The sequence below is a fragment of the Manihot esculenta genome, chromosome 9, assembly GCF_001659605.2.
Source record: "Manihot esculenta cultivar AM560-2 chromosome 9, M.esculenta_v8, whole genome shotgun sequence".
Classification (NCBI taxonomy): Eukaryota; Viridiplantae; Streptophyta; class Magnoliopsida; order Malpighiales; family Euphorbiaceae; genus Manihot; species Manihot esculenta.
Window position 1 is genome coordinate 8,936,115 of NC_035169.2, and position 141,326 is coordinate 9,077,440.

The 141,326-nt window shown below is 35.7% G+C and overlaps 14 protein-coding genes, 1 long non-coding RNA gene and 1 other non-coding gene across 27 annotated transcripts in view; 7 read left to right on the forward strand and 9 right to left on the reverse strand.

Moving 5' to 3' along the window:
* Positions 1-9,336: 9,336 nt before the first annotated feature.
* Positions 9,337-11,818, reverse strand: LOC110623433 (alpha carbonic anhydrase 1, chloroplastic). Its single transcript, XM_043959643.1, has 6 exons — positions 11,559-11,818; positions 11,253-11,464; positions 10,212-10,318; positions 10,025-10,127; positions 9,764-9,946; positions 9,337-9,677 (listed from the first exon to the last, which is right to left on the reverse strand). Exons 1-6 carry the CDS (start codon positions 11,641-11,643, stop codon positions 9,537-9,539), a joined length of 831 nt encoding a protein of 276 aa, XP_043815578.1. The 5' UTR covers positions 11,644-11,818; the 3' UTR covers positions 9,337-9,536.
* Positions 11,819-14,603: 2,785 nt separating this feature from the next.
* On the reverse strand, positions 14,604-28,427 carry LOC122724495. 2 transcript variants are annotated; one of them, XR_006351921.1, is made up of 2 exons: positions 28,103-28,427; positions 14,604-14,995 (listed from the first exon to the last, which is right to left on the reverse strand). It is a non-coding gene; the product is annotated as an uncharacterized LOC122724495 (long non-coding RNA). The 2 variants fall into 2 exon arrangements; XR_006351922.1 differs by having other exon boundaries at positions 28,077-28,427.
* Positions 28,428-33,971: 5,544 nt separating this feature from the next.
* On the forward strand, positions 33,972-34,636 carry LOC110622471. Its single transcript, XM_021766972.2, has one exon. The coding sequence runs from the start codon at positions 34,044-34,046 to the stop codon at positions 34,503-34,505; it is 462 nt and encodes a 153-aa protein (XP_021622664.1). The 5' UTR covers positions 33,972-34,043; the 3' UTR covers positions 34,506-34,636.
* Positions 34,637-39,646: 5,010 nt separating this feature from the next.
* On the forward strand, positions 39,647-41,703 carry LOC110622062 (pentatricopeptide repeat-containing protein At2g36240). 2 transcript variants are annotated; one of them, XM_021766427.2, is made up of 2 exons: positions 39,647-41,316; positions 41,404-41,703. In XM_021766427.2, exon 1 carries the CDS (start codon positions 39,647-39,649, stop codon positions 41,117-41,119), a length of 1,473 nt encoding a protein of 490 aa, XP_021622119.2. In that variant the 3' UTR covers positions 41,120-41,316; positions 41,404-41,703. The 2 variants fall into 2 exon arrangements, with proteins under 2 accessions (XP_021622119.2, XP_021622120.2); XM_021766428.2 differs by having other exon boundaries at positions 41,422-41,703.
* A 2,583-nt stretch (positions 41,704-44,286) lies between these two features.
* LOC110622228 lies at positions 44,287-49,333 on the reverse strand. Its single transcript, XM_043960439.1, has 5 exons — positions 48,885-49,333; positions 47,666-47,801; positions 46,869-47,582; positions 46,541-46,733; positions 44,287-44,567 (listed from the first exon to the last, which is right to left on the reverse strand). The coding sequence occupies exons 1-5, from the start codon at positions 48,959-48,961 to the stop codon at positions 44,542-44,544; spliced, it is 1,146 nt and encodes a 381-aa protein (XP_043816374.1). The 5' UTR covers positions 48,962-49,333; the 3' UTR covers positions 44,287-44,541.
* Positions 49,334-51,204: 1,871 nt separating this feature from the next.
* LOC110622194 (large ribosomal RNA subunit accumulation protein YCED homolog 1, chloroplastic) lies at positions 51,205-53,871 on the reverse strand. Of its 4 annotated transcripts, none has more exons than XM_043959494.1 (3): positions 53,755-53,871; positions 52,409-53,247; positions 51,205-51,746 (listed from the first exon to the last, which is right to left on the reverse strand). In XM_043959494.1, exons 2-3 carry the CDS (start codon positions 52,966-52,968, stop codon positions 51,329-51,331), a joined length of 978 nt encoding a protein of 325 aa, XP_043815429.1. In that variant the 5' UTR covers positions 52,969-53,247; positions 53,755-53,871; the 3' UTR covers positions 51,205-51,328. The 4 variants fall into 4 exon arrangements, with proteins under 4 accessions (XP_043815429.1, XP_043815428.1, XP_043815431.1 ...); XM_043959493.1 differs by having other exon boundaries at positions 52,409-53,260; positions 53,755-53,861; XM_043959496.1 differs by having other exon boundaries at positions 53,737-53,861.
* A 2,959-nt stretch (positions 53,872-56,830) lies between these two features.
* LOC110622125 (protein CIA1) lies at positions 56,831-62,788 on the forward strand. Its single transcript, XM_043959617.1, has 10 exons — positions 56,831-57,240; positions 58,161-58,307; positions 58,532-58,750; positions 58,847-58,908; positions 59,191-59,256; positions 59,365-59,436; positions 60,418-60,480; positions 61,279-61,348; positions 61,997-62,080; positions 62,485-62,788. The coding sequence occupies exons 1-10, from the start codon at positions 57,046-57,048 to the stop codon at positions 62,554-62,556; spliced, it is 1,050 nt and encodes a 349-aa protein (XP_043815552.1). The 5' UTR covers positions 56,831-57,045; the 3' UTR covers positions 62,557-62,788.
* Positions 62,789-63,526: 738 nt separating this feature from the next.
* LOC110622126 (protein BIC1) lies at positions 63,527-64,276 on the reverse strand. Its single transcript, XM_021766531.2, has one exon. It carries the CDS (start codon positions 64,102-64,104, stop codon positions 63,640-63,642), a length of 465 nt encoding a protein of 154 aa, XP_021622223.1. The 5' UTR covers positions 64,105-64,276; the 3' UTR covers positions 63,527-63,639.
* Positions 64,277-66,147: 1,871 nt separating this feature from the next.
* On the reverse strand, positions 66,148-71,735 carry LOC110622123 (cell division protein FtsZ homolog 2-2, chloroplastic). Its single transcript, XM_021766529.2, has 8 exons — positions 71,622-71,735; positions 70,460-71,195; positions 69,078-69,377; positions 68,548-68,638; positions 67,437-67,561; positions 66,851-66,943; positions 66,656-66,721; positions 66,148-66,558 (listed from the first exon to the last, which is right to left on the reverse strand). The coding sequence occupies exons 2-8, from the start codon at positions 71,108-71,110 to the stop codon at positions 66,427-66,429; spliced, it is 1,458 nt and encodes a 485-aa protein (XP_021622221.1). The 5' UTR covers positions 71,111-71,195; positions 71,622-71,735; the 3' UTR covers positions 66,148-66,426.
* Positions 71,736-73,903: 2,168 nt separating this feature from the next.
* LOC110623179 (iron-sulfur assembly protein IscA-like 1, mitochondrial) lies at positions 73,904-76,804 on the forward strand. 2 transcript variants are annotated; one of them, XM_043960273.1, is made up of 3 exons: positions 73,904-74,162; positions 75,268-75,385; positions 75,511-76,401. In XM_043960273.1, exons 1-3 carry the CDS (start codon positions 73,973-73,975, stop codon positions 75,548-75,550), a joined length of 348 nt encoding a protein of 115 aa, XP_043816208.1. In that variant the 5' UTR covers positions 73,904-73,972; the 3' UTR covers positions 75,551-76,401. The 2 variants fall into 2 exon arrangements, with proteins under 2 accessions (XP_043816208.1, XP_043816207.1); XM_043960272.1 differs by lacking the exon at positions 75,511-76,401 and adding an exon at positions 76,408-76,804 and having other exon boundaries at positions 73,916-74,162.
* Positions 74,486-74,600, forward strand: LOC122724731. Its single transcript, XR_006352184.1, has one exon. It is a non-coding gene; the product is annotated as a small nucleolar RNA U19 (small nucleolar RNA).
* Positions 76,805-77,234: 430 nt separating the features above from the next.
* On the forward strand, positions 77,235-80,453 carry LOC110622093 (F-box/LRR-repeat protein At1g67190). Of its 3 annotated transcripts, none has more exons than XM_021766474.2 (2): positions 77,235-78,411; positions 78,783-80,453. In XM_021766474.2, the coding sequence occupies exon 2, from the start codon at positions 78,876-78,878 to the stop codon at positions 80,133-80,135; it is 1,260 nt and encodes a 419-aa protein (XP_021622166.2). In that variant the 5' UTR covers positions 77,235-78,411; positions 78,783-78,875; the 3' UTR covers positions 80,136-80,453. The 3 variants fall into 3 exon arrangements, with proteins under 3 accessions (XP_021622166.2, XP_021622167.2, XP_021622165.2); XM_021766475.2 differs by having other exon boundaries at positions 77,236-78,411; positions 78,836-80,453; XM_021766473.2 differs by having other exon boundaries at positions 77,238-78,411; positions 78,831-80,453.
* Positions 80,454-80,917: 464 nt separating this feature from the next.
* LOC110623725 (protein ABSCISIC ACID-INSENSITIVE 5) lies at positions 80,918-84,895 on the reverse strand. Of its 2 annotated transcripts, XM_021768745.2 has the most exons (6): positions 84,594-84,895; positions 82,207-83,356; positions 82,022-82,093; positions 81,901-81,930; positions 81,698-81,805; positions 80,918-81,368 (listed from the first exon to the last, which is right to left on the reverse strand). In XM_021768745.2, the coding sequence occupies exons 2-5, from the start codon at positions 83,275-83,277 to the stop codon at positions 81,710-81,712; spliced, it is 1,269 nt and encodes a 422-aa protein (XP_021624437.1). In that variant the 5' UTR covers positions 83,278-83,356; positions 84,594-84,895; the 3' UTR covers positions 80,918-81,368; positions 81,698-81,709. The 2 variants fall into 2 exon arrangements, with proteins under 2 accessions (XP_021624437.1, XP_021624438.1); XM_021768746.2 differs by lacking the exon at positions 84,594-84,895 and having other exon boundaries at positions 82,207-83,483.
* Positions 84,896-86,023: 1,128 nt separating this feature from the next.
* Positions 86,024-94,112, reverse strand: LOC110622923. Of its 2 annotated transcripts, XM_021767663.2 has the most exons (6): positions 93,970-94,112; positions 93,764-93,866; positions 92,863-93,125; positions 92,542-92,753; positions 92,111-92,375; positions 86,024-86,484 (listed from the first exon to the last, which is right to left on the reverse strand). In XM_021767663.2, the coding sequence occupies exons 2-6, from the start codon at positions 93,855-93,857 to the stop codon at positions 86,191-86,193; spliced, it is 1,128 nt and encodes a 375-aa protein (XP_021623355.2). In that variant the 5' UTR covers positions 93,858-93,866; positions 93,970-94,112; the 3' UTR covers positions 86,024-86,190. The 2 variants fall into 2 exon arrangements, with proteins under 2 accessions (XP_021623355.2, XP_021623354.2); XM_021767662.2 differs by having other exon boundaries at positions 93,764-93,989.
* A 4,769-nt stretch (positions 94,113-98,881) lies between these two features.
* Positions 98,882-100,179, forward strand: LOC110623760 (protein TERMINAL FLOWER 1). Its single transcript, XM_021768781.2, has 4 exons — positions 98,882-99,255; positions 99,377-99,438; positions 99,714-99,754; positions 99,864-100,179. The coding sequence occupies exons 1-4, from the start codon at positions 99,058-99,060 to the stop codon at positions 100,079-100,081; spliced, it is 519 nt and encodes a 172-aa protein (XP_021624473.1). The 5' UTR covers positions 98,882-99,057; the 3' UTR covers positions 100,082-100,179.
* Positions 100,180-138,405: 38,226 nt separating this feature from the next.
* LOC122724583 (protein YIPF5 homolog) overlaps positions 138,406-141,326 on the reverse strand; it is a 4,385-nt gene continuing 1,464 nt past the window's right edge. The window contains exon 2 of one of the 2 annotated variants that reach the window (XM_043959974.1): positions 138,406-138,484. In XM_043959974.1, the coding sequence (XP_043815909.1) occupies positions 138,421-138,484 (64 nt within the window). In that variant the 3' untranslated portion in view covers positions 138,406-138,420. Of the gene's footprint in view, positions 138,485-141,112 lie in introns of those variants that run through there. The other variant, XM_043959975.1, reaches the window with a different exon arrangement.

The following is a 141,326-nucleotide window of genomic DNA, read 5'->3' on the forward strand; positions in this document are numbered from 1 at the left end:
ATCCTTAATGTGATATGGTTGTGATGTGATGCATTACATGATAGCATGTGTTTTAATTGTTTTTATTATTCTGCTCACTGGGCTCTTGTAGCTCACCCCTTTCCCCTTATCCCCCAGGTTTGCAGGTACAGGGTAGACCAGGAGGTCGGCAGGAATAAATTCTGTTTTTATGTAATAGTTAGAAGTTGTGGACATGATGAAATTGTAATGTAATGTTTTATGTAGTCATGATATGTAAAAATGATATTGAGGATTAGAGGTTGTGCTTGACCCTATGTGTATGGTATCCCTTTTTAATGCATGATCACTATTATTATTGATGAGATGAGTAATCAAGCTTAATGTATGTTATTGATACCCCATTGGAGCATGTGATGAGGGCTCCAGTGTGAGGTTTATGGTTATGTTAGTGTGCATGCACAGGTTAAGCTTGATTTATGAAAGAAAAAGTTTACATGTTTATGTATTTGTATGATCATGTATGGGATTACACAGGTTTACAGGTTGTATGTCAGGCTTGCTACGGGTCCCGGCGGCCTTAAGTCGATCTGGATCCTAGCGCCGGTAGCGGTCCGATTTTTGGGTCGTTACAGAATGGTATCAAAGCCCTAGGTTCATATGGTCGGACCTAGAGTGTCGGGCTCATAGATGTTATAGAAGGTCAAGCACAATAGGAAAGGTCATGTCCACTAGGATAGGATGTGGAGTCCTGTCTGGTATGATGATGTGAAATGCCATGATTATATACATGTGCATTAATGCTATGATATGAATGATATGTATGTGATGCGGGTTCATGTGTGCCCACATGAACCATATGATGCTAACATTTATGTGATGTGTACTGTTTTTCAGAAAACAGGATGAGAGGAACTCGTCGATCTGCACGATTGACTGGAGTGCCACCTGAGGATGAGGGCATGAGCGTCCATCCTCCTGCATTGCCTAGGGCAATGTCTAGTAGGGCTAGCAGAGAAAGAGCAGCAAGAGACCCTAGAAGGTCTCTGGATCTGGGTAGAAGCAGATCAGTGAGGGGAACAGTTCAGGGAGGAATATCAGAGGACATGGGGGATGATATGGATGTAGAGCAGAGGAGAGATGGCAGTCTGGGAGTAAGCATGTCAGAAGAGGGAATGGGAGAGTCCCAAGGAGGCACTCAGGCCTCGGGATTTGCTCAGCCACCCCACTACCCACACTTCTCACAAAATCCAGGGTATTCGATGGGAGGTATGTCGGATTACCCTAGCTTTACCCCTTATCCCACACACATGTCATACCCTCCCTACTACCCACCATACCCATAGCACCCAATGTATCCACCCCCACCCTACTATCCAAATCCAGCTAACCCTATCTCAGAAAATGTTGCACCTCCTCCACCATCAGCAGAACCCACAGTTCCAGCAACCCATATACCTAAGCCTAGCTCATCTGGTGGGAGCAAGGTCAAGATGACCGACTATATGAAGCTGGGTCCTCCCCAGTTTGAAACCGGTGATGACTCGTTTGTGTACCTTGAAAGGGTCAAAACAATTACAGATGAGATAGGAGCTGATGACAGCAGAGCCATTCAGATGGCTGGGTTCACACTCAAATGCAAAAAGGCCTGTGAGTGGTTTAAGAATTATGTGAGCCCGAAGGTGGAAAGCCTATCATGGGAGGAGTTTGCAAATGAATTTGCAGGATGGGCTTTTCCTGACAGTTCAAGAGAATTGAAGATGATTGAGTTTGAACAGTTAAGGCAGACAGAGAAAATGAGTGTAGACGAGTACACCGACAGATTCTTGGAGCTGTTGCCGTTTGCAGGGCAAACTCTTGACACAGACCAGAAGAAGTCAAGGAGGTATATCATGAAACTTCACTCCAGGTATTCCTCCTTGATCCAGTCAGCAGATAGGGAGAGCTTCCATGCCATAGTGGATATGGCTAGGAGGATGGAGGCTAGTGCTATCATCGAGGGGAAAGTCAAGCAGTCAGTGGCACAGCCTTCTGGTTCTAAGACCCCAGGCTCTTCTTCAATGAGTGCAGCGGCTTCAGGTAGTAAAAAGTGGGACAGAGGCCTCAGGAAGTCTAAGAAGAACAAGTTCTGGAACAAGGTTAAGTCCAGTCTGGGATTTGGAGGTGGCTCAAGCTCTGGTGCGGATAATGCAGTTTGTGCAAGGTGTGGTAAGCCACACAAGGGAGTATGTCGGTTTGGGACTACAGCCTGTTTCAGATGCGGTCAGGAGGGACATATGGCTCGAGAGTGTCCAAGAGCAGTTCCGATGGCTCAGTCCCAGCAGACAGCTTCAGGTAGTGTAGCGCAGCCAGCAGCTCCAGCCACGACTCAGGCCAGTGGCAGAGGTAGAGGGAGAGGGTCAGCCTCTTCTTCAGCGGGTTTCAGAGGTGAAGGTCCATCAGCTCCAGCACGGATCTTCACAATGACACAGCAGGAGGCAGATGCATCTAACACCGTGGTGGCAGGTAACTTAGTCATTGGTTGTTCAGATGTGTATGCCTTGATGGACCCTGGTGCATCTCATTCTTTTATTGCACCGAGAGCCGTTGAAAGGTTGGGGTTGATGATCTCTGGGTTAGAGTGTCCTCTCTGGGTCAGTGGACCCAAGTGTGATCCATCAGTGGCAGAGTCAGTCTGCCAGTGTAGTCTTGTGTTTGTTGAGGGAAGATGCTTGTCCGCCGACCTTGTGGTTCTAGACTTGACAGATTTTGACGTCATTCTAGGGATGGACTGGTTATCTACCCATGGTGCTGCAGTCCAAGGTAGTCAGGTTCAGAGGTCAAGATGGGTCAGAGGTTGTCTTCAGGGGAGACAGGAGGGGTACACCTAGAGGTCTGATATCAGGCCTTCAGGCTCGTAGGTTGCTTAGGAGGGGATGTCAGGGGTATTTGGCTCATGTGAGAGAGCTTAGCAGTCAGGTTAGAGAGCCCGCCTCGGTGCCAGTGGTTAGAGAGTTCTTAGATGTCTTCCCAGACGAGCTGCCAGGTTTACCACCTGCTAGGGAGATAGAGTTTGAGATAGAATTGATGCCTGGAACCCGACCGATCTCTATCCCTCCCTACAGGATGGCACCAGCAGAATTGAAAGAGTTGAAAGAGCAGTTACAGGAGCTGGTAGACAAGGGCTTCATCCGACCGAGTACCTCACCTTGGGGTGCTCCAGTTTTGTTGGTGAGAAAGAAGGATGGATCCCTCAGACTTTGTATCGACTACAGGCAGTTGAACAAAGTCACTACCAAGAATAGGTACCCTTTGCCAAGGATCGATGATCTATTCGACCAGCTAGAAGGAGCGGGTTGTTTCTCCAAAATAGATCTGAGGTCCGGGTACCATCAGCTGAGGATCAGAGAGGAAGATGTGCCAAAGACGGCTTTCAAAACCAGATATGGGCATTTTGAGTTCCTTGTAATGTCGTTCGGGTTAACCAACGCCCCTGCAGCATTCATGGATCTCATGAACAGAGTGTTTAGCCAGTACCTAGACCACTTTGTGATTGTCTTCATAGATGATATCTTAGTGTATTCCAGGAATGCAGAGGAGCATGCCCATCATCTGAGGTTGGTTTTGCAGACCTTGAGGGAACATGGCTTGTATGCCAAGTTCTCCAAGTGTGAGTTCTGGTTGAGGAGCATCTCATTCTTGGGGTATGTTGTATCAGAGAATGGAATAGAGGTGGACCCCAAGAAGATAGAAGCTGTGGCTAACTGGCCTAGACCCACTTCAGTGTCAGAGATCAGAAGTTTCTTGGATTTGGCAGGTTACTACAGGAGGTTCGTTCAGGACTTCTCAAAAATTGCAGCTCCTCTGACCAGACTAACCAGGAAGAATCAGAAGTTTGTGTGGACCGACCAGTGCGAAGAGAGTTTTGAAGAGCTTAAGAAGAGGTTAACGTCAGCACCAGTGTTAGCTTTGCCAACTAGCAATGAGGACTTCACAGTGTTTTGTGATGCATTCCGAGTGGGTTTGGATTGTGTGTTAATGCAGAATGAAAGGGTGATTGCTTATGCTTCTAGACAGCTGAAGAAGCATGAGTTGAATTACCCCACACATGACCTGGAGATGGCAACAGTAATCTTTGCACTCAAGATGTGGAGGCACTACCTCTATGGGGTTAAATGTGAGATCTTTACAGATCATAAGAGCCTGCAGTACATCCTGAGTCAAAGAGATTTGAACTTGAGACAGAGAAGATGGGTAGAGCTGCTGAGTGACTATGATTGCAAGATTCAGTACCATCCGGGTAAGGCGAATGTTGTGGCAGACGCCCTAAGCCGGAAGTCACTAGGCAGTCTATCCCACATATCGGCAGAGAGGAGACCAGTGGTGAAGGAGTTTTACAAGCTCGTTGGTGAAGGTCTTCAGTTGGAGTTATCTGGTACAGGTGCTTTAGTTGCCCAGATGAGAGTGACACCCGTGTTTCTGGAGCAGGTGGCTCAGAAACAGCATGAGGACCCAGAGTTAGTGAAGATTACCAGGACTGTTCAGTCAGGCAAGGATAGTGAGTTCAGATTCGACAACAAGGGGATCCTCCGCTATGGGAGTCGATTGTGTGTACCAGCTGACATAGGGCTAAAGGGAGACATTATGAGAGAGGCTCATAATGCAAGATACAGCGTTCACCCCGGAGCCACCAAGATGTATCAAGATCTGAAGAAAGTTTATTGGTGGCCAGCTATGAAGAGAGAAGTGGCACAGTTTGTGTCAGCCTGCGAAGTGTGTCAGAGGGTGAAGTTGGAACATCAGAAGCCGGCTGGAATGCTTAACTCGCTACCTATTCCAGAGTGGAAATGGGAAAATATAGCTATGGACTTCGTAGTGGGGTTACCGGTGACATCCAACAGATTGGACTCCATATGGGTGATTGTGGACAGACTCACCAAATCTGCTCACTTCATCCTTGTCAAGAGTGGCTATTCTGTGGACAAGTTGGCGCAGGTGTATGTCGATGAGATCGTCAGGCTGCATGGGGTTCCTGTTTCAATAGTGTTCGATAGAGGGCCCCAGTTCACCTCCAGGTTTTGGCGGAGTCTGCAGAATGCCATGGGTACCAGGTTGGATTTTAGCACTGCTTTCCATCCACAGACGGACGAACAATCAGAAAGGACCATCCAGACAATAGAGGATATGCTCAGAATGTGTGTGCTGGACTTTGGCGGTTCTTGGAGGCAGCATCTATCCTTGGTGGAGTTTGCCTACAATAACAGCCATCATGCTAGCATCGGGATGGCTCCATATGATGCTTTGTATGGGAGGAAGTGCAGATCACCTGTTTGCTGGGAAGAGGTTGGAGAAAAGGCCTTGGCAGGGCCTAAGCTAGTAGAGATCACCAGCAGGGTGGTACCCATAATCAGAGAAAGGATCAAGACTGCTGCAAGCAGACAGAAGAGTTATGCAGATATCCGCAGAAGACAAGTAGAGTTTCAGGAGGGGGATCTGGTATTGCTCAAGGTGTCTCCTATGAAAGGAGTGGTTCGCTTTGGGAAGAAAGGTAAACTAGCCCCACGATACATCGGACCCTTTGAAATCTTGCAAAGGATTGGGAATGTGTCGTACAAGCTGGATTTACCTGCTTCAATGGAAAGAATCCATCCAGTTTTCCATGTTTCAATGTTGAGGAAGTTTGTGTCAGATCCGGGCAAGGTTCTTAGTGAGCCTGATGTGGAGATCCAAGAGGATCTCACCTATATTGAACAGCCAGTACGGATCATAGACACCCAGATCAGAAAGCTAAGGAACAAGGAAATCCTGATGGTGAAAGTCCTTTGGAACCACCACAATATGGAAGAATGCGCCTGGGAGACACGGGAGTCTATGCTCCAGCAGTACCCTCATCTCTTTTAAGGTTAGATCTCTATGTGTTTATGTGCTATGTATGTATGTTATATGGATTGCTATGCTTGTGCTAGTTGAGGAAAATTCGGGGACGAATGTTCTTAAAGGGGAGAGAATGTAATACCCGGCTAGACTCCAGTATCGGAATTCCTACCGTCCGGTGGAATCTCGGATGTCGGAAGCCTCTAGTAGGGTAGAAACATGTTTTCATAAAATGTTTTAATGTATTTCATGGTTTTAAGTAAAAAGGAAATGAGTTTTTGCATGAAAATAATCTTGGAGGAAGACCCAGGTTCGGCCGCCGAACCTCAAGTTCGGCCACCGAACATGCATGCACTTCGGGAGAGCCTTAGGCCCCCGAAGGCATAAGTGAGGAAAGTCCAGGTTCGGCCGCCGAACCTTATGTTTGGCCGCCGAACATGGCATGCATGCGGAGGTACTTTCGGCTCCCGAATGTGGCCTGGCCAGCCACCTATAAAGGGGTCCCTTAGCCGAAATGGGCGAGCTTTTCTCCCCATTGTCGGCCAAGGTGAGCTCTCCGCCATCCCTCACCGATCTTGAGTTTCTTCCTTCAAATCTTTCACGATTTTCACAAGTTTTCACTTTGTTTTGAAGAATTTCAAGTATAAAGCAAGTTTTGGAGCTTTGAGGTTCAAGAAGCTCAATCTCTCTCATCTCCGAGCTAGGGTCGTTTTTCTCTCGATCTTCAAGAGGTAAGGCCGATCTTGAGCTCACTATATGTTTTAAACAAGTTTTAAGTTGATCTATGGGGTAGAGATGCATGTTTAGGTTATTGTTAGGTTTATGGGTTTATGTATGTTTATGAACAATGTGAGTTGTTTGATGTGTTGTAGTTGGGGTTTTTGATGGTTTGAAGCCCCTAGGAGCTTGTATGCCTGTTTGTGTATGATTGGGAGTGTTGTAGAATAGGTTTATGCATGTTTGAAAGGTTTGGGAGGCATTTGTGCATGTTGGAGCTGAGTTTCTGCCACTTTGGAGAAACTCAGGTTCGGCCGCCGAAGGGACTTTCGGCGGCCGAACCCGCTTGTGGAGGCAGCCTTCGGCTGCCGAAGCCTGCCCCCGAAAGAGGACTTTCGTCTCTGGAGGGCAGTTTCGGCCGCCGAAAGTGCCGCCGAACATGCATGAGTTTCGTCTCTGTCTGGGAGTTTCGGCCGCCGAAGGTGCCGCCGAGCCTGCCTGACTTTCGGCTCTGGAGGGACTTTCGGCCGCTGAACCTGCCGCCGAAAGTGCCCTGTTTAGCCTTCCTTTGCATGCTTTCCATGGATGTTTTGAGGTGTTTTAAGGGGTTTTTGGGGGATGTTTTAGAGTCATGTTCTAGTATGTTTGGTCCCTCATTTGAGTCCACCTTTGTAGGTTCGGACCCGAGGAACCGAGGACCCCAGCAGTGACAGCTGCTTCAGAGTCTTGTCAGAGTCAGCCAGAGGTGAGTAGAATAAACTCTTACGTTTTAAATAAATGAAAAACTTTAGCATGAATCATGCATCATGAATGCCATGTGATATCCTAGGTTGCTTGCATTAGAATTCACGAATGTGTTGCATTGCATATCTTGATGTTGATGTGGGTGGATATTGGATGACTCATTGGTCCTCAGTATGATGAGACACGATATGATATGATATGGAAGTCCAGGTGTGGCCTACACTACGCCCCTGGCACTATGTAAGTGAAAGTTGGGGTGTGGCCTGCACTACGCCCCCGGCACAGTTGGACATGTATGTTATGAGATATGTAAGAGAAAGACCAGGTGTGGCCTGCACTACGCCCCTGGCACAGTTGGATTATGTAGAGGACCCTTGGTGACAAGTCCATCCTTGATGTGATATGGTTGTGATGTGATGCATTACATGATAGCATGTGTTTTAATTGTTTTTATTATTCTGCTCACTGGGCTCTTGTAGCTCACTCCTTTCCCCTTATCCACCAAGTTTGCAGGTACAGGATAGACCAGGAGGTCGGCAAGAGTAAAGTCTATTTTTATGTAATAGTTAGAAGTTGTGGACATGATGAAATTATAATGTAATGTTTTATGTAGTCATGATATGTAAAAATGATATTGAGGATTAGAAGTTGTGCTTGACCCTATGTGTATGGTATCCCTTTTTAATGCATGATCACTATTATTATTGATGAGATGAGTAATCAAGCTTAATGTATGTTATTGATACCCCATTGGAGCATGTGATGAGGGCTCCAGTGTGAGGTTTATGGTTATGTTAGTGTGCATGCACAGGTTAAACTTGATTTATAAAAGAAAAAGTTTACATGTTTATGTATTTGTATGATCATGTATGGGATTACACAGGTTTACAGGTTGTATGTCAGGCTTGCTACGGGTCCCGGCGGCCTTAAGTCGATCTGGATCCTAGCGCCGGTAGCGGTCCGATTTTTGGGTCGTTACAGCTTTACATGTGCTTCGCTATCTTAAGGGCTCATTACATCAGGGTCTTTATTTTCCTATAATTACTGACCTGTCTTTGAATGTCTACTGTGAGTCTGATTGGGGAGCTTGTACCTATTACAGAAAGTCACTGTCTGGATATTGTATATACTTGGGACCTTGCTTTGTCTCCTGGAAAACAAAGAAACAGCTTACTGTTTCTAAGTCCTCAGTTGAGACTTAGTATTGTGCAATGGCTAACACTGTGTGTGAATTCCTCTGGATTAGCTATATTTTGCAGGACTTGCAAGTTCACATTCAATTGCCCATCCCACTGCATTGTGACAGCAAAGCAGCCATGCACATTGCTGCCATGCACATTGCTGCCAATCTGGTCTTCCATGAGTGCACGAAGCATATCGAGATAGGCTGCCACTTGGTCCGAGATCAACTTCAACAGGGATTCATATTATCTAACCATCTCACTATTGAAGAACAGACATATTCACTAAGTCCTTACCAGCCTCTCGCCATGGCAGTCTCATCCGCAAGTTAAATTTTTTGTCTTTACCAGTTTCAACTTGAGGAGGGGTATTAAAATTACTACGTCGTTTTTACTATTTACTGTTATTGATTTATAATTAGCATCTAAACTGTGTCGTTTTACTTGTATGAGCTAAATTCTCTGAGCACGTGTTGTGCATGTGATATTGTCTGATATAAGAGGAAGCGAGATGCTTCCAAAACGCTGTGTAACGTCATTTTCTTCTGTTTGAAATAAAAGCTCTCTAATTTTTCTCTTTCTCTTGTCTTTTGCACAATCATTATTCATAATTTAAAATAATAAAATAATTTAATATTTTTATAACTAATATTTTAAAAAGTTAAAAGTGAATAAAAATATAATAGCATATATATACATCACGTGCACGTAGCCCTATGTTGGGCCAACTATCACAGCAATATCAAATCTGTCTAAAATGATTGTTTTAATTCAAATTTGTTAATTTTTAGAAAGTATTTTTTTAAAAAAGTGACTTAATTAAGATGGGATAAATTATTTTTTCTCAAAAAAATTTTTGACTTTTCGAAAAATAAAAAAATACTAAATAAAAATAATTTTCACACTTCAAATTTCAACTTCTCTGATTGAGTTTTTCGACCAAACAAGGTATTAGACTACAACAGTTCAAGTAATACTCTGAGACAACTTAGAGCTTCAGATTTCAGACACAATTCACATAATGTGAAGAAGATACTCTTAACTAAACTACTTAACAGAATCACCATCGCAGCCGTACAACACTTATGGTTTTGGCACCCGAAATTCTTTGTAAAGCTCAACCTTTCTTCCATTAAGGGGCTGTAGAGGTCTTTCATTTACCTTGTAAGCTATACCCAATGGAGCTTTTAGAGCTTCAACCTGCTCCTTCGTTACTGTTCTCTCCTGCATATACATATATATATATGTTTACACGCCATGAACAATAAAACCCTAGCTGGTTATGCATCTGCATGTAAAAGATTACGTACCTTGCCAAGGATGTGCCAGACCACATTCTCAGTGCATGGAGGAGTTGTAAAAGAACCCATGTATCTGTAATATTTGCGAGTTCTTTTCCCTACAAGCTTAGTGTCTAGGATTCCTAAGGGGATGTGAGCGTCTTGTTCACCTGCTTTAACCTCGTTGGTGAGCTTGTCCAAACTGTCCTTGAGCTGCAATAACAGATTGTTAGATGAAGATTTGAGGTTTTTGGAGCATAAAATATTTGAAATTTTTTTTAGTAATTTTACCTTTGCAATGAAAGGATCAGGACTGCCATATTGGTAGAGGATTGCAACAACAGAGTAGGCGGTGTTTTCTCCCATATGGACTAGGTGAAGCTCCAGGGGATACCTGTTGTCAATTATTGTTTAATTGGCTTGGCCAATGGGCCAGACAGGAGCAAATGAGTTTGGATTTTTTTGAAAGAGAACTTACCGAACTCCATTAATACGATGCTCAGAAGGAGAATGCCAGTGCATTTTCTTGAGGGTGTAATTTTTAGAATCCATTGTTAACACTCCACAGTCTCCCTCATACTGCACCTGCATTTCGTATTTAAACATTTCACAATTCCAAAAATTATTATTATTTTTTTCATTTCATGTATAAAATTCAATCTCTGATACAAGACAGTGATAAGGACAACAGCAAATGAAAATATATGTTTATGAAATTGTTTCATTAACTGGGAATCTTTGGTTTAGCTCAAATTGGCAGTGGCTCATGTGAACTTCTCTGTTTTTTTGCTTTGCCATGTGCTCATGTGTTTGGATCCAATTTCTAGAGGTGTGCATTAGGTGGTTGGGCGAATAAATCAAAAATCAAAATTTTGATATTTATAAAATTGAATCAAATTGATTTTGATTAAAAACCGAATCGATCTGATTCGATTCGGTTCGATTTAATCAATTTAAACTTTTAATAAATTTTTTATTTTTTACACTTTATATTTTATATTTTAGTATTTTAAAATTTCATTGAAATATTTTAACTTTAATATGATATAATCTCTATAAATTATTGAAAATAATATATTATTATTGCTAATTGGATCGGTTCATTTTTTTTCAATTTTTTCATATTAAAATTAAACCGAATTAAAATAATTAAAAATTTTAAAATTAAAAATTAAACTAAATTGAAATAAATAAAAAATTAAACTAAAATTTCAAATTAATTCGATTGTATCAGATTTTTCGGTTTGAACGGAATACTGCTGCAATGCGAATTTCATTTCTATATTGATTCCATTCAACCAGCAATTTACTATTCTTAGGAATAAGGACAATATTTCCAATTCTGGATTGAACAATTCAACATATCAGTGATTTATTTATGGGATTTTAGAAGAAAAGAAGATGAAATAAAATAGGAAAAAATTTAATTCTTTTCAACTGAAAGAATTCAAACAAAGGATTGGACTAAGAGAAATATTTGATGAAAAGAGAAGGGAAAAGAAGAGAGAGGAAGACGAACCCCAATATTGCAGACACTAGTGACGAGAGTAGCATTTGCAGGTTTGTATTCTCTGATCAAGGGCTTCAAATTTTTATTATGAACAGTTTCATTCCTGTTGATATTTATAGGAGACTGAATCTTCCCTTTTGAGCAAGCTGAGTACTGTGGACTCAATCTTCCCCATCTGGGAGCTCCTCTGGGTCCATAGTAAGCGAATGGAGCTGGTGGACCTGTTCAGAAAATTTCCAAGAAAAATTACAGATGGTGTTGATCATCAAGAAACTCTATCATTCTCTGGGATATAAAAGGAGTTTAGATATTCACCTTTTGCAGGAGTGGCGATATCTGAAGAAGCGACAGCAAGAAACAATGTCAAAGCAAGAATGAAGAAGGAGATACGAGGAGACATTTTTAGCAGAAACTAATAAAGCGATCTTCAATTCATTGGATAAACAGAAACAAACTCTTGTTTGATTAAGTTGTTATGATTCTGCAGCTTCTCCCAAACTATTGCTATATTTTACTTACAACGTGAGACGCATAGACAGACCTCTGTTCTTTTTTTCTTTTTAATAATTTTTTTAACCTCTTCTACTTGTATTTATACTAATCTGCTGTGGATTGGATTAGGAATTTAAATGAATGAAATTTTCTGTGACTTATTTAAAATTCGACTTAATAAAAATTTAATTTTATATTTGATTTTATAAAATTTTGACTCGATATTTATATTAATTAATAGTGTTAAAAATACTGAAATTAAGTGAAAATAATACAATTTTAAATACATTAATTATATTTTTTAATTTATATGAAAATAGTTATAAATATATATATTTTTAACTCCATTAAATATCACAGCACAATGAGCACCACAACTCCCTAAGTTGCACAATGTTCAAGATTAGAAATGGATTTTTTTTCTGCCAGCAATCTCATTGCGCGAAAATTTCACGAGTTTATTTAAAATCCAATCAAATTAAATAAATTAATTAAAAATTAAAATTTTAATATTTATAAAAATTAAATTAAATTTATTTTAATTAAAAATTAAATTAAATTTGTCTGATTCGATTCGATTTGATTTAATTTGATTTAATCAATTTAAATTTTGAATATTTTTTATTTTTTTATTTTATTTTTAATATTTTAAAATTTAATTAGAATATTTTAATTTTAATATAATTTAATTTTTCTAATTAAAATCGAAGCGAATTGAAATAACTAAAATTTTTAAAATTAAAAATTAAACCAAATGGAAGCGAATAAAAAATAATTAAATCAAAATTTTAAATTAATTCGATTCGATCAGTTTTTTTTTATTTGAACGGAATACTGCTGACCTAAAAAGCCAAAATTTTCTTATGCCATAAAAATTTTCCCTTGTTAGATTTTAGTTAGATGCATGCTAAATCTATATAGGTATTTAAAGTTTAGTCTGAAATAGTTCCTTTGATAATGTATCTCAACTTATCTCATTTTTTTTCATTTCCATTAAATATTGAAACTTTAATTTTTTTTAAAATTTTATCTCTTTACTCTTTATAAATTACTCTTTCTTTTTTATCATTTTTATTTTTAATTATTCTAAAATTATTATCTATTTTTTTATACTATAATAACATATAAATTGATTATAATTCTATTTAATTTTATTTATTTTAAAAAAATTTAAAAAATATATATTAGTATTTAATAAATAAAATTTAATGTTTTAAAAAGAATATAATTAAAAAATTAATAAAAAAATTATTTTTAAAGAAAGTGAATAAAAATTGTGAAAAGAAAATATAAATTTAAAATATACAGCAATTAAATTTAGAACTAAGACTCGCTTTGTTTATGAAAAATAATTTATATATATATATAAATATTTTTCATATTGTTTAATTTTAATTTAAAAAATAATATATATATATATATGTATTAATAAAATAATTAAAAATATACGAAATAATTTCTTTTAAAAAAATTATTTTTTTTAAAGTAACTTAATTTATCTTTTAATTAAAAAAATATTTTTCATTATATAATTTTTCTAAATATTTCAAATGTGAAAAATATTTTTTTGAGAATAAACGAAGTTTAAATTTAAGTTTATCATTGAAAGATAAGAGAAATAAATTGCAAAAAAGAAAATTTTAGGCTGATTGAATAAATAAGTAGACGAGTAAGTTGGTTAACATAAAATTAATGAAGTTGAATGTAAAGAAAATAGAGAAATTTAGTTCTTGATATATTCTTAAAATTTAAAACGTTTAATAAGATTAATTCGTTTAATTTTAGCAAAATTTTTAAATTGAGTTAAATTAAATATTTTTTTATTAAATTTAAATAATTAATTATGGAGTTCAATTTATAATAAAATTTCTGAAATAAAAAGAAATTAAAATTCAACTAAACAAAACACACAAAATCAATTAAAAATTAATATTCAAATATAAATAAATTAAATTAAATCAGTTCAATTCAATTTTTATAACATAGTAGTGCAGCCTGATCAATTTTCAAAATCGAACCATCCGATTCTCAAACATACGTCAGGCCACTCACATGCTCACAGCTCACTTGTCTCCCCATTTTTTTTATTTATCATCTTTAAACTTTATGGTGCAAAAAGTAGAGTTACTTGTTCTTTTCCTTTGTGAGTACCTTAGCTTTGGCATCCAAAATCATTAACCATATGGAAGCTGGGGACCTTTCTTATGGTGATGAGAGTACCAATTGGATAATCATTCATGGAGACCTACAATGCGTGTAAGAAGGTGATTTGTTTTGTTGGACCAATGAACCCAAAAGGCAAGAACTAAAAAAGGACCAAAATGTTAAAAGCAACAATGACATGTTAGCATCAAAGGCTACGATTAAATGATGGGCAAGTGTGATTATACTCAAACCACACAAAATGGAGAAGGGAAGAAAACAAAATACCCAAAAGGCTCAAAAGTGCCAAGAATCTATACCACATTTCCACATCACAACCCACTATAAGAAGCTGTGAATGAAAGAGAATAAAGTAAAAGAATGTGCATCACTTAGAATGTGAGACTCTACCTGCCACAGAAAATAAACTGGCCACTGTATATGCTACATGTTTTGACAACTCTTTTCTTCACAACTCCAAAACAATACACATAAGAAATTGCACTAGAACTAGGTCAACTTTGATATGGCCTTTTTCACATTTGAAATGCTGCAAACAAATCTTCCACCAGCATTGTGTTCCACTGTAGGGTTTCAAAATGATAATAATAATAATAACAAGTGGCACCATCATTTCTAAGCATGAATTAGAAAGCCTATGCATGCAATTGAAAAAGAAAACACAAACATGATTGCCCATGTAATCCAACTGACCTACCTTGTCTAGGAAGCACCAAAATGAGATATTCCATTGATTATAAAATCAAAAAGATTGGACAATCCAAAAGGGAGAAATAGGGGAAAGGAGCAAAATATATATTTAACAAGTTTAAATTCAACATAATCCCATTTAAACTTTTAAATTTCAGGGAGACATCCCCATTGTATGTGTGTGTGCGCGCTTATATATCCTTGAAAGCTTGTTGCTAATGCTGGCCTTGCTTGTTGAGCATAAGTTGCTTTAGATATTCCACAATCTCAGCACTTTCAAACATCTGGACCCCATATGGTGCCTGGAAATAATTGTTGTAAAATTGATGACCTCTCACTTGTGAATACCATTGCAGCAATTTGCGTGTAGGAATGAGATAACACTGTAATTCATAAATATGAAGTACCTGAAAGTGTCCAGCTTTCTGATATAACAGCAAGAAACTGGAAAATAGTTTTGAAAATAATGACAATGGAACAACATGTTCAAGCAACAATTAAGACAAGCACTTGATTATAAGCTAATCATAATTAATGCAAATCACGGTGTCAATGATAGATGTCTAGATGATATTATAAGATGTTTTTTATTCCTGCATATCTAAGCATGATGATATTTATCCAACTTGATTTTCTATAAAGATTTCTGGATGTACAAGCAATAACTATGGATAGTTCTTCTCTTGATATACTTATTAAGAACATGGCAATATCATAATAGTTATTCAGTTAGCAGCTAAGATTAGGAGTGCGCATGGTTTGAGGGCCCCAAAAGGAATTAAAGAACCATATGGAACTGAAAAGGAACCATTACTGTCGATGCAAAAGCCGAACCAAACCAAACTTAGTTTCCTGCTTTGGATTCGGTTTAATACTATTTTTCTTTGAGACCTGAACTGAAATATTAGAGGACTGGTATCAAACTGAAGAACCAAGTTTATACATTTTACTAATGATATTTTAGATATATTATACATGGAATCAAAATTGTAATGTATGTATACATGTAACCTAATACTTTCTTTTATTAGCAGAGAAGAAACAGCTGTGATGGCAACTTATGGTGCGTCTGGCAATTGGATTTGGAGGATTGGCTGATCTGCAGCCAAGCTTCCAATGGCCACCAGGGGGGAGGATGAGACAAATAGGTCATCAGAGAAAGGTTACTTTAGATGGCACTAGCTGATAATGAAAAGTAAAAAATCTTTCATGAGATAGATTCTGATACCATGTAGAGAAAATTTTCTCTATAATGAATAATGAAAAAGGATACAATTTGTTCCTATAATCATGTGATCTAATTTCGGAATAAGTTATGCTAGCTAAATATATATGTATATACACCTAGTTGATTTCCTTAATAGATATATTAAATTACTTTTTTAGTTATAGAATATACTTTCTAATCCTTAATTATACATGTATCTTTTAGTTAACAACAATTAATTAAGAAATAGATAAAAGATAATATAATATACTTATTAAATAATCTCTCCATATAATATAATTTTCCTATTAGTATTGTTATTTAGTTGTTATATTATTATTTTTATTTGTGTTATAATGTTTTAAATTTAGAACTGCTTTCTTTTAAAAGGAACACAACAATGTTTTTGTAGTTTTTAGTATAGGAACTTAAACATGGAACTACAACCAAAATCAAACTAAAATTCCTTAGTGTCAAACTGAGATTATTTGATTCAAGTTCCAGTTTCCCAAAAAAAAAGAGAATTTTTAGTTTCATTTCTTAGGGAAATCAAACTGGAATCGAAACCGGAACCATACACCCCTAGCTAAGATCTTCCAAATCATAATTGAGGAATAATCGAAGAACAATTGTATAAACCAACAAACCATAACTATGACCAAATTATTAAAAAATAAAGAGTATCTATTTCCAAAACCACATGAAAGCCAATCATAAGAATAGAATAATTTGGCAATGCCTTCTGACAAATGGACAATTGAAGTTTGCAGCTGATCAATGAAAATCCACACATGAAGAAACAAAGCAGAAGCAAGTCTAATTCATCAAGATTGTGCACATAAAAGTCACATAAAAAGATTGAAAAGGCCTGTAAATTTCCTTTTTTTTGTTAATTACTGTCTAGACTTATTCTGCCAACATAGTAAATGCTTGGAAAAACAATGGACCTTTCAAACTCGTATATGTCAATTGGCTTCTCGGGGGCAAGGGCCTACTTTTGAGGTCTATTTCACTTCATAACCCATACAAATGCAAATACAAAATTATTACAATCAATAGAACAATTTATTTATATGTTTTTCACTTGAACAGGAATGCCACATGTACAAGAATGAAGCATCTCAAGGCGTCAAATTGATCATGCACTTTTTGCCTCTTTCAACTGAAAGACAATTTTGACCAGCCTTTTTAACACAATACAAAACCATGATAAATTGGGAAATATGACAGCTAGCGGCTAGTTCTAAAGCATATTGGTCCGGTGGAATCTCATTCTTGGAAACAAAAGGTATACAATACCTGCTACAGTACAATGCAAATGCAAGAAAATTCAGAAAACCTACAAGTGGTTGCTGTGATATTTAACAGTATGATAGAGATATGATGCTTGCAACAGTTTGTTAGGGTTCTGCCCTTACAGCATCAGGAAGGTTAAGGTTTAGAGAAGTAGGGAAGAAGAGATGAGAGAATTGGAGAAAGAGGAGAAGGAGAAGAAGAAGAAGAGAATTAGAAGTGAGGAAGAGAGCATTGACAGAGAGAATAGAGAGAGCTCTTATTTCATTATTGATCTTCTGAATGAATACAACAGATTCTCCCTTCTCTATTTATTAGTTGAGCTGATGAGCTCTTCTCATAATTGTTTAACCAACTGAGACAGCTGTCACACTATTCTCCTTCACCACTCAAGTGATTCTGCCTCTTATATCTCCTCCTTCTATATGTGACAATACCTCTTCCATCAGCACATTCTTGTCCCCAAGGATGTAAAAATTCTGGAAATTGAGCCAGAATAAAGTCCTTGTCCTCCCATGTGGCATCCTCTACTGACATATTAAGCCACTTAACGAGACCTTGCAGCATTGTCTCTTGCCCTCTAGTGATCTTCCTTGTAGCCAAGATTTTCTTTGGGTAATCAACATCTCAGCCTCTTGAGTTGCTGGCAGGTCTATCACTAGACTGATTCCTTCTCCCAGTTTCTTCTTCAACATGGACACATAAAAAACAGGATGGATTAAAGATCCCGCTGGTAATTGTGACTTGTAAGCCACTGCTCCTACCCAGCTTAGGACTTGAAAAGGCCCATAAAATCTCGCACTTAGCTTTAATTTCTGTCGAATAGCCACAGAGGTTTGCCTATACGACTGTAACTTCAAGTATACCCAGTCTCCCACCTGAAACTCTCTTTCACTTCTTTTATTATCTGCCAGCTGTTTCATTCTATGCTGAGCTAGCTGTAAGTTGGCTTTAAGCAGATTACTCAGCTGTTGTCTTTCTTGCAAGAATTTGCCTACTTCTTCCACAGCTGGGGCATCTTCTGAAATTAGAGGCAGAAATGGGGGACAGTACCCATATAAAGCCTGGAAAGGGGACATTTGAATAGAGCTGTGATGGCTAGAATTATACCACTACTCAGTCAAGGGCAACCATTTGCTCCAAGTAGTAGGGTGCAGATGACACATGCACCTTAAGTAAGCTTCTACACATTGGTTAGCCCTTTTAGTCTGACCATCTAATTGGGGGTGGTATGTTGAGTTGAAGGCCAATTGAACCCCGAGACATTTAAAAAGATCCTTCCAAAAGACACTAGTAAAGACTTTATCTCTGTTTGATACAATGGATTGAGGAACTCCATGTAATCTGAATACATTGTCTATAGTGCTTTTGCCACTACAGAAGCCGAAAAGGGTTGTTTGAGGATGATGAAGTGACTCTATTTAGTGAATCTACAAACTACTACTAAAATAGTATTCTTACCTCCTAACTTAGGCAGATGTTCTATGAAATCCATAGAAATATGCTGCCAAGCCTGATCAGGAATAGGTAGAGGTTGCAACAACCCAGGAGAAGAGTAATGTTCAGCCTTGCATCGAGCACATGTATCACACTCCCTTATATACTTCGGTAACTCTACTTGCATCCCAGGCCAAAAGAAATATTTCTTAATTCTTACATAGGTGCTGTTGACCTCTGAATGTCCTCCCATAGCGGATAAATGATACAATTCCAGTAATTTCTACCTTAGTGAAGTAGAGCAACCCACATACAGCCTGTCCCCATACCACAATATCCCTTGCTTCAATTGAAAATTTGGAATAGGTGTCTTGTCTAGGGATAGCTGCCTAATTAATTCATTTGCCTTATCATCATTCTCATAACTAGTAATCAGTTTATTCATCCACACAGGGGTGATAGCAGAGTAAGAAGAGTAAATTACACAAATAGTCTCCTCACCTCTGTCAGGCCTTCTTGATAATGTGTCTGCCACTTTATTCTCGACCCTTTTCCTGTACAAAATTTTATAATCCAGCTCTAGCAACTTGCAGATGCCTTTCTATCGTAGATTAGTGTGCAACCTTTGCTCTAACAAGTACTTTATACTCTCATGATCAGTTTTAATAAAGAACTGACCTTACTCTAAATAATGTCTCCATTTAGAAACTTCAAAGGTAATGGCCAACAACTCCTTCTCGTACAATGATAAGCCTTGATTTCTTGGCCCGAAAGCTCTAGAGATAAAGGCTATAGGATGATTCTCCTGCTGCAACATCGTTCCAATTCCCCACTGGCTAGTATCCGTTTCCACCACAAATGCTTTTGAAAAATCTGAAAGTCTGAGGACTGGTGCTTCTATCATCCTCTTTTTGAGAGTCTCACAGGCTTGCTAGGCTGCTAGTCCCTACTGGAATGCATATTTCTTCAATTGATCTGTTAATGGCTTGCTAATGGTGCCATAGTTTCTTATAAATTTCCTGTAATAGCTCGTGAGGCCTAGAAAATTTCCCAGTTCCTTCACAGACATTATTGGAGTGGGCCATGACAGCATTACTTGTACCTTTTTGGGGTCAGTAGAGACCCCTGTCCCTGAGATGATGTGGTCAAGATATTCTACAGCCGATTGACCAAAAGAACATTTGGAAATGTTGGCATAAAGCTACTGTTCTTGTGGGATCCTGAATACTGCTTCCAGATATTGAAAGTGAGTTTCCAAATCAGGGCTGTATATTAGGATATCATCAAAGAACACAAGAACAAACTTCCTTAAATGCTGCTCAAAGATTTGATTCATCAATACTTAAAAGGTAGCGGGTGCGTTGGTGAGTTCAAAAGGCATAACTTTAAACTCAAAGTGGCCATAGTGTGTCTTGAAGGCAGTTTTATGAATATCCTCATCTTTCATTCTGATTTGATGGTACCCTACCTTAAGGTCCAGTTTAGAAAAGATCTTTGCCCTCTGTAACTTATCCAAGAGATCATCAATAATAGGAATAGGAAACTTATCTTTAACGGTCTGATCATTCAACTTCCTATAGTCTACACAGAACCGCCATAAACCATCCTTCTTTTTAACTAACAACACTAGCGAAGAGTAAGGATTGGTGCTTGGTTGAATAATGGAGGATTGCAGCATTTCGGAAAGAAGTTTCTCTATTTCGGCCTTCTGAAAATGGGGATACCGGTAGGGTCTCACATTGATGGGCTTGGCAGCGGATGCTAGAAGAATGGAGTGATTGTGACTCCTAAAATGGGGCAATCCTTGGAGCTCTTCAAAAATACTGTGGTACTTTTTCAGAATAGTTTATAGTCCTTCCATCATCTCTTTAGAAACAACATTCATCCCTTCTTGTTGCAATTGAGTCTCCTACATGCTTACACAGAATAGAAGAGTTTGAAAATCCATGCCTTTCTTACTCATTAATTCTTGATACTTGTAGAAAGATAATATTTATTGTTGTATATCACAATAGAGATTACAATCTATTTATACATGAGAGACGGTAACTAAACAGGAAGGAAAATCAAGCCTATAATTATACAATCCCTAAGATTAAGCAACTGATCCATCTATCAATATTTACTTCCTATATTAACATATTTACTTTTTATAACTTATAACACTCCCCTCAAGTTGGATCATAAATGTTAATCATGCCCAACTTGTTACATATATAATCAACTCGAGTCCCATTTAGAGCTTTAGTGAAAATATCTCCTAATTATTCTCCAGTTCGGATATATCCTGTTGATATTATCTTTTGTTGGATCTTTTCACGAACAAAATGACAATCAATCTCGATGTGTTTAGTCCTCTCGTGAAATACTGGATTGGAGGCAATGTGGATAGCTGCTTGATTATCACACCACAACTTAGCAGGCACCGAATTTGTGAACCCAACTTCTTCCAACAGTTGACGTACCCACAAGATTTCACAAACGGCTTGTGCCATAGCTCGATATTCAGATTCAGCACTAGAGCGGGAGACCACATTTTGCTTCTTACTTTTCCATGAGACCAAGTTACCTCCCACAAAAACACAATACCCAGTAATTGACCTCCTATCAACTTTCGAGCCTGCCCAATCAGCATCACAAAAGCATTCAATATTTAAGTGCCCATGGTTACCATAGAATAGGCCTCGCCCTGGGGCCCCTTTAAGATAACAAAGAATCTGTTCCAGAGCATCCCACTGGGCAACAGTAAGAGAAGACATAAACTGACTTACCACACTCACTGAATATGCAATATCAGGACGAGTCACCGTCAAATAATTCAGCTTGCCAACTAATCTTCTATACTTTCCAGGATCTGCAAATGGCTCACTGTCTTCTGTGGTAAGTTGAAGGTTAGGGGTCATTGGGGCACTACAAGGCTTAGCACCCAATTTTCCTGTTTCTGCCAACAAATCAAGAACATATTTTCTTTGAGACAAGAAGATGCCTTTCTTACACCGCATAACTTCGATTCCCAAGAAATATTTCAAGGAACCCAAATCCTTTGTATGAAACTGTGTTTTAAGAAATTCTTTTAGGGATGTGATGCCAGCAATTTCACTTCCTGTGATAACGATATCATCCACATATACTACAAGCAGAATTACTCCACTATCAGAATTTCTATAAAACACTGAGTGATCACACTTACTCATCTTCATTCCAAACTGTTGGACCACCTCACTAAACCTGCCAAACCATGCCCGAGGACTCTGTTTCAAGCCATAAAGCGATTTTCGAAGTCTACAAACCTTACCTGACTCCCCCTGAGCAACAAAACCAGGTGGTTGCTCAATATAAACCTCCTCCTGAAGATCACCATGAAGAAAAGCATTTTTAATATCCAGTTGATGCAAAGGCCAATCATGAGTAGCCGCCAAGGAAATAAACAATCGGACAGATGCGAGCTTGGCAACTGGGGAGAATGTATCAGAATAGTCAACTCCATAAGTTTGTGCATAACCTTTGGCCACTAAACGGGCCTTGAGGCGAGCAATAGATCCATCAGGATTTACTTTCACTGCAAACACCCATTTGCACCCAATAGCCCGCTTTCCTGGGGGCAAGGACATCAACTCCCAAGTACCATTAGTGTCAAGGGCCATCATTTCCTCTTCCATTGCAGCACGCCAACCAGGATGGGACAAAGTCTCAATAACAGTTTTGGGAATTGAAATAGAATCTAAAGCAGTGACAAAACAACGAGAAGAGGAGGATAATTGATCATAAGAGACACAAGATGAAATAGGATAAGTACAAGTACGTTTACCTTTGCGAAGAGCAATGGGCAAATCCAAATCAGACAATGAAGGATCAGTAGGAGCAGGATCAGTCGACGAAGAAGCGGGTAGCGGAACGGAGTCAGAGTCCTCTAAGCGTCTGGAATACACATGAAAGATGGGAGGGCGACCTGGCACATGAGCGAAAGGTGTAGGAGTAGTCTGAGGAGACGAAGAGCGAACAGTGTATAACAAGAGGTCATCTTCCTCCTCCTGGGTGTTATAAACAGATGATGGCGGAAAAAACGGGGTGGACTCAAAGAATGTTACATCCGCAGACACAAGATACCGATTCAGATCAGGAGAAAAACAACGATACCCTTTCTGATGTCGAGAGTAGCCAAGGAAGACACATTTGAGTGATTTGGGATCCAATTTAGTAACCTGTGGATGAACATCACGAACAAAACAAGTACAACCAAAGAGACGTGGCTCAATAGGAAACAAAGATTTAGTGGGAAATAAAATGTTATAAGGGATATCACCATGAAGGAAGGAGGAAGGCATGCGATTGATCAAAAAACAAGCAGTAGATACAGCATCAGCCCAAAAACATTTAGGTACCTTCATTTGGAATAAGAGGGCTCTGGCTACTTCAAGAAGATGTCGATTTTTTCTTTCAGCAACTCCATTTTGTGAAGGAGTGGCAACACAAGAGGACTGATGAAGAATCCCTTTTTGTAACAAATAAGATTGAAATTCCCAAGAGAGATACTCTTTAGCATTATCACTTTGCAATATACGGATGGAAGTATTGAATTGGGTTTGGATTTCAGCATAAAATGCACAAAAAATAGAAAATAATTCTGAATGACTCTTCATTAAAAATAACCAAGTAGTACGAGAGAAATCATCAACAAAAGTAACAAAATACTTAAAGCCAGACTTAGACACAACAGGACAAGGACCCCAAACATCTGAATGGACTAACTCAAAGGGAGACGAAGCCCGTTTATTGACTCGAGACAGTGTAGGTAAACGATGATGTTTGGCAAATTGACAAGACTCACAATCTAGAATAGACAAAGAATGAAACTGTGGATATAACTTCTTCAAAACCGAGAGAGAAGGATGCCCTAAACGACAATGAACATCAAAAGGTGTTAAACGCGTGGAGCATACCAGAGATCGAGGTAGTTGCTGATCCAAGACGTAAAGACCCTCTGACTCACTTTCTCTACCAATAATCTGCTTCGTCGAAAGATCCTAAAAAACACAGTGATTAGGAAAGAATGAGACACAACAATTCAATGCACGAGTGAGTTTACTCACGGAAAGCAAATTAAATGCGAACTTAGGGAGACATAACACAGAGGATACAGAAAGAGAAGGGGTTAAGTTGACATGACCAGAACCCATGACAGACGATTTAGTGCCATCAGCAAGAGTAACATAAGAAGGCGATGTATGAGACTCAAGATTGGATAAAAGGGTAGAATTACCTGACATATGATCGGTAGCACCAGAATCAATAACCCATTTGGAGGATGAAGACACAAGACATGCAGTAGAATTACCTGACTCGGCAATTGCAGTGATAGAGGAGGAATTAGAAGATTTTATAGATGCCTGGTATTGGATGAATTGTGCATACTCATCTGCAGATATCAAAATTCCCTGATCGGAAGATCCATTCAATTTGTGTTCCGTAATTTTAGTCATCATAGGAATCACATCAGTTACGGTGGTGGTTTTAACTCCAGCCATAAGGACAACCAACCCAAAAACGATAGCAACAAAAGAAACACAGAATCAGAAAACAGTACCCGGCGTGAACAGTACCGGTGAACAGTACCCGTGAACAGTGCCGATGAACAGTACCGATGAACAGTACCAAATAAAACACCTCCACCCAACACCCGAACGGCAAACAAACCTCAAATCTGACAAGGTGTCGGTGTGGTGACTCTAGCGATGGTGAGATCCAAATGTTACCCTTTATGGATAACCCAAATGAACGGAGCCCTAAGTCTCCAAAAAAAATTTTAAAACTTTACGAGAGAGAAAAGAGAAAAAAAAATCTCTATGAGAAAGGCTCTGATACCATGTAGAAAGATAATATTTATTGTTGTATATCACAATAGAGATTACAACCTATTTATATATGAGAGACGGTAACTAAACAGGAAGGAAAATCAAGCCTATAATTATACAATCCCTAAGATTAAACAACTGATCCATCTATCAATATTTACTTCCTATATTAACATATTTACTTTCTATAACTTATAACAATACTGATTGCAAGCCTTCAAAATTGGTTTGGTGGCTGAATCTACCAATCCCTGCAATACTATTTTTGCCTTCTTGTCACTTAAGATGATTCTAGATCCATGGAAGTCAAATAGGACTGGATTGAATGATTGAAGCCAATCCACTCCTAGAATCACATCAAATCCTCTCAACTCCAAAATCCTTATATCAAAACAAAATAAGTAGGTTTGCACTACCCACTTGAAGCCCTTGCATCTATGCATACAGTGCATTTTCCTCCCATCAGCCACTGTGACAGTAGATTGAGGTGTTTTCTCTAAAGGTATCTTCAGTTCATCAGCTACCTTTCTATCCACAAAGCTTTTGGTGCTTCCTGTGTCGACAAGTATTATTAGTTGCCAATCCTTATACCTCCTAATTATTTTAATTATTCCCGAGCCTTGGCTGCCTTCCACTGCGTTAATTGACAGTAGTAAATTTTCACTAGTTTCCTCAGTTATAGCTTCTGCATCAACTGTGTACAAGTCTTCCTCCATATGCCCTTCCTCTTGACCATCCACTTGAATGGCTAAAAAGGTTTTGGGTTTGCATTGGTGATCAGGTATGAATTTCTCCTCACATTTGAAACATGGTCTTGGGTTTGATCTATTTATAGATTGACTAAGGGAAGTGGCTGGTTTGGAAGTAGAGCTATTTTGTTAAGGGTTTAGTGAATTACTGGTATTGATTTTATTTACAGCAGTATTGCTTCAGGTATTGTCAGAGTTAGGTGGTTTTGGGGGGTAGGGATATGAAGTTTGGAATGGTTTGTTGTAATGGTATGAATTTCCTGTAACTTTAGAATAGGAATTGTTATGATAAACTCTTGGGGAAGGCTTGGTTCTTTTGGTATGGTCAATCAATTTTTCTTGTAATTTGGCTATTTCAATGGCCTGGGAGACATGTTTCAACATTCTCACTATCAATCTGTCTTCGTCCTTCAATCCTCCCATAAAAGCTGACATAAAATAAGATTCTCCCAACTATGACATTAATCTTTCTAATCTAACCCTCAATGTTGCAAAATCATCAAGATATTCTTCCACCCTTGTCTCCTGCCTTAATCTCATTAATTCCTCTACAATATCTTCCAGACCATCATCCCCAAACCTACTACATAGTACCCTTTCAAACTCCTCCAAGGAACGATTCTTCCCTCTATTCCAGTTATGGAACCATGCATCAGCTTTGTCTATTAGAAATAGACTCACAATTCCAATCCTCTGGTCCATCGAAACTTTATATACCTCAAAGTACTTGACACATTTTCTCACCCAAGATCTAGGTTCTTTTCCTTCAAAGGCTATCAATTCAATTTTTGGTAACATCTCAGTATTAACAGTATTCATCGCATTAGTACCTGAACCGACTTGATCTTTATTCACAGAGAGCATCAGTAACAATCCTTTGTTTTCCATACCGCCCCTTTCCCCTTCACTGGAGCTCACTTCTTTGCCTTTGATCTCCTTCAGCATCATCTTCATAAATCCTTTTAGGTCTTCACTCAAGGATTCATGACCTCGGGAGGATTTTTCCTGGCCCTTCCGCAACAGCTCAAACTCTTCATTCGTTTTCTCAGCATTCCTCTAAACTGAATCTTGGAGACTCCTCAATTGTTCCTCTAGCTCTATGATCCATACCATCTCGGAGCTAACTACAACCAATCTGGTCATGATTGCAATCTTCAGAATCAGGAAGGCAATCAATTTCCCTTATGTACTAGCTCTGATACCACTGGTAAGGTTCTGCCCTTACCCCATCAGGAAGGTTAAAGATTAGAGAAGTAGGGAAGAAGGGATGAGAGAATTGGAGAAAGAGGAGAAGAAGAAGAGGAAGAAGAGGAGAAGAAGAGGAGAAGTAGAAGTGAGGAAGAGAGAATTGAGAGAGAGAACAGAGAGAGTATTTCATTATTGATATTCTGAATGAATGCGACAGATTCTCCCTTCTCTATTTATTAGTTGAGCTGATGAGCTCTTCTCATAATTGTCTAACCAACTGAGACAGCTGTCACACTATTCTCCTTCACCACTCACATGATTCTGCCTCTTATATCTCCTCCTTCTATATGTGACACAGTTATATAGATGTCACTACATATCTTCATGCTTCAGATTAAGCTTGCCGGGATTAATAGTCCCTGGAACTTGATTCCTGAGTTGTTTGTAATCTTCTGTTATAAATTACAACATGCCTATCCTTTTTTTCCCAAGTAAACATAAATCTAAAATATGCCAAAAGGGTTGTAGACAAAATGAGTGAAAGAAAGAGGGGAAGAACTAACAGAAAGTTAAGCTTAAGGCTCAAGTATTCCACATTTAATCCCTTTATCTTTATATGCTCATTTGCTCAATCCCATCAGATCAAGGGTAAAGGCGTAGCTTTTCTACCCAATGCATATCCCTTCCTGAGCAAGTTGACCTCTAAAACTGTCAACTTCTGAGCCTGAATCATGAACATTAAGTTCATTTCTATGCTTTATCTGATCCATAACCATATGGAAAACTTTTATAAGAGGAAACACATTAGTACTAGTACCGAGTCAATACACCATAATACAAATGTCCTATTTCAAGCCAGCACGTTAATTTACATTTCTTGTTTTATGACATGACATAAAGAGCCCAAAAGATTGTGTTCCCATATTTTGTAATGCCTCCTTATTTTGTGTAACAGCCCGGCTAAAACTAGTCTAAATAAAGTTTGGACTCATTTTTCATTTGGTCAAAATAGTTAACCCAAATTATTTAGTAATTATGAGAAACTATATATAAACTCATAATATCCTCTTTTGCTCGTCGATGTGGGATGAGAATCCCACGTTTTGAGTGTCAAGAACAAATTTCCAAATTGACCATAATAATGGGAAAGACAAGACATTTACGCTTTAGTGATGATTATGAATTTCTGTGATCTGTTATGCAATGTTTAGGCTTCTGTTCTGAACTTTTTGTATCTCTTACTTAGTCACTTTTCTACTTAGCCTCCTCGTGATTAATTGAGCTCTAAAAGTCTCCCATTTTGTGGCCGAAATCTATTACCTAGAAGCCTGAAAGTAACCTAGTCATTCAATGCAAGGACACTCCGTAGAAGTCTTAACTATTCTCATATCTGACACAAGACATAAATGGCTCAAAATATGATGCCTATAGATAATAATAACAAATGAATGGATTTTAGGCATTTCAGCAAAAACCCAACTGGACAAGGCAGGTTAATAGGTCAGAAAAATCTTATATTGCATGTAGGTTAGCTATCTTGTTATTGCTAAGCATTTTCCAATTACCGAAATTAGCTTCAAATTTCAGGTCGATTTGTAACAATTTTATGTCGTTTATTATTTAATTACAGTGCATTATCCCTAAGTAATAACATACTCTAAAAAATTCACCTCAAAAAACCTAACACAAAATTTTGGGAAAACAAATATTTGAGAAAATAAAATATATCATTCTGATGAGCAATGAAGAGAGTTGTTAATACCAGAAACGAAAACACCAGTGCCCAACCTGAAAAACAAGGTGAGGGAAGCCCCCAGCTTCTGGTCTTCTTTGGTGGTGGTGGTGCTTGTTGAAGTAAAAGAGAAAGGTATCTCTGAGGTGGCTGTAATAGTGAAAATTGGTGTTCTAATGCTTCTCGGTTACTGGGAATGAACGGAGAAAAGAAGACTGAGGAATGTTGAGGACTCTGGCCATGGTTTCTCCTATGGGATCAAGAATAGAACCAGAGGAGCCTCTTCACACAGTGAAGTGGTGGCAACGGTAGTTAGTCTCTTGTAATCCTTGTTCTTAGCCAGTTGGGTCTTGTTCAATTGAAAAAAAAAAAAAAAAAAATTTACATTGCTCAAAAAACAGAAGAGAAAAATGCCAGATAAAATAGTTTTATATCAGAATAATATTTCTATTAAAAACCTTCCTTTTCCTTTTTTTAAGTAATTTCTACACAATTCAATTTTATATAAAATATCATATAATAAAATAATTATTAAAGGCAAATTTTATTCGCATGCCAAATTAAAAAAAAAATGATGATTTTTGCTATAATTTTTTTCAGAAAATTATTTTTAGTTCCTATATTATATTACAGAAAAATTCAATAATTAATTTTTTTAATTTTAAAAATATATTAAAATATTTTTAATATTTAAAAAATATATTAATTTTAATAATTTTATTTTGAAGGAAATCACCAATAAACTATATGAGAAAAAGATACATGAATCTAAACTTTTTTATCTAATTCAGAATGAGCCAATATTGCTAAAATATGAGCGATAGATCTGAGAATAAAAATATATCTTGCTTTCTCAGAACTGGATAAAAACAATTTATAATCTTGAACTAAAAGATTAAAAAATAATAAATTATCTAAAAAAGTATTATTAATGGACATAACAAGAACATGAGCATCCGATTTAAAAAGAACTAGATCTCATCTATACTTTTTAATACAGCTCAGTCTTTTTTTCAACACAATTAACCTCCATTAGACTCTAAAAATAGACTGCTTTAGCGGCCATAAATCTATTTTAATCGTTAAGTATTATTAAAAAATTTAAAATATTTTTAATATTAAAAAATTAATTAGTAATTTTTTTATAAAATTAAAAAATTAATTAATATTTTTTTAAAATTGAGGGATTAATAATAAAATTAAATAATATATTTTTTAAAGCAAGTAACCTAAAATTCTAAACCCAACCCATAAATTTAGACAGTTTCAAGGTTTGGATTTTTGTTAGGCCACACCTACCTGAGCTACCTCCAACTGTCCATAAATCCAACCCACAAAACTTATGAGCCAAGGGTCTGAACCTAACCCAAAATCTCGAAATTAACTATAAAAAACAACATTTTTAATATAATATAATAAAAATAAAATTAGTTTTCTTATGATTATTATGATGTTTCGAGATTTAAAAAATAGGGTTTATAATAGTCGGGTAAGTTCTCCTTTGAGAGGAAAAATTTCCTCTACTTTTTTTTTTTTTGCTGGCCTAACGGTCTTTCTACTATAGAGACATCTGTCTCTATCATTCAACTCCGTACGTACAGTGGTATCAGTTCCTCTTATTCATGTCAGGCGGCCATTTAATTCCCCCAGAGCGCGTGCAAGAAGGGCTGCAAAAAGATCGAGCCTACTGCCCATCCTTGGGTCCCATCACGGAGCTGATTTCAACACAGTAGATTCTGGACTCGCAGATGGTTCAAGTCGGCTGATATCTTCAGGTCCGGTCCATTGTTATGGGCAGGCTTTCTTTGAGGTGCTTCGAGCTCTGGGCCGACCTTTGCTATTATGGGCCCTGGTCCAGACCCAACCTGAAAGGAAAGGAGATCCGACGGTTATCAGATTTCATCATTATTTTAATCGGTAAATTGCCGAACCCATTTTTCTAAAACTATAATTATTGAGTATAACAGATAATTATTTATTAAATTTTATTACTTCTAAATCATAATTTTAAACTGTTTATTACTATTTCTTAAAGAATTGAAATATAAAAAAAAACACTTTACCCTTTTAATATTGTAAATATCTATAGATATTATTTAAGTTTTGTTTAATTATTTTTAATAATAAAAAGAATAACTTAATATAATAAATATTTTTTTAATAAAAAATAAATTATCAATATCCCTTTATTAGCCAATTTACATATAAAACTGATAGAATTATATGAAGTTTCAGTTAAAATTGATACACTTAACAACCACCGTTTTTTAAAAATAAAACCTCTATATTCTAGAATTGTAGTTGGTGGCCGTGGCAGTGGCGGTGCCGGCCAAGGGCCAACAATCGGAGAGAAGGTGCGATGGTCCCCTCCTTCCCACTCCCACTACTCCCACTCAGACGAAATCTGTAGTGGCAACAAAGCGACAAAAAAGAAAAAACAAGCACAAATGTTGGACGAAAATGAATGAGGTTGTTTTAATATTATTATTTTCTACTCTTCCTTGTCCTAAAAATAGAATCTTCCTTGTTTAAATTAAGGTAAAAGGTTGGATTTTGTGCATAAATATTTACTATTAATGAAATGATATTATTATTTTATTTATTAAGAATTATCAATTCCGTTTTTTTTTTGGTAAAAGTAGAAATAAGTTTATGTATATCAATTTGCCTGTACAAGTTTTAAGATGTTTCTTATTGAATTTATATTATTTATAAAAAAATAAATAGATATAATATATTAAAAATAACGGTTTAATTTAATAATAAATGTATATGATATTTCAAATTTTACTCTTTATATTTCTAATCTCTATTTTAAAAAAAATTATAAATAAATTATAAAGTTTCAACTTAGAAGAAAAGTGCATAAAAGCAAAGGAAAAAAATTGCATAGGTTTTGCATGCTTTTTATGCAAAGAAAATGACATGCATACAATAATATCATTAAAAAATTTGAAAAAACCTTATTTTTTTATTATTGCATAAAACAATTTCTTTATCATTATTACGACATATTTATATGCATTTCCTAATATAGTTGGGCAAAAAAAAAAATGTATTCATCAGGCTGACATAATTACTGCATTACATTTAATTATTCAATTAAAATAAAAAATTGAAAAAAAAGGAAAAAATATCTTCCATTGTTGAAGTGCTTAGGGCTTCCAAGGGACTAGCCAGTTACTGCTTGGCATGTATCTTAATTTGGGATGATCAACTTACACAAATTTCAAGATATTTTCTTTTGCTTTTATTGATTATGCATACAAGTAGGGGTCAGCAGTATTCGATTCAAATCGAAAAAATTGACCGAATCGAATCGATTTGAAAATTTAGTTCGGTTTTTTATATATTTCAGTTCGATTCGATTTTTAATTTCAAAAATTTCGGTTTTTTCGGTTCGGTTCGGTTTTAATCAGAAAAAACCGAAAAAACCGAACCGAACCGATTAATAATAATAATATGTTTTTTCAATAATATATAGAAATTAAATCATATTAAAATTAAAATATTTTAATTAAATTTTAAAATATTAAAAATAAAGTGTAAAAAATAAAAAAATTATTAAAAATCGAAACCGATCAAACCGAACCGAACCGAACCGAATCAGACCGGTTCGGTTCGATTCGGTTTCTGACCAAAATCGGTTCGGTTCGGTTTTCATAAACACTCAAATTTCGGTTTTCAGTTTATTCGGTTCGGTTCGGTTTGAACCGAACCGACCGAATGCTCACCCTACATAGAAGTAGCAATCGATTTAAATAAAAAAAATTAATTGAATTAAATTAATTGAATTATTTAATTTAATTATTTATTTATTTTTAATCGATTTAATTTTTAATTTTAAAAATTTTAATTATTTCAATTCAATTTTAATTAAAAAATTTAAATTCAACTGATTAATAATAATAATATATTATTTTTAATAATATAGAAATTAAATTATATTAAAATTAAAATATTTTAATTAAATTTTAAAATACTAAAATTAAAATATTAAATATAAAAAATTTATTAAAAATTTAAATTGATAAATCGAATTGAATTAAACCGATTCAATTCGATTTAATTTTTAATCAAAATTAATTTAATTTAATTTTTATAAATACTAAAATTTTAATTTTTAGCAAAATAGAACCGAACGAATGCTTGCCCTAATTATCTTATAAAAATATCAAGATTTTCTTTTTTTTGGGTATTTTAATGCAAATATCATGATTTCTTGCATATACAGCAAGAGCAATGTCACTCCATCAGCAATTTCTTAAGCAACAATCTTTATCTTCATCACACTATTGGCTACAGAATCATGCTTTGGATGGAATGCATGTATGCAATATAAACATGGCTTCTAGCTTGTAATAATAAATTATTGAAATAAAAAAATAAAAATATAATTATAATTTTTTGATAAAATAAATCAATAATTCAATCGTAATTATTTTAAATATTTGAGATTATTAATTTATTTCAACGATTATTTTTTAATAATTTAATCGATAAAATTTATAATTTTTCTTGTCGTAAATAAATATATAATATTAAATATATATATACTTATCAGTCATAATATGAAAAAATAAATATATAATTTAATGATAAAATTTATATTCTCAAAATACGGATAAAAGTTTACAGTAATAAAAAAAATTTATAGTACAATCTTTAATGACTCTCAAACTTTAACCCTAATGATAGAATAGAAAATATAATTATTTACACTCCTTTGTAACATGAAAAATTTTAATGTAAAAATTTCTCAAATTGAATCATAATTTAATATATAAAAAATATATTCAAAATTCAAATCATAAATAATAAAAAATTCATTGGAAAGGCAAGGCTTTACCTTATAAATATTGGACTTGCTTTTTATTTTTATTTTTATTTTTATTTTTATTTTTCCCAAATTTATTTTATTACTTTGTGAAGAATTACCCAGAAACTTATGTTAGAACATGCGTGTGGAAAACAGCACTCACGGCCACCCACTAAGCAGCGTTTCCTTTTCTTTAAAAAGACCCCCAAAATTTCCATCCTTTCATATATGCCCTCATGGCTAGTGGATCTCAATCACTTCACCTCCACAGAATTTTTTTTTATATATCTATATACTTTGGACATATACCAAATTCTTTTCTACATAGAATAAAAAAATTCGCAAGAATTCAATTCTATAAATTTATTTTTTAATTTTTTTTTTCATAAAAGAATTCAATTCTTTTAACTTAAATATTTTCATTTGCAAAAAATTGAAACCTTTCATAATTTTCAAAAAATTATTTAAATTTTTAATCATATACCAAACAAATGGTTAATATGCAGTCGAAGCAAATCAGCGCTCTATAAACCTGCACCAATTGTCCAACTTGGCTACCATGCGGCATGGACCACAGGAGTTGGGACTTGGAACCTAACTATTAACGCATATGGGTCGGAGGAGAGTCATTGTAAGGTATTAGGACAGGCACTGATAATCATTGATAAGGACATTACAGCAGGATGGATTAGCTAGTAATTAAAGCTAGTTGGCTTAGCAATAGTTAATTAAGAAATCATTCACTGCATGATTCTGATGTTACTGCTGGAAGTGAGACAATGCTTACAGTCAACCAGAGAGCCAGATCCATGGTGCACCATTTTGCATAAGCCTTGTCTCTTTGCAAACCAAACTGCGCGGCCTAGGGCTGGCCAATAAGTTTTGACTCCCACAATTTGCACAAGTCGGTTGTGAGTTTCAAATGGGGATGACCACTCGATGAGGTCATGACTCACAAAACACAAGCCATTGAGTTGCAGGTTCCACTTACACACCAGCAAAAATCAACACAATGGGACCCAGAGAAAGATAAGGGTGTTTCTGTAATATTTGGAATAGACCAAGGGTATACTCATAATCATTTCCTATAAATATGTGATCCCATCTCATGCAAGAAAAACTCAACCTCTAAACTCTTACCATATTCTTCTAAAGCTATCACTTGCAGAAATTAAACCATGGGGAATTGCTTAGTCCTGCAAGAAAAGCTAATCAAGGTCATGAAACCTGATGGGAAGATCCTTGAATATAAAGCACCAATAACAGTTCATCAAGTACTCTCAGATTTTTCAGGTCATGCAATATCTGATTCACTTCAGGCTTTTCAGCATCTCCTGCCAGAAACCAAATTGCTTGGTGGGAAACTGTATTATCTTGTACCTCTTCCTTTGCCATCCCCAAAAGCTAAGAAGAAAGTGAGATTTTCAGTTCCAGAAGAAGAAGATAAAAAAGAAAACATTGTAAGAATCAAGTTAGTCATCAGCAAGCAAGAACTGCAAGAAATTCTGCAGAAGGAAGGAGTTACAGTCGATTCTATGATTTCTCAACTTCAGGATCAACGAAGAGTAGAAACAGTTGATACATCTGATAATACAGGTTACTGGAAGCCTGTGTTAGAAAGCATACCTGAAATAGATTAGCAAACCATAGCTTAAGTTTGAACCTAATCTACAGCTCTATGTGTTTTTTGACCTCTAGAAAATTTTACCAGACAATAGGCAGTGTATAAAAGAAAACTAATGAAACATATACAGTTTAGCTCATCTTCTCAGTACAACTGTTCAGTTTATTTTTCCAATCATAAGAAATAAATCTGCAGTTAATAAACATAGCAGCCAAGTATGGCTATAGCATCAAAATTCAAAGCAATTTCTTCTCTCCCTATGCATGTATATATAGGGCGGAGGGAGGGTGCGGCAAGGCTCACGTGTCGTACTGGCAACCGGAAAATGTTTTGAAGGGGATGAAGGTGCCGCAGCGGCACAGCCGGTGGTGCCCTACCAAAGGGAAGTTCCTGGCTCCGCCACTGTATATATATATATATATATAATTGATGAAACCACCCAATGCCAGAGTGCCAAGTAAGCTTTACATAGAAAATTTTTTACCATTTTAAGCTTTACATGACACCATACTAAATAGTATGAAAATGGTAAATTAATTATATTTTCTTTCATGATTTATGGTAATTAATATGAAAATTATAAATTACATTTTTACTCCTGAACTACGTAAAATTACCACATATATCTCCCTGGTTCTTAAAAAATTAGTGGTTTATTCCATATATTTTGACTTGGTCAAATTAAAGGTTGCTCTATCTAATTTTCCATTAATTATCTAAGCAATAATCAAAATACCCTTAAAGATAAATTACTTTTTCGTTCTTAAATTATATCAAATTAACATATATGTCTCTCAACTTTTCAAATTCAATGATTTAATCTCACATTTTGATTCCATCAAATTGAAAAGAAAATACTAGGTGGAGAGTATTAATTTCACATGTTACAAATACTCTTAATTTCAGGCATAAAATAATTAAAAAAAAAAAAGTGACATGGCAATATAAGCAAGCAAGGACAGTTAGGGCTATAATCGAACCTAGTCGAACTGAATTTTAATAAGTTCATACTCGATTAGAAAATAAATTGAAAAGTTCAAACTCGATTCGAGTTTCATTTATAAGTTCGAACTCGATTTATAAAATAAATATTAAACTTCGAACTCGATTCGTAATAAACTCGTTTATCATATTAATGAGTCAATTCAAACTCCACTCGAAAAACTCTAATTTGAACTCAAATTTAAGCTTGATTATATTATAAACAAGCTCAAAATAATTCAAATCCATTTAAATTATAAATAAATTTAAATTAAAAATAAAATTTAAATGATAAGGTAATTAAAAAACTTTTAAATTGAATTTTTTTATTTAATTGAAATCTCTAAAATCCAAAACTAATGAAAAATAATGTAAAAGAGTTATCCTTTTTGGACAAGTTATAATCCTCCATACACTTCAACTTTCGATGTGGAATTGGTGTTGGAGAACGAGAATATTCACGAGCTTGTTTGCGAGTCTGCTCACGACCAGGCTCGCGAGTTTGTTCATAAACTTGAAAACGAGCTGAGCTCGCGAGTCTAAACGAGCCGAATACAGTTAAGTTTAAACTCGGTTCGTTTAGAAAACGATCTGAGCTCGATCGAACTTTTATCAAGCCGATTCTCGAATAACTTACGAACAGTTTGGTTCGTTTACCCTCCTAAGGACAGTCGATCTATTCTAGCTCTAATATGCCAGGTCAGTGGATAAAGCTTTGATAAAAGAAGGAAAAAGAAGAAAAGGAATCATGTATTAAATATGACTAGATTGGCATATTAGAGTCCATTATTTCATAATGCATTAATATATAAATTTTTTTTTGGTTAAAATCTTCGATCTATAATTACAGGCCATATTGCTCATAGTGCTGCTACTGCTCCTTAAACGGTGGGACTGGTGCTATTGCTTGCTTATGATTACTTGGCACTTGCTAGTTGATGCATTAACTAACAGGTCAAGTCAACTCAATCTAATGCAAATGCATTAATACAGTGGAAACAATCATTCGTCTATGAGATACAAGATCAGAACTTAGTTACTATTCCCACACTCTGGTGGTATTTTCCAGTGCCATTCTTCTGAACGAGAATAAATCAGGTGGAAAGCAAACTGCAGGAAAAGTATTTCAGATGTTTCAATCTATGCAAGAAAGAGGCATATGATACTGTCTTAATATAAATTTGAAAAAGTACATCTGCATATCTCAATATATGAATCTACTGAAGAACAATTGAAGCAAAATGTCATAAAAGGGTCAAAATTTCAAACTCCACTATATGCAGCATCCCACTATGAGGCATAGTGGTTGACTGCGAAGCCATAGCTAAGATCACAGCATTCCCAATCTGAACGCCTGCAAATACAGTTCAGATGCAGTTTACTTGCCACAATCATCAAAAAGAATGTCAAATAATCTGGTTATCAGATATACCAATTTAGAGGTTAATCATTCCGTTGAGAGATGCAGCTGACACTAAAGAATGAAGATGACAGAGAAACTCCTTGAAACCCCACTCAGCAAGTTCAGTTTTTATCATACTTTTTGCGTAGCAATTTTAATCAGTATTGAAGTTTGTATCCTCCTTGTAGAGTGTAAAATGGTGCATTTATCAAATTTCCTTTTCATTCTCCTCTTATCTTTAGCTAGCAACATATGCTATTCATTTAATGTTTTCAGTTCAGCTATTCAGTATTGATTGCCTCTAGAAAATTTACATGTGATTATAATATGAGGTAACATATCAATGCTAAGATAATGCATGATTAGGGAATGCCAAATCTCCCAAAGCTGTGAATATAAGAGTAAAATGGCATCCAACACTTGCCTCTAACACAGTTTAATTTGGTCTGTCTACAGTCCTATCTGTGAAAAGTTTTGATGCCCGATTGAAGTGCAAAAGGAATAACTCACAAACTTAATTATACAAGCAATTCTGAGTTGTATATGCGCAATTTACAGAAGAAAGAAAGACCAGCATACAATATTCCACAAGATTCAAGAATCTTAACTATCAAGCAGCTATTCTTCCTTCCTTTCAACTTTTATGCAATCTCATTATGACGAGTAAATGAAATTGTTCTGTAACCAAAATGAAAGAACGTTTATAACAGAGCTGAATGGGTGAAAAAAGGATCCCTATCACCAAATCCATCTAGTTTGGGATTAAGACTGAGTTATTGTTGTTGTTGTTATGTTTTGAGCAAAGGCGAAGGGTGATTCAGAAACTTCTTTGTCATTAATATTTTATCAAAGATTCTCACCTTTGCAACCTCTTATACTCTAAACTACATGTCACTTTTCAGCTCCTGTTAAATCTTTATCTGTAACAAAACCTGAGTCAGACATAGTATAGTGATCATCAGCATTAGGAGCAGCCATGTTATAAGCTTGAGAAATTGAAAAACCTTGGTTCATTCATTTACACATTTTGATTCATCTGCAACATTTTTCAGATCTTCCCTATTTAATCCTAAAATTACACCTCATCTCCTTGATGCCCTGATAAGCCTTTGTAATAGAGCTGAATACCTCCTGTATGATTCATTCAAGAACTGAATAAATTAATATAAATCTCTCCTCTCTTTCACTTCTGTATTCTCTCTCTATTTCTCTTTTCTTCTCTCTATTCTGTTCTTCTCTTCCTCTGTAACCGTCAAGTTAGGGATTCTATCCTAACATTTGGTACCACTGCAGTGTTGTGGGCGGGCATTACCTGAGACTTGGTTATTTAGAGTCACAAGCCAAGGCCAGATCAGTGGTAGCAAGTCCTGAAGGAGTAAGGATTGCTGAGATGGAAATAGAAGAACAACTCAGACCTTTCCAGCTGGAGAGTCACAGCATCAGGAAGAAGCTGGAGGCCTGACTTCAAGAATCTGCAATTTGGAGTCAGAAATGATATGGAAGGCATAAAAAAGGAGATCCAAATTCCAAGAGACTAAAACTTCTGTCAATTCTGTGGAAAGCTCCATAGAAGAGCTGAAGTCTCTAGTTTTGGGTTTTTTTTTTTTATCTTTCTGGGGGGTTGAAGTCTCTATAAAAGGCTGCAGTTGATATTAAAAGTACTTTTTGCGTTATATTAAAAAGGAGAAGAGCAAGTAAAATTCTTTAGACATGTTTCCCTTTCAGCTTCAATACATCAGATATGCCAACTCTTGATCCATTTCATTACGCAGCAACGCATTAATATTCATCAACTTGTAGAAAACCTTCAAGTAAAAATGACAATAATATATAGAAGGTTGAGAGGCTATGTCTAATCTACAATTTCGAATTGAATCTCACCCTACATTCCAATTAATTCACTGAACAATAAAGCCAAATATTATTATTGATTTCACACCTTTCTGAAGCTAAGCACAGGTCTTTGCTTACCAACAGTATGGACGAGAGCTTTGAGCCTGTCCGGGTCCATTTGCACTGATACCACCTCCAACTTGCAAGCAGCCGCTCAGCAGAGAAAAATCTGTTTCGAGTTCAAAACATATGATCAACCATAGAGGTCACAAATGAAAAAAGCATACTCAGTAAAGCTCAACTCCTTTGACATCTCAATGTGAACAGAGAAATCACATGAGCAGTTATCAATACTACAAAAATGACTCATGGTTGCTGGAATTCATAACCAGCAGAGGCTTAGCCAATTATGAGAAAACAAATATTTCAAGCAATGTATCAGAGAACAAACAAAATCTTTAATAGATAAATCACTGGAAAATTTTTACAAATTATCACAAACTTCACTAGTACAAGAAGAAGAAGAGCAGCTCAAATACCTTGTGTATGTCGATGCAAGGGCGGAAGCGAACAGCACACTGTGTAGACAAGCGCCGAGATCCTGAAAAATAAAACACCACAAAATCTCAAGATAAATATAGACTGGCGAAGAAGAGGTGGAGAATGAGAAGAGGAAGAAGCAGAACATACTGGAGACAAATGAAGGAAATTTTTTTTATAGATTTGTTGTTCTTTCGACATCTAGCAATTATCATAGCATAGAGCAGAGATTTATTTCAGTAGAAACTGAGGTCGTCGGAAAATGAAATAGCTTGGACCGCCGATTGGAGTCCAGACTCCAGAAAAGCTTGAGTCGTTATTTACCAAAATACCCCTCGAGACACTTCCTAATTCCTATTTTATTTTCTTGCAGAGAACAGAAACCATTGCCGTTGGAGAGCATGTCGTTCAAGAGGAAACTCCCATTGCCTATCCTCAAGAAACTTGATCGCCAACCTTTACCACCACCGCCGCCACCGCTGCCTCCACTCCCTGACCCACCACCTACCCCTCTCACACCTCTCCCTACAGTCACTCTCAAACCTACCTCTCATCACTCCCATCTCCTCCGCTTCCTCCAAATCCACCTGGCAACCAAGCCACTAACCCCTTCCCACCTCCTTCAGTTCCTCAAATCGAAGCTCCACCATCACCCTCAGTTCTCCCACTATGATTTTCTTATCTTCAATTGGGCCTCCACCATTGACTCTTTTCGCCATGATCACTCCACTTTTGAATGGATGGCACGCACTCTTGCCATCACCAACCGCTTCTCGGACCTCGCCACTCTTCTCTCTTTCATGGCATCCAATCCCTGCCCTTGTTCTGAAGGTATATTTTCTTGTCCTAGGATTGAACCCATATTTCAGTTTGCTATTAGTGGTTACTGTAAAGCTAGGAAATTGGATGATGCCTTACTTGCTTTTGAGTCCATGAGGAAATTGATTGATGGGAGGCCTAGTATAGCTGTTTATAATATTTTGCTTCATGGTTGTGTCAAATGTGGGCAGCATGACAAGGTTACAGAGATATATAATAGGATGTTGAAGGATAGAGTTAATCCTGATGTGTTTACTTTTAATATCTTGATTAGTAGCTATTGCAAGAATAAGAAGTTTGAGATGGCTTTGGAGTTGTTCAGGGAGATGAGGGAGAAGGGGTGTAGTCCTAATGTGGTTAGCTTTAATACATTGATTATGGGATTCTTTAGGGAGAGGAAGTTTAATGAAGGGATTAAGATGGCATATGAGATGATTGATTTGGGGTGCGAGTTTTCAAGTGTGACTTGTGAGATTTTGGTTGATGGGCTCTGTAGGGAAGATAAAATCATGGAGGCTTGTGAACTGTTGATTGATTTTTCAAGAAGAAGAGCTTTGCCAAGTAGTTTTGATTTCTATATACTTGTGGAGAAGCTATGTGGGAAAAGTAACACTGGAGCAGCTTTGGAGTTGTTGAATCAGTTGTGGAGGAATGGTAATGTTCCAAGCGTGATTTCTTGTACCACTTTAATAGAAGGATTGAGGAAATTGAGGAAAATAGAAGAAGCATTCAGATTGATGGAAAGAATGTTGAAAGAGAGTATTATTCCAGATATTTTGACCTTTAACTATCTCGTTCAAGACCTTTGCAATGTAGGAAGAACAGTTGATGCTGATAAATTGAGATTATTGGCTTCTAGCAAGGGTTTGGAACCAGATGATATGACATTGTACACTTTGGTATATGGGTACACTAGAGAGGGAAAAAGGGAGGAAGGGGAAGTCTTGGTGGATGAGATGCTGGATAGAGAATTCATACCTGATCTTGCTACATATAATAGGCTAATGGATGGGCTTTCTAAATCTAGGAGTCCTGCAAAAAACCATTTTGACTGAGTAGAAAGGTGAATGCATAGACATCTTCAGTACTTGCATTTTAAAACTAGCTGGAGTTTTCTCAATTGTGGCAGAAATTTCCTCTTCCAGGTAGTAGGTTAAGATTTTTGAAGAAACTGACAAAATGCATGCAGGCTGTAGTAAATTGAGAAGGGAAGAAAGAAGTTAAATAATTGTATGATGCTGAAACTGTCAAGGTAATTGCCATGAATAAGGAGAAGAAGCTGCTTAAATAATTGTACAATGCTGAAACTGTTATTGATGTGGTTTAATTTAATGCTTAGATTGATGGATGCATATAGGTTGATGAGCCTTGGGTTCGTGCCTATAATGAGATGCAAGCAAAACTGTTTATAAAGCTTTTCCATGATGGATTGACAATGAGGAAGAGATTTTGAAGGAGAACAGGACTTGCACTTAAATGGCTACTCAGTCTTAGCAGTCTTGTAAATGGTAGAGCATTAGTTAGAAAACCATGAGAGGCATTTGAAAGAAGTCGACTAAAGAGAGATTTATGGTGAAACTCCAATTTAGTTACTTTCTTTCCTTCCTTTGAGACTCAATGAAGGTTTGTTAGATGCTCAGGCTGATGTTTGTTTCTGCGAGGGGCGTTTCTTCCAAAGGCTTTAGAAATTTTGGCTTGCATGGAAAGAAATGACATGTTTCCAAACAAGACCAAGATTTTTATATAGAGATGGATTGCAGGATTTACAATCCATAGTTGTAGTGTAATATCTGCCATTAGGAGTCCTCTGGATTAAAATTATAAAAATTAAATTATTATAAATTATTAAAATTAAAGAAATTAAAATATTATAAAAAGTAAAATTTAAAAGGTTAAATTGTTATAGTTCAATAGTGATTTTAATATAAAATTTTAGAAATTAAATTATTTTTTATTAAAAATTAAATTATATATTTTATTAAAATTTAAGAATTATATTATAAATTACTCCATATATTACATACCAAATGACAGTTAAAAAAAATAAATAAAGAACTGATTTCCCATTATTCACCACAACTTATTTTCGTATAGAAATATTAATTAAAATAGTTAATCAAAATCAATCATAGCTTTAATTTAATTTAATTAATTATATTTTAATGAAAATTCAATTATTAATTTCACCTGTTTTAGATTAAAAAAGTTTTTGCATATAATTTATTATTATTTTTTTAGTATAAATTTTTAAATTTATATTCATAGGTTTAAAAACTAAAGTTTTTTATACATTTTTTTAATAAATAATACTTATCTCTTTTATAATTTTTATTCATTTTTTTATTATTTTAAAATTATTATTTATTTTTTAAAATTATAATAATAAATAAATTGATTATTATAATTATATTTTATTTCCAATAAACCTCTCAAAACATCTCTTCCTATTTAATAAAATTTAATATATTTAAAATAGTTATAATCGAAAAATTAATAAAAAAATTATATTTCAATACGTGTAAAAGAGGAAAGTGAAAAAAATTATGAAATTAAAGAATATATTAATTGAATATTTATTTAAATTGATATCGATAGATTTAAAATTTCTTACGTATACTAATTTTTTTTTTATATAGAACTTTGATTTTATTACAATAAAATAGATTTTAAGTGAAAATAGAAATATAAATTTTAAATTTATACAAAATCTAACATAAATTTAATAATTAAAACTTAAAAAAATAAATTAATTGCTAAATAAATTTAATTATTTATTGCAATTAAATTAAATATTTTTAGCAATCCTAATAATTTTTTTTATTTATAATATATATAAACGTGACATGGAAGAGGAAATAATAGAATAGACAAAATTATTCTAGATTCATTTATTAATTACAAATTTCCTTTTAATATTTAAACTCTATTTTATAAAGGTTTTATTATAATTTTAAACAAAAAATATGTAAAAGATTATTGAATAATTCATAAAAAAAATTTTAAAAAAGAAAAACTAGATTATTATATTCGTATTTGGAAGTTATAATAAAGCAACATTACTAGTTCATAAGAAACTGAATCAAATCCAACAGAAAGAAATATTTTGATTTGGTAAAATCGGTTTAAGCCAATTGAAGCTTGCATGTTCCACAAGCAACAAATGGGTCTCAAACTCGCAAATAGCTCTACATATATCAATTTAAATTACCTAAAATTACAACTCAAAATTTCATGGATTTAAAAAAAATACTAAATACAATAAAACCCACTAATTGATTTTTCTATTTTAAAAAAATTGCACTCATTTTAAAAAATCTACTCATTAATCTCTCCATTAATTTTAACTATTAAATATTTTATTATTTAATTTTTATAATTTTAAAAAATTTATTAATTAATCTATTAAATTTTTTAAAAATTCTACTAATTAGTCTATGTATATTAGACACATTTAAAATTTTTTTATTAGATTTATCGATTAAAATTAATGAAAAAATTAATTAATAGAGTTTGATAAATAGAGATCAACTAAATAATTAATTTTTATAAAAAAACAAGTTATAAAGGCATTCTATATAAATTCAGATCAAAGATTTAAACCTCAAAATTATCAATAAATACCCAATAAGATCTTCCTAAATTGCAATCAACAACTCTAATTCTTATACTTTAGCACCTGCTTTCTTACATTGTGAACTTGTGGATTATCAATTCTTTAGTTTTGATGGCATTTTTTTTCCATCTTTTGAGTCATCTCAGACTCAAGTCCCTATAACCAATGCCTTTTATTTTATCATTTCCTATAAGTATTAACATTTAAAGTTTGCTAATGCTTATTAAGCAATGTAACAATATTCATATATATTAAATATTTTTTAACAATTAATTTAAAGGAAGAGAAAACACAATTTAAGTACTGAATTAATATAGATAATTAACAACTTCAATAATAAAATATTAAGTATTATAATAAACTTGTGGAATCACAAAAATCATAGAGAGAGAAAAGATGATATATATATATATGGTAAATTAAATTGTACATACAATTTGAAGAGTATATAAATTTATTTAATTTTATTGAAACTACAGTATATATTTGAAAAATCATTAAAATTGAATCTTTCACCCTAAATTGATTTTTTTTTTCTTTACTTTTATTCGGTTCGATATGTTTTTTTTTTGGAACCTTCAAAAAGCTGAAAATTTTCTGTAGAGTATGTGAGGCAAGCTCGGGAGAACAACTTCATGCAGATTAAAGTATTTTAATTAGTAGTGGGAAGACACATCACAAGACCAAGGAATTATATATATATATAAAAAAAAAAAAATCAACTGGAGTAAATATAGCAACGTTCCCAAGCAAAATTTCAGGATTGGGAGTTCCTACATTTAATTTTTAAATTGTTTCTCCAGTAAGTCGATGCTTCATCTCCATGAATATTTTTTCCAGAATTTAACGGCAAAAGGCCTGTTTTCAAGCAATCCTGGACACCAGTATACCTGCACAATGAGTGTCATTTAACATGAGCTAAATTTCACATGGATGCCCATCTCCCTTCATTTATATATATATATATATATCTTATCCCATTCTCAAGACTCAGGAGGTGACACTAAAACATTCTCCTCTTATCGTTCCAAATTAAACACAAACACATCAGCTTCTTTTTCTATATTGATCATTGAGTGGAAATTGTTCTAAATACAAAGCAAATCCAACTTCAGCAACTAAAATGACAGGAGCATTCTGTGATCAGCCAACTTCTAGCTGAATAGATTGATCATATATATTTCAAGATAGAATCCAATAGCAAATAAAATCATGCTATAAGAACATCACAAGTATTGTATGATGATCAAACTGAGGCAGCAGCAGGCACACTTGAGTAATGCAGGGCAGGAACAGTTACGAAAAAAGGAGCAAGAACACACAGGGATAATGCAGTTTTTTTTTCTTTCTCCTTTTTTAAAATCTCTAATAACCAATACTCTCAGTGATGAAAAAGTATATATTTTCTAGCACACCATAAGTGAAAAGCAGTAAGAGACCTCATAACTGCTTAAGTACCTTCCAAATTCTTAAGAGATAGTCAAAACTCAAGCAACTTAACTAATAAAGAAAGTGTAAGAGGAAGGCATAGAGATTATATACAAGATTGCAAATTGCATGTGGTGCAAGTCTAACTAACTTTTACTATAATAACAATAAATGTGTAATAAAATAGACAATTTATTTAAATAATAAATATAAAAATGACTTACTAATTAGATTGGATTTTTAGTTTTTATTTTTTATGATCTTTTTTAAATATGTGGGAACGGATAAATTCTATATTCAACTCTCTCCATATACAATATCATAAGCTTTTATCATTATTGGAAGTGAAAGTTTCAAACTATAACAATCTCCCTAGCTTTTAAAAAAATTTGTATAAGAACAGATAGAAGTATGAATTTAACAATTCGCAAATTCCCCACTGATGCTCAGAAAGCTAAACATTAATAAAGAAATTGAATATATAGCATATTCATATAATTAAACCAAAATTTCATCTATGGTATTTTCATATCAAAATTTATTACTTAAAAAAATCTAGTATGGGCAAAACAACAATTAAACATTTTTCAAAGTTCCATTTCAAAAAAAAAAAAATTTTTTTTTCAAAGTTTTATAATCTTTAATTTCTTAAATAAAACACATCAACTCCTCAATTTAATAAATTCGAAGTCTTTAACTTCACATTTTACATTTTATAATCTTAAAATTATTTATATATTTTTTGTCATTTTTAAACCAAACAATTATTAGTCTTACAGCCTTCATAAATAAATAAATTTAAAATACAAAAAGTGGAATTAAAATAAACTCTCTAATTTAGCAATTATTTTTTCAAAAAACAAAAACATTAAAGTAACCCATCATTCATGTAATAAAAAAGTCTATTTAAAAAACAAAATTGTAAATGGTAAAAGAAATCAAGAAAATTTCAAAGGGCAAAATTCCTGTTACCACATTATGCGGGGCTCAATGGATCCACCTACAGAAATGTGGCTTATGTTCTAGTTGCCTTTTTTTTCTCTTTGCTCTGTTCTTAGATACTGATACCTTTAAGTGTTAAAATCATGCTCTCTTTTCATATTAGCTAAGAGATAGAACAGAAAGTTGACTCACATCAGGGGTACTGTTCATTTAACAGTGATTGAAGGACGAGTTGTGCATGTATAATAACACAGATTGACATTTACAATCAAGTGATCTAGAATATTTTATGCACATTATCAAAGATAAACAAACTCCAATTTTTAGGGGCTCCAGTACAGGTACTATTGAATTGATACAGATAGAAACATCATCCTTTTCCAGTTGATGCAGTAAACATGGAATTTAACATCAAATGCATCGGCGTCACTAGAAATGGTAAAAGGAGAGAGGAAAATTAATAGAACAATGAATGCGAGGGTGATTTACTTACCCAAAAAAATGAGTGCAAAGATTATTGTGAAAATCATTTGAATTGTATGTCGATCAATTGGAAGGTGAAAGGGAAATATTTGATATCTCGCTCCGAGGCTGCTAAGCAGGACCATTAGATGTGCTCGAAATCTAGAGAGTAGTCCTTCCAACATTCTACTTCTAGATCCTAACCTTGATCCCATACATTGACCCTGTCAAAGAGAAGCAAGCTGATAAAAATCTCTCTCTTGAATATCAGATGTTATAGCATCACTGCCCGATTTAATCTGGCAACCAATAAATGCAGCTCTCTTATTACAAATTTACAATATAGATTATCCATATACCTGTGCAGAATGAGAAACATCAGTGTATCTCGGGGACTGCCTTTGTTCTTCCCCATCTTTCAACCTCTTTATATAACTGTTAGTGACCCTGCTCCCGCTCATAGGCCACAGGTTATCTAAGAATCTAAAGTTCATTCTGCTCTGGAATCCCCTGAATTTCTTTTCATGGAAAACACTTTTAGATGTAGCATCGTTTGCTTCCAGGTCCAAAATGCCAGTATCGCCTTGCACGTTAGAAGAGATATCTTGCATATCTGAGTTTAAACTTGTAGAGTAAGGAACATCAATCTTTCTTAGGCATTTGTCCTTTACAGAGTGATGGCCTGCATGTACATCTCCATTCATTTTTAAATTCTTTAATTCTATGTTACCATGCTCAACAATTTCATCATCTTTTAAACTAGATGATGAAGTCGGATCAAGGAATCTTCTCAAAATGCTACTTTCTTCCATGTCATGTTGATTTGAATGTTCAGTGGTATTTTCTCCAATAAGAAATAAAGCTAACCCATCCCTATCTTGTTCATTTAAATTAATCCATTCAGATTTTTTCATGGAATCTCCCATAGATGAGCCATCCACACTTGTTTTTACATGATTTATTTGTTCCCTAATGGCTCTAATGAATTGCCAATGTCTAGAAATAACATCTTCCTTAGATTGAGATTTGTCTTGCATAGCTGATGAGTTGACAGCACGTTCAAAATCTTCCAACTTATAAAAAAAAAAGAAGAAAAAAAAAGGTCAGCTTACTAGGAGAGTCAAACTAATATTCCAGTTTCAACATGCACAAATACCTGCCATTTTGCAGTTTCAAGTATGGTTGCAAGATCACGCTTGTGATATTCTATTGACATAAGCAGACCTGGGTCAGGATGGTCACCTTGAACGAGATTTTGGTCATGCAAGAGAAGGCGAAAAAGCGAGTCCATCCTAAAAGTTATAAAGGGGATCAAAGTTAAAATGGTTAAGAAATGTACTAAGAATCCCAAATATAAGGGCCAAATCATTCAACACAACGCACAAATAAAACTAGGAACAAAGTTAACAACCACAAAAATTTCCATTTCAATAACCCAGCAAAAGTGATCCTATGACCTACATAAAAAGCCCAAGCAATTCCAAGATCTGATATGATGTCTCGGCATTTAGAATTGCTTCAAGTGCAATTGCCTTACATAAATTAAAAAAAAAAACACAGAAGAATATCATATGTCACATGACATAAATACTATTAGCAAGTCATTTCATCTTTACTGCTTACACTCATATTGACCAACTAAGTTGAAGGGAAGACTATAAGACTGCCACTTGAGAAGCTACCATATATGACAGCAAATGTTGGGTGGTGAAGAACACCAGAGACTGAGAGACACAATATTAGCAAGGGTAGAGAAAGAGAATAAAAGAATGAATCGGATAAGGAATAAAATAAATTTACAACAAGGTGACAGTAGAATATATCGAGGAACAGTTGAAGGAAAAAAAAGTTTGATATAGATTGGGAACATTCATGAACATAAAAGGTTGAGCATGTGAAAGTTGTAGAAGATAAGGGGAGAGAGAGAGACCCAGCATAAGGTGACAAAGTGAAAATTGATCCGTATAGTTAAGCCAACTAGTTTGAGATTCAGACTTATCGCTCACGATCATATTAAACTACTGAGAGACACACTCACAACAACTATACAAATTATGCAGAAATTTAAGCTAGGCTGAGGCTTCAACACTACATAAACCCCAAACAGAACAATTTGTCCCAACAGAAAAATAATAGATAAAAAGACAGCGAAAAAAAAAAAAAAAGAAAGCTAAAATAGGCAGGCAAAGAACACCCCCCTCCCCCAATCTTTCATCATAAAACACAATTTCAACAAAAACCCAGAAACCAATTAATTAAATAGCAATTACTGGTCTGCATCAAGCAAATAAAACTAACGGCAACATTTAATTTTAAGAGAAAACAGAAAGAAAAAGAGTACTCTAACAAAATGGGAAACAATTCTCGAATCTAACCTGTCAGCTGAGTCCTGAACAACTTCTGCTGCTGAGAACAGAGGGTCCGATTCCCATAGATGCAAACTTGATGCCATCTTGCAGGTTTCAAAATAGTCCAATAAAGATATGTATATTTACAAAAAGGTTTCGCCTTCAAGTAAACATAGATAACATTAGACCAATGGGTTTAACGGAACTTAAACCTAAAAAAATTCTGGAAGATATGCAATGATTAGTGGAATTCGAATTCAACTAAAGCGTATAGAATTGAGATTTATTTGAAATAAAAAAAAAAAAATTTGTTCTCCCTTTCACTCTGGCCTCTCAATTAGGGAAAATTGGAAACCCTTTATATACAGTAGATCGCAGAGATAAAAGGATTTAGAGCTGCAGAAAGAGAATTGAGCGAATGAATTCTAGGTTTTACATAGGACGAAGAAGAAAATTGGTGTAAAAAAAAAAAGGCCAACGAAGAGAAGCAGAGATAAGGGTTTTTTGGTCATTTCAGCAATATACACATAAACCCGTGAAGGTCCCGACTCCGGTGTTAGTTTCGTACAGTAACTAATGTATAACTACTTTTCTTTGTTCTTTCTTCTTTTTCTTTGCCCAATATTACAGTATGGAAATATCATCAAATAATTTTAATCCATTTTATAATAAATTTTCATTTAAAATTAACAACTAAAATTTTCTAATTTGATTGAAACTGTATGTATTATTTTAAATTTGAAATATGAAATTTAGAAAATTTTGAAGTCTTGACATCTCATTTCCTATTGTAACAATGATTAAATTACTCTAAATAAAATATAAGTTTAGCTAGGATGACACCGGATCGTGTATTTTGGTATTCAATCCGATCGAATTCTAATATAATGGATTTATATAGTTATAATCGAGTTCATATTTTATATATAAATATTCACTGTCCGAACCGTTTATATAAATAATTAATTTAATATAAAAAATATATTTTATAATAATATTTATAAATTTTTTTATAAATATTAATCCATTTTATAATAAATTTTCATTTAAAATTAACAACTAAAATTTTCTAATTTGATTGAAACTGTATGTATTATTTTAAATTTGAAATATGAAATTTAGAAAATTTTGAAGTCTTGACATCTCATTTTCTATTGTAACAATGATTAAATTACTCTAAATAAAATATAAGTTTAGCTAGGATGACACCGGATCGTGTATTTTTGGTATTCAATCCGATCGAATTCTAATATAATGGATTTATATAGTTATAATCGAGTTCATATTTTATATATAAATATTCACTGTCCGAACCGTTTATATAAATAATTAATTTAATATAAAAAATATATTTTATAATAATATTTATAAATTTTTTTATATATTTTTATTTAAAATTTAAATTTAAATATTTTTTAAAAATATAAAATTTTTTAAATGAAAATTATTAATGAAAAATATTTTTTATATAAATTATTAATTAAAATATATAAGATTAAATGAGTTCGGATTTTATTCAGATAATAATGATCGAGTTTAAAATGAGTTCGGATAGTTTAAATTAATTTTTAATTAAATAATAATGATCGAGTTTTGAACTAAATTTGGATAATTTAAATTAATTTTTAATTGAATTTAAAATGGATTCGAATATTATTATATATAAATCAGATTTAATTTCGGATAATTTAATTTGTAGGTTTACAACCCTAGATTTAACAATAACAAACATAACTATATTTATTAAATAAATATTCTTCTAATAATTTATATTTTTCAATAAAATTTTATTAATGAAAATAGTATGCCATATACATTTAGTTTATCATTGAAATATCACTAATTTTGCGTATTTGAGATAGTTTAGAAAATTGTCAATAAAAAATATTTTTTTAAATGAAAGAAAAATTCACCCATTTTAAAAATAAAAATTTTAAAAATAAAAATTATTTTGAAAATTTTAGTCATACCGCTAAACTTTATATAAAGTCTATTACTAGAATGCAAATAAATTATTCATTTAAAAATATTTTATCTTAAAAAAAATATTTCTACATATTCATTATTTTTCATGAAATTAAAACGACATTAATTTTAAATCGTAGTACAAAAGTATGGTAATTTCACCAAGATGTATGCATGATTTGTCGAGCATAACTGTGTGAATTTGCCATTTGACTACAAATTTCACCAAAAGCCTGTCTATTGCTTTGTTGGACATTCCAGCCAGTTATGCAAATATATGAACATAATGCAGAGAACCATAGGAGGCTTAGAGCCTACTGAAAGAGAGAGAGATTTTGTAGTCAAGGGCCTTGCTTATAATGGTACACTGTGCATCATTGTCTGGAACATTTCAAAAAAAAAAAAAAAAAAAAACACACTAATCTCCAATTGCAAGGAAGCAAAATGAAATGAGGGCATTGGGCAGAAAAAAAGGTATGTATAGCTAGACATGAGATGCAATTAAGCTAACCTTTTGATTGCATTTGTTTTCTCAAATCTTTAAGAGGGCCATAACCTTTCTCTTTAGGCCTCTCTTCAGTACAGCTACAACTACTTGTGTTCAAATTTGTCCCACACTTGAGGCACAAACCTTTGCAACTTGGATCACATATTGCATTTATGGTAATTTCTATATGTATTAAGTCTCTTATGTGCTTTGAAATATCGATTTCTTTTTCTTCGTGAGGAAAGTACAACCTGTCATCCCAATCGATTGAAGCATCATCTTCGTCATCTTCTTCAATGCTGCTAGCTACAGAAGACTTAAATTTATCTTCACCAAAGATCACTCCCATATCGATTATCTCTGGTTCTTCAATGGGTTCCTCAGTTAGTAACATAGAGAAGTTGGAATATATGCTCTCAGCAGTTGGTTCACCACATCTTCAACACCAAATTAACACGCATTAGGTTTGACTAAAAAGAATAAGCATGAAATATGAAAACTACTTGGTTTTCATTTGTAGTAATAACTTGTAAATGGAGACGCAATCTAAGCAAATATGAAAAAGAATGACAAAATAAAATACGAGTTGCATCATTTTATGGTATTCTAATAATAGTTTGACATATGCAACAAACAAGATCCATAGTCAATTTCTTCTTCTTTTTTTCTCTCTTTTTTCTTAGTTATTTTCAATAATCTCATTTGATAACACAACTCCTAAACTGATGATCTCACTTGAGTAGCATCACTTTTTGCCAGCATGACATTCAACCAGTCATGAGTTTGCATGCAATCACAGAATCCCATCATTCAGAGAAGACTAAATAGACTGTCTATCAAGAAAGCAGCAACTAGTTCACATAGGAAAGTAAAAAATGAAAGAGATATAATGGGAAGAGAAATCAAAACTGGAATTATAATGTTTTCATGAACAAAAGAAGAAAAACAAAAAAATGTTATGAGGCTGAATTAATGAGGCATACTACAAGTCTGCCCTAGGATCATGCCTCTAGTCATGATTTTCTAGCAACCATCGAGTTTAACTATATATAAAAGTACTAAATAGGAGCACAGAAGGAAGTATCAGAAAATAAAGTACCTGTTACAACCTAAAGTGATCACAGTCTTAATAATCCCATCAAGCCTCAACTTTCGCTTCTTCCTGGTTACATCAATGGAAATTTGAACAGGAGTTCCAAGTGGATAATCCTTCACGGCTTTTGTGACACGCAATCCTGAAACTGAAGCCTTTGTTTTTGAAATCTCAGTTGAAAGTTTTTGTAATCCCAACCTCTCCAAGGTTGTACAGTACTCTATATGTGAGATTGAAGGGTTTCTCCTATATATAATTGCACCATCCCATGGTGACACCATATCTTCAGGGTCTTCTTCTTCTTGATCTCCCCAATCAAAAGATACATCAGTGAACTTCTGGTTGTTAGGGTCCATGGAATCTCTTGAAATGAAGTTTCGAATATTACATGAATTGTTCCTGAAGATTGTACATATGCCCACCATACTAACCCGTGAACATTTGTAGTGAACAATGGGAAAGCTGGGATTTGGTGAAGAATTTTTCTGACATAGCAAATTGTGTACCTTGTATCGGTTAACAATTGAGGCTGGTGCTATTGAGGATGTGAAGATTACAAAAGACATATTTGTTTTCTAAGTCACCTGGGAGGATTTGTATCAGCTTTTTATCAGAGAATAGTCTATTTCCTACCACTCTGTTCTACCTTGCAGCAATCTGAAAACCCAATAGTACCAGAGGCTTTTTCAAGGTAAACTTCTTTTGAGATAGCGCAGAACAAAGCAATAGAATCTTCCATATAAAGAAAAAAAGTTTAAGTTCAACAGCAGTGCAACTTCAAGATTATATAACAAAACTCATGCCAAATGCAGAAGAAATTCAGGTGAGTCAACAGCAGCAACTACCTGCAAAACATAGCTGTGTAAACCAAAAGAAATGAGATAAAAACAAAATACTTTTCTACACAATCTACTAAAATATTACTGAAAGCTCATTTTGTCAGCAAGAAAAACTTTTTTCCATAAAGCCATTGTATAATTTGTATTGGAATTTGAGAGGGAATAATCAAATGCAAGAAAATAAATTTGATAGAATCCAGCACACAACTATCTTCATTGGCTTATAAATCACACTCAGAGTTCACAAAAAACTTATGTAAAATTCAAAAACATGAATTCTTCTGGATTAAAACCCTGAAGCCCCAACATTTTGAGTTTCATCAAGTTAACACAAGAACAACTAGTAAAAGTAAAAAACAACAGTGAAACCCAATTCAATCGCCAGTTCCCACAAACCAAACATACCAAAAACACAAAGGGTAATCTACTGGTCATAATAACAATAAAAAAAGAAAGAAAGAAAGAAGAGAGAGAGCGAGAGAGCGAGAGCGAGACATTATTTAACAGAGTTACCCAGAAGAAGAGGCTCTAAAAAGCTTGGTCCTTGTATACGTTTCTCTGCTCTGAGAGCAGCCCTTGAACGCCTATTCCTCTTCGCATTAAGATACCTTTGGATGAACTATCGACAAGATAGATAAATTAGTGATGGGGAAAATTTATATGCGTTAAAATACAATTTAGTCCCTATAGTTCGTTAAAACTTACCTATTAGTACATATTATTTTAAAAACCACCTATTTTATTTTTGTAACTTAAAAAAAATATTAGTATCTACTGTAAAATTACAATAAAGTTCACTAATTATTTTATTAAAGATTAATTTAATATTGCAGCTAAATTATAAGAATTAAATTTATTGGAAGGTATATAATTATAATAACTAAATTATAAATAAAATCAAAGAAATTTTTATTTATATTTTTTACCGTGTGCAATAATTTATTGATTTTTAAAAATTTAAAGATTAAATAATTAATTTTTAAAAGTTTAAATATCAACGGATAGATTTAAAAGTGTAATTAATTACTTTAAAAAATTTAAATTTAGCTGATGAAAGTTTATACAAATTTTAAGTTTAGTTTTTTTTATTACATTAATTTTAATCAATTTAACAAGTTGGCCCATAAGTATCTACAGGTTGTTTATAAATTTAAAAATAAAACACGATTCACAAGATTTAATAAGTCAACTATTATAAAGTTAAAATTTGACTCGTTTATTAAGTGAGTCTAAAAACTAAATTCTATTTTAACTCGTTTTAAAATTAAATCAAATCCGATTGATTTTTTTATCAAATTGCACTTTAAATAGATCATGAATATTTTAATTTATTTACACCCTAATTTTTATATTTGTTTATGTTGGTAATGATAAAAAATGAAGTCTAAGTTTTTATTATCAAAAGAGAGAAAAAATAAATATTTTTCAAGTTTCTGCAGCAGAATTTTTTTTGCTTTCTAAAGGATATGATATATACCCAAATTATTAATAAAACTAAAATAAATATAACAATAATTTCAAATATTTTAATTATTATAAATTTTAATTTTAAATAAAATAGTAAAAATCTCTCAACTCTCAAACCTTTTAGAATTTTATTAATTATACTTTAAAATTTATTACCGTAATAGATGATTTTAAAATTTATTGACGTGATAGATAATTTAACTATAGTGACTTTTTAAAGAGAGATTTATAATTTAGTCTCTAAATATTGCTATTATTAATAAGTTAGTCCCTATATTTTTAAAAACCTATTAAAACGTCCTTATCTTTTCTCTCCGTCAACAAAATAGTTATTTCGTCTATTTTTGCCGTTAAAAATATAGTAAAAGACTAAATTACCTTTCATTATTTTCTTCCTCATCCTCCTCTTCCTCCTCCTCCTCCTTCCTTTTCTTCTTCATCAATTCTTTCTTCTTCTTCTGCTTCTTCTTCTTCTCCTTCTTCTCCTTCTTCTTCTTCTTCTTCTTTTTTTTTTCTTCTTTTTCTTCTTTCTCTTCTTCTTCTTCTCCTTCTTCTTCTTTCTCTTCTTCTTCTTCTCCTTCTTCTTCTTTCTCTTCTTCTCCTTCTTCTTCTTCTCCTTCTTCTTCTTCTTTTGAGGAGGAGGAGGAGGAGGAGGAGGAGAAAAGAAAAGATAGGGACTATTTCGTTGATAAAAAGAAACGATAAGGACATTTTAATAGATGTGAGAAAAGATAGGGACTATTTTGTTGACAAACAGAAACGATAAAGGACGTTTTAATAGATTTCTAAAAATATAGGGATGGACGATTTCGTTAACGGAAAGAAATGATGAGAAATTACTATTTCGTTGATGGAAAGAAATAATAAGGACGTTTTAATAGATATGAGAAAAGATAGACACTATTTTATTGACGAAAAAAAATAATAAGGACGTTTTAATAGATATGGAAAAAGATAAAAATATTTTAATAGATTTTTAAAAATGTAAGGACTAACTTGTTAATAATAACAATATTTAAGGACTAAATAAAGGATTTTATTTGAGGGTAAAATTGGATTTTAAAAATTTTCTCTTTACTCCTTTATCTAATTTTAATGGAAAAGAGGACGGAATGACTATTTCGTTGACGGAAAGAAAAACATAATGATATTTTAATAGGTTTCTAAAAATATAGGGACTGACTTGTTAATAATGGCAATATATCGAGACTAAATTATAAAACTCTCCTTTTTAAACATTAATAATAAAAATAACTGGAATATGTTTTAAACAATATATAAAGTTCATAATTAGATTAGTATATAGTGCGTACAAATTTAAAAAGAATTGAATTTTTTTTTAATTAATTTTTAATTTAATATAATTTAACTTTTAAAAAAAATTAAAATAAACTAAGAGATAGACAAATAATACAAACATACAATAAAAATCGATTATAACAATTGAAAGAATATTTATAATATTATTTAATATTTATTATCAATTATCACTTTATATTAAAAACATATTTATTATATAATATACTAAAATTTTATTTTTATGATCAACTTGATTTTTTATTATAAAATTAAAATTAAATAATAAATAACTATATTTACAAATATGTTTTTTATAATGATTATAAATTTTTAAATAGTATATAAAAAATTAAAATGAATATAACTATTAATTTATAAAATACAAATGTAAATATTTGAACAGTTCTAAATTATCTAAATTAAATTATGAATAATTATATTTTATAAATATATATTTGCATAATGATTGTATTATGATTTTAAATAATTTTTTTAAAAAATCAACATTAAAATAAATATACAAAAATTTATTTAATTTATAAAATTTTTATTTTCTTAAAAAATAAAATATTACATAATTTTATAAAAAATTATTTAAATTATTTTTTTAGAACTGTGATTAATTTTTTAATATATTTGACTATCCCATAAATATCCCAATACTTCAATTTTCTTATATATTTATTTACCAATTAACTGTTATAAATATTGTTATTCTTTTATAAAAAATAAAAAATTAGTGTGTTGAATCCAAAATATCCCAACATTCAATTAATTCACTTAACGAACGAATGCTTCTGCTCTGTTACTTAGGCATTCCCTGGTCGGCGCGCGTGTAAAACTTTCAACTGCTCCCCGTTTTACTGTACCCGAACAAAACGAGAAGAGAGAGAGAGAGAGAGAGAAGGTTTGAAGCAAACCTTCAACTTCTTCACTTTCTCCTTTCATATCTCTCATCGCTTCATAAACTGTCAGTTCGCTCACTCTCCAATTTTCTACGATCAAACCTTTCTATTTCTTTCCTCTGAAATTGGTGCCATGGGTTTAGTCGATGGCGACTTCGAGCTCAGGGAGATTCAGAAACTCCAAGGACACACCGATAGGGTTTGGAGCTTCGCCTGGAATCCAGCTACTGGAACCGGTGACATCCCTCCGGTTTTTGCTTCTTGTAGTGGCGATAAGACCGTTCGAATCTGGGAGCAGAGCCCTTCCTCTCGCTCTTGGGACTGCAAGGTTTGCGAATTTCATGTCTGGTTCTATTTTCCTGTTTTGATCCCTAGTAAATGTAAGTGTTGAAGTGAAAATAGAAGTTGAATTCTGGTGTTTTGGAAAAGTTGATAAAGTTAGATAGTTGGATTAGGCATGGTTGCGTAGGTGTTATAGTTTTCTGGTTTTATAATAATGATAATAATCTTTAATTCACCTTCCAATGAGCATTTTATTTATAATAAAAACAGTCAAAGGTTAGGTTTTGGCTTCTAAACTTTAATATGCGGAGCATTAGAAGCATTTATAATTTCATATAAAGGGGGCTTATCACTTTATTTCAATTTTTTTTTAAATGGTAAGCATTCTGGTTTTCTAGGATCTTAATTCAATAAGATATACTATGAATGTTCCTTCAATTAAATTTTCGCCTAAGTGATACTAATTAACTTTGCTTGCTGAGTGAAGAGTAGTAAATTTTTTAATGGAAAGTAGTTTCTTACTTTCTTTCCTTTTTCCGTTTCTTATTTTTTTAATCTCTTTCCTTTCTTTGCTGTGTGCTTCCGTGAAAGCATATTAACATCTGGCGCTTCATTTCAAATATGAATTAAGTATTGTTTACTGCAAGTGAATGTGTGAGCTTACTGTTCTGCTGTTGGTTTATTATTCTGCTGGGCCAGTAACACAGGTTCTTACTAACACATGTAAATGCGTAAGCTTACCATTCAGCTGTTGCCTAGTTATTTATCTGGGCAGGGTCTGAATGGTCTATACATGAAATCACAATCTCGATGTCAATGCCTGGACTTTATCCCACCTGTTTTTCTTTCAACCTGCATACCATTTTTCTTTGAGATTTGATGGTAAATTAAGAGACCCTGAAGCTATTTGTGATGCAAGTTGGTTTATTTTGTATGAAGTCATAATGATAACAAGTGATTATGCAGGCAGTTTTGGAAGAAACACACACTAGAACTGTTCGATCTTGTGCCTGGTCACCATCTGGGAAATTATTGGCCACTGTAAGCTTTGATGCCACTACTGCCATTTGGGAAAATATTGGGGGTGATTTTGAATGTGTTTCTACTCTAGAGGTATGTCTGCAATTTAATTGTGCTATCTGTTTATGCTGCTGGAACCTCTTATAGGTTGTCTCTTCTTTTTCTTTTATAAGTACATAAAAATGTTAATAAGGATGGCCTTTATGCTGTCTGTGGTCATTAGAAATGATGGTAAGATATGGCAATAACACCCCCCCCCCCCCACTTTTTATAATTTTATTTCTGACTCTCTTTTTTACTTTTTGTCTGGAAAATAGGGTCATGAAAATGAAGTTAAAAGTGTGTCTTGGAATGCTTCTGGGTCTCTGCTTGCAACATGTAGTCGAGATAAAACTGTGTGGATTTGGGAAGTAATGCCAGGGAATGAGTTTGAGTGTGCTTCAGTATTGCAAGGACATACACAAGATGTTAAAATGGTCAAATGGCATCCAAGTATGGATGTTCTGTTTTCTTGTAGCTATGATAACACCATTAAGGTATTGTATAGATTAAATTGCTTTCCATCTTCATTTTTCTCTATAATATCCTTATTATAGACAATGATTGCTATTCCTCCTAAATGTTATTTGCAGGTTTGGGCTGAAGATGGTGATGGTGATTGGCGCTGTGTTCAAACCTTGTGTGAATCCAACAAGTACAACCCTTGTCCACTTGGTCTTCCATTTCCTTGCTTTTTTTTTTCTTCACTTATTCGCTTTTTTCTTCATCCTAATTCCTATGGACACATGTTTTTTCCTTCTTTGACTTTTTTCTTTTAGTTTCTGTCTGTCTTGCATTTTAAGTAATTGATATAATTGGTCAATTAGTATTTGTATGCACCTGATTTCTTTTGCAGCAATAGATTTTTGTTTTTGCAGGCCTAATGGCATTTATTTTGCTAATTGGCCTAAATAGACGTGGTTTGCTTTCTTTTCAGTGGTCACACTTCTACCGTTTGGGCACTTTCTTTTAATGCTGAAGGAGGCAAAATGGTGACCTGTAGGTGTGTGAATTTTTTCTTGTTTAGTTATTCAATTGGAATAATTTTATTTTGATGCTCACAGTAATTCGTTCTAGGAGAGCTAAAAGAAAGCTGGATTCATTTTTGCAGTGATGATCTTACTCTAAAGATATGGGAAACAGATATTGAAAGGATGGTATCTGGTGATGATCACACACCTTGGTGAGAAACATGCACTTACTGAATCTTCTACCTTTGACAGTATGCTTAATGTTGTTTGGGATGTTTTATTTATGAGTAAATAAATTGGTCTGGAGATCTCCATTTGACACTTGACGAGTTATAATAAATTGGTCTGGAGATCTCCATTTGACACTTGACGAGTTATACTTGGACTGCAATTTAAAGAAAAAAAAAATCTTCCATTAGTTATCGTTCCTTGTTGCCAAAATATTTGAAGGATAGTATTTCAATTACAAGCAATAGACTGCATGCTTACAAGAATCAGTTATGTTGCAAAAAATTCCCAAGTTATCATTCAGCATTTCCAGTTGTTAATAATTTTGGAAGTAAAAATTTGATCAGGACACATCACAATCCAATTTTCTGAGTCAAGTTGTATGGGGGTTATTTGGCATTATTATGACCCATTGCCTGTCCACTTTCATTTTTAACTGAAAGAAATTTATGAATTCCTCCTGTATTGCCTGAATTATAATCGTATAAAAGATAACAGGGATACTTTTGGGATTATTATAGTTATTCACACAGCTTCCACCAAGTGTCAAATGGGCTTCTCATGAAAAACATGGAGGACCAGATATTCACTGAAAGTTGGAATTGAGCGAGTTATATGGAACTTCACATTTTGCCTGACTTATTTTTAGAATTCTTTTAAAAGAATTAACATTCCCTTTTTTCCCTTCAAATTAATGAGATTATGCTCATATGTTATCATATTGATTTTCCATTGAAGTATATAGCTCCAACTGTGCTGATTATGTATATGAGTAGCAACCTCTTTTGGTTTCATCAACCAGCCAGCAGACATCCCAAAGGGACTAATCTTTTATTTATTGTATTTTTCACTAATTGTAGATTAGTTATTTATTTATTTTCCTTTTTGTAATTATATCATGCATGTGCATATTTCCAAAGGGGAATTATTGATAATGTGTGTTTATTTGTGGGTTTTCCCCCCAGGAGTCACATTTGCACTCTCTCGGGTTTTCATGATCGAACAATTTTTGGAGTTGACTGGTCAAGGTAATGAAACTTCGATTAATTGCAATAGTTATTAATCTTAGTGGTTTTACACCCTTTCTCTCCCCCTCCCCCCCACACACACACAAAAAAAAAAAAAAAAAAGAGAACTCTCAAAGTTACTAGGAATAGAAAAGTAATCAATATTTGGCCATTGATTTTCTTCTTTACTGTTATGGGTAAAATGATGTAATATTTTTCCTTCAGTAAGTGTACTTTTAGTTAGTTTTCTATGTGTTTATGCAATAAAATTAAAAGAAAAAAAGTGTGGGTGAGTCTTTAATTATGTTCACCTCCAGCGTAATGTTTGAGCTGCGATTATAATTTTCTAGGGCTAAGATGCAAGCATGAGTTAAACATTACCAATCTCCTTGAACTTGTACAAGTGTTTTTTTGTGTTAAATGTTATCTCAATTGCTGCAGTCTGCAGATCATATTTTCATCATTTATTGTATAGTTTCTGTATCATGTGGAGTTGGGAAACCAAAACAACAGGCTTGGATGCTAGACAGGCTAATTTTGCCGTAACATTCTTGCATTTCAAAAATACATATAAATGATATCGGTTGGCCATTTGGTTGTATATTTATGCTCATCTCATTCAATTGGAATAGGGAAAGGAAGTAAAAAAAAGTTCATGATGACATGCCTGTCATAATATCAAGACTTGAGATTATTTTCATAGGGATATCAAAGGATCTCCAAGTACATATGGGATTTTTTCTTTTTCTGCATATTTGGAGTAAAATATTTCCTTTACTATCTGATCCTGAATTATTATGTTTCATATGAATGTGTCAGGGAAGGTATTATAGTCAGTGGAGCAGCAGATGATGCTATTCGATTTTTTGTGGAGAGCAAAGATGGTTTGGTATTTTATCATTTCACTGTCACAATTGTTCTATTCATCACCATGGCAATTGATTTTTATATGCATTGATATTGGAGTAGTATTAATCTTTAAATTGCTTGTGATGCATGTTTAAGTACAAGCAGACATGCATGCTCACATGTCTAGATTTTTTTCAAACACACGCATATATATTATATATATGTATATATGAAATGCAAAGATTGCAGCGAATAAAATCATCAGAATTGCACCTGAAGTTGTTTACTTGCATATAAAAATTTGGAGCCTGCAAGCAGTTGAGAAATTTGCCACAAAGGGTGTTTCTTTCATATTTATCCCATTTAATTCATTTGTTCATGTTTCATCTAGAGGTTTTTCATTCATTTAAGTTCTATGCTAGATCCTGCAAATCAAAGCCTGGCTCTTGTATTTGTTGATTAGGAATTGCATTCAGCACCAAAGCATAGGATCCTGTAATGTCTAACCAAATGAAATGACTGTCAAACACTCCAACGGTTGAGTCATGAATGTGAAGGATTGTAATGAACCTCACAATCGTTGGTCCTTGAAAAGTTCCAGATGGCTTAACCTTTATTTGTTCAAACTTCTCTTATTGAGTTGGAAAGAATGAATTGAATAGGAAAGACTCCCTTGTGTTTCTTACAGGTTGATGGTCCTTCATATAGACTACTGCTGAAAAGAGAAAAAGCTCATGACATGGACATAAATTCAGTGCAATGGGGTCCAGGGGTAAGATATCTTCTGAAAATCATTGATATTTGTGCTGAACTTGTCAATATTATGGAAATGATGGGCTGATGCTTCGTGGTGTGCTCTTCTGATAGAGCATCGCTAGTATTTTATCTTTTTGTGAGCTGAAGATAGAGTTGTAGTAGTCTACGATTGATGTATTAAACTGCATCTTTTAGTTATGCATGGTGCGTTTGTGGGAACTTTTAACTCAACTGGATCTTGAAAAGAGAGAAATTGAGTGAGAAGTTAAGTGATAGCCAGTCTTGGTGTGCTGGATGGCTTGAGTACCCAAAGTTTCATACGTCTGTCTTGGGTCTGAGTTCAGAAAGATTCCTGTTTAGTGCTATAGTGAAAACTTAGTAACATTTTCCTGAATCAATGTTGTTGTCAAAACCCGACAGGAGAACCGGCTTCTTGCTTCTGCAAGTGATGATGGAACGATAAAGATATGGGAGCTGGCAACTCTTCGCTGATACATCTGTTTGAAGATCCTTCTTGCCCTCATTAAGGTTTCTGATTGTTGTGGTCTGATATTGGAGAAATTTTATACTACAAACGCATGTATGTATAACTATTGTACTATAACCATTGATCATGGTTATATTCAATGATTAACATGTAACCGTTTTACATACAACCATTGTATGGAATAATTTTTCCTGATATTGTTGTAAAAACGATCTTCCTTCATGGCCACAGGCCCTTGTTCTTTTTCTTGTGAAATTATCGGTTATTGTTTAGCAGAATAAGTTATAACTGTAGTAGATAGTTTACAGTTGTATATTCTTGCTTTCCCAATAAGTTTGCTTTCAGTTTTGGACCTTTTATCTCCTCTTCCCTCGCTCAACCCAACCCCCTGGTTTGAACCAATCAATTTCTCTCTCTCTCTTTTTTTTTTCTTTTTTTTTTTATATTTTTCTGTTCAAGTTTCCTTTTTCACTTTAACGCCGGTCAGGTTTGAACACCTTGAGCTCTGATCTGAATTAGATTAATATATATAAAATGGAACTATAATAAAAAAATTTATTACTTTTATAATTTGGAAAACAAAAAGTTTACCCACAAAGCCTAATAAAAACGAAAATTCAATGGGAAAATAAAAGTTTGTTTTATCATTAAATTCAATTACATGATATCAAACATGCAAGCAGCTGTGGGGGCTTTGTTTTTGTGGCTCCGGTTCAATATCTAATATGATCCAAACAACCACCATCACCACCGCCTAGCACCACCACATGGTCCACATCTCCAAGCCAACTTCGGGTGTACACACATTTCATTTCACATTATTAATCTTCAATGATCTTAACAATTCATTACACGTCAATAATGTAAGTGGATTCTGTCATTTATTAATTTTAAATAATTGTCATTCAGGCCTCTTTACTCAAACCCCATTTTTCATAATTTATAAATAGACCCATATCTATGTAAATATTCACGTAATTTCACAACTAGGAAATGATTTATTAACCATGGCATCAAAATATTTACTCATTTTAACCCTCTAATAATATCAAAACAATGGAAAGTTACATTAACATCATCAGAATGGCTCAACACCTGTTTTCGATTCTTAATCTTCCGGCAACACATGCGGGCCCTCTTCTTCTTCTTCCTTCTTCAACCAAAGCTGCACGAGCAGACATAATCCTGTTAGCCACTAACGAAGCATCGAACGCAGAACAATCGATCCAATCCTTCAAAACCTCTTCCTGACCCCAAATATCAGGGATCCAAACCCGACCCGCAACCTCAATCCTATGTCTCTTGAGCCTTTCACGTCCACAAATATCTTCCTGCAATAACTGCTCTTCTCTCACCACCTTCATTGCTTCATCTCCTGCTGAAAGCTGCCCATTAGACTGCAGAAGTGGGAGTGTCGACGTCTTTGAAGGTATGCATTTTAAATCAGTAATCTTGATTCCATCATTTTCTTGATAATGATGAAGATCATACGTAGTTTTGGAAGACAAGAAGCTCTGTGTTTTGGCTGGTTCTAATGGAAGACAAGATTTCATGGTGGAGGTAGCTAGGGTTTTCTTTCTTGGTCGTTGATGGTGGCTCTGGGAGAAAGAGAAGAATATCACAGTAGATGGAGGTGGTTGTGAGGAGCTCAAGCTTAGATATAAGATGTGGGGAGTAAAGCTCAGAGAATGAGTGGGGAGTTAGATTACACGTATTGGAGAATGGTTCTGTGAAGGAGTTTCTGTCGGATTTAGTGGATTCCATATTGTGTGGCTTACTTGGCTGAGTTTTCTAACACGAGAATTTTTTTTTTTTTTTTTTTTTATAAAAAAAAAAAAGAAAAACAAAAGGAGAGGCTTCAAATGCAAGTGTGATGATTTCTTTGATTGATTTTTGGAGGATTGTGAGGCTGACGTTGATTTTTTGTAGCCAATTAAGGTGTAGGATTATTTGTCTGTTTAAAAATCCTCATGGTTCTAATTTGTATTTTAATTCGTAAATTTTTAAATAAATTTATCTGATTAAATTAATTTTAAAATATAATATTTAAATTTATTTAATTATACATATTTTAATTAATAACCTACATCAAAAAAGATATTTTTATTAATAATATTTTGAAATTTAGTACTTGTATAAAATATTTAAATTTTATTTAAAATGTAATATTTATAAAAATTTCATTACAAAATATTTTCATTTAATTATTTATTTATATAAATAAATTCAAGTAATGAATATTCATATATAGAATTTCAAATCAAACCATTAATATAATATTATGTTCTGATTTTTTGCTATTTGCACCTCATACATATGTTGCACTTCATGTGTATGAATAATTTTAAAAAAATAATTTGTATTTTAAAAAAAAAATACTTTTTTTAAAGTTTTTTACAGAAAATATTTTATAAATAACTATTTTATTTTTTATTGTTTGCTTGTATTATTAAAAATAAAAAGTATTAATAAATTTATATGTAATAATATTAATAAGATTTTAAAATCTGGAATGACTTAATTTTTTTCATTAATTTTTTTAAATGTCTTAAATATTAAAAAATGTGAAAAGTATTTTTTTAAAAAAATTGTATTAAAAATAATAATTAATTATAATACTTTTTAAAATTTATTAATTATAGTTTTTAGATTAATTTTAACATCAATAAATTATTTAAAATTACAAGACATGATAAACAAATAAATTGTATTAAAAATAATAATTAAACTGATTAAAACATTTACTTTATTAATTATAAAACCATATGATAAATTAATATAATAAATTAAAATATATTCTTATTAGTCATTCAATATACTATTAAATAATTAAGTTGTCATACAAAATTTTATTTGATTACAAAATAATAGTAAATCTTATACCAAATATGCTTATTTCTTTTGTTTATAGCTTTTATTTTCATATATTATTGAATTTGATCCCTTGAATTAATACTAATTATTATTTTTATAAATTATAAATTATAAATTTATAATATGGAAATAAGTACATCATTAAAATGTTATTCTTTTTGAAACATAAATTAGAATTTCATACATTGTCTTTTTCTTTTTTCAAAATATTAATTTGTGGAAATTGCAACGGACTGGAGATATTATGGACAAGTGGGTTAACGTTGATTACTTGACCAATGATAGGACACGAATCCCCCGTGGTATGTCAGGAAAGTGGATCCTACTCTTTCATTTCATTTCAAATCAAATCAAATCAAATCAAATCAAATTATCCTCATTCCCTCACTCTTCTATATTTAATTTTTTTTTAAAAAAAAAATTATGAAGGCAATATTATATTTGTAATAAATTATAAAAATTAGATATATAATGTAAAAATGAATTATAACTTTATTTTTAAAATTCATACACATTTATAAAATTAAAAAAATCAATTAATACTTTTTTGAAGTATCCAAGAAATTTCAACTTCGTCCTTGGGAAAATTTAGGAGGGCCTTAATTGAGCTGCTGAGCTAGGCCTGTGACACTAGCCTCAACAACACTCTTTGAAACACAAAAGCAACCCATTTATGGTTCTCAATAATTGGGGTTTATGCCCACTTCAGCTAAGAAGCTAACTATACAAACCAGAAAAATTCCTGAAATTATTGAAATATTTGTTAAGGAAAACAACACAGGTAATTTGTTCTCCTTAGCAATTTGAAGACAAAGCATCTACAACTTATTAGTAATACTATTTTCTAACCAGCATATGCTTCATATCTCAAAGCTAGAAACCACAAGGGGATGCTCTGTGGAACTATTACCTACCTACCAGAGATGTACTGTAGCTTCCATAGGATGGACATCCTAGCAAAGCAGATATGTGTAGGATTTGGACAACTGTTGAAGTAAAATTTAAAGTCTTGGATAGCGAGACCGGCCTTTCTTCTTGAGGAACTCAGGAATCTCTACTGAACTACCTTCGGTAAATGATGAGGATGGCCGATTGGTTCCGAAGGTTCCATCCCCAGGAGAAAGTTGGCTTGCCTGAGTTATAGTCACTGCTAAGCAAAATATTGCAAAACATATGTGCTTTTATGCGTGTGTGTGGGTGTGTCTGTGTGAGAGAGAGAGAGAGAGAGACCTGGAGAGGCCTGCCTTCATTTTCCTCTTGCCGTTTGAATCCAGTTGCAATTAGAGTGATGCTGATCTGGATAAAAAAACCAATGTAAATTATATTCCATGATTCCGATTCCATTCAAAGGGTTCAAGTCTAATTCATGTGGCAGTCTAAAGAAGTTTATGCACAGGTCTTCTGTCAGAGTAAGCATTCACTCACTTGACCGCTTAGTGATGGATCTATCACTGCTCCAAATATTAAATTTGCAGTTGGATCTACAAGGTCATAGATAACCTCTGCTGCAGCATTAACCTGCAAGAGTTGTCAGGTTTGTCAAAGAATTCAGAAAAATCGTTAAGTATTATACTAAAAACAACAGACAGCACTTTCAATTCAATTCAGGCTCGGTAATATGATTCTTCACAAGTATTATACTAACAACAACAGACAGCACTTTCAATTCAATTCAGGCTATGCAATGTGATTCTTCACAGCAGTATACAGTGAAAAACTACAGTAAAAGGCCATACGCAATCCACACTAGTAATAGCTTCCTACATCTGGGTGAGATTATGAAAGTTGAGGACTGGATATGGAAATGAAGCAAAGTAGAAAACAAGCTGGAAAACATGTACTGTTCCCGAAAAAGGAATAGTCCTTAGACTGCAAATTTTGTTATATTATCTGCAATGGGTGAACTTCCATACAACTTACAATTGCAAAAGACCATGCTTAAAAGAGAAAATGTTTGAGGCAATAAACAAGACATAGAATCTACCAGCATAAGAAGAGAGAGAAGAGGTACCTCAAATAAAGTCAAATCACTTCCACCAGTTATGTTCCACACAATTCCAGTTGCCCTCTCTATACCAATATCCAATAAAGGTGATTGAATTGCATTTAATGCGGCATCCCTTGCCCTCGTTTTCCCTACACAGAAACAAGAATCAATGGATATGGCTGTTGAAAGCCTTATAGATGCTCAGTTAAAATGCAAACAAGAACCAAAGGAGGAGATAATTTTCAAATGCCTAATCAAAATGCAACTTTGAACTCCAGGCCATTACAGAATGGCTATAAAGAGGATATAATAGAGCCAGTGGGCATGAAGAGCAGTTATGAATTTTCTTGACAATAAAGACAGTTTTTTCTGTTTTGCGTGCGTAGGAAGAGGGGGGATGGATAAGCCATGTTCTATGTATGAAATATAAATTAATGTCTCATACAGTAGGCATCAGCAGCCGTAAGACAATGTTGCTGGTTCTCACACTTGCACTCTGTAACTGATGCATTTCTTCTCCCTTTCACTTCTAGACACCTAAGCCCCACAACTTTTCTTCTTCCCTTTCTTCTCAGGTTTGGCAAATAAACTCGGGAAAAGTTGAGGCTTTTTTCAATTTTAAACCTGATACCGATTTCTGTTAATATATTTAGTTTGTTTTAGTTCGTTGTGTCAAATCAGTACTCGAAGTCTCCAAATCAAAACTTCAATGGAGGTTTAATGGCAAAAAAAGTAAAAGTTAGAAGGCTCAAAAGACAAAGCTTGAAAAGTGTAAGGGCTAAACAAGGATTTTCCTTAACTTCATAATATGAATTGTGAACTATGTATTAAACTAGTGGGAGCTGCTCAATTTGATATTAGCATCCATGACAAGCATGGGAAGGACAATAAGCTGATCCTGTAGACAGCAACCTCCCTATAAATCTCTTTAAAACAAACAGTGATAGAACAGATAAGCCACTTAGCTACAGGCATATGTAGGAGGATTGCCATCATTCACCTGTTTTTTTTCCATGAAAAGGAAGGGCCAATATATCTCACAGTTAACACAGGACTACAAGTTTTGAACAAGTCTTAGGAACCAATTAATTTTCAAGAGACCTAAACATTATCGCGAGAAAGAGTATAACATTACCAGTTGCAGTTCCTATCCCCATTAATGAAGATCCTGCACTTGCCATTATAGCTCTCACATCAGCAAAATCCACATTAACCAATCCTGGAATCTGCAAGTGAAGAAACCATCCACCAGTTAGAGTACGAAGGATAGTCTCCCAAAAGCTGCATGATAACTACCACTGAATTTATCTAACCAACTGATCATAATCAGAGCTATCCTTTATAAGCAGAATGCACATAAAATTTTAATGCATAAGCACCCCAATGTTATTATATTTCATGCAGATGCACCAGAACTAACACCACAGGATTCCAAGGCTTTGAAGTATTTATGCCTGCGAAATCAAAAACAAAACATTCTTTTTCCATTGATAAAGCATGCATATATCTCTCTCACAGTTCTCAGACCATTTTACATGAACATCAGTAAGTTCTAGAAAATATCAGGTCCATTACTATGGACTATGTAATGATAGAGAGTGAATACATATATATATATATACATTGTAAGATTTAACATTGTCTATTTTTTAGTTAATTACGCACCGTAATGATATCAGAGATACCACGAACACCCTGACGCAGAATATCATCAGCCAGGTTAAATGCTTCTGTTACTGGGGTAGACTGGGAAACAGCAGTCAATAACTTGTCATTGGGTATGACAATCAATGTATCAACATTATCTCTCAAAGCGGCAATTCCTTCCTGGGCCTGAACTGCTCTTCTTCGTCCCTCAAAAGAAAAGGGAGTAGTGACTATACCAACTGTTAATATACCCATTGACTTTGCAACATTTGCAATCACAGGAGCTCCACCTGTGCCTGTTCCCCCACCCATTCCAGCCTGCATAAGGAAACTTAGAGTTCCAAGTAAGAAAAGCAAAATGAACAAACCAAAAAGTATTCTTCCTAGTAAGGGAAAAAAAAAGGAATGTGAAGGAAAATAAAAAGAAAAGAATTTCGACCACTAGAAAGTAGATGTAGTATAGACGGGCAAATGTTCCACGCCCAGCAACTGTAACTACAGAAATAGTAACATGTTCAAAGTTTATTTCAGAACCTTATTAATTCCATGAATAAGAAACCAGATTTATTTTTCAAGTCAAAACAGCCCGAGTGCCAAACCTAGCTTGGGTTGGCCATATGGTCATCCCTAGTTGATTCAGTATAAACTATGTCAGTCCTTTATTTGAATTTCTCTCGGACCATATTTTGAGGCTTAGATAAAAACCTCAGCAATGTTTTACTTCTTATCAGCATAACTAATTTACTATATCCAACTACATCAAATATTCTGCCTTGACTAATAATAACATTGCAAAGAACTTAATAATAAATTAATAGCGACATGATATCAGGCAAGAAGATAATGATAATTCGGACTATGCTAGTATCCAGACTCCAGAGACTAACAATCTGCTAGCTATGGCCAATTATACGTATGAAAAAGAAAGAATATTATAGGCCACGAGAAACTATCACAGAGAAAGCAACTATATAAGTGTCGAACAACATTCTCCAAACATTATAAGAAAAATATATAACTAGGTCCGTTGATTAAAATGACACAGTAATAACTAGTCCATGTACTACTCGCCTGACATTGGACCAGACCACTACCATTGTTGCTTAAAGAGATTCTATAACATGACTGGTTCTGCATTTCTTATCTCTGAAAAGACTGAAACACAGTTATTTGGCATAGTTTTTCTCTTCAATTTGAGACAAGCACATTATCTGTACATCTCCTCTTTCATTGATGATGTTGCTTTGAAATGTTAGAGACAAGAACCATCAGGGAATTATATGTAAAATGCAAGTTTTTGACGTTCACCTTTCACCCTTAAAGGGCATTTATTTAGTAAAACTGTATCAGAATAATATAGTTATAACTTGAAAAGTAATGTCTCCATATGCTGAACTTACCGTGACAAAGACCATATCAGAACCATAAAGTGCCTCTTCTATTGCCACTTTGCTTTCTTTGGCAGCATTCATTCCAATCTCTGGGTTACCTCCAGCTCCAAGTCCTCTTGTCAGCTCCTGACCAATTTGCAAACGATTCTCAGGAAAAACAGGGGACATTTTCATGGCTTGCACATCCGTGTTGACAATCCAAAACTCCACACCCTTCATCGCACTCTCTATCATGCGATTGACTGCATTTGATCCACCACCTCCAACGCCAATTACTTTGATTTTAGCTTCACTATAATTACTTGGACTAGATTCCTTTCCGAATCTGTCAGTAACAGTTCCACTTGAAGTATCCTTCCTTGGAGTGGTTGCTGTGTTGTTCCCCTCACCTCTAAGCATTGAAATTTCAGGGTGCAGATCCAGAAAAGAGTCTTTGTTGTGATATGGACTGACACTATGAGACTTCGCTAAACATTTAAAATAAGAAAAGTTTGACCTTTGGCTGGCATCCAGATACCTATTTTTATCATCAGATATTTTCAGAGAGCCAATTCTCCCCAGGTGATTCTCCATTTTTACTCTTCCTCCAAGAACAGTTAACATCCCCATAGGATTTATAGTATCAGAAGGAGTACAATATGGTGACACACAAGCTGCCATCTTAAATAAAGTCGCTGAAGTAGCAGCAGTTGAACACCAGACTGGCTTAAATGGATAATCTATATTAAGAAATCACTTCTAACACCTGTTTGGGGCAAACAACAACACAATCAAAAGGGTGGCCATCAATGTTTAGCACACGTATAACACCCAAGAGGAAACTAATGCACATAACTAAATGAAAATCCACACACAAGGGGAATGGCCTACACTTAGAAAAAAAATTAAGCAATCACAAGAAATAAAAGATTCGTAATGGAATTATGGAAACATACAAATGCTTTACAAATTCAGTGACAGAGCTCAGAATAGCTCCCCCCAAATAAAAATCTAGATTTGAAGCCAACCCAACAACAATTACTAGAAAATTCTGAGAGCGAAAACAACTAAAACCAATAAAAAATGAAACGGATTCGCTACAGACAAAAAAAAGTTGAGCTCTGCTAGATCAAGAATAGCGCTTCAAATAGGGAAGGAGAGAAAAATGACATCTGGGAAGAGAGAAATTGACCTGAAAGACTTGCAGAGTAACAGAAAGCAAAATTCCCTGGGAGCATTTGGCTGCTGCTAAGGTAGAGTTCAAATGGGGTTTGGTTTTAGCCCTTTTTTTGGGATAATTTTTTTTTTTAAAAAAAATGGAAATTTGAGTTAAGCGTTAGTTTCTCCGCTTAAAACTCGGTAATATGGGTTAGCCCAAAATTCCAATTGGTCTATTTTGTTTTGATAAAAATGGAAAATACCAACAAAAATCTCGTGAAAAAGAAGCAAACAAGCAATTTCAATAGTGTAGTTTGATGGTAGCGAGTGATGAAAACAACAAGGATAGAGATGGAACAGTGACACAGTGCGAAACAGACTCTTTTCTTTTTGGTCTTGTCTTTACTGTTTTGGGTCAAAAGAAAGAAGGAAACCAAAGAAAGCCCTTTTCAGTCTAGGGTTTAACGATTGAAAGTCTCTCTCAGGCCCTTCAATGTTTTAGCCTTTTGCAAAATTAGGGTGGGTGAATATAATTTTACCGATTTAAAATCGGCTAAAATTTATTTATAAATTTGGGGTTTGTCGGTAGGCCAAAAGAGAATCGGCTAAAATTTATTTATGAATTTGGGGTTTATCGGCAGGCGAAAAGAGAACCAAGTCGGGAAGTTTGTTTTTTTTTTTTTTTTTTTTTTAAATTGTGATAAGTAGCATCGGGCCATGATTTAATATTTTTATTTTGTAATTATTAATATATTATAATAAAATATTTATATTATATTAATTTAATAATTAAATATATATATAAGAGTATTAAATTAAATAATTAATAAAAAAAATTAATTAATTAATTAATATGAATATTTAAAATTATAAAAATTAAATTTATTTTTTATTGCACTTTTATTTAAAATTATAAAATAAAATTATACTGTAATTTAAATAATTAATAAAAAATAAATAAACTAATTAATATGAATATTTAAAATTATAAAATTAAATTTATTTTTTATTAGACTGTTATTTAAAACTATAGAATAAAATTATGTTGTGATTAAATGTTATATGTCATCACTTAATTATTTATAATTGATCAAAGATAATAAATTTAATTAAATATTTTAATAGAAAAATAATATAATAATTTTAAATATTTTATATAAATTATTTACAATTTATTAAATAAATAAATAAATTAAGTAATTAATTCAATTAAATAATTTTGTATAAATTGAATAGCAAATTAATATTATAATTTTAAATATTTTTATATGCATTTCTTTATTATTAACTTTTATAATATTCTTATATATTAAAAATATTTTTATAAAATATAATAACTATTTATAACTGGTTTTAGTAATTAAATGTGTACGAAATTATCGGTACTATTTAATTACAGAATTACCATATTAATCTATTAAAATAATAAAAAATTTTATTATTGAATAAATGTATACTATAAAAATTTTAATAAAATGATCTTATATACAATAATATTATATTGTAAATATTTTTTATGTGAAGTCTTTTATTATTAAACTCTTATATATTAAAAATATGTTTATAAAATATAATAACTATTTTTAATTTGTCTTAATACTTTAGAGAGTTATTAAATAATATTATTATGTGATTAAACGTATACAATATTACTCATACTATTTAATCACAGTATTAATATATTAATTTATTAAAATAATAAAAAAATTATCACTATATAAATATATATTATACGATAAATTATTTTTATACATCCAATCACAATCGAATTATTTTTATACATCTAATTACAATAAAATTAAACTTTAAAATTATATAATATCAGTAATTTTTTATTTAAAAATTAATAATAAAATCTATTAAATATTACAATATTAAAATTATAAAAAAAATTTATTATTATAAAAATATAATATTTTTAAATTAATATAATATAAATATTTTATTATAATATATTAATAATTAAAAAATAAAAATATTAAATCATGGGCTGGCGCCAGACCACAATTTAAAAAAAAAAGGAAAAAAAATAAGCTTTCCGAGACGCTAGGCGTCTCTTTGAAAAGCGCCGGCGCCCGGCACCTGTTAAAGAGGCGCCAAATTTTCTTTTCGCTTGCCACGTAATAGGCGAACCCTAAATTAACAAATAAATTTTAACCGACCTCAAATCGACAAAATTATATTCACCCGACCTTAATTTTATAAAAAATCCAATGTTTTAAGCTTCTTGCTCATCATTTTCTAAGTTTTTGTTAGGCAACTTGGGCTGGGCCTAACCAGTTTTGAAAAGGTCTTTGCAAGGCAAGAACTTTCTAGAAAACACCTTCCTGGTGAAAAGGAGAAGCCTAACTAAAGTTTTAGTTTTGATATTCGATCTAAAATCTCATGGCTTCGCAATTTCTGGCGGCAGCTGCTGAGAAAGTTGGACCTGCCTTGAGGCGTCAGGCCCTCACCTTAACCGATGCGGCGGCTTCTAGAATACGCCATCTATTGCAGCAGCGCCAACGGCCTTACCTCAAGCTTGGTGTCAAAGCCCGCGGCTGCAATGGCTTATCCTATACCCTCAATTACGCTGGTGAGGTTCCTTCTTATCTTTCTTTCAATCTCCTTCATTACTTCTGTTACATTTCTGGAGAATTTTTTTTTTTTATGCTAAATCTATTTCTGGATTGATGGGTTATGTGTTAATTGAGATTCAGTTTTCATTTTTCGGTGGGAATAATTCAGCGGATTTCATCGATCCTTTTGGACAATGTTCTGTGAAGGTGCTTAGTTGTTTTTGCGTGCATAGCTTTCAGCTTTTGCGTATTCTGCAGACTAAGAGCGAGCTCCTAATTCTTAATTCTTCGATTCGCTTCGTTGCCTCTTTGAGTGGCTGTATGAGTTAATTCTATATCATATTGGTCTAGTTAGGAGGCAAAAATTAATGGGATGTTTTATATGTCTTCTCAGGCCTTTTTAGGGGGCAACCTGATTCTTGAGTTAGTTGTCCCCCAAGCAGCCCAAGACATTTCATCAAAGTTTATGTCTTGTAAGAACGTCAAATTTTTCTTCAAGAAAAAAATTCAAGGTTTCATAAGGGTTGAAAATAGAAGTATCTGTGCATAAAGCTCTTTGGTTGTTAATTAGTAGGATGAGGAGCCATTGAATTATCCAGGAGTTTGTTTTTCTTTTCTTTTTCCCCCATTCTTTTTGATTTTATTTGTATAGAAACCAAATGATGCTTAGTTAGCTTTGGAGTTGGAAGTAAATATTTACTTCCTTGTCTAGGTCCTCTAGGATACTCTAGGAAGCATATGAACCAACTCTCTAATGATGATGTCTTTTTTGTTAAATACCGGAAGAAAAGGAAAACTAGAGTAGATTATGAACCAAGTAACCATTATCTCGTGATAGATACTGAGTTCCAATGAGAGTGCTTTTTGTTCATATAGCAACACATTGTAGATTGATACATAGACGACTCTTCTGTTAGCGTTTGCTAGTGAGTGCTTTATTTGTGTTCATTAAAAAAGTAATGATATACCAAATTACTAATTTGACGGGAAAGTAAATAATAATATGAATAATCTCACAGAAAAGGGGATAAATCTGTATTTTGTTGACATGTTGGTCGTGGAACTTTCTCGTACAAGTTATCTTACTTCTGTTTGTATTTTGTGGTACTTCATATTTAACAGATGAGAAAGGGAAGTTTGATGAATTGGTTGAGGAAAAGGGTGTAAAGATACTGATTGATCCAAAAGCTCTTATGCATGTTATTGGGACTAAGATGGATTTTGTTGATGACAAACTGAGGTATGCAAATTTGTTTTTTCTTATTTCATTGCACGGTTACATCTATTGCTTGATGTCATGCGTTGATGCTTCAGAGACCAAAAAATCCTTCTTCCTTTCTTACTGTTCACATCTCTGTTTGCCAGAGGCCATTCTTCTCTCCCCTGTCCTTTGAAACGCCAGTGACCTCCTCGTTGGCGTCAGTTGGCTGATCCCAATCCTGTTCCTGTCCCCTGCTGCATGCTGTTTGCTGTAAATTTTTTCTAAAATTCTATTTTTCTCCCTTTTCTTTTTCTATTTCTTTTTTCTATTTCTGTCCAATTTATTGTTTATATTTTCCCTTACTTTTTTTCCCAATTTCTGGTATATTTTTACCACCGTTGTTTTTTTTTTTTTTTTGTACTGTTCAAAGCGTTATCTTTAAGCATAGTCTATTAGTCGAATTATTCTCAGTGCCTTATCTTTTTTGCTATTGTATTTCTATTTCCTTTTTAAAAAATCCTTCCAACATAAAAGATTGATTACCTCTTATTTTTTTAATATTTACACACTTTCCCCATGTTTCCATTTCCTACATCATAAAAAATGTAGTTTCCCCATGTCCATTTCTGTATATAAGTGTTTCTGGTTCTGCAGTGCTACATGTCTCATCACCAACCTGAGCACTCATACTGCATTTGCGCAGTGCTATATGTATTTTGACATCTACCATATTGCTTTCACCATTGACGATGTGGAATTTTAACTATTGATCTTCCTGAATTTACTCAAGTTCATATTGAGACAAGAGGGAGCATAATCATAGTCTTTCATACTGTTAGCTAAGTTACTTAATTGAAAGATGAAATGGAAGTTGGAATTGGAACCCTGCAAAAGCTCTTGTTTTGACAGTTTTTAAGCTTGCGGATGAATACGACTGCTATGAATATTTTTGTTGTTGCTCATTGTGCTTTAATCTGCTTGGGCATGTGTGCTTTATATAATATTTAGGTTTCAAGTTTTAACTGTAAAGTTTCAAATTTACATACGGTTCTCCATGGTAGGTCGGAGTTCATATTTATTAATCCCAACTCTAAAGGCCAATGTGGTTGTGGTGAATCTTTCATGACAAGAACTAATGCTGGAGGTGCTAAGCAAGGTAGCAACAGATGAGACTTGTGAATGATGGGTGAAGATATCGAACTAACCCATTGTTTCATCTGCTCACTATGCACTGAGTTCATATAGCAACACGCATGTATGAGACCAGATCTGGTTTCCTTAGCAGATGCTGCTTCTACTGGCATTCAAATCCTGTAATAAATGTGAAATCAGTCATGATGCATCACTGACATAAATTACCCATGTAATCCTGATTTACTTTTCCTGTTTGTTTGTAATCAGAAATATCAATGGACTGTTGATATGTAGAAATAATAAAATAAATGTCTTTTTCCTTCTTCTTCTTCTCTTCTTTTCTTTTCTTTTCTTTTCTTTTTTTTGTGAATCTCTGTGATTAGTTGAGCAGCATTGTATTTCCTTTGATAAACATATCTGATTTCTGTTGCTCTTGTTATTTTGGAGAAGTAATGGAGATGCTGGGATATATTTCATATTTTCATGTTGAGGGGGTGTTCAATTTTGGCTTTAGCTAAAAATATAAATTGGTACTCTTTTTTTTTTTTTTTTTATTTCCTTGCCATGCAAGTAAGATTGGATTTAAAGCGGATACAAATAGACTTCCAAAGGCTGATTCTAATTGGGGCATTAAAACAAGGAACTATCAAGTTTATTCTAAAAGCAATCAAATAAGAAGCTGATGGAGCTCTCGACAGTCAATTTCAGGTGAGCAGGACACCCGGCGAAAGTTTGTTATAGCACAAGATTCCATTTCTATTTTTAAGAAAAAGCAGGTGGAGAACGTGGGCATCTTTTGGAATATCCGAGTAATTGTGCCAAAGAAAAAAGGTAGACCTCAGCTGTGTTGCTGCACGGAATTTCTGATTTTGGGAATTGGCTTGTAGTCTTGTTATTTCTTTTCTTTTCTTTTGATTGTTCTTTTTGGTTGAACGTAGTGACGTTACTAAGTTGAGTATTGAAAGGATTTGTGGTTTGTATGTAATATATAGCTCTATTATCTTTCTTCTACACTCCTAATCTCTATCAAAAGCTCAAATTGGGCAGATAGATACAAAGCCCATTAGGGTAGAGATACGTCCGCAACTCGGGAGTAAGCCTAACCTCAAACAAATATCCATGCTCACGCAGTAGAAGCTTCCAAGCTCCTTTACCCAAAAATCACCTAAGAAACTCTGCTAAGAAAAACCACGGGCAAACACACTCAGCACCGTGTGCAATCATAACAGAGATGCAACCGAACTAAATGCCATCAATGAGAGTTCTCTGAAAAGCTACAAGCGAAAATAAAAACAATAAATCATAAACTTGCTAAAATTCGGTGTGAACGTCATAGATAACAACTGCATTATCAAATAGTTGGAGAGGGATCGTTTCCATGCTTTCAAGCCATAGGCCGTTGAGGAGATGTTGTTGAGTGCTGGCAACCTGTTACAGATCCTCCAGCAAGTGAAGGGCAAAATTTGTCCCCCCATTTACCAAAAACCCTAATCACAATTCCTTTTTCAACAGCTTGATTTGTTAAGCTTTACTTGCTATTTTTTACAATGGCAAGCCCTAAAATCAATTATTTTTATTTTATTTCTACAAAAGGGTAAAAACGAGAGATTGAAAGAAAATTGGAGTCAACATTGTCAGGCACTATCAAAATACCAACAAATTATTCCTTTTTGTTCCTGGTGGATACAACCAGAAGCAGCTGCAGTTGCAACTGCAACTGCTCGCGTACGCACGTGCCATGAACAACTCCCACACGAGTGGAAGACCCCTCGATCAAAACTCTCACGCGCACGCTCTTCAGGAAGAGAGAAAAGGCAGAAATGGAGAGAGTGCGAGCGAGAGAGGGCCTCTCTCCGTCGCGCAGAGCTTGAAGCAATTCTTGCATTGATTGCATCTCTGGTTGCTCCTCTCGACCATCATCGTTCCACTCGGTAAGCCCAAATTCTCTTCTTCTTTCTTTTTTGTTTTTTGTCGTATAATTTTGGTCATGTCTTTTGTTTTTCTCGTTGAATTATGCCTTCTCAGTTGGGCCAATTAGGTTTAAGCCTACCAACTAGTTTCTTATCAAACTCCTCTTTCTCCAATGCTTTCTCTAGCGTTTGATAAGGTCTGTTTGGCTTTCTGTTGATATTGGTTGAAGATATTGGGAAAATTAAGCAATCGCGTTTTACTTATTTGAATTATAAATTAGCAGAAATGCATGAGATTCATTCTTGAAATTGTTGGTTGAATACTCCATTGTTACTAAAATGCTTCGGCAGATTAACATTGACGAGTTTTTAATTTTCCTTTTAATCAACAGTGAGAATTTCAGATGATAGCATTGATCCCCATGTTTAATTTTGAATAGGATAGCAGCTCTTTGTTTTCCTTTGGTGCTGCTTTTCATTTGGGTATGGAGCACCTTCCTGTTGAAGTGATAGGCAACATACTATCTCGGCTCAAGGCTGCCCGAGATGTTGTCATTGCGTCCACCACTTGCAAGAAATGGCGTGAAGCTTGGCGTATCCATCTTCACACTCTTTCCTTCAATTCAAATGACTGGCCTGTTTACCATGACCTCACCACCAGCAGATTGGAAATTCTCATAACTCAAACCATATTCCAAACAACTGGACTACAAAGTTTGTCGATTTTCATGGATGATGCAGATGAGTTCTCGGCTGCCCCTGTGATTGCTTGGCTTATGTATACTAGGGAAACACTCCGTGAATTGCATTATAATGTGAGGACCACCCCAAATATTAACATAATTGAGAAATGTGGTCGGCATAAGCTGGAAGTGTTAGCATTAGCTCATAATTCTATATCAGGTGTTGAACCCAGTTATCAGAAATTTCCTTGCTTGAGATCACTCGCTCTGAGCTTTGTTAGTATCTGCGCTCTGGATTTAAGCCTTTTGCTGACTGCTTGTCCAAGAATTGAGACCTTGACCCTTATTAATCCAGATGTTGTCATGTCCGATGCACAGGCAACTATGGAGCTGACCAGCTCCTCGCTCAAGGAAATCTATGTTGAAGCAATTAGTTTGGATAAATTCATATTGGAGGCTGATAGTCTTGAGAAGTTGCATTTGAAAGATTGTACCCTGGAGCTTTTTGAGCTTATTGGCAAGGGGACATTGAGAGTTCTAAAGATTGATGATGTAAGTGTTCTCCAACTTGATATTGGTGAGAGCACAGCCAATCTTGAGGTTGTGGATGTTAGCAACTTCACTATCACAGGCCCAAAGTTCTACAATATGATATCAAAATCATCAAAATTGATGAGGCTTCGGCTCTGGGGAGTAGTATTTGATGATGAAGATGAGGTTGTTGATCTGGAGAACATGCCTGTTTGCTTTCCTCGGTTAACCCACCTGTCATTAAATTACGATTTAAGAGATGAAGTTCTTCATTATGGCTTGCATGGATCATATCAATTTAACAATGTTGCTGTGTTAGAATTGGGATGGTCAGTAATCAATGATCAATTTACAGACTGGGTGGCAGGACTCCTAGCTAGATGTCCCAATTTGAGGAAATTGGTCATTTATGGGGTTGTGTCTGAGGCTAAAACCCACGTTGAGTGCCAGATTTTAGCTAACTTCACCTCATCCATTGTTCGTCTTATGAGAAAATATATGCATGTTGAAGTTCAGTTTGAGTATGAATAGAAGTTTTGCAATATGCATTGGTCTTGCACTGGAAGAAGTATGTTACTCAAAAGGAAATGCTGATCAGCGCCTTCTTTAATTCTCAACTTTGAAAATTGGAGACGATTATTTTTCTTTCCTTGATTCGTTAGTAACTTTGGAAATTTAGTTTCTGCTGTTAGATTTTACTGATCATCTTTCATCAGATAGTTCAAAACCAGAAGCAGTGTATTTTTGTTCTGTGTTTAGTTGCCATGCCATTGCCAAATATTGAAGATTCTGCAGACTAATTGAGGGACAGAAGCTATTTTTCTATGTCATCTTCCTTGTAAGGTTTTGTGAAATGTGAATAGCTGTCCAAATCTTAGTTACATAACCAGGATTTAATCCCATGCAAGCAAGCCAAGGATTCGAAGTTAGAACCACCACTATAATCAGAAATTAGAGAAGCATCACCAGAAAACATTAAATATTATAATTATTTATAAAGACATTCTTATATTTTTATAAATTAATTTTTTATGTTCATTAAATTTCAATATCTTATATTTGAAAGAAATAAAAAAATAATACAATGAAAAGTAAATAAAAATCAGATAATTCTTTTTTTGCCTAATTAAGAAAATTACAATAAAAATGGAAAAATTAGAAAAGAATGTTCTTGAAAAATGTAGACTCATATTGCATCAAATTCTCATTTAATTCCTATTATAGTAGTTTCTTTTTTCATTTTCAAATATAGATATTAAAATTTAATAATATTTCAGGAATCAATTTATAAAGATATAAAACGAATTATAATTAAATGGGTTTCTTTTTAACAAACCAAAACTTTTCCGCCGGGGGAGTGTTTATTAAGCTTCCTTCCTCAAATCAAGTCAATGAAGAAAAAAATTACAAGAAGTTTTCACAGTAACATTGCATTAGAATATATAATTTTAGAGGCATGAGTCCCTTATCATTTGAAGGAACAATTGGATTACTATATTACAGGAATTGCTTCAACAAAATCTTACCTGTTTTTTGTTTTTTTTAACTCAAAATCTTAACTCTCTAACTTTATATTATGTTAACTGCAGTTTTACACATCCCACCACTCTTAAAATTTCGGCAAAAGAAAAAAAAATCATAAATATTATATATATAGAGAGTCTCTCTTTTCTTCTAAAATCCATACAAAACATCACTCTTCAGCTCCTACTACTTTGGCTTAAATCATTCTGAATTTCAGTTTGTGCTTCTGCCTTCAGATTTCTGCATAAGATTTTTATAACCAAGTATTAAATCAATACATTAATTTTTCTTACCCACAAGAAGTAGATATAATACTCTCTATATTATTAAAATGTAATTATAAAATATAAAATGACTTATTTATAAAAAAAAATACAAATTTAGTTAATAAAGATTATAGACTGAGTATCAATAACAAAATTATAAATAATATTTGATTAATAAAATTATAAATAATTAATAAAAATTCAATTATTTCAATTATTTTGATTACCAAATTGAAAATAATTAAACTTATTATAAAAAAAACTGGTCCAGCTTCCAGAACAGTGAAATAAAATTCTGCTTACCATTGCTTTGCATTACAAGGGACAGCTAAAATTCCTCCTCATCCTCCTCAATTTCTCTTTAGAATTTTGAGCCTTGCTCTGTGCTTTCATCCTTAACTCTTCCATATACTGCAATCAACTTCCATAATATCAAGCAAAAATTGACCCCAAAAAAAAAAAAAACTATTGCACGAAGAAGACGGAGAATCACACAATTCAATCACCTGCTGTTTTCTTTTCCTCTCTAACTCTGCCTGTTTCAATCATAAACAGAAACACATCATCTTAGCTATAATTAAGATTCCATTTTTAGCTTTTAAAAGCATTCTCAGTTCATGTACACACCAGAGCATGCCTAAGCTGCTTGTTCTCTTCTTTTAGCTGGTTCAGCTCTGCTTCTAACTCAACTGTATAAGCCTGTAAAACCCAAAATATTTCAACTCATTACTACAAGTTTTAGCTTATTTTAGCTCTGCTTCTAATTCAACTGCAGTAGAAAGATTATTAGATCATGTGTTATCAGCCATCACCTGTTTTCTAGCTCTGGACCTTGCCGCCGATTCCCTATTCTTGATCATCCTCCGTTGCCTCCTTTCCACCACCTTCTCCACTGGCCCATCAACCATCCTCTTCCTTCCCCTTAATCCACCCACATCTATTCCAAATTGATTTGCTGCATTATCAATACTGCTGCTCCGTATTGTATCAGATGAAACTGGACTCACTTGTCCCATAACCCCCATTGCCTGACTCGGCGCATATCCGCCACCATTTCCCACTCTTCCCCCATAAGCTGACCCTGCTGCTGCTGCCGTCTGCTGAGGGAAACCACCGTTTCTTCCTGATGTCTCACCTATAGGTCCAGCCCCTTGTGGCATTGTCTGGTAACTAACAGCTCCTCCACCAGTTCCGCCGCCAATTCCCAAAACCGTCCTGGAAACAAAACCTGTCCCCGTGGCAGTTTTGTTGTTGTTGTTGCTGCTTTGGTACATCCCATATTGCTGTTGCTGCGGTGGTCCTGAAGGTGCCGCCGGATATTGCTCTCTTACCACCCCTGCCTTGACCAGAAAATCCTCCAATGTCATCTCCCCAAAAGTTGGTTGCCGAGGAGCCGCAGACTCTGGATTATTCACTATATTATTACCGTTACTGCGGCTCTGTCCTTGATACTGTTGCTCCTGTTCCTGTTCCCTGTGCATCTCCGACCAAACTTCATCGACCGTTTTCCTACATAATGGCGCAGGCAAGCTAAGTGATCCTTGTCTGGACAAACTGGGCTGCTTAGATATCACTCTGACACCAGACAAATTATTGAAACCCTGCTCTCCTTTATTGTTGATCTGATCATTGTTACTAGTGGCACCATTAACAGCTTGATGTTCCTCGGCGTTCCAGATGCTGGCAATGAACTCGTCCATGTTCATTGACCCAAAGTTCTTACCGCCCTCGCAGAGAGCATGCTGAAACTCGTCGAGGGTGAGAGAGTAAATGGAGGATTGCCTGCCGAGAGATGACAAGAGGTTGCTTCTAAAGTGGTGATCTGACTGTAATGGCGACTCAACCTCGCCTTGGGAGATATCTTCAGATTCTGTAACCACCATTGCTCTTCTTCAATTGGGATTTTGTCTTTGGTTCTTCGTTCGGTGTATAAGGATTAGAAATGGCGTTTCTCGAGTGGACCTGCAACTCAATTGTAAGAAAGTAAGTTTCAGTAGGTGAAAATAAAGAGACAATGTGGCTTGACGCTATATGGAAGATGATACTGCTCCACTCCTTGCTTTTAGAAGCGAGATTGGTGCTTCTTGTTGGTGGGTCCAAATTTATATTTATATATTGTAGTTTTACAATATATAAAAAATTATTATTTCAATTTTTAAAAATATATTAAAATATTTTTAAAAAATTAAAAATTATTTTTTTTATTTCAGTAATTTATTATTTAATCTTATAATTTAGAAGATTTTATTAATTAATTTTCAATTTTATAAAAATTATATTAATCAATCATTTTGTAATATTTAATAAATAAAATTAATTAATAAAATTAATTAAAATATTTTATTTATTTTTAAATAGAAAAAAAATTTTATATAAATTTTCTAATAAAATTTTTATTTAAATTGAAAATATAATTAATTTGTAAAGACGTAATAATAATTTTTCCTACGTCTCCCTATAATAAACTAATTCATGAATTAAAAAAATATAATTAACATTTATATTAACTATTAATAGAGAGATTTCATATTTTATTTTTTTGATTTTTAATTTTTATATTAAAAAAAAGTATTTATATTAATTATCAAAAAGAGATTTTTACACCCAAAATTAAACTATACTAATAAAATTAACAAATATAATTTTATTTGAAAAATAATATATAATTTACAAAAAAGAAATTAAAAATATCGAAAGAACAACTTTGAAAACGACAATTTCTTTTAATAACATGGGCATACCATCCGTAAGGGCTTTCATTTCCATACCCTCCATAACTTTTAGAGTTGGCGAAAGCGATGGATAGAAATTTTATATGTGATGAAAGGATTTAAAATATAAATATAAATATTTTATATTTATTTAAAAAAATATCAAATATTTCATTGAAATGGCAAATCCGCAATAAAAGAAATAATATTCCAAAATAGGAAATTTGGTACTTTGATGGGAAACAGCAAAAGAATCTTTCCTCTTATAGAAGTAATAATTAAAGTAGTAGAAATTAGTTTGTTTTTCTCTAAATAAGAAATCTCTTAATCACCAACACAACACAAACAGCCAGCCAATCCTTTCATTCTGATCATAAGGCTTAAGAGCTAATTAAGCTATGGAACGACAAGTAGTTTTTAGATCTAAACGAATCAGCAAGAAAAGAAAGGAAAAGAAAAGAAAATAAAATAAAAGAAAAGTAACTCACCTCAGAGAGAGAGGGAGAGAGAGGAAGATCTCCAAGAAACTAAAACGACAGTGTATTGTTCACTTGGAAGAAAAAGTTTAGCAAGACCTAGTTTGAGAAGGGGGGGAAGAAAGGAAGAAGCTTAGCTAAGGAAACTAGCGAAGCGTTTCTGCAGCTGGAGTTGAAGCTGAAGCTGAAGCTGCAGGGTGAATTGGTTCTTGGTGCAAATGGCACGTACTGGTGGGGTGGTTTTTAATTAATTATTTTGAATTTGTGCGTAGACATTTTTTTAAATAATTAATGTATTGGGGGCCCCAAGAAAGGTGGGAGTCAAAATGGATGAATCCGCATGTAAAAATGGTTAGTCCATGTCCAAATGTGGTGGGAGTTGCTTCTTCTTGACACGTAGCTTACATGTGTTGATGAGTTCTCCTATTACTTTGTGCATGTTACACGTGTATTTTTCTGTATTAAATAGAAATTGTTACATATATTTTTGAATTACTTTGAAATTATATAATTACACATAATTATTTTTTGAAAAAATTATTAAGGTAATTTTTTAATAAATTTAATTATGTATTTATATTTATGCATAATTTTTAAATTGATTTATTAAAAACGCACGTCATTCTTATCAGTTAACTTTAGCTTTGGTTTCATTAATTTCAAATAAAATTAATATTCAATTCTGAAATAGAATAAAGCTCACCCTCGAACTCTAGGTTATAGCATTGGCATGTTTGGATCACATTTGAGAGCTGGATCAAAAGCCATCGGCCCATAAAACTACGTTTATTATAAAAAATTTTACAAGAATTTAAATTAATTATTTTTTTTAATAATTCTCTTATTTAAAATAAGAAAGTTTAATTATTTTTAATTTTAAAAGATCTTCATTTTAAAAAAGTTGAATTCTTTTTTTTTATAAGAATTTATTTGATTTTTTTTTTTTGTCAGCTTGCAACATTATGAGATCAAGTTCTTTTGTTATCGTTGGCAGTATGGGGTTGTCTGTTGTGTTGTGGCTCCGTTTGTCTTCGCTGCTCTGTTGATTGGTGACCATGGGGGTGGGCGGTGCTTTGATAGGCGGCAGTGTAGTGTGTCAAGGAGTCTATGGCTCGACTGGGTTGTTGTTGTGGGCTGTGGATTTGTTGTTTATGGTTCATCGGGTCTTTGCGAGCTTATTGTGGTTTGTAGGATGTGAGGACCTTTAGGATATTTTGTGGGTTGTAATGTGGTTTGTGGGTGGATTGTTTTTGTGAAGTCATCTTCTCTCATTTGATCAATCATAAGCCTTTCGCACACACCAGAAGTTGTGCATGTATTGTCATTGATATCAGGCCACTCAGAAGATAAATTGAGGATCTGTATCAGTTGGTTCATTCCTTTTGTGGCTCAGCTATTGCTAAGTAACTTCAACCAATCATCCCAAGTAGGCAAAACCAATATTCAAATCCAAATAAAAATCCCAGATATTCAATTGTAAGACACTAGAACAAAATTTATCATACATAACAAAAACAAGACATAGAGACTTCAAATCATTAGCTCGGACAACAGAAGATAACAACAAAAGATCTGACCTGAGATAGTACATTAACAATGTGAAAGTTCACTACTCTTCTGTTAACATTGCCTTTATAATCTTATCAGGTATCCTATCAATGAAAGGAAACAAGTGCCCAGAACCAGGTAGCTCATGATAGTGAATCCAGGGAAGTCGTTGAGCGATGTAGCGCTGCAACATAACAGGAACAAAACGATCTTCATCTCCTTGCCATAGATGAACAGAACCTTCATTATTAGGGAATGGATTATCCAGATCCATAGGATCGAATTCCCAGCTGCCAAATGCAATCATCATGTCACGATGGAGGGATTCATATTCTCCTTGCTGTGTCATATATTCCTGATAGGGCCACAAAATAAAAATAATAAGCAGAGGAATAAAGAAATAAGCCTAAAGTGAAGGGTTTTTTTTCTCCGGACAAAAGGCTAGCAGAAGTTATAGGAAACTAACTCTTGCTACCAGTGCTATTACACACTTTTGTTCATAACCAAAGTGTTTTCAACCTCAAAAGTACCCAAACCAAATCCTAGCTTCATCTCCACAGAAAATAAACTGAAACTCTTGTTAGGTGCTAACATCTGCTGGTTTAGTTGGTTACCAGGCCTGATGTTTTCTCACAACATGAGGTTAATGCTCATAGAGCTTACAAACTTCAACGTTGACTAGAGGTTCGGTTGGTTACTCACCCACAAAGTCTGCAAACAGAACTAGAATTTACAAAGTGCTATCATCAACAAGAGGTGAGATGGAGATATTTTACTAACAAATACTATTAAGAGTCCTACCTTAGGAAATAAATTCTCAAGACTCAAAAGAATCAGAGGTGCTTTTTCATTTGCAAGTGAACTTTAAGAGGCAATAAGTGGTAGAGTTATTAAGGTAGGGAGTTTGGTTCTTAAGCTCAATCACTTAAAATACCTAATTATGCAAGTTGGAAGAATCACATGCTCTTATGAACACCAGAAGACTAAAAATCTTGCAATAAATTCCATATATCAAGGCCGAGATTTTGTCATAGATGTAGCTTACAACCAGATATTAGAAAATAAAAGAGTCGATTTATTTACTGTAACACCACAGAGTGACCAGATGAACTGGTTGAATAGGGATATTTGCACCCCCCTCCCCCCCAACCCCATCCCATGATTATCTCCTTGATCCTCTACCTCTGTTTCTCGTGCCACTTCTACAAGGTCAGATGACAAACAATAATGCCTCACTCAATAGGGATTAATAACTAGACTGAAACTATCTTGCACATAGAGAGTTCTAAACAAACCATGGCTGATAACCCATGCAGTTTGGGCCAGTAAATTCAACTCTAGTTCATAACGAAGTGTAAATCAAATAGGAGGAACAAAGCTAAGAAGTAATGGGGAATAAAGAGATAACAAAATATAGACCCCTTGCATGCATAATACATGATACTTGCTACTGATACAACTAGCAATATCCTTCAGCTAATCTTACAGGTGTAAGCATCCTTTTAGTCTCTTTACATCCATTTTTTGGCTTGAGCCATGTGTTTCAACTTTCAAGTGCAATATGGAAGATGTTTTTGCAATAATATTTAGAACTCTCAGACACTTTTCCAGTAGAAGTACGTGGTATGATTTTGCATCAAAGAGCATAAAGGTAATCATTCAAGAAACCAGAGGGTTAGTGAGACAAAGGGAGAGAATAACGACTGTATTCTAGAAATTCATGGACTATAAATCGACAACCAGTTCTCAAAACAGGTAGTACTCTGGACCAACCAACACTACTTTGTAGACCTGAACCTCCAGAGTCCAGATATTCTCTCTAATAGATGGTGTCACTTGAAATAATAGGAATAACAATAATTTCTAAACAACTCCAGAAGATAGGTCAACATTATTTAATAGTGTAATGAAATTGAATCAGATATGAAAAAGAAGGGAAAAGCAAAGAATTTGAGAAAAAGATACTAGATTAATTCCCCTGCCAATTGGGGTATATATATTACTTACAAGAATAAATTAATTTTCTAATTATAGTCTAATCATATCACACAATTATATCCCTAATTATGCACACAATTATATATCTAATTATACACACAATCACTACAAATCTAGGTTATTTACAAAAAATATATCAACTCTCTCCCTCAAGCTGGAGTGTACATGTCATATGCTCCAAACTTGTTACAAATATATTCAATTCGTAAACCCCGAAGAGATTTTGTGAAAATATCAAGCAGTTAATCATTTGAGTTGACAAAACTAGTAGAAATACATTCCAACTCAATCTTTGGCCTAATAAAATGGCAATCTACCTCTATATGCTTCGTCCTCTCATGAAAAATTAGATTTGATGCAATATGAAGAGCAGCTTGATTATCACATATCAGATTCATTTAGCCAGTATCGTCATATTTCAATTCCTGAAGGAGTTGTTTCAACCAAATGAGTTCGCATGTTACCCGAGTCATAGCTCGATATTCTGCTTCTGCACTTAATCTTGCAACCACACCCTGTTTTTTACTTTTCCAGGATATAAGATTCCCTCCAATCATAATACAATATCCTGAAGTAGATCGTCTATCTTAAGGAGAACCTGCTCAATCTGCATCAGAATAGCCAACAATTTGTGAGTGACCCTTGTCCTCATAGAGTAGACCATGTCCTGGAGCTCCTTTGATATATCAAAAAATGTGAATGACTGCATTCCAATGACTACTATATGGGATTTGAAGAAATTGACTAACCACACTTACAGTAAAGGAAATATCTGGTCGTGTGATAGTGAGATAATTGAACTTGCCAACTAATCTTTTGTATCTAGCAGGATCTTTAAGTAGCTCCCCCAGGAATAAGTTTTACATTTGGATCCATGGAAGTGTCCACTTGTCTACAGTCTAACATGTCCGTTTCTTCCAATATATCCAAAACATATTTCCGTTAAGAAATTGCAATACCTATTTTAGACTGTGCCACTTCAATCCTCAAGAAATACTTCAATTTCACCAGGTCTTTAGTTTGCAAATGACTGAACAAATGTTGCTTAAGTTGAGAGATTCCATCATGATGACGAAAAAATATGGAATGATCACAATTATTTCGAGACATTCCAAACTGTTGAATTACAGTGTTGAGTCGTCCAAACCATGCCCTTGGAGACTGTTTTAGTCCATTACAAAGAGCGTCGAAGACAACATACTAAGCCTAACTCTCCCTGAGCAACAAACTCTGGAAGTTGCTCTATGCAGACTTCTTCGGTGAACTCTTCATGGAGAAAGGCATTTTTAATGTCTAGTTGATGAAGAGTCCAGTGATTAATTGAAGCCAATGAGATAAAGAGGCGAACAGAAGCTATTTTGGCTACTGGAGAGAAAGTATCATTGTAATCAAGCCAAAAAATTTGTGTAATCTTTAGCTACAAGGTGAGCTTTAAAGCGATCAATTTTGCTATCAGGTCCCTCCTTAACTGTGTAAACCCATCGACAACCAACAATAGACTTACTAGGGGGTAAGGATATTAATTCCCAAGTTCCATTGTTATGAAGAGCAGTCATTTCCTCAACCATGGCATTATATCAACCAGAATGATCTAATACTTCTCTAACTGTCTTGGGTATAGAGACAGTAGAAACAAAAGTATAATAGAAAAGAGACAAACGATGGTAACTTACAAAATTATAAATGGGATGGGGATTTTGAGAAAAGCGAATACCTTTTCGAAGAGTAAGAGGAAGAGGAGTTGTTGCTGCTGAAGGCATGAACGAAGTAGGTGACAATGGAACGGGAGGTGAATCATTAGAAATACCTGCGTTAGGGAGAGAAATGTCATTATTATTAGCAGATGGGCGAGGCCGACGTGTGTAGACCTGAAGAGGTGGCATAGAATTGGGAGATGGACACACTTGAGGCAAAGAAGAATAAGAGCCGGAGGTAAAGGCAAAGCTCTAGGAACAAAGGTTTTGTGTGTTGGACTATAATAAAAGTAAGGAGAAGTTTCAAAAAAGATGACATCTGCAGACACAAAATATCTGTTAATAGTAGGATCATAGCATTTATAGCCTTTTTGAAGCTGTGAATAACTAAGAAAGACACATTTGACTGATTTGGGCTAGAGTTTGTCTTTGTTAGGAGTATGATCATGAACAAAGCATATATATCCGAAAACACGCAGAGACAACTGGATGAATCTGGTTAGAAAATAAAACAGAATGAGGATTTTGATGTTGCAAAACAGAGGAAGGCATCTAGTTAATTAAGTATCAGGCAGTGAGGACAGCTTCCCCCCAAAAACGCAACGGAATATTGTGATGTAGGAGTAAGACACTGGTTGTTTCAATCAAATGCCGATTTTTTCGCTCGATAACCCCATTTTGTTGTAGGGTATGACAACAAGAAATTTGGTGAGTGATACCCTGAGTAGACAAGGAATGAGTGAATGAGGAAACAAATATTCTCTTGCATTGTCACTTCACAATATCTTAATGCGAACACCAAATTGATTATGGATTTCAGAATAAAACTTCTGAAAAATAGAGAACAGCTCAGAATGATTTTTCATCAGAAAAATTCAGGTGCAACGAGGATAGTAATCAATAAAGGTAACAAAATACTGAAATCTCAAAATTGTACTAACCCGACTTAGACCCCAAATATCTGAATAAACAATGTCAAATAAAGGAGTGGCCCTATTATTGACTCGCTTGGGAAAAGAAGCTCGAGTTTGCTTCCCAAGTTGACAAGACTCACATTCTAAAGAAGGCAAAGAACAAAGACTAGAAACCAGTTTTTGTAACTTGTTCAGTCTTGGATGTCCCAACAACTATGAAGGAGTTCAGCGGAGGTGGAAAACACAAAAGCAGTTGGAGAGTTAGAAGTGAAAAAATAGTATAATCCTTGTGACTCATATTCTGCTCTAATCATCTTTCCAGTACTTTGGCCCTGCACAACTACAGATTCAGCAGAAGATGACTGAACATTGAAGATCTTTAGTCAATTTGCTAACAGAGATTAGGTTGTAAGAGAATAGAAGGAAGGAGATATACATTACCGATCTCTTTAACTTGAGTTTGTGAACCATTAGTTAATGTGACTTTAAATGGTGTAAAAGGTGAAATAAGAGTAGAGAAAAGATTGATATTACCAGAGATATGATCAGAAGCACCAGAGTTGAGGATTCATGAACCAATGGGTAAAGACTTGGTTAGATAAACAAAAAAATTACCAGAATGAGTAATATTTGATTAGGCCATGGGGACTGCATCTGAATCTACCAAAAAAGAGGATTTCTGTCTGTACATAGTTGATCCAAAGCTACTGTTCACAAGCGACGGGTGAAGACGAGCTAGGCAGGTGAACAGACCTAATGGGCTGGAGTCGCCAGCGTCAGGCGATGCTGGAGGAAGGGTCGCCAGCGTGAAAAATTCGCCAGAGAACAGTTCACGTGCTGGCGCGTGTACCGGAGTCAAACAGCTAAGGCGACGCGTGAGCCGATTTTGGTCGCAGCGCAGACCCGGTCGTCGATCAGAAGTCGACAAGAATGGTGGACTAGGTGGTGAGACCAATTGATTTCTAGAAAGTCTCCAAAGAAAGGTGGCAGATTTGCCACTCACTGCTGAACCAAGTTTCTTGGCGTTGATACCATGAAACTGAGATGAAAAAGGAGGGGAAAGAAGAGAATTTGAGAGAAAGATGCTTGATTAATTCCCCTGCTAATTGGGGTATATATATTATTTACAAGAATAAATTAATTTTCTAATTATAGTCTAATCATATTCCAAACATATCACACAATCATATTCCTCATTATGCACACAATCACTACAAATCTAGTCTATTTATAGAAAGTATCTCAACAGTAATCATTATTTAAATTAATTACTTTCACTACTAATTAAAACTTCTAATTGCCTTTGTGGTATTTTCTTCTAAATGACATAAGATTGATAGTATATTAGGAGTTGTACAATAAAACAGAAGATTACCATGTAACTCTTTTCCATTGAAAGCTTTGCTAAAACTTCTTTGTCTTGGTGAGAGAAAAGATCAGGACTACTAGCCATAACAGTAGAACCAGAGAACCACTTTTGAGTATTCCACCAATAGGTTAGCCACGGGGTGTAGTGGGCAACACGGAGAGCCCACTGATCTGGTGCAAATTGTTGGTTGTAGGCTTCATTAGATTGGTTTGCAGGAAAACCAGGCCACCAGTAGTTAATAACTGGAGCTAATAGTGTTACACCTGCTAGCCTGTCAAAACAGGAAAAAAGAAATCCTCACATAACAGAAGGCACAGAAAGTAAACAGTAAGAAGTATCAATTGGTTCTTTTACGCCCCAGGTATGTGCACCAACACAGACACATTGATTTTGATTCTCTGGATTGCATTCATTTATAATGCTCAGCTAAATAATACCTGTGAGGAATGTACTTGAGACAGCTCCAAGTCAACTCGCCCCCCATGGAATAGCCAATTACATAGAATTTGGATCCAAGTCCCAGTTGATCGGCAAGTTCTTCAATATCTAAAGCTAAACTTTTCAATGTTCGTTTTGGATGAGGATCACTCTCTCCATAACCTGGTCTGTCAAATGACACAAGGTAGACCCCTAATTCTTTGACAATTTCCTGGAACAACCCACCAGTGAATTAGACAATACCAATCACTGAGACATCAAGTTGAAAGACTTCAAAAGGATGCAGAATAATAGCAATATGATAGACAAGCACTTAATACCGGTGAAAGATGATTGGCAACAGAAGGATTGTGTCTGCAAGCACGAAAACCATGGACAACAATAATTTTAAACTTGGCCAGATCTCTTGTGACACCGTGCTCTTTGTAGGCCAAATGTCTCCCATCTCTAAGCTTTATTCTTGATGCTGTAACAGGAGGCCCATCTGGTGAACCACAAATCTTGGGTGGAGGAGGTCGGATCACTTGATATGCCCAAGCCAAAATCCCCACAAGCAAGAGCAATAGTATTTTTGAAAAAACCCCTGAAATATTAAGCTCAAATTCAGACATTCAACATAATTGAGCTATTTCACAAAAACTTAAGTACTTGAAGTAAATATCCCAGAAGCACTTATCTTTATAGTTACATGAAAGACAGGAAAATTAGGATTACACCACCAAGCACCAACCCGATATACTGCAGTATAGTGATGCTTAAAACTTTGAATTTTATACTAACTTAAATGCTTGTTTGTGTTGGAGCACATTTCTTTTCCCTTTCTTGTCACTGTGAATAGCCTAATCTAGCAAATTAACACTATTCAGAAGAAACAAATATATATATATATATATATATATATATATAATTCAGTCTACTTCTCATCTGAGGATGATGATAGCATCATCTGGCAATTAATAATCTACTACTCATTCTTTGTTCCCCCTTTTGGTTGATACTCCTAGTTCCTACTCTTTGAAGATTCACTTTCACAACCCTATGCAATGGATACTCACAGATCCAAAAAAATAGAAGAATCCAATATATTCTCGTTATCTCAGAGAGCACGTTAGAAGCAAAAACACCACCCAGAGGATAAAATAGCGGATTTCCACTTACCAAACAAGACTTTTTGTTGATAAACAAAAACGAATCAAATGAAAGAAGAAAGCGAGAACTCACCAGGAGGAAGCTTAAGAGAATTGTTTTGCTTAGCTCGTCTAGTGTGAGCTCTAGCGGAAGCCGCAGATATCTTCCTGTTCACTCCTCCAGCCATTTCCGAGCACTGAAGATTTATTAAAGAGAAAGAAATACAAACAATCAAATTACTATTTTGCTCTCAAGAAAGAGATCTGTATTTGTAAGGTATAAAGAAAAAGAGAACTCACTGCATAAAATGAATCCTCCAGTAACAAAGCTTGAGCCTTTTAATTTTCTCGTTTTTGGTTGAGGGGTTGACTAGTAAGCTGGACTACAGATTGATCTTCAACCTGCCCACGATCCGGTTCGAATTGTAAACCGAACCGAAACCAACCTGGGTCAAATTTGAAACCAGAGACGGTTCCAATTCACAAAAACCATAAACCACCTCCTATACAACCGTTAATAACAGATAATTAATTTCTCATTCCAATTAAAACATTTCTCTAAACTAAAAATATAGTTATTTTTATAATATTTATATTTATTTTTATAAATATAAATAATTTATTAATATATATTAAAATTTATGTTGATATAAAAATTTTATAATTAATAAATATTAAAAAAATAATATGATAAGAATAAAAGATAAAGACTCAACCGTTATTAGTTCATGAGAAAAAATTTCAAAATTATAATTTATAAAAAAAAACAGCTATTTACCTTTTTAAAGAAATTAAAAATCTTTAAATTAACGGTTTGAGAATTGTTTACCTACCAGTTAAAAACAATATTAAGTTAAATAACTTTTTTAATAGACAGTTAAAATCAGTTGAATTTAAAAAAATATATATAATAACCGCTAAGTCTTTCATATTTTAAAATAAAATTGAATTTGGTGAAAAATGGAGATTCAAAACTCATCGGGATTTTCTAATGCGGATCGGTTTATCGTCGTATATTTTAGTCCAAAATCAAAATAGGTTCGACTGACCACACGCGTAGGTCTATCAGAAGAGTTTAATCCAGTGACGAGATAAGAGGTAGAAAAGCAGGTCCAGTCATCTCGCAACTCTTTTAGTATGTTCATTTGAAAGAATTAAATGGACTTCTGACAAAGTGAGTTATATTGGACATGTGACTTAAATAATTTATTAGAGAAAATGAGTGTTTATTATATAATATTTTTTAAATATAATTTAAATATTATTAAATAATCTACCGATTTATAAAAAGGTAAGTTTTATATCATTTCAAATATTAACCATTACAATAATTGATTTTTTTTAATAAGCGGTACTTTTATCATCGATTATCATATATTATTAAAATTTTATTATGTGACTCTAATAATGTATTTATTACTATATTGATTTCAATTTTGATCAAAATGACTAAATTGTTAGAATTTGATTTTAAACTGAATGAGTTAGTTGCTATATTGATTTAATTTTAATCAATAAAATTTTGGTTTTGATTGATTCTGATATTTTCCAATTCTGGATTGAACCAAGTTTATTTTGATTCTAAATGGGCCTATACTCCACTCATAAGGGGCCAGGTGGATGTAAGAATCAAAACCAATACTTAGGGTGCGTTTCTTTCTCAGAAAAAATATATATTTTTTTATTTTATAGCGTTTAGATACTACGAAAATTATTTAATATCAAATATTTTTTAATTAAAAATTAAATTATTTAAAAAAATAACTTACTTTTTAAAAAAATCATTTTTACACTTAGAAAATATTATTAAGGTTAATATATTTTAAAATTTTAATATTATTTTTATATATAAATTTATTAATATATTTTATTTTAAATTAAAATTAAATAATAAAAAATTATGAACCCATCTAACTTATGGATCTCATGTCTTCTTTGGAAATATAATAATGGTAGAATTTTTTGGAATCTTCGAGTACCTCCTAGTGCCTCTATGAATTGGAAGGTTTTATGCTGGGGCCTCCAATTAGTTTCTAGCGGTGTATCTATTGACGTTCGTAGTGGTACTGATGTTAAGTTTTGGCAAGATGATTGGCTTTCAGTTGGACCTCTTTTCCGATTGGTTTCTGCTCCTATTGAACCTTTGGAATTAGAAGTGGTTGTGAGATATTATTGGATCCCCGGATATGGATGGGATTGGAATCGGTTGTCTTTATGGCTACCTGATTTCGTTTTAGCATTTTTACTCCCCATTTGCCTACATGATGATGTTAACTCAATGGATGGAATAATATGGAGACATTCCATTAGTGGATAGTATTCAGTTAAAACGGGATACTCTCTTTTGGTGGAGAAATGTGGTTTACCAGTTGCCTTACCATTATGGAAGCTTATTTGGAAAGCAACTGGCACGCAGAAGATGTGAGGTTTTTCTGTGGAAAGTTGCCCATGAGAAAATTATGGTCAATGTTCAGCGGTTTCGGAGAGAATGGATTAATTCAAACTTGTGTATGAGCTGTGGTATTCAGTCTGAGTCGGTGCTACATATTTTAAGATATTGCAACTTTATTAAGAGTTGCTGGCTTAATTTATTACCTGCTAGTGAAGTCCAAACTTTTTTTGGCTTCGTTGATATCCGCAAATGGTTGTCTTGGTGTCTTAAAAGCTCTTTTTGTATTGGTGAGCTTCCCCGGCCTGTGGATTTTATGGTTACAGTTTGGTGGGCATGGAAATTTCGCAATGAACGATCCTTCAATCTTAGGGTCCAAAGATCAGTTCCTCGCCCACTAATATTGGGCAAGGCTAAGGAAATATATCAAGCCTGGAATGGTTATTTCTTCTATTCAACGTCAATGTCAAGTGATTAGAGTGGCCTGGACACCAGCAGCTATGGGGTGGATTACAATCAACACAGATGGTAGTGTGCGTCAAAATTAAGGAGCTACAACCTGTGAGGGTTCTTTTCGAGATAGTTCCAAATTGATTCTCAAGTTGCTGTTCAGCTTCTTCAAGGTTAAGGCAGTAGTGTTTATAGACTGCAGTTTTTAGTTATTAATTGTAGAGCTCTTATCCGGCGGGAATGGGAGGTTAAGTTCGTAAAAATATATAGAGAAGCTAATATGGTAGCGGATTATCTTGCGAATAGTGTGCATGGTAGAGTTTTTGGTATGAGTCTTATTAATTTGCCTTCATCTAGTATTAAACTCCTCTTGGATGCTGATTGTATGAATGTTTTTCATGATCGTATAATAATTTAAATGGCTCTATCCCTCCTTTTCAAAAAAAAAAAAAAAAATATTTCGGAGCCTAGATGGGAATTATGTGATTAATTTTAATTATTGAGATAAGATAGGTTAGCAGTTTAGCTCAGTCAAGTCTTAGGAAAAGACAAATTACGAACGTCACATAGGCACTGGAGCCATAGTTTTCGAGTAGATACAGAATGCAATTACAGAACATTTAAAATTATATTATAAATATTATAAGATTATATATTAATAAATTTATAAATAAAATTATATATTTATTAAATTAAATAAATAAAATAATAATTTTTAATTATATAACTTTAGTCTATTATTAACAAAGTAAATAATAAATAAAATAAATTTCATGCTCTTCTTTTATTTATGTATAAAAGATATAGAATTTTGCGTATTTATATATTTTTTGAAATTTCATTTTAAATAAGAAATTTTATTTGTGTAGGATCATAATTAGAATTTTTTCTTATTTATCATTAATTTTAACAAATATTATAACAAGTTTTGCTCTAGAACAAACGAGGATGAAGAATAACAATGAAATTTTAGAAATTTAATGGTAAAAAAATAAATATAAAGATTTTAAGTTAAATTATATTAATTTTTAAATATTTTAAATTAAATCACAAAACAGTAAAAAATTTTAAATTTTTGTATAAATAAGTGTTATATAATTCAAATAAAAAATAATAAAATAAGTCATATTTTAAACTAAATCACAGAACAGTAAAACAATTTAAATTTTTGTATAAATAGGTGTTATATGATTCAAATAAAAACGTTAACAAAACACATTTTTTTTAATTTTAGTTTTAAAATTAAATATAATTATAATAAAATTTATAAATTTAAATAATTATATCAATTTTTAATTACTTAAATAAATACTTAAATTAAATCGTACAAAAATAGTGAGTATCTCAATTTTAAACATCAGGCTTTATTCTTAATTAGCGGCATTATTCATGATTATTAAAGCTTCATTATTATTTTTACCGAATATTTCTTTTAGATAGATTCATAAAAAACTCCAGAGAATTTAATTCTTAGTTCGAGGTTCTATTTGCTAAGTGACGTAAAAATTTATATCATTTTTAATGAATATATGAGATTTTTATTCTTTCAAAAAACTTTTTTTTCATCTTTCAGCTAGAATCACTGGCGGAATTCAGATACAACGATGCCAGTCATAGTTGATGGCCATTTTGGATTTCTTTTTTTAAAAAAATAGCAATAAATCCACCTTAAAAGCTTAAAAGAAGGGGAAAAAAAGAGAGAGAGAGGCAGAAATCAGAGAGAATCATTAAGAATAAGAAAGGAAGAAATTAACGAAAAATTGGCAGAAGTTGGGCATACAATTGCAGGTTAAGAATCTTTTTTTACGTTGAAATGACCACCTATATGTCCATAGGCAGCTAGTTTTTTGCCGAGGCATTAGCGGTGGGAGGGAGTCCTTTATGCCCTGAAATATTGCTGAGTCCTCTCCTTATGGAATCTCCCTCAAAATGGTAAAAGTTTCTTACAAAGTGAACATGTTCTTTCGGAATGTTCTATGTAAATTAAATCATCAAACAAATTCTTCCATGCTCCAATTCTCTAAAAGCTTTAGTTTGTTTTCCTTTTAAAGTGTGAAATACTCTGTTTTTTGACTATTGATTCAACTTACTATTTTTAACTCTTCCCAAGTTTCATTTTAATACTCATGTAATATCAAATGTCTTAATTATTTAAACCTTAATTGGTAATTTCAGCTGTCTTAGTAGCCGTTAGTTATTATACTTCTTTACTTAGTCTTTTTTTTTTTTCAAGGAATTCTAGTTAGTTATATAGCAAGGCCAATCTCAGGAACCCATTACAAGGACCCAACAAATCTTGTGAGAGGCTGATGTGATGGATTTGTTAATAAAATCATTAAGTTATGGTTTATAGTCTAGAGAGAGAGAGATGACAGATTCCAGTGAGTTTTATTCTTTATGTACAAGATTTTCTATGTCTTATACTTCTCCTAAACTAACTAGCCAGATCTAATCTGTTACTTGCAGAGTACTTCTTCTTAGTTCAGTCACTATATATTCTATGCCCATTGCCCAATAACTAACACCTTCTAATCTCTCTCTCTCCCTCTATGGCAAGAATCATAGAACCTCTCATTGTTGGAGGAGTCATAGGAGATGTTCTTGATCCTTTCTTACCAGCAATCAAAATGTCTGTCTCTTACAATAGCAGACAAGTCCACAATGGTCATGAGCTTTTTCCTTCCACACTTGTTTCCAAGCCTAAGGTTGAAATCCAAGGAGCTGACTTGAGATCTTTCTTCACATTGGTACTCACATTCTCATCTCTTCAAGCTTTTCCTTTTTTCTTTTTTTTTTTTCTCCTTCTGTTTGAACTTGGTAGCTGCTTGTGATCCTATAATGTCCATCTCCTTTTTCTTTTTTGCTCAGGTCATGATAGATCCAGATGTTCCTGGTCCTAGTGATCCTTACTTGAGGGAGCACCTGCACTGGTATAACAAAAACCAGCTAATATTTTTAGGGTTGCGGTTCAAGCTAAACTACTTAGGGTTGATAAATTATCTTGGTGATCTCTGAACCAAAACCAAACCTCATGAACTAGGGCATAACTTCTGCATTTTGATCTCGTTCACTTAGGTTTTTGCTTTTCTCAGCATACATATATAGCTAGGTCTACTCAGCATGCATTCATGTTTTCTCATGACTTGAACATTTGTATAATGACTTTTGAATTATATAGATGACTGGGAATTAACCCTTTTTACAGGATAGTGAGCAACATTCCAGGAACAACAGATTCCACATTTGGTAAATTTTCATTTTCTGATCTTTCTGAACTATATGTACAGTAAATGGAAGTTTGAAGGAGAAAGATTAACTTTTTTTTTTGGTTGTTGGTGTGGGATCTTGTAAACAGGAAAGGAAGTGGCGAGCTATGAGATTCCAAAGCCTAACATTGGGATCCACAGGTTTGTGTTTGTTCTATTCAAGCAAAAAAGAAGACAGATAATAAGTCCACCTTCTTCAAGAGATAACTTCAACACTCGAAGATTTGCTACTGAAAACGATCTTGGTCTTCCTGTTGCTGCTGTTTTCTTCAATGCACAAAGAGAAACTGCTGCAAGAAGACGCTAATTAATCAGACGTTTACATTTATGAGATCCTTGGACATCTCTTCTTCAAATTTTCCATGTCAGTGAAAGCTTGTCATCATCATCATAAATAAAATAACTTTAAGAAGTATGAATAATCTCCTTAGTAATGAGTCAACTAGCACATTTCTTCTTTATTTATTTATTTTTTTTCAAAAAATAGAAATATCATTAACTCAAATCGATTAACGAAACTATACGAGAAGAGGATGTCTTTTACCTAACTCAGAATGACTAGATATTGCTAAAACATGAGCGACATCATTCACAGACTTGAAAACAAAAACACGCCTTGCTTCCTCATAATAACCTCGTAATAACTTGAGAACTTTTAATTTTGAAAGTGAACCTAATAAGTCGCACACTTCTATTAATGATAATAATAATGAATTATTTACATCAAATAGGATTAATTTCCAAATATATTACTTAATGTAAAAAAGTTTAAATAGAATTGATGTCTAGAAATTACTTTTAATCATACCATCTATATACTATTACAAAAACAACATGTTAAGAATTTAAAATTAATATGATGTTTTGATTTCTTAATACTTATTTATCAAAAAATTATATATAATAAATTTATTTAAGAGAATTCAATTTATTTTCTTTTTTCAAATATTTATCATTAAATAAATAAATAAGAAGCTTAATAAACATGAAGTAAGATGAAAAACAATGGATGAACATAGTAGTGACACATAAAAAGCTAATTTAACAAGTATATCGTGAATTTCAAGAAAAATATTATTGAAAAATAACTCTGTCAAACTTTAATGGCTGAGAAAACCTACACATAAATTTAAAACCAGCAAAGTCTTATTTCCTTCTTATTTTATATATATTTTTTTAAAAAAAAATAAAATTGATATTAATTATGTATTGAGATGTAAGCAGAAAACAGGGTACTGAAAGATATATAAAATAAAAAAATAAATTAATAATTATGTGTCAAATGGTATTTGGTGGTGGTTTCTGTTAAAAGCTGATATTGAGATCTGAGGATTCTTATGTCTCCTTTTGAGTACAATTAGTACATATACAACCTGTTATATGTCAACAACTTGGTCCTCTTCATTTCAACTATTGAATCATATTATGGGACATGTGCTTCCATTACATTGGTCTAATTTTTTTTTAATTTCTTCTTCTTTATTATATATATATATAGGGATTAATTCCTTTGCTATTTTTTTATCTATATTTATGAAATTTTCAGTGATTTTAATTTTTTTAAAAATCTAACTTTAGTGTAAAATTATGGAGAATCGAAATCACAAATAAAACTTTAATTACAAGGAATGTGGAGCAAAGGTGAGTAATTTTGAAAAAAAAAATTAACAGAGTTTTTTTTTTTATTATTAATCTCAATATGTGTCTATATAAAACATTTCTAAAAATTTACCTTTCTTTTTCTCAAATCTCTTTTAATTTATTAAATATATAACTCTGTATGTTTTATACAATATAATAATTGCTAAAAATAAGTTATGCGTTGTCACTGTAAAATAGGATCATGTGAGAAGAGTCTAATAAATTGATATGAGGTCTCATCTATAGAAAGAAAGACCTGGATACCGTAGCGTTCGATTTTTCATCAAAACTCACCCTTTTTTTAGCAGGACGAGACTTTACGAAAAGTTATCATTGGCGGATACAATGCAGCAAATATTTATTGCATCTATAATTGTGGAGTCTTTTATCCAATTAGCCAGTGCCAATCAAATTTTCAGAAGATTCGATAACCAACTCCACCTTCTTAAAGTATAAAAGTTAACGTGCACAGAAGTAAAGATACGCATTTTTACACACTCATTTTGAGTTCTAAACAATTCATTACATTCGCTCATTCTATCAGTTTACTGACTTGAGCATTGGAGTGACTGGCCATAGGCGTTAACCACCTCACATTTTCTCTTTTGCAAATTGACAATCAACTTAGCTTGATATCAGCTACATCATTTGATTCTGTTGCCGGAATATTGATTGAATTCTTCTTGTTCATATGGATTAGAACCGGTCTTCTATTCACTTCCTCTTAAAAAGACACTTTTCCTTTCTTTCATTCACTAAATGGCTGACAATTTATGAGTTGCTGCTAAGTCTGCTGCCAAAAAAGAAGCCATCATATCCTCTTCCCCTAGCAATGGACAAAACACACCCTTTATGATCAATAAGGCAGACCTCAACAATCTGAATAATGAACAAATGCTCCAATACATTAAAAGGTTGCAGGCCACTCTTGAGCAATATAAGGCTCGGGAGGATGCCTCATTTATGACTCCCAGAATAAGGGATGAAGCTTCCATCAAGAATCCGATGACTCTGACGGAAGCAATCTAGATACAATCATATGGTAAGAGTCTAATAGGCTGATATGAGGTCCCATCCATAGAAAGAAAGATCCAGACACTGTAGCATTTAGTTCTTCACCAAAACTTGCCTTCTCTTGAGCAGGACCGAGACTTCACGGAAAAATACCATTAGCAGATACAATCTAGTAAATGTCCATTACACCTATAATCGTGGAGTTCCTTATCCATGATGAGTTACAAAACTCACCACTTTTTCCATATTAAATTCCATGATTTTGATATAAACAATTAGTTTTTACTTGAATTTTAATTTTGGACAAACTTTGAGTTGAAAATGAGAAATAGAACCAAAAGAGGCTATTTTAGAACTATTTTTGACTGGAAGGTACCACCTTACCTAAGACTATGACTCAAGCTCAACGGACAAATTGCAAGATTTCTGTTTTGCCAACTGTACAGAGTTTAAAACTATTTTAGATAACTACAGATACAATCAGATTAAAATTAGGATAACAATCACAGTATGAGTAGAAAATTTATTATACTTCTTTTTAAATTCGAATATTTATATTTTTATTTGGAAAAAAATATATATAAAGGCTGCTTTAGAAGTAGAAAATCATCTCCCCAACACATCCTCTCTACACACCTCTCCTCTTCTCCCCATTTTCTTCCTTTCGGTTTTTCTCTAGCCGAACCTCTTTTTCTCTTCTTTTTTTATTTTTCTGCAATTTTATTATGACTCTTAGTGGCTAAACTCACTTTTTCAGCTGAAGGTTAATCAAGTTGAAGTTTTATTTATGTTGTGAGATTTGTTCTTAATTTTCGTTCATCTCAATTTCTGTTCATCTTAATTTCTATTTTCGAGAAACACCACCTCCATTGTTGTCCTTTCAGAAATTCAAGAGGCCTATTAGATCTCCTAGATAGACAACATATTGCTAATTAACCAAGGTAAATATGTAATTGTTTAATTGGGTTAATACAAGTAGTAATTAGTATATTTATTTATATTAAGAAATTGATTGATTTGGTTTAAATAATTTACTTGCAATTATTGATCAAGTTTGGGTTCTTCTCTTCTTAAAGTAATTAATTAATTAAATCTACACACTTGATGGGGTTATTAATTTATTAGAAATTAATTTAAACGCTACGTGTACTAATTTAATCTTAAAGAAAAATTGGTGTGATTCACTTATTTAAACACTATAACCAAATAATGAAAATTTTAATTAATCATTTTTTGAATCAATGATCAATTGAAACCTCTCAACTTTGATTACTTTCAGCTGAAATTTTAATTTGATTATTTATTTCATCATCCAATCGCATTATTTTTCTTCTTTAATTCTTTTTAATCAACTTCTCTTATAGAAACTTTCTTTTCTTTTTAAATTTTAAATAATTCTTCTTTTTCTACTTGGCATTTAAATTTAATAATTTTAAAGTCTCAGTGGAATAGATACTTATTCACCATATCTACAGGAACTAATTAATCATAAAAGAGGAATCGATTTTAATTGACAGATTCGACAATCGTTAATCCAACTAATCGATACCAATTGGATTTTCAAGAGATTTAATAACCAACTCTACCTTCTTGAAGTATAAAAGCTAATGTGTATAGAAATAAAGATGCACAGTCTTACATGCTCATTTTGAGTTCTAAGCAATTCATTACATTCGCTCATTCTATTAGTTTACTGACTTAAGCATCAAAGTGGCTGCCCATAGGTGTCAATTGATCAAACCAAATTTAAACCATTTTATTATGTTGTTATTAATGTTAATTTACACTTTTTCTGCTTAATTCGGTGGTTTTGATCTTATTTTGCAGAAAATTGTGTAAAGAGGTAATTTGGTGAAAATGCTCTCAAAACTGCTTAAAATAGGATAAAGGAGAACAAGCATACTTGCACAAGCCAAGTTGTAACTGAACAGGAGATAAATAAGGAAAGTACATTCAACAAAGTAATTTGAAATTCAAATTTCAAATCTTCAAGAAGTCTCTCCCTTATTAAGGAAGCCAAATCTCAAGAAGATGCACTTGCCTCCCAAGGATTCAAAATTTAAAATTCAAAAGGAGAGCATTCAAAATTCAAAATTCAAAATTCAAAATTCAAAATTCAAAATTCAAAATTCAAAATTCAAAATTCAAAATTCAAAAGAAGGCTCCACTGCATCAAGGAGATCTAGGGCAGCACATTCAGCCTATAAATATATGAAGCAAGGCCGCACGCCACCCTCTTCCTCTCCTCCCACATTCGGCCACACCTCCTTCTCCAAGGCCAAGCTGCCGGCCACCTCTCTTCTCATTCTCTTTCTTTTATTTTTTGTTTTGTTTCAGCCATGAGTGGCTGAAACCCTTTTTTCTAGTTTAAGATTAGGTGAAACTTTGGTTGTTTTATGGATTGGGAGATCTAAACATACATTGTTTATCTTTTGTTTTTCAATATTTATGCAATTTCATGCTTAATTACATTGTTGCTTTGTGGTTTAGATCAATAGGGCCAATTGATTCTTGATTGCAAGGTAATAATTTGTTAGTTTGGATAGTTTTAAGTCCGTAATTGCTTGGATTATTCAAACATAAGTAACTCTTCGTGTAAAAACTAAGGAAATTGCATGATCTAGCAATATCACCATACGTTTGGGTAGCTAGAATTAGGTCTCTCTATTTCTTAATGTAATTGACAGTCGTTAGATGCCAAAGGGCCAATGACGTTCCTTGGCAATTTGTTGATTAATAATTAATTAGAGGACGTTCTCTAATTGATTTATGCTTAAGGAGGGATATGGTGGTGAGAAACGTCTTCCATCTCCATAACTAATTTATTGAATCAAACAAAGGAACCTAAATATCAATGATCAATCCCAACAACTGAAGTGGATCCAATTCTTCAACTAGAGCTTTTCTCATTATTGAACTTCTTTACTTTAATTATTTGCTTTACTTTATTGCTTTCAGTATTAGTTTAATTCAATCAATCTAAAAAACCCCCCCTTTTTATTTTACTTTCAGTTTTTTTACTTGGTCTTGATAAGAAAAATAGGTAAGTATTAATTTCCTATGGATTCGATCCTTTTGCCACTATCTATAGTTGTAAAATTATTGATAACCAAAAAGATTATTTTTGACCGGTTTCGACAACCGCACAGTTATCAACCATCTCACATTTTCTCTTTTTCAAATTGATAATCGCAACTCAGCTTGATATCAGCCACATCATTTGGTTCCGTTGCCGAGATATCGATTGAATTCTTTCTGTTTATTTGGATTAGAACCAGTATTCTATTCACTTCCTTTTAAAAAGATACTTTTCTTTCATTCACTAAATGACTGACAATTCACGAGCTACTGCTAAGTTTGCTGCCGATAAAGAGGCCATCATTTCTTCTATCCCTAGTAATGGACAAAACACACCCTCTATGATCAATAAGACAGACCTCAACAATCTGAATAACGAGCAAATGCTCCAATAAATCAAAAGGTTGCAAGCCACTCTCGAGCAATATAAGACTCGGGAGGAGGCCTCAATTATGGCTTTCAGGATAAGGGAGGAAGCTTCCATCGAGAATCCAAAGACGCAGATAGAAGCGATCCAGACGAATCCAGAAGCAAGGCCAAGCTGTCGGATGAGGAATCATCGGATGAGACCCTAAAAGACATTGACTGAAAACTGGTTTGAGCTGTACAGAGGTATCAGAAGGAGTAGGAGGAAGACTATGGCCTGGACAACGCCTCACCCTTGTAGGAAGAGATTGTAGCAGAAACTTTCCCTACCAAGTTCAAGCAGCCAATCTTGGACAAGTATGACGGAACATTTGATCCCAGGAGTCACTTGGCGTCTTCAGGATAATGATGCAACTTCAAAATGTCAATAACTTTGTCCTGTGCCAAGTATTTCCATCCACATTCACAGGTTTGGATCAGAAATGGTACCAACATCTGAGTTTAGGTTCTATTTATAATTTTACATAGTTTGCCATGTTGTTTAAGTCTAAATTTATTACCTGCATACCTCCTAAAAAACTATCCTCTGACTTATGGAAGATTCGCCAAAAGGAGAGTGAGTCTTTAAGAAATTTAATTTCACGTTTCAATGCTAAAGCGATACAGATGGAAGAATTAAATTATGAAATAGCATGCTAGATATTGAAAAAGGAAACACATAACATCAAATTCATGGATTCATTGATCGAGAATCCTGCCACTACCTATCAACAGTTGATGGATAAGGCTCAGAAATACATACGGCTGGGTGATGAAGTACAAGCATTGAGAGAGGACAAGAAGCTGGGCTAGAGTAAGACTTAGAAGTCAGATAAGCAAAGCTATGAAAATAAAAGGAGTTATCCACTGTCACGAAATAGGAAGTTTAGAAACTATACTCCAATAAATGACTCACGAACACACATACTTATGTGGATTAGGAAAAATAGAAAAGATGTCAAATAGCCCACCAAGCTTAACCTGGACAAATCATGCATACGAGACAGAACAAAGTATTACCGATTTCATTGAGGATCATTAGCACACTACAGAAGAATGCAAGCAACTAAAGGACAAGATTGAAAGACTCATTAGAGATGGAACCCTGAGGATGTTTGCTACAAAAGATAGAGAAGAAAAGATATCAGAACCTGAGGTAAGAGTATCAATTAATCCTGATGAAAATGAATTCGTAGGGATTATTCATGTAATTATAGTTGGACCAAGTGGCAAAAAGGGTCTACAAAAATAGAATGTTACAAATATTTAGTTCTTGAGTCCAACCCTGAGTATTTAAATGTAGAGTATGGTAAAAATGAGGATGTCAAGACTAGTGAGTTGGATAAGAACTCAAAGGGACCCTAAGGTTCCTAAGGTTATTCATCCTCGTGTTTATGAGTAAGATGGTAGAGTCACTTTTTACTTTGGGGAGAATTTTGTAATCCATAGAAATATTATAAATAAAATTATAATGTATTTTTTCAAGTCTTTTGATGTTTATCAGAAATGATGGATTGATGAAACTATGAGGATAAGAAAAAAAGCCACGAGGTGGATATCCACCAGGTGAGTAACCGTCAGACACTTAACCGAGTGTTAGTCTAGCTAATGAAATTATTTAAGATATTTTATGCCAAAACCATAAGACAAGTATTCGTCAGACGAGCAACAAGGTGGGTAACTGCTAAGAACTTAATCAGGTGTTAATCTTGCTAATGAAATTGTTTAAGGCATTTTATGCCAAGGACACAAGACGGCTATCCACTAGGCTTGTGAACGGGAGATTGTCCCGAATAATCAAATTATTTAAGGCATTTTATATCAATACCACAAGGTGAGTATCCATTAGGCTCGTAAACAGGCAATTGTTCTGATTAATCAAATTCTTAAGAGTATTTTATGCCAAAGTCACAAGGCAGGTATCCGTCGGGATCATGACTAGGTGTCAATCTCAATTAATAAAATTTATTAAGGTATTTTGTTTTAAGGCCACAAGGCGAGTATTAGCCAGACTATTGACCGGGTTTTAGTCCCACTGACAAAATTGGTCAAGTTATTTAAGTTTAAATTGGCATTAGATCTGTGGAAATAACTAGTCGAGGGTTCTATTCATGGTTGAGTATAGATCCTCTATAAAAAAAATGGTAAAGATAAAAGTTGTGCTAAATTTTCATTTCATGAAAGGAAAAATTACATAGGAGGGACATCCTCATACTCCTCCTATGTCTCTATTACATTATTTTCTACATCTACTACAGTATCTATGCAGACCCGATTATCCTCAGTCGGAAAGTGCTTAACCAGCTCCTTTTTGACTGAGTCTTGTCCTTAGATGAACATCTCTCCTCTTCAAGCCACTGTCTCTTGAAGCTCGGCCTTTAGTTCAGCAATTCAATTAGAGGCGACCTAGTTTTTCTACGCTTAAGCCTGAAGCTCCTGGACTTGGAGCTGAACTGTGGCCACTTGGTCCTTGGCAACTTTTGCCCGATTCTCAAAGGTGGACTTTGAAGTATTAGTCTCGTCCAGGTCTGTTTGGAGTTTATCGACGGACTCCAGCTTCTCCTTCATAGTGTTCTCCACCTCTTCAACCCGAGCCTTCAGCCTTGAGCATTCTTCTTGCATGAGACTTTTATTTGTTTCCTGAGCCCTGAACTCTCGCCTCATAGCCTTGTTCCGCTCCTTGGCCATATAAGCACAGAGAGCACTCTCCATTGTAGAGTGGATAATGTTATCGTAGAGGTCGTCGATCTCGGCCTCATTCAATCGGTGGCGGTCCCCAGGCCTCAAAGCATTCTTGCCGATTAGTACAAATAGGAGGGTCTCCTCAAGAAGAGAGGTTATACGGGTCAGAGCTAGTGCCAAGTGCTGGATGCCTTGAGGCCACACCGCTCCAACACCAGCTTCTTCTTGTGGAGTATCAGTTTGAATAGGGACTGCAACGGGAGTGCCCTTAGAAGAAGACTCAAGTTGAGTAGAGGTTGTTCCCTCGGTTGCAGGTAGGGAAGGAGGAGGAGGAAGCATGATGATTTCCTCTACCAGGCAAGCTCGCTTAGGAGGAGGGCTGGTTGTTCTAGCAGTAGCTTTGCCCTTGCGAGCAAAGCTAGCCACCTCAATGAACTTGTTCTTCTTTTCGACCATATCTGCATAGAATAAAACGGTAAAAGAGGCATTTCTAAAAACAGAAAAGTTGAAAAGAAAAGTACCCTGCTCTATGCTTTTCCAAGGGTTTGGAAGGCGAGGGTGAGAAGACTGACCCCGTTCTGCCTCAAAGTGACTCTGCCAGGATAGAATGGCATTCCTCACTACCATGTTCACGTTTATCCTCTGAGTTGAAGCCATCCTTTAGAGGAAGTCCAGAAACTCTTCCTCGTCCCGCTGCGGTTGAGCTCTATTATTCTTATATTCACATATAGGTTCTAGTCAGTCTGGAGCTATCCAAAACCCTCAGATACCCTATGGTGCAATATGAAAAACTTATTCTTCTAGCGCTTCAGGGAAGAAGGTATCCAGTTGAAAAGAGTCTAGCGCTTCTTCCCACTGAATAACCAAAATTCTTCATTTTTTTCTGGTACCCAGTTGGTACTTCTGGGAGAAGAGCGCTATAATTGGCTCGATATTGTTGTTGAAGTAGAGAAACTAGAAGGCCACCAAGATCCCTCCAGCTATTTGAATGTAGTTAGGCGACTGCGAGCCTGTGGAATCGTAGTACCTCAATAAAGAATGGATTCATAGGAAATTGAAGACCCGCCTTTAGTTGTTCCTCGTAGACCATAATCGTGTCCTTAGCAGGGATCTAATCGTCAACACAAACGTTTGAGCTTAGAGCATAAATCCAAAAATAGTCTCTAGGAATCTAGTAGAGGTTCTACAAGTGATCCACGTCCTTCTCAGTCAGCATAGAGGGAATGTCATTTACTAGAGAACCCTCGTGTTCATGGGCTACCCTTAATGGGGCGAAGGGAGCAGGAGCACGGATGTGGCCATCAGAGGAAGAGCTCGAAGTAGAACTTCCACCAAAGGAAGACGACGAAGTAGACACATTCATTTTCTAAGAAAGAGAAGAATGGATTAGAAGTTACGTTAAAAGAAGAGAGAGCTTTGAGACTGGATAGGTCGAGTCTTTTGAGAGAGTTAGAAAGCAGATGTGAGCAAAAGTGGTTGTAACGACCCGAAAACCGAACCGCTATCGGCGCTAGGATTCAGATCGACTTAAGGTCGCTGGGACCCTTAGCAAGCCTACATACATCCTGTACATCTGATAAAATCCCATGCATGATCATACATTTTCATAAAAACTTTAAACTTTTCACATACCAAGCTTGACCTATGCATGCACCATAACTGTAAACATAAAACCCCACACTAGAGCCCTCATCAAATGCTCTAGTGGGGCAACATATCATATGTCAAGCCTAGTTCAACATAACTCATCATTAAAACATTTCATATAGATCATGTACAAAAAGGGATTAACCATACATTAGGGCCAAGCACAATACTAATCCTCTTTACATTACTTTACAATACTTTATATTACATTACATTTTACATATCATGTCCACTACAAATCTATTACAAAAATATAGCTTTTACCCTTGACGACCTCCCGTCTATCCTGAACCTGCAAACTTGGGGGTTAGAGGAAAGGGGTGAGCTACTAAAGCCCAGTGAGCAGAACAATAAAAACAGTTCATTAAACATATGCCATCATGAAATGCATCACATCACAAACAAATCACATCAAGGATTGACTTGTCACCAATGACCCCTCTACATAATTCAATGTGCCTGGCCCACAACGGGAGCTCCTCAGGATTTTCGCTTAACATATCATAACATAACATATCCAATGTGCCAGGGGCGTAGAATGGGCCTCGACCTGGACTTCCATACCATATCATATCATATCATATCAAGGGCCAATGGGTCATCCAACATCCATCCACATCAACATCATATTATGCAATGCATCATATTCGTGAATTCTAATGCAAGACAACCTATTTCATACATGGCATTTATGATGCATGATCATGCTTAAAAGTTTATTTGCTTGCAATAAAAAGAGTTGTGTTCTACTCACCTTTGGCTAACTCTGGACTAACTCTGAAGCAGCTAACACTGCTGACCTCCTCGGTTCCTCGGGTCCGATCCTACACAGGTGGACTCAAATGAGGGACCAAACAAACTCTAACATGACTCTAAACAACTCCCAAAAAACCCCCTAAAACATCACCAAAACATGTATAGAAAATATGGAACGGAACGCTGGACAGGGGACTTTCGGCGGCAGGTTCGACGGCCGAAGGTCCCCCCAGAGCCGAAAGTCAGGCACTTTCGGGGGCAGGGTTAGGCGGCCGAAACTCCTTCCGAAGCCGAAAGTCACCCACTTTCGGGGGCAAGTTCGGCGGTCGAAACTCCCCTCCAGAGTCGAAAGTCCAAACTTTCGGGGGCGAGTTTAGGCGGCCTAAACTGCCTTCCCTGGCAGGTTCGGCGGCCGAACCTGGATCCTTATGAGTGGCAGAACCTGATTCTGCCATCCCACATTCAGCCATCCCAACTTTCCAACATGCATTCAACTATTCTAAAACATGCATAAACACTTATTCAAGCATATATGGGCATAAAACTAGCCTATACCCCAACAAACATCACATTAAACATATATTTATCATAAAGGGTACATAAACCCTAACATTTTACATCTAACCTAATCATGCATCAAAACCCTTAACCCCTTCTTAAAACTTACTTAAAATATCATAAAAGCCGTGGATCGACACTTACCTCTTGAAGATCGAGAGGAGATGCGATCCCAAACTCAGAGATATGGAGGAACGAGCTCCGGGGGTCTCCAAACTTTAAAACTTTGATCTTTAGCTCAAAAACTTCAAAACAAGTTGAAAGTTTGTCAAAAACTTGAAAAATTTGAAGGAAAACATAAAATCAACCAAAGGAGGGCGAAATCTCACCTATGCCCGAAAATAGAGAGAGAAAACTTGCCCATTTTCGGACAAGGGGCCCTTTATAGGTGGCTGGCCAGACCACCTTCGGGGGCCAAAGGTGTCTCCGCAAACCCCCCATGTTTGGCGGCTGAACCTAGGTTTTCCTCCTTGGTCTTTTTCTTTCAAAACTCAATTTTCTTTCTTCAATAAAACCATAAAAACATGTAAAAACATTTTAGAAAATCTTTATTTTACCCTTCTAGAAGGCTCCGACATCTGAGAATTCCGAATTATAACAAAGATTCCGTCGGAAGGTAGGAATTCCGATACTGGGGTCTAGCCGAGTATTACATTCTTCCCCCCTTAAGAACATTCGTCCCCGAATGTTCAACACACAAGCATAGCATAGCATAAACATAAGCATACATATCAACAAGGAAGCACATAACAACAAAAACACTAACCTTAAAAAAGATAGGGGTATTGCTGGAGCATGGACTCCCGTGTCTCCTAGGTACATTCTTCTACATTATGGTGATTCCAAAGGACTTTCACCATCGGGATTTCCTTATTCCTCAGCTTTCTGATCTGCGTGTCTAGGATCCGCACTGGCTGCTCAACATAGGTGAGATCTCTTAGGATCTCCATATCAGGCTCATTAAGAACCTTGCCCGGATCTGACACAAACTTCTGTAACATGGAAATATGGAAAACCGGATGGATTCTCTCCATTGAAGCAGGTAGGTCCAGCTTGTACGATACATTCCCAATCTTCTGCAAGATTTCAAAGGGTCCGATGTACCGTGGAGCTAGCTTACCTTTCTTCCCAAAACGAATCACCCCTTTCATAGGAGACACCTTGAGCAACACCATATCTCCCTTCTGAAACTCTACAAGCTTCTTGCGGACATCTGTATAGCTTTTCTGCCTACTCACAGCAGTTCTGATCCTTTCTCTGATAATGGGCACTACTCTGCTGGTGATCTCTATTAGCTCGGGTCCTGCTAAGGCCCTTTCTCCAACTTCTTCCCAGCAGACAGGTGACCTATACTTCCTTCCATACAAAGCTTCATATGGAGCCATCCCTATGCTAGCATGATAGGTGTTATTGTAGGCAAACTCCACCAAGGGTAGATGCTGCCTCTAAGAACCGCCAAAATCTAGCACACACATTCTGAGCATATCTTCAATTGTCTGGATGGTCCTCTCTGACTGTCCATCAGTCTGTGGATGGAAAGCAGTGCTAAAATCTAGCCTGGTACCCATAGCGTTCTGCAGACTCCGTCAAAACCTGGAGGTGAACTAGGGTCCCCTATCTGACACTATTGAAACGAGAGCCCCATGCAACCTGACAACTTCATCAACAAACTCCTACGCCAATTTGTCCACAGAATAGCCACTCCTGACAGGGATGAAGTGAGCAGATTTGGTCAGTCTGTCCACAATCACTCATATGGAGTCCAATCTGTTGGACGTTGCGTAACCCCACTACAAAATCCATAGCTATATTCTCTCATTTCCACTCTGGAATCGACAGTGGGTTAAGCATTCCAGCCGATTTTGTAATACCCGGCTAGATTTCGACATCGGAATCCCTACCTTTCGGCAGAATTTCCGTTGGAATCTGGAATTTTGATGATGCCAGAGTCTTCTCGAGGGGTAAAATGTGTTTCTAAAATGTTTTCACATGATTTTATGGTTTTAAATGGAAAGGAAATGAGTTTTGAAAAGAAAAGGCCAAGGAGGAGGAACCCAGGTTCGGCCGCCGAACCTCAAGTTCGGCCGCCGAACATGGGATAGTTTAGGAGGCACGTTAGGCTTTCGAAGGTGGCTTCCTTTCAGCCGCCGAACCCCAAGTTCGGCCGCCGAACGTGGTGAAGTTTTGGCAGCAGCTTTGGCCACCGAAGGAGGTTTAGCCGGCCACCTATAAAAGGCCCTCAGACCGAAAATGGACGAGTTTTCTCCCCATTCTCGAGCTCAGGTGTGTTCATGCCCTCCTTTGGCTGATTTCATGTCTTTTCTTCAATCTCCCAAGGTTTTTATAAGTTTTATGGTTGTCTTGAAGAGTTTTAAAGCTTAGATCGAAGTTTTAGAGCTTGGAGATCTTTGGAGCTTGGATTCTCCATATCTTCAAAGTAGGATCGCACCAACCTATCTTCAAGAGGTAAGTGTAGATCCTTGCTTTCCTTTATGTTTCATGAGGTTTTAAGTAAGTTTAGAGAAGTTTTAATGCTTGGGTATGGGTAGATATGCATGTTAGGGTTAATGTGGGTTTTATGCCCAATGTATGTTATGTGATATTTGTGTTGGGGTTTTAAGTTAGTTTATGCCCCTATATGCATGTGGGAGTGTGTTTGCATGTTGGGAGAGAGCATGTAAGGTTTTGGGTTGTTTTGGGTGTTTGGAAGGCTTGGGAGGCTTGTATGCATAAGAGGCTGAGTTCTGAATGAACTCAGGTTCGGCCGCCGAAGGTAGTTTCGACCATCGAACCTGCCTGTGGATGCATGGTTTGGCCGCCTAACCTTGCTCCTGAAAGTTGAGTTTCGGATCTGGAGCAGACTTTCGGCCGCCGAAGGTGCCGCCGAACCTGCATGACTTTCGGCTCTGGAAGGGACATTCGGCCGCCGAAGGTGCCGCCGAAAGTGCCATGTCCAGCCCTTTCTTGGTTGTTTCTTATGCATGTTTTGAGGATGTTTAGGGGGTTTTTGGGAAGTTGTTTATGAGTTGTTTAGAGCGTGTTTGGCACCTCATTCGAGTCCACCTGTGTAGGATCGGACCCGAGGGACCGAGGAGGCCAGCAGTGTTAGCTATTGCAGAGTCAGTCCAGCGTCTGCCAGAGGTGAGTAGAACTGAACCTTATGTTTTTAAATTAAATCAAATGTCTAAAGCATGTTCATGCATCATGTTTTTATGTAATAGGTGGATTGTACTAGTTTCACGAATATGACGCATTGCATTATTTACTATTGATGTGGATGGACCAAGGCGACTTCAATAGCCCATAGATCTGTCATGATTGAAAGTCCTGTGTGAGCTCCTTCAGGGGGGCTGGGCACTATGTTGGGTAAGTCCTGTGTGAGCCCTTTTAGGGCCGGGCACCATGTTATGTGATTGAAAGTCCTGTGTGAGCTCCTTTGGGGGCCGGGCACCAACAGAGGGAGTTTTGAGGTCATGTCCAATCCGTGATGTGAATTGTTTGTGCTGTGACGCATTTCATGACAGCATGTAATTAATGAACTGTTTTTATTGTTTCTACTCACTGGGCTTTTTTAGCTCACCCCTTTCCCCCAACCCCCAGGTTTGCAGGTATGAGGTCGATCGGGAAGTCGTCAAGGGTAAAGATTATGGTTGTGTAATAGATTAGTATTTTAGTGTGGACATGTAATGTAAATTGATATAATGTATTGTAAGATAATGTGATGTAATGTAACGTAAAGTAGAGTTATGTTTATGGATTAGTGTTGTGCTTGGCCCTAAGGCTTGGTTAGTCCCTTTTTATACATGATGTATGTTATGTTTTAATGTTTTGGTTTTGAGTTGAGTTTGAACCAAACTTGTGGCATGTGTTGTTTACCACGCTAGAGTATGTGATGAGAACTCTAGTGGAGGTCTTATGTTTATGGTTTTGAGGCATGCACAGGTTAGGTTTTGGTTCATCGGATGTGATTCGAGCTTGATGTATGTAATGTTGACCCAGCTAGAGCTTTGATGAGGACTCTAGTATGGGGTTCTTTTATGTTTACAGTTATGTAGCATACAGGTCAAGCTCGGTATATACATCAGATGTTTAAGTTTTCATGTTAATGTTTTGATCATGTATGGGATTTGACCAGGTGATAGGATGTATGTTAGGCTTGCTACGGGTCCCGGCGGCCTTATGCCGATCTGGATCCTAGCGTCGGTAGTGGTCCGATTTTCGGGTCGTTACAGGTTTCTGATGTTCCAGCTTCACCCTCTGACATATCTCGCAGGCGGACACAAACTGTGCCACTTCTCTTTTCATAGCTGGCCACCAATAAACTCTTTTCAGATCCTGGTACATTTTGGTGGCTCCAGGGTGAACACTGTATCTGGCATTATGAGTTTCCCTCATAATGTCTCCCTTCAGACTCACGTCATCTGGTACACATAACCTATTCCCATAGCGGAGGATCCCTTTGTTGTCAAATCTGAACTCTTCATTCTTGTCTGACTGAACAGTCCTGGCAATTTTCACTAACTCTGGGTCCTCATGCTGTTTCTGAGCCACCTACTCCAGAAACATGGGTGTCACTCTCATCTGAACTATCAAAGCACCTGTACCAGACAACTCTAACTGCAGCCCTTCATTAATGAGCTTATAGAATTCCCTCACCACCGGTCTCCTCTCTGCTGTAATATGGGACAAACTGCCAAATGATTTCTGGCTTAGGGCATCTGCCACAACATTTGCCTTACCCGGATGGTACTGAATTTTGCAATCATAGTCACTAAGCAGTTCTACCCATCTTCTCTATCTTAGGTTCAACTCTCTCTGACTCAAGATGTACTGTAAGCTCTTATGATCTGTGAAAATATCACATTTAACCCCATAAAGGTAATGTCATACCCGGCTGGAGTCCGGCATCGGAATTCTGCTTTCCGGTGGGATCCGGGATGTCGGAAGTCTCTAGAAGGGTTTGATTTATGTTTTTCTTAAATGTTTTGATCTGTTCATTAAGTTTTATGCATAAAGAACTGAGTTTTTGAGTGAAATGAACCAAGGCAGAAAAGCCAGGTTCGGTCGCCGAAGTTGAGGTTCGGCCGCCGAACATGCATGGCTTTCGGTTTCACGTGTGGCCGCCGAAGGTGGTCTGGCCAGCCACCTATAAATGGCCCTCAGTCAGTTGAAGCGGTCAGAGCATCGTTTCTTTCACTTGCTGAGGTGAAACTCTGTCCTTTGTGAGTATTCTTTCATGTTTTCATTAAATCATGCAACGATTTGATTAGTTTTCATGATTCTTTGAAGGTCTTAAGCTCAAAACTCAAAGTTGTGAAGTTTGGAGAGTTTGAAGGCAAGTTTGTTATGTACATGATCTGTGTATGTATATGTGTTACAGAGTATGTGAAAAACCAGGCTTAACAGGTATGAGTTAACCCATCTAGAGCAAGCTCTAGTCAGGGGGACAGAGTACAGAGTACAGAGTACAGAGTACAGAGTACAGAGTACAGAGTACAGAGTACAGAGATAGTGCAAGCACAGGTTAAGCCTTGGTACAGAGAAAAAAAGTTTTTATTTTTTACAGAAAATGTATGATCATGTATGAGATTTACAGGTACACAGAGAGTATAGCAGGCTTGCTACGGGTTCTGGCGGCCTTAAGCCGACCTGAATCCTAGCGCCGGTGACGGTCCATGTTGGGGTCGTTACAGGTAATGCCTCCACATCTTGAGTGCAAAGATCACAGCTGCCATCTCTAGATCATGTGTAGGATAATTCAACTCATGCTTCTTCAGCTGCCTAGAAGCATAAGCAATTACCCTCTCATTTTGCATCAACACACAACCTAGTCCCACACGGGATGCATCACAAAACACTATGAAGTCTTCATTACTGGTAGGCAGAGCTAACACCGGTGCTGACATTAACCTTTTCTTCAGCTCTTCAAAGCTTTCCTCGCATTGATCAGACCACACAAACCTCTGGTTTTTCTTGGTCAGCCTGGTCATAGGAGCGGCAATTTTGGAGAAGTCCTGAACGAACCTCCTGTAGTAACCTGGCAAACCCAGAAAACTCTTAATCTCTGTAACTGTAGTGGGTCTAGGCCAGTTAGCTACAGCTTCCACCTTCTTGGGGCCCACTTCAATTCCCTGTTTTGACACGACATGCCCTAAGAATGAGATGCTCCTTAACCAGAACTCACACTTGGAGAACTTGGCATACAAACCATGCTCCCTCAGGGTCTGCAAAACTATCCTCAGATGATGGGCATGCTCCTCTGCATTTTTGGAATACACTAAGATATCATCAATGAAGACAATAACAAAGTGATCCAGATACTGGCTAAAAACTTTGTTCATGAGATCCATGAATGCTGCAGGAGCATTGGTTAGCCCAAACGGCATCACTAGGAACTCATAATGCCCATATCTGGTCCTGAACGCCGTCTTTGGCACATCTTCTTCTCTGATTCTCAGCTGGTGGTACCCGGATCTCAAATCTATCTTGAAAAAGCAACCTGCTCCTGCTAGCTGGTCAAATAGATCATCGATTCTGGGTAACAGATACTTATTCTTGGTAGTGACTTTGTTCAACTGCCTGTAGTCGATACAAAGTCTCAAGGATCCATCATTCTTCTTTACAAACAGCACTGGAGCACCCCAAGGTGAGGTACTCGGTCGGATGAAACCCTTGTCTACCAACTCTTGCAACTGCTCCTTCAGCTCCTTCAACTCTGCTAGCGCCATCCTGTAGGGAGGGATAGAGATCGGTCTGGTTTCAAGCATCAATTCTATTTTAAACTCTATCTTCCTAGCGGGTGGTAGTTCTAGAAGCTCGTCTAGGAAGACATCTGGAAACTCTCTGACTACGGGCACTGAGGAGGGCTCCCTATCCTGACTATCAAGCTCTCTCACATGAGCTAGAAACTCCTGACAACCCCTCCTGAGCAACCTACGAGCCTGCAGGGCTGATATCAGACCTCTAGGCATACCCCTCTTGTCTCCTCTGAAGACAACCTCTGACCCATCCCGATCTCTGAACCTGACTACCTTGTCTCTGCAGTCCAAGGTAGCACCATGAGTAGATAGCCAATCCATCCCTAGAATGACATCAAAATCCGTCAAATCTAGAACCACAAGGTCGGCTGGAAGGCATCTACCCTCAACAAACACTGGACTGAACCGGCAGACTGACTCTGCCACTGATGGATCACACTTGGGTCCACTGACCCAGAGGGGACACTCTAACCCAGAGACTATCAAACCCAACCTCTCTACGGCTCTCGGAGCAACAAAAGAATCAGATGCACCAGGGTCCATTAAAGCATACACATTTGAACAACCAATGATGAGATTACCTGACACCACGGTGTTTGACGTGTTTGCCTCCTGCTGTGTCATAGTGAAGATCCGAGCTGGAGCTGATGGACCTTCACTGTAATACCCGGCTAGACTCCGGTATCGGAATTCCTACCGTCCGGTGGAATCTCGGATGTCGGAAACCTCTAAAAGGGTAAAACCATGTTTTCATAAAATATTTTAATGTATTTTATGGTTTCAAGCAAGAAAGGAAATTGAGTTTTGAATGAAAAAGACCAAGGAGGCATTTCCAGGTTTGGCCGCCGAACCTCAAGTTCGGCTGCCGAACATTGGATAGTTTAGGGGAGCAAGTTAGGCTTTCGAAAGTTTCAAAGGTTCGGCCACCGAACCTCATGTTCGGCTGCCGAACTTGCATGAGTTTTGGAGGCATTTTAGGCTACCGAAAGGTGGTCTGGCAGCCCCTATAAAAGGGTTCCATGGCCGAAACGGGCGAGTTTTCTCCCCATTTTCGGCCACGGTGAGTCCCTGCTCTCCCATGGTTCGTTTTTGATGTTTTTCCTCCGATCTTTAGAGTTTTAACAAGTTTTATCTTGATTTGAAGATATTTGAGCAAAAAAGCAAGTTTTGGAGCTTGGAGACCAAAGAGTTGAGATCTCCCCCATCTCCAAGTTAGGATCGTTTCTCCTCTAGATCTTCAAGAGGTAAACTTCAATCTTGCCATTCTAGTATGTTTTAAACAAGTTTTATGAGTTTTGTGGGGTAGAAATGCATGTTTAGGTTATTGTTGAAGTTTATGGGTTTATGTTATGTTTTTTAGCAATGTGGGTTGTTTGATGTGTTTTGGTTGGGGTTTAAGTTAGTTTGAGACCCCTATGTGCTTGTTGGCTTGAGTTTGCATGTTGTAGACTAGGTAAATGCATGATGGAATGGATTGGGAGGCATTTGTGCATGGAAGAGGCTGAGTTCTGCCCTTTGGAAGAACTCAGGTTCGGCAGCTGAAGGAACTTTCGGCCGCCGAACCTGCTTGTGGAGGCCAACTTTTGGCTGCCGAACCCTGCCCCCGAAAGTGGACTTTCGGCTCTGGAAGGGAGTTTCGGCCGCCGAAGATGCCGCCGAACATGCATGAGTTTTGTCTCTGGAGGGAACCTTCGGCCGCCGAAGGTGCATGATTTTCGGCTCTGGAGGGACTTTCGACCGCCGAACCTGTCGCCGAAAGTGCCCTGTTCAGCCTTCATTTGCATGATTTATGTGATTGTTTTAAGGTGTTTTAGGGGGTTTTCGGAGAGTATTTTAGAGTCATGTTCATGGATGTTTGGTCCCTCATTTAGTCCACCTGTGTAGGTTCGGACCCGAGGAACCGAGGACCTCAGCAGTGAGATAGCTGCTTCAGAGTCATTAGAGCTTCAGCCAGAGGTGAGTGGAATAACTCTTTACGTTTCAAAGCAAATAAATAGATTTTGAGCATGATACATGCATCACGTATGCCATGAGATATACTAGGTTGTTTGCATTAGAATTCACGAATATGTTGTATTGCATAACTTGATGATGATGTGGATGGATGTTGAATGATCCTTTAGTCCTCGTATGTTATGGTATGATGATGACACGGTATGGAAGACCAGTGATGTAATACCCGGCTAGACTCCGGTATCGGGATTCCTACCGTCCGGTGGAATCTCGGTTGTCGGAAACCTCTAGAAGGGTAAAACTATGATTTTATGAAATGTTTTCATGTATTTCATGTTTTTAAGTAAGAAATTTAATGAGTTTTTACATGAAAAGTCTTTGGAGGAAAACCCAGGTTCGGCCGCCGAAAGTCAAGTTCGGCCGCCGAACATGCATGCGTTTTGGAGGCACGTTAGGCCCCCGAAAGCATGAGTGAGGGAAGTCAAGGTTCGGCCGCCGAACCTCATGTTCGGCCGCCGAACATTTGCATGGATGCGGAGGCACATTCGGCCCCCGAACGTGGTCTGGCCAGCCACTATAAAAGGGTCCCTTAGCCGAAAATGGGCGAGCTTTTTCTCCCCATTTCGGCCAAGGTGAGCATTCCGCCATCCTTCCCCAATCTTGAGTTTTTCCTTCCTTTTTCCCTGATCTTTACAAGTTTATAACTTTGTTTTTGAAGATCTTGGAGCTTAGAACGAATTTTGGAGCTTGGAGACCAAAAGTTGGAACTTCTCCCATCTCCAAGTTTAGATCTCCTCAACCCTCGATCTTCAAGAGGTAAGAGCCGATCTTAAGCTCAATGTATGATTTAAACAAGTTTTATGAAGTTTTAAAGGGTAGAATGCATGTTAGGGTTTATGTTAAACCTATGGGTTTTTGATGACTTTTTGAACAATGTAGCTTGATTGTGTGTGATTGAAGTGTTGTAGATGGGGTATATGCATGTTTGAGGCCCCTAGGAACTTGTATGCATGCTTTGGTTGAACTATATGCATGTTTGGAAGGTTTGGAGGCGAAATGTGCTAAGGGAGCCAAGTTTCTGCCCTTTGGCAGAAACCAGGTTCGGCAGCCGAAGGTACTTTCGGCTGCCGAACATGGCTGGGGAGGCAGGCCTTTCGGCTGCCGAAGTTGCCCCCGAAAAGAGACTTTCGTCTCTGTCTGGCACTTTCGGCCGCCGAAGGTGCCGCCGAACCTACCTGAGTTTCGTCTCTGTCCAGGACTTTCGGCCGCCGAAGGTGCCGCCGAAAGTGCCCTGTTCAGCCATTTCTTGCATGTTTTCATGTGATGTTTTCAGGATGTTTTAGGGGGTTTTTGGGGAGTATTTTAGAGTCATGTTCATGTATGTTTGGTGCCTCATTTGAGTCCACCTGTGTAGGTTCGGACCCGAGGAACCGAGACCCCCGGTTGTGAGATAGTCGTTCAGAGTTCGTTGTTAAAGCTTCAGTTACCAAGTGAGTGGAACAACCCCTTAAGCTTTAAAGTAAATAAATGAATGAATCATAAAGCATTGCCCATGCATCATTATGCCATGCAATATTAGGTTGTTTGCATTAGAATTCACGAATATGTTGCATTGCATACTTTGTTGTTGATGTGGATGAATGTTGAATGATCCATTAGCCCTTGTATGCCGTGATAGCCTATGTGAGTCCAGGTGTGCCTGCTACGGCTTTACGCCCCTGGCACTATGACTGATTATGGAAGTCCGGGTGTGCCTGCTACGGCTCTACGCCCCCGGCATGTATAAGTAAGAAAAGATTGGGGCTAAATGGTGACAAGTTCATCCTTGTTGTGAAATGTTTGTGTTATGGCGCATACATGAAAGCATGAATAAGAAAAAGAAAGAAAAAGTTATATGATAATAATAATAAAATGAATAATAATATACCTAAAAATGGAGGAATTAAAACAAATGTTTTTAGTTTCTGCTCACTGGGCTCTAGTAGCTCACCCCACTCCCTTTATCCCCAGAGTTGCAGGTACAGGATAGATCAAGAAGTCGGCTAGAGTGAAGTCAAGTCATGTATGTTGTAATAGATAGTAGTGGACATGAACATGATGTAATGAGTATGTATGACCATGTAATGTAATTAATGATTTTGATGATGTATTGAGGATTATAGTAGTGCTTGACCTAGAGGTGTGTGAATCCCCATTATGTACAGAGTATTTAATGAGTAATGATGTTAATGACCATGATTATCCAAGCTGATATTTATGATGATGATACCCCATTGGAGTATTTGATGAGGACTCCAGTGTGGGGTTTATGTATGATTTTGTGCATGCACAGGTTTTGCTTGGATAAGAGAAAAGAAAAATTTTTACAGATCATGTATATGTTGTTATGTATGGGATTCCACAGGTTTACAGGAAGTATGTAGGCTTGCTACGGGTCCCGGCGGCCTTAAGCCGATCTGGATCCTAGCGCCGGTAACGGGTCGGATTTCCGGGTCGTTACAGAGTGGTATCAGAGCCCTAGGTTCATATGGTCGGACTTAGAGTGTCGGGCTCATAGATGTTATAGAAGGTCAAGCACACTAGGAAAATCATGTCCACTAAGATAGGATGTAGAGTCCTGTCTATATGATGATATGATATGCCATGATGATATGCATGTGCATAAATGCTATGATGTGATGCTATGTATGTGATGAGGGTTCATGTGTTTCCACATGAATCATATGATGCTAATGATTGCTTGTGCTATGTGCTGTTTTTCAGAAGATAGAATGAGAGGAACTCGTCGATCTGCACGATTGACTGGAGTGCCACCTCAGGACGAGGGCACTGATGCCCGTCCTTCAGCATTGCCTAGGGCAATGTCCAGTAGGTCCAACAGAGACAGAGTAACTAGAGACCCTAGAAGGTCTTTGGATCTGGGTAGAAGCAGATCAGTAAGGGGAACAGTGCAGGGAGGAATGTCTGAGGATATGGAAGTAGACCAGAGGAGGGATGGCAGTCTCGGTGTGAGCATGCCGGAAGAGGGCATGGGAGAATCAGAAGGAGGCACTCAGGCCTCGAGTTATGTCCAGCCACATCACTACCCACCCTATTCACACCATCCAGGGTATTCGATGGGAGGTACATCGGATTACCCCAGTTTTAGCCCTTATCCTCCACATATGCCATACCCACCTTACTACCCACCATACTCTCAGTACCCCATGTACCCACCTCCACCTCCCTATACCAGTACAGCAAACCCTAACCCAGGGGATGTTGCACCTCCACCACCACCAGTACCTACTGTCCCGGAAACACAAGTACCCAAACCTACCTCATCTGGAGGGAGCAAGGTCAAGATGACCGATTATATGAAGCTGGGTGCTCCCCAGTTTGAAACCGGTGACGATCCGTTCGTGTACTTGGAGCGGGTCAAGGCAATTACAGATGAGATAGGGGCTGACGATAGTAGAGCCATTCAGATGGCCGGGTTCACGTTTAAGTGCAAGAAGGCACGGGAGTGGTTCAAGAATTATGTGAACCCGAGAGTGGACAGCATGAATTGGGAAGAGTTTGCAAACGAGTTTGCAGGATGGGCTTTCCCTGATAGTTCAAGGGAATTGAAGATGATAGAATTCGAGCAGTTGAGGCAAACTGATGACATGAGTATAGACGAGTACACAGACAGGTTCCTGGAGTTGTTGCCATATGCTGGGCTGAATTTGGACACAGATCAAAAGAAGTCAAGGAGATATATTATGAGGCTGCACTCCAGGTATTCCTCTTTGGTACAGTCAGCAGAGAGAGAGAGTTTCCATGCCATAGTGGATATGGCTAGGAGAATGGAGGCTAGTGCTATCGTTGAGGGGAAGGTAAAACAGTCAGTGGCACAGTCTTCGGGTTCCAAAACCCTAGGTGGGGAAAGGGTAGACTCTTCTTCTCTAAGTGCAGCAGTTGCAGGCAGTAAGAAGTGGGACAGAGGCCACAGAAAATCTAAGAAGAATAAGTTCTGGAACAAGATCAAGTCAGGTCTGGGTTTAGGCAGTGGCTCAAGCTCTGGCGCAGAGGTTACAGCATGTATGAGATGTGGGAGACCACACAAGGGAGTATGTCTGGCAGGGACAAACACATGTTTCAGATGCGGACAGGCGGGTCATTTGGCTCGAGACTGTCCTAGAGGAGCCTTTACAGCACCGTCTCAGCAGACAACCTCCGGCAGTGTGGTGCAGCCAGTAGCTCCAGCCGCAACACAGGCCAGTGGCAGAGGCAGAGAGAGAGGGTCAGCCTCTTCATCAGCAGGATACAGAGGTGAAGGTCCATCAGCTCCGGCACGGATCTTCACTATGACTCAGCAGGAGGCCAACACATCCAACACCGTGGTGGCAGGTAATCTCATCATTGGTTGTTCTGATGTGCATGCCTTAATGGACCCGGGTGCATCTCATTCTTTTATTGCTCCGAGAGTCGTGGAGAGGGTAGGATTGATGGTCTCTGGGTTAGAGTGTCCCCTATGGGTCAGTGGACCCAAGTGTGACCCGTCAGTGGCAGAGGCAGTCTGCCAATGTAGTCCAGTTTTCATAGAGGGAAGATGCCTTTCCGCCGACCTGGTGGTTCTAGATTTGACAGATTTTGACGTCATTCTAGGGATGGATTGGTTATCGACCCATGGAGCTACCTTGGACTGTAGAGACAAGGTAGTCAGATTCAGAGATCAGGATGGGTCAGAGGTCGTCTTCAGAGGAGACAAGAGGGGTACACCTAGAGGTCTGATCTCAGCTCTTCAGGCTCGTAGGTTGCTTAGGAGGGGATGTCAGGGGTTTCTAGCTCATGTGAGGGAGTTAGATAGTCATGTCAAAGAGCCCGCCTCAGTGCCTGTGGTGAGTGAGTTCTTAGATGTTTTCCCAGACGAGCTGCCAGGGTTACCACCTGCTAGGGAGATAGAGTTCGAGATTGAGTTAATGCCTGGTACCAGACCGATCTCTATCCCTCCCTACAGGATGGCACCAGCTGAACTGAAAGAACTGAAGGAACAGTTGCAAGAGCTGGTAGATAAGGGTTTCATCCGACCGAGTACTTCACCTTGGGGTGCTCCGGTTTTGTTTGTGAGGAAGAAGGATGGATCCCTTAGACTTTGTATCGACTACAGACAGTTGAACAAGGTCACTACCAAGAACAAGTACCCTTTGCCGAGGATCGACGATCTATTCGACCAGCTAACAGGAGCAGGTTGTTTCTCCAAAATAGATCTGAGATCAGGGTATCATCAGTTGAGGATAAGGAATGAAGATGTACCGAAGACAGCTTTCAGGACCAGGTATGGGCACTATGAGTTCCTTGTGATGCCGTTTGGGTTGACCAACGCCCCTGCAGCATTCATGGACCTCATGAACAGAGTATTCAGTCAGTATCTGGATCACTTCGTTATTGTCTTCATAGATGATATCTTAGTGTACTCCAGAAATGCAGAGGAGCATGCCCATCACCTGAGGACAGTTTTGCAGACCTTGAGAGAGCATGGCTTGTATGCCAAGTTCTCCAAGTGTGAGTTTTGGCTTAGGAGCATTTCATTCTTGGGGCACATTGTGTCAGAACAGGGTATTGAAGTAGACCCCAAGAAGGTAGAGGCTGTAGCTAACTGGCCTAGACCCACCACAGTGACCGAGATCAAGAGTTTTCTGGGTTTAGCAGGTTACTACAGGAGGTTCGTTCAGGAGTCTCAAAGATTGCTGCTCCTATGACCAAATTGACAAAGAAGAATCAGAAGTTCATATGGACCGATTAGTGTGAGGAAAGCTTTGAGGAGCTTAAGAGGAGGTTGACTTCAGCACCGGTGTTAGCTCTGCCAAAAAGTGATGATGACTTCTCAGTATATTGTGATGCGTCCCGTGTGGGACTGGGTGGTGTGCTAATGCAAAATGAAAGGGTGATCGCTTATGCTTCTAGGCAGCTGAAGAAGCATGAGCTGAATTACCCCACACACGATCTTGAGATGGCAGCAGTCATCTTTGCACTCAAGATGTGGAGGCATTACCTCTATGGGGTAAAGTGTGAGATCTTCACAGATCATAAGAGCCTGCAACACATCTTGAGTCAGAGAGATTTGAATTTGAGGCAGAGGAGATGGGTAGAGCTGTTGAATGACTATGATTGTAAGATTCAGTACCATCCGGGTAAGGCGAATGTTGTGGCAGACGCCCTAAGCCGGAAATCACTCGGCAGTCTATCCCACATTTCAGCAGAGAGGAGGCCGGTGGTGAAGGAGTTCCACAGACTTATGAGTGAGGGATTACAGTTGGAGTTGTCTGGCACAGGTGCCTTAGTGGCTCAGATGAGAGTGACACCCGTGTTTCTGGAGCAGGTAGCTCAGAAACAGCATGAGGACCCAGAGTTGGTCAGGATAGCCAGAACGGTTCAGTCAGGCCAGAGTAATGAGTTCAAGTTTGATGATAAGGGGATCCTCCGCTACGGGAACAGATTATGTGTGCCAGATGACATTGGTCTGAAGGGAGATATTATGGGGGAAGCCCATAATACCAGGTATAGTGTTCACCCTGGAGCCACCAAGATGTATCAGGATCTGAAGAGAGTGTATTGGTGGCCAGCTATGAAGAAGGACGTGGCACTGTTCGTGTCAGCCTGCGATGTGTGTCAGAGGGTGAAACTAGAGCATCAGAAGCCGGCTGGAATGTTGAATCCACTACCGATTCCAGAGTGGAAATGGGAGAATATAGCTATGGACTTCGTAGTGGGGTTACCGGCGACGTCCAACAGATTGGACTCCATATGGGTGATTGTGGACAGACTCACCAAATCTGCTCACTTCATCCCTGTCAGGAGTGGTTACTCTGTGGACAAGTTGGCGCAGGTGTACGTAGATGAGATTGTTAGACTGCATGGGGTCCCGGTATCTATAGTGTCAGATAGAGGGCCCCAGTTCACCTCCAGGTTTTGGCGGAGTCTGCAGAACGCTATGGGTACCAGATTAGACTTCAGTACTGCCTTCCACCCACAGACAGACGGACAGTCAGAGAGGACCATCCAGACAATAGAGGATATGCTCAGAATGTGTGTGCTAGATTTTGGCGGTTCTTGGAGGCAGCATCTACCTTTGGTGGAGTTTGCCTACAATAACAGCTATCATGCTAGCATAGGGATGGCTCCATATGAAGCTTTGTATGGGAGAAAGTGCAGATCACCTATCTGCTGGGAGGAAGTAGGAGAGAGGACTCTTGCGGGTCCGGAGTTAGTAGAGCTTACCAGCAGGGTGGTACCCATAATCAGAGAGAGGATCAAGACTGCTGCTAGTCGGCAGAAGAGTTATGCAGATATCCGCAGAAGACAGCTAGAATTTCAGGAGGGGGATTTGGTTTTGCTCAAGGTGTCTCCTATGAAAGGAGTGGTTCGGTTCGGGAAGAAGGGTAAGTTAGCTCCACGGTACATCGGTCCTTTCGAGGTGCTTCAGAGGGTCGGTAATGTGTCGTACAAGCTAGACTTGCCTGCTTCGATGGAGAGAATCCATCCGGTTTTCCATGTTTCTCTGTTACGGAAGTACGTGTCGGATCCTGGAAAGGTTCTTAGTGAGCCTGATATGGAGATCCATGAGGATCTCACCTATGTAGAACAGCCAGTGCGAATCCTAGACACTCAGATCAGAAAGCTGAGGAACAAGGAAATCCCGATGGTAAAGGTCCTTTGGAACCACCACAACTTAGAGGAATGCACCTGGGAGACACGGGAGTCCATGCTCCAGCAATACCCCCATCTGTTTTGAGGTGAGTGTTAGTTGTTCTATGTGTTGCATGTATGAGATATTGTATGCCATGTTGTATGCTATGATTGATGCCATGCTTTGTATGTTAGTTGAGGAACATTCGGGGACGAATGTTCTTAAGGGGGGGAGAATGTAATACCCGGCTAGACTCCGGTATCGGGATTCCTACCGTCCGGTGGAATCTCGGTTGTCGGAAACCTCTAGAAGGGTAAAACTATGATTTTATGAAATGTTTTCATGTATTTCATGTTTTTAAGTAAGAAATTTAATGAGTTTTTACATGAAAAGTCTTTGGAGGAAAACCCAGGTTCGGCCGCCGAAAGTCAAGTTCGGCCGCCGAACATGCATGCGTTTTGGAGGCACGTTAGGCCCCCGAAAGCATGAGTGAGGGAAGTCAAGGTTCGGCCGCCGAACCTCATGTTCGGCCGCCGAACATTTGCATGGATGCGGAGGCACATTCGGCCCCCGAACGTGGTCTGGCCAGCCACTATAAAAGGGTCCCTTAGCCGAAAATGGGCGAGCTTTTTCTCCCCATTTCGGCCAAGGTGAGCATTCCGCCATCCTTCCCCAATCTTGAGTTTTTCCTTCCTTTTTCCCTGATCTTTACAAGTTTATAACTTTGTTTTTGAAGATCTTGGAGCTTAGAACGAATTTTGGAGCTTGGAGACCAAAAGTTGGAACTTCTCCCATCTCCAAGTTTAGATCTCCTCAACCCTCGATCTTCAAGAGGTAAGAGCCGATCTTAAGCTCAATGTATGATTTAAACAAGTTTTATGAAGTTTTAAAGGGTAGAATGCATGTTAGGGTTTATGTTAAACCTATGGGTTTTTTATGACTTTTTGAACAATGTAGCTTGATTGTGTGTGATTGAAGTGTTGTAGATGGGGTATATGCATGTTTGAGGCCCCTAGGAACTTGTATGCATGTTTTGGTTGAACTATATGCATGTTTGGAAGGTTTGGAGGCGAAATGTGCTAAGGGAGCCAAGTTTCTGCCCTTTGGCAGAAACCAGGTTCGGCAGCCGAAGGTACTTTCGGCCGCCGAACATGGCTGGGGAGGCAGGCCTTTCGGCTGCCGAAGTTGCCCCCGAAAAGAGACTTTCGTCTCTGTCTGGCACTTTCGGCCGCCGAAGGTGCCGCCGAACCTACCTGAGTTTCGTCTCTGTCCAGGACTTTCGGCCGCCGAAGGTGCCGCCGAAAGTGCCCTGTTCAGCCATTTCTTGCATGTTTTCATGTGATGTTTTCAGGATGTTTTAGGGGGTTTTTGGGGAGTATTTTAGAGTCATGTTCATGTATGTTTGGTGCCTCATTTGAGTCCACCTGTGTAGGTTCGGACCCGAGGAACCGAGACCCCCGGTTGTGAGATAGTCGTTCAGAGTTCGTTGTTAAAGCTTCAGTTACCAAGTGAGTGGAACAACCCCTTAAGCTTTAAAGTAAATAAATGAATGAATCATAAAGCATTGCCCATGCATCATTATGCCATGCAATATTAGGTTGTTTGCATTAGAATTCACGAATATGTTGCATTGCATACTTTGTTGTTGATGTGGATGAATGTTGAATGATCCATTAGCCCTTGTATGCCGTGATAGCCTATGTGAGTCCAGGTGTGCCTGCTACGGCTCTACGCCCCTGGCACTATGACTGATTATGGAAGTCCGGGTGTGCCTGCTACGGCTCTACGCCCCCGGCATGTATAAGTAAGAAAAGATTGGGGCTAAATGGTGACAAGTTCATCCTTGTTGTGAAATGTTTGTGTTATGGCGCATACATGAAAGCATGAATAAGAAAAAGAAAGAAAAAGTTATATGATAATAATAATAAAATGAATAATAATATACCTAAAAATGGAGGAATTAAAACAAATGTTTTTAGTTTCTGCTCACTGGGCTCTAGTAGCTCACCCCACTCCCTTTATCCCCAGAGTTGCAGGTACAGGATAGATCAAGAAGTCGGCTAGAGTGAAGTCAAGTCATGTATGTTGTAATAGATAGTAGTGGACATGAACATGATGTAATGAGTATGTATGACCATGTAATGTAATTAATGATTTTGATGATGTATTGAGGATTATAGTAGTGCTTGACCTAGAGGTGTGTGAATCCCCATTATGTACAGAGTATTTAATGAGTAATGATGTTAATGACCATGATTATCCAAGCTGATATTTATGATGATGATACCCCATTGGAGTATTTGATGAGGACTCCAGTGTGGGGTTTATGTATGATTTTGTGCATGCACAGGTTTTGCTTGGATAAGAGAAAAGAAAAATTTTTACAGATCATGTATATGTTGTTATGTATGGGATTCCACAGGTTTACAGGAAGTATGTAGGCTTGCTACGGGTCCCGGCGGCCTTAAGCCGATCTGGATCCTAGCGCCGGTAACGGGTCGGATTTCCGGGTCGTTACAAGTGAGGCCCATTCTACGCCCCTGGCACTATGGAATGTTATGCTATGTTATGTTATGTTAAGAGAAAGACCACTGAGGCCCATTCTACGCCCCTGGTATGATTGGACTATGTAGAGGACTATTGGTGACAAGTCCATCCTTGATATGATTTGTTTGTGATGTGTTGCATTTCATGAAAGCATGAAATTTAAATTGAATGTTTATTTATTCTGTTCACTGGGCTTTATAGCTCACCCCTCTCCCTTAACCCCCAGATTTGCAGGTACAGGGTAGACCAGGAGGTCAACAGGAGTAGAGTCATGTTTTATGTAATAGCTAGATGTGGACATGAATGTGATGTAATGTAAGAGTATGTTATAGAAATGTAATGTAATGATGCTTATGGAAGTTTAGAGTTGTGCTTGACCACAGTATGTTGTAAATCCCTTTTTAGTACATGATCTTAAATGTTTAGTGATGATTATGTAAACCAAGCTTAATGTATATTATGATACCCCATTGGAGTATTTGATGAGGACTCCAGTGAGAGGTTTTATGTTATGATTTGTGCATGCACAGGTTAAGTTTGGTAAAGGAATGAATGAATGAATGAATGAATGAATGAACAAATGAGAAAGTTTTAAATGTTTATGTAATTGTTGATCATGTATGGGATTAATCAGGTATACAGGATGTATGTTAGGCTTGTTACGGGTCCCGGCGGCCTTAAGCCGACCTGGATCTTAGCGCCGGTAGCGGTCCGATTTTCGGGTCGTTACATTCACCCCGAGAACCTGCTGAAGAAGAGGCTGCCCCTCTCCCTCTGCCTCTACCGCTGCCCTGAGTCATGGCTGGAGCTACTGGCTGAGCCACACTACCTGAAGCCGTCTGCTGGGACGGTGCCATAAAAGGTGCTCTAGGACACTCCCGTGCCATGTGTCCCTCCTACCCACACCTGAAGCAGGCTGTTGTCCCAAACCGGCATACTCCCTTGTATGGCTTACCACACCTCAAGCATTCTGAACCATCTGAACCTGAGCTCGAGCCTCCACCTAAACCCAGACCGGACTTCAACCCGTTCCAGAACTTATTCTTCTTGGGCTTGGCTTTACCCCACTTTTTACTGCCTGAAGTTGCTGCACTCAGAGAAGAGGGATCTAACTTTTCCCCGCCTGGGGTCTTGGAACCCGAAGACTGTGCCACTGTCTGCTTAACTGTCCCCTGAATAATGGCACTAGCCTCCATCTTCCGTGCTGCATCTACTATGGTGTGGAAGTCCTCTCTCTCCACTGCTAGGATCAGGGAGGAATACCTAGGGTGGAGCCTCATGGTATACCTCCTAGTTTTCTTTTGATCTGAGTCATATGCCTGGCCCACATATTGCAGCAACTCCAGAAACTTGTCGGTGCAATCGTCGACACTCATCTCCTCTGTCTGCCTTAGCTGTTCAAACTCAACAACTTTCAGCTCTCTGGAACTGTCTGGAAACACCCATCCAACAAACTCATTTGCAAACTCCTCCCAGGATAAGCTGTCCAACCTTGGGTCCACATAATTTTTGAACCATTCTCTTGGTTTCTTGCATTTCAATGTGAACCCCGCCATCTGAATGGCCCTACTATCATTTGCCCCCAACTCATCTATAATCATCTTTACCATTTTGAGATACTCAAACGGATCATCACCAGTCTTGAATTTGGGAGCATCCAGCTTCAGGTAATCTGTCATCTTTACCTTACTCCCCACAGATGAGCTAGGTTTGGGTGTTTGGATTTCAGGGGCTACAGTTTCTGCTGTATTTGGATAGAAGGGTGAGGGTGGATACATGGGGTACTGGGGATATGGTGGATAAAAAGGAGGGTAAGGCATGTAGGAGGGATATGGGTTAAAGCTGGAGTAATTCGATGTACCCCCCCATCAGATACCCTGGGCCCTGTGGAAAGGGTTGATACTGGGGTGGATAACCAAACCCCGAGGTCTGAGCACCTCCTTGAGATTCTTTCATGCCCTCTTCTGACATACTCATGCCCAAGCTACCATCTCTGCTCTGCTCATCCTCCTCTGATCCCCTCATATCAGCTGACATACCACCCTGAACTGTTCCCCTCCTGCTTACATCAAAATACCTTCTAGGATCCCTTGACGTTCCCTCTCTACTTGATCTGCATGACATTGCCCTTGGCAAAGCAGGGGGACGGGCATCCATGCCCTCATTCTCTGGTGGGACTCTAGTCAATCGTGCAGATTGACGAGTGCCTCGCATTCTCATTCTGAAACACAACATAAAACACATAAACATTAACATCATATGGTTCATGTGATAACACATAAACCCACATCATACATAGCATATCATTAATACACATGTATATAGTCATGGCATTACACCTCATCATCAAGACAGGACTCTACATCCTATTCTAGTGGACATGATTTTTCCTATTGTGCTTGTCCTTCTATGACATCTATGAGCCTGACACTCTCTAAGTCTGATTATATGAACCTAGGGCTCTGATACCACTCTGTAACGACCCGAAAACCAGACCGCTACCGGTGCTGGGATCCAGATCGACTTAAGGTCGTCGGAACCCATAGCAAGCCTACATACATCCTGTACATCTGATAAAATCTCATACATGATCATACATTTTCATAAAAACTTTAAACTTTTCACATACCAAGCTTGACATGTGCATGCACCATAACTGTAAACATAAAACCCCACACTAGAGCCCTCATCAAATGCTCTAGTGGGGCAACATATCATATATCAAGTCTGGTTCAACATAACTCATCATTAAAACATTTCATATAGATCATGTACAAAAAGGGATTAACCATACATTAGAGCCAAACACAATACTAATCCTCTTTACATTACTTTACAATACTTTACATTACATTACATTTTACATATCATGTCCACTACTAATCTATTACAAATACATAGCTTTTACCCTTGACGACCTCCCAGTCTATCCTGAACCTGCAAATCTGGGGGTTAGGGGAAAGGGGTGAGCTACTAAAGCCCAGTGAGCAGAACAATAAAAACAGTTCATTAAACATATACCATCATGAAATGCATCACATCACAAACAAATCACATCAAGGATGGACTTGTCACCAATGACCCTCTACATAATCCAATGTGCCCGGTCCACAACGGGAGCTTCTCAGGATTTTCGCTTAATATATCATAACATAACATATCCAATATGCCAGGGGCGTAGAATTGGCCTCGACCTGGACTTCCATACCATATCATATCATATCATATCAAGGGCCAATGGGTCATCCAACATCCATCCACATCAACATCATATTATGCAATGCATCATATTCGTGAATTCTAATGCAAGACAACCTATTTCATACATGGCATTTATGATGCATGATCATGCTTAAAAGTTTATTTGCTTGCAATAAAAAGAGTTGTGTTCTACTCACCTCTGGCTAACTCTGGACTAACTCTGAAGCAGCTAACACTGCTGGCCTCCTTGGTTCCTCGGGTCCGATCCTACATAGGTGGACTCAAATGAGAGACCAAATAAACTCTAACATGACTCTAAACAACTCCCCAAAAACCCCCTAAAACATCACCAAAATATGCATAGAAAACATGCAAAGGAAGGCTGGACAGGGGACTTTCGGCGGCAGGTTCGGCGGCCGAAGGTTCCTCCAGAGCCGAAAGTCAGGCACTTTCGGGGGTAGGGTTCGGCGGCCGAAACTCCTTCCAGAGCCGAAAGTCACGCACTTTCGGGGGCAGGTTCGGCGGCCGAAACTCCCATCCAGAGCCGAAAGTCCAAACTTTCAGGGGTGAGTTTAGGCGGCCTAAACTGCCTTCCCTGACAGGTTCAGCGGCCGAACCTGGATCCTTCTGAGTGGCAGAACTCGATTCTGCCATCCCACATTCAGCCATCCCAACTTCCCAACATGCATTCAACTATTATAAAACATGCATAAACACTTATTCAAGCATATAGGGGCATAAAACTAGCATATACCCCAACAAACATCACATTAAACATATATTTATCATAAAGGGTACATAAACTCTCTAGCCTAATCATGCATCAAAACCCTTAACCCCTTCTTAAAACTTATTTAAAACATCATAAAAGGTGTGGATCGACACTGACCTCTTGAAGATCGAGAGGAGATGCGATCCCAAACTCGAAGATATGGAGGAACGAGCTCCGGGGGTCCCCAAGCTTCAAAACTTTGATCTTTAGCTCAAAAACTTCAAAACAAGTTGAAAGTTTGTCAAAAATTTGAAAGATTTGAAGGAAAACATAAAATCAACCAAAGGAGGGCGAAATCTCACCTATGCCCGAAAATAGAGAGAGAAAACTCGCCCATTTTCGAACAAGGGACCCTTTATAAGTGGCTGGTCAGACCACCTTCGGGCGCCAAAGGTGTCTCCCCAAACCCCCCATGTTCGGCGGCCGAACTTGAGGCTCGACGGCCGAACCTGGGTTTTTCTCCTTGGTCTTTTTCTTTCAAAACTCAATTTTCTTTCTTCAATAAAACTATAAAAACATGTAAAAACATTTTAGAAAACCTTTATTTTACCCTTCTAGAAGGCTCGACATCCGAGAATTCCGGATTCTAACGAAAATTCCGCCGGAATGTAGGAATTTCGATGCCGGGGTCTAGCCGAGTATTACAGTGGTAATCAGAGAAGAAGAAAGGTTTATATACATATTATGTTGGTGGCTGGTATCAATGCGGCTCAAGAAATAAGGTATTCATCATTCATGACTGGGAATAGGTGAACCGACGTGAGCATGAAGAGTCAATCCAAACATGCCACATGCCCAAGATCGTGAAAACAATTGTAACCTTTGAATCTAAAGAATCGAAGACCAGTGGGGGACCTCTAATGTGACATGACAATCCCCCAAAGTAAACCATGAGCTGTCACCATAAGATAGAGTCACGTGACAAGTGTCTGATAGGCTGATACGAGGTCCCACCCATAAAAAGGAAGACTCAAACACTGTAGCGTTCAGTTCTTCATCAAGACTCGCCTTCTATTGAGCAGGACGAGACTTTATAGAAAGTTACCCTTGGCGGATAAGCAGATTCTCATTACACCTATAATCATGGGATCCCTTATCCAACTAACCGGTGCCAGTCGAATTTCCAGAAGATTTGATAACCAACTCCACCTTCTTGCAGTATAAAAGTTAATGTGCACAGAGATAGAGGTATGCATTTTTACACACTCATTCTGAGTACTAAGCAATTCATTACATTCGTCCATTCTATCAATTTACAAAATTGAGTATTAAAGTGGCTACCGATAGGCGCTAACTACCTCACATCTCTTTTGTAAACTGATAAATCACAACTCAACTTGCTATCAGACACATCAATATCTAACGATTGTTTTTCAAAAAAATTATAAACCTGATTATAAATAATTTACAGAAAACTTTGAATAATTGAGAAGAATATATAAAACCATAAGACTGATCAATTATTGGATAGTGATTGAATTATTATAGATGAAGCAAAATTACTTATTATGATTATTATTTTGATATTGGTTATTTACTATTTTAAAATTAATTGAAGAATATTATAATTTTATTTGTAAAAATTTGAATTAAAATTAAAATAAAAAAAATAAAAATTAAAATTAAAATCAAATTGAAATTGTACTAAAATTACTTATAATCGTTCTAGAATTATATCAAAATTTAGTTCTAAATATAATTTCTAAAATTTAAAGAATTGGAGATATAATTCGGATTCTAATTCTTTAAAAAAATTATATTAAAACTGGAATCGATTAGCCTTATTAAAAAGTGCTAACACAGATCGATGTTGATGGAATATCAACATACACAGTTTAATGTTGTACTGAATCAGAAATTGGTCTTGGATGGCAAGTCATGTTGATGTTTTTTTTTTTCAATATGAGACTTATTTAAGGTAATGGAAAGATTTAAAAAAAAAAAAATTAATTTGTGTTTGAAACGAAGTAGAGTAAGGTTTTTTGAGATTTTTAAAAATTTCTAAAACCCTTTAATTTGAACTCATCAAATCAATGAGTTGAGAAAATTTTCTTTTAAAAATAACTTAAAATTTTCATTTTACCTTTAAATAATAAAAAATTATTAAAATTTAAAAATCATTAAAAATCTTATCTCTCTCTTTCCAAACAGATTATTAAGACCTATTTTAGTAACATTAGTGAATCTATTTTCGTAACATTAGTAGTTATGGGGAGCAATATTCGATTCAAATCGAAAAAATTGACCGAATCAAATTAATTTGAAAATTTTGTTCGATTTTTCATTTATTTCAATTCGCTTTGATTTTTAATTTTAAAAATTCTAGTTATTTCAGTTCGATTCAATTTTTATCAAACAAATTAAAAAAATTAAATCGAACCAATTAGTGATAATAATATATTATTTTTAATAATATAAAAAAATTATATCATATTAATATTAAAATATTTTAATTAAATTTTAAAATATTTCAATTAAATTTATTGTCACTAATAAGTTCGGTTCGACTTTTTTAATTTTTTTTAATTAAAATTAAACTGAACTCAAATAACAAAAAATTTTAAAATTAAAAATTAAATCGAATCAAAATAAATAAAAAATTAAATCAAATTTTTAAATTAATTTAATTAAATCGATTTTTTAAATTTTTGTTAAATATTAATAGGTCCTAATAATATTTGTTTTTTAGTGAAAATGTAAAAATTGAGATGCGATAGCTTTCTTAGGTCACTTCTCTATTATTGTCCTTACACATGTTACCATTTATTATATTGATTGTCACCCTTTCTCATTGAATAAAGTTTTTGTGTTATTTTTTGATTCTATTATTTCCCTTTTCTTCTTAATTAAATTAGGTATGATGGCTTTGAAATCATTTCAATTATTGCCAATACCATTATTGTCTCACTATTTTTTTTCCTTACCAAGCACACATAATATAAAGATGTTAAACAAATCATGCCTAAGAAAACTAAACAAACAGTCTAACTGTCTAACGCTAATTGACAAACTTAGACCAATAGAGAGAAAGGAAACAATTAGTGTTGGAAAAATCAGATGTAGTATATGGTTTTGTTTGCAGAGATTTCCAGCCATTGTCCCTGCTGCCAATCTCGTACCACAAGATCATGATGCTCCGTGATTTTCACTATTTTATGTTTTTTTAATTTTATATTAATTAAAATATTAAATTTTTGATATTTTAAATTATAATAAATAATATTTTATTATTAAATTTTTTTATATTATATCACGATTTATTTAACATTTAACAAAGATATGCGGGTTTAACTGATCAAAAGATTTGAATTAGACTTAACGTAACTCTTCCACAAAATTAAAATAGTTTAATTAGACTCATTTTTATTTAATATTAGCAATAAAAATTAAAATGTTTCTTTTCATTCATTATTTGTGTCTTTTAGGACTTTCGTATTCCACTCTTTAACCGAACTACAAACCAAACCATCAAATCCATCCCCACAAACTAAAATAAAAAGGAAATAAATAAATAAATATCCTTTTGGCTTTGAAAAATAACATATAGAAGTCAAGAAAGGAGAGAAAAAAAAAAAAAAAAAAAGAAACAAACAAACTTGAAAGCTTTTGGAAATGTAAAATTATGTTCTGTTTTTCTCGTCGGTGTGCCCCAGAAAGTCTTGGAAATTCTGAAACCTGAAGAAAACAAGGTGTTCAGTCAAAGACAAAACACTCGACAGAGTAGATGAAGTTGGAACAGCGCAGGAAACATCAGCAATTGGCAACAAACAATTTGCAAGAAGAGCACTGCTTGTTGCTGTGAAATAGCTTTCCCAGTAATGGGGAGGAGGGATCCTGTCAACTGCGTCTAGATCGATTTCAAAGAGCTCTTCTTCTTCATCTTCCATATCTGTTGTGCAACACTCTGAGAGAACTGCAGAAGCCATTGTTGCTTGTAGTTGCTTGGCTCTGATATTGTTGGGTTTGTATTTGGAGAGTTAGGTTTAATTATATATATGTGGAGGTGGAAAGCTGGGAAGGTGGTAAGTAGAACGCACTTCAACAAATCTACAACAATCCAACAGAAGATAATTAAGGGTCACTTTTCAAAACTAAATAAATATTTATTTCTCTTCTAACAGCTGCTCTAAATTCAACCTCACGGGTTGCTAACATATTCATTTTAAACAATTTTTTATTTTATTATTGTCAATCTCATTAATAAAAATAAATTCAATTAAATTTCTATATTTTATTCAAAATTAAATAAGTCTAATTTAAAATTTTTTATCAATTAAATTCATGTACTGTTATAAAGAGCCAAATAAATTTTAACATAATATAATATTATTTTTAATAATAAATATTTTTTTCAATAATAAACTATTATTTTTAATTTAAAATATTAAAATTTAGTATTTTAATTAATATAAAATTTTTTAAAAATACATTTTTTTAAAATTACAAAAATGCAATTTTATTATATAAAAATTATTTTTAATATTTATTTACCATTAGACTAAGATTATGTTTGGAAATTAGGGAAGTGTTTTTTTTTAATTAGATATTGTTGAAAAAATAGTTTTAAAAAATAGTTTCATTACTTTATTGTTCTTGTAACTAAATTATATAAAAAATAATTTTTAATTAACTTTTAATATTTTCTAAATAATATTTTTTAAAAAAAGTGTTTTTTTCATTACCAATTCTAACAATAATATCAAACAGATGAGAAATTAAGTTGTATATGCTATTTTTAGTTTATAAAGAAAAAGAATTTTATTAACAATTACATTTGTATTTTCTATGAAAAAAAAACTCGCTATTCAATAAATATAATCTCATGTTACACATTTAATCTAATAATAGCATGTATTTTTCACAATGAAAAAAAAAAAAGTTTCAATTTAATTGTTGCTAAGAAAAATCTTGCGATGGAAAAAGTTGAAGAGTCAATTGATCCAAGTTCCAAAATTTACAGCCTCGTACAAAAAGTATACAAATTATTCTAACAAGAAATAATGTTTTAAAAATTTAAATCTTCACCTAAACCATGAAAATGGAAGTCAAGAGAAGTAGACCTAACCACCACAAAAGAAGTGAAGATAGTGACACTTTCTCCATTGACAACCACTAATATTTGCGTTCCAAATCCCTACTTCATCCAGAATTCAATCTCAGGAGATAAAATAAAATAAAATAATCACATTTCACCAAACAGCGGCAGCCTCTTCAACCTTTTGATTCTACGGTTGCTCAACTCACCATCCACATTTCTTACACAATTGTTCTAGGACCCATGATGATGTTTTTTCAGCACTGTTCGTATAATCATTTGGTACAATACTTGGACGTAAAAAAAAAAAAAAAACTAAATTTAGATATTGCATGGGTATCGAAACTCGGACATTATTGTAATGCACAATAATTCAAACAGATGCCAATATGTTGAATAAATAGGCTATACATATTCAGGGATTTGGAACCGTTTTAGAAAGCCTTCGCAAAATTAAATGAGAGCATCTTCTTACATTTAAGCCATTGTAGAGCCCAAACAACTCTGTTACTTCGTATTTTCCAATAGGTAAAAGATTTAAAAATAATTGAAAATAATTTTTAATATAATTTAATTATAAAACACTAAAATACCAAAATAACTTTACAAAATGTCTCCTTCCACATTTTAAAATAATCCTTTTTCTAAAAAGCATTTTTTAGAACTTCAAACTTAATGTCAAATGTGCTATTAGTATTTTTAGTAAATTGAAGAAGTGAAGTAGAAATAACAGTGAGTAAAGGAAACAACGGAGGCTAAGGTAGAGAAAACCAGAAAATACATGATAGGATATGGATGCAGGTGAAAATGATTAGTTAATAAAAGATAAAATATCAAAACACCATTAACCAACAAATCTAGTAGGTTAAAAAAGTTGGGCTTTTAAAAGTTTTGAAGGCCAAAAACTTTAGCTTGCTTAAAAGATCACCATTCTAAACAGAAGGATTATTTTAAAAATCCTTACTTGACCTTTAAAAATTCCAAAAACTCTCTTTCAAACATAGTGTTAATACCCACGTAACATATTATAGTCGTACAAAATCATCAGCTCAAAAATGAAAACCATTGCTTGAATTAGTTATCAGGTTGGAGAATAACACGTTTCAAAAACTTCAAGAAATTCCCAATTCCATTAAAAAAACCAATTTTCCAAACAACTCTATGGTGTCAAGGATTTTAAAAAGGATCAGGCGAGGCTTTTTTGGAACACCTAATCCATGAAAATAGAATTTCATGGTAGACGCGCCAAAAGCAAAATATAGGAAGATCTTGACCCTAAAGACCGGCTAATTAAGCTATTAACATTGAGAAAGTGATATGTCTATCGATCAGACCCAATACAAATAATATATGATAGAACAGGACAAGAACGCATAAAAGCCCCTTAACAGCACAAAATAAATCATAACAAATCAGATTAAATGAACACCTACACTTTTAGGCGTATTGCAAAGTGCAATTCGAATGATTGTGGATATTGATTTTTGTTTCCAGTAAAAAATAATAAAATTTCAACATTATCAAATACAAATACCTCATCATTTGAAATCCACATATATTCATATTCAAATGAAGTCTAAAAGTTTTGATCAAATGTGGAAGGTAAGATAATCTTCCCATAAATAGAGGCAATAACTACACATCATAAATGATGTTTATTCGATTACCTTCACGCATATGACCCAAAAAAACTTTCCTAATATGATACACTCATTCTTTGATATGATTCCCTTGAAGCAGCTACCAAAAAAGTACAAACTATGGTCATCCTATCCCCATAACAGCTAAACTTTCAAGCATGGAGGACAGCCAGCAACTTCTCTGAGCCAGTCAAGCATCCTAGGATTTTATACA

Coding starts and splice junctions, on each gene's coding strand:
- LOC110623433 (XM_043959643.1), bottom strand. CDS start 11,643: ATGTCTCCTCGTATCTCCTTCTTCATTCTTGCTTTGACATTGTTTCTT. Junction 10,319..11,252: donor CTAGTGTCTGCAATATTGGG/GTTCGTCTTCCT, acceptor TACGAAATGCAG/GTGCAGTATGAGGGAGACTG. Junction 10,128..10,211: donor CATCGTATTAATGGAGTTCG/GTAAGTTCTCTT, acceptor AATTGACAACAG/GTATCCCCTGGAGCTTCACC.
- LOC110622471 (XM_021766972.2), top strand. CDS start 34,044: ATGGGGAATTGCTTAGTCCTGCAAGAAAAGCTAATCAAGGTCATGAAA.
- LOC110622062 (XM_021766427.2), top strand. CDS start 39,647: ATGTCGTTCAAGAGGAAACTCCCATTGCCTATCCTCAAGAAACTTGAT.
- LOC110622228 (XM_043960439.1), bottom strand. CDS start 48,961: ATGGCATCAAGTTTGCATCTATGGGAATCGGACCCTCTGTTCTCAGCA. Junction 47,802..48,884: donor GTTCAGGACTCAGCTGACAG/GTTAGATTCGAG, acceptor TATAACTTTTAG/GATGGACTCGCTTTTTCGCC. Junction 47,583..47,665: donor TTGAAACTGCAAAATGGCAG/GTATTTGTGCAT, acceptor TTTTTTTATAAG/TTGGAAGATTTTGAACGTGC.
- LOC110622194 (XM_043959494.1), bottom strand. CDS start 52,968: ATGTCTTTTGTAATCTTCACATCCTCAATAGCACCAGCCTCAATTGTT. Junction 51,747..52,408: donor ATCACTTTAGGTTGTAACAG/GTACTTTATTTT, acceptor TTGGTGTTGAAG/ATGTGGTGAACCAACTGCTG.
- LOC110622125 (XM_043959617.1), top strand. CDS start 57,046: ATGGGTTTAGTCGATGGCGACTTCGAGCTCAGGGAGATTCAGAAACTC. Junction 59,437..60,417: donor GGTGATGATCACACACCTTG/GTGAGAAACATG, acceptor TTTTCCCCCCAG/GAGTCACATTTGCACTCTCT. Junction 60,481..61,278: donor TTTGGAGTTGACTGGTCAAG/GTAATGAAACTT, acceptor TGAATGTGTCAG/GGAAGGTATTATAGTCAGTG.
- LOC110622126 (XM_021766531.2), bottom strand. CDS start 64,104: ATGAAATCTTGTCTTCCATTAGAACCAGCCAAAACACAGAGCTTCTTG.
- LOC110622123 (XM_021766529.2), bottom strand. CDS start 71,110: ATGGCAGCTTGTGTGTCACCATATTGTACTCCTTCTGATACTATAAAT. Junction 68,639..69,077: donor GTATCTCTGATATCATTACG/GTGCGTAATTAA, acceptor CTTCACTTGCAG/ATTCCAGGATTGGTTAATGT. Junction 66,944..67,436: donor GTGATTTGACTTTATTTGAG/GTACCTCTTCTC, acceptor CAACTCTTGCAG/GTTAATGCTGCAGCAGAGGT.
- LOC110623179 (XM_043960272.1), top strand. CDS start 73,973: ATGGCTTCGCAATTTCTGGCGGCAGCTGCTGAGAAAGTTGGACCTGCC. Junction 74,163..75,267: donor CTATACCCTCAATTACGCTG/GTGAGGTTCCTT, acceptor CATATTTAACAG/ATGAGAAAGGGAAGTTTGAT. Junction 75,386..76,407: donor TTTGTTGATGACAAACTGAG/GTATGCAAATTT, acceptor TCTCCATGGTAG/GTCGGAGTTCATATTTATTA.
- LOC110622093 (XM_021766474.2), top strand. CDS start 78,876: ATGGAGCACCTTCCTGTTGAAGTGATAGGCAACATACTATCTCGGCTC.
- LOC110623725 (XM_021768745.2), bottom strand. CDS start 83,277: ATGGTGGTTACAGAATCTGAAGATATCTCCCAAGGCGAGGTTGAGTCG. Junction 82,094..82,206: donor GGTCCAGAGCTAGAAAACAG/GTGATGGCTGAT, acceptor TGGGTTTTACAG/GCTTATACAGTTGAGTTAGA. Junction 81,931..82,021: donor AGCAGCTTAGGCATGCTCTG/GTGTGTACATGA, acceptor TGATTGAAACAG/GCAGAGTTAGAGAGGAAAAG.
- LOC110622923 (XM_021767663.2), bottom strand. CDS start 93,857: ATGGCTGGAGGAGTGAACAGGAAGATATCTGCGGCTTCCGCTAGAGCT. Junction 93,126..93,763: donor TTCTCTTAAGCTTCCTCCTG/GTGAGTTCTCGC, acceptor TTAATATTTCAG/GGGTTTTTTCAAAAATACTA. Junction 86,485..92,110: donor CAATGGAAAAGAGTTACATG/GTAATCTTCTGT, acceptor TGGCCCTATCAG/GAATATATGACACAGCAAGG.
- LOC110623760 (XM_021768781.2), top strand. CDS start 99,058: ATGGCAAGAATCATAGAACCTCTCATTGTTGGAGGAGTCATAGGAGAT. Junction 99,256..99,376: donor TGAGATCTTTCTTCACATTG/GTACTCACATTC, acceptor TTTTTTGCTCAG/GTCATGATAGATCCAGATGT. Junction 99,439..99,713: donor TTGAGGGAGCACCTGCACTG/GTATAACAAAAA, acceptor CCCTTTTTACAG/GATAGTGAGCAACATTCCAG.